Consider the following 144,179-nt stretch of genomic DNA (forward strand, 5'->3'; position numbering starts at 1 on the left):
ACGACGATTCTTCCGAGGGACAGCGGTCACCTTACTCGGCTTAGCCGTTCCAGCTGACGGCTTGGTTCGCCGCCGGGGCCCCACCATTGTGTAGCCGTCGTCCACAGCGTCCTTCTCACCCGCAGCTCTCGCACCCTTTGATGGACTTGATTCCAAGCCAGCCCCCCCCCCCCCCCCCCCCCCAGATTCGTCCCTGGAACTGCGTTGAGAAGCGAATCTGCAGCTCGAGGTCTCAACACTGACGTTGGTGCAGCAGGCGGCAGCGCTGCGACGGACGCGTACATGGTTGATGAAGAAGACGGAAGAGGCATTCGTTCATGGACACTTTTACGGAGATGACGCACTTCGGAGCGAAGGCTGTTGTTGTCCGCCCTAAGGCACTTGAGTTCTGCCGTAACGATGTCCAATTTGCTTGACAGGCTTTCGACGAGGCGTAGCAGAGCGGGCGGAACGGAGCCGTCATCGAGCGTCACATTCGATGGTTCGACGAACGCCACAGGAGCGGAAACCACACCTCCGATACCAGCAGCGGCGTCATTCCTCGGTGACGCACTACTCCTTCGGGTGCAGCCCGAGCACTTGAAATCGCTCGTGCCACTCTTCATGTAGAAATTGTACTCTTCATGGGTGACGTTCAAGCACTTACAATGAAAACGGCGATTGCAACCTGCCGAGCAGACAAGAAACTGCTGCTTCGCGTTGAAGCGAGCCTCGCACGAGCCACATACGTCTTTTTGCGGAGCGCAGGCGGACACGTCCTTCCCGTCCTGCGTCATTCCGCAGAAAACATAGAGAACATTTCAAAACAGTCCGCTGGCATTCTTATGGTGCGTGGTGCCTGCTAACGTTACACTCATCTCTCTCGCTCTATTTGTATAAAGGCGATTCAAAATATCTTAGAAACGAAACATTAACCGCAGCGTTGTTGCGCTTTTGATCAAAGCTTTATCACTGTTCTACACATTTTTTCAGAATTATTATATTTATTTCTTCCCCAAGATGAACGGCTACAACTCGCTTGAACAGTGTTCGGCTTGCATTTCGAATTTGAAATGTATATTTTAAAATAATTTAGGCCCATAAAAGAGACTACAGTGAAAAGAGAAATGATAGTGACCCTACTTTCAGGTACAGCGTGCAGATCAAGCTTAGAGAATGACAAGTTTGGGATTCTGCTGGGACTTAACATTGAAGACCTCGATAAGCCCTGAGAAATATGAAACGACTTGCTCAGTGAATCAGACAGAAATCGTATCGTGCTTAAACGTAGTTATTGCATCGTCATTTGTTGAGATTTTTTTTAAAAGAATGCATTAGTTTGTTATCTATAGTGCTCTGCGGGAGAATAGTTAAATTGGAATTTTCTTTTTTTTTCTGGTTGTGATACTGGCTTCCCTGAAAAGTGCTTCACGAGGCGAGTGAATCACTTCCGAATAAAGGAGCACCACAATATATATTTTTTATTCTGTTGCTTAAAGGCTGTGTGTCAGGTGGTGATATAGAATCCCAATATTAAAATGGAAACAGTGAATTGCACCCTAGCAAGAAGTGTTTTTTTTTATCTTATAAGTGAACTGATTGAGTTACATCGTGAAGAATGATGAAATATGCACATGCACATTGAGGTGTATTATATCCCTGAACTTTACGGAACCGAGCGTGTAAATTGGAGTTCCCGTGTGCATTGCCTAGACGCATTTCCCAGTGCGCAGACGTCAACAGGATCATTCTTCAACTGCGACTGGTATTATGCTAGAGATAAGATAAATAACATTAATACCCGCATATTCTTAGTGCCCAGATCGGTAAGAGCCAAACACTAAATATTATAAAGGAAGCAATGCACACCTGAGTTCAATTTATTACGTGTTATTTAAAGTCGTCTCTTTTTTTATTGGTGCATGCCAGGTTTGGTCCCTCCAAAAAATTATTCCCTCATAACTAAGTGTGAAACTCCTTTAAGCACGCTGTTCCTGATCACCTTTTTAGGGCCCCTTCCACACAGTGAGAACTAAAGTTATTCACTCACCAGCACAGGTTGCTGCCACTCCGGAATATTTGAATAAACTGCCTCAGTTAAGGCTTCTTCCAGTGCTATCTGTGGTCCATTTTTGTTTATCTCCGAAGAAAAAGGCTTTTCCACCTGTTTTCACTGACAGTCTGTAGAAGTCCTCAAATACGGAAGCAAAGGTGTGCAGGACGACAATTTTTTCTAGTATAGCCGGGACAATATTAGCAGTATTTTCGCTCTGATTTGATTTGGAGCCTAAAAATATGCACACTGAAGCACCATCGGGTGATTCACCTTGCGACATTAAGACCTGTTGATTAGGAAAACATTTATAAATAGGCTTAATCAAGAGTCTAGAACTTACCGTTAGGGATCTCTCCACTCCGCAAGCAACGCAGGCATCGCCACCCGGTCTAAGAGACCTGATAGCATTCGCAAATGTTTCCCGTGTCGAAGGGCCAATGACATCAAGGGGGTGTTCGATGTCACTGCCTTCGTTGAATGACAGAATGCTCAGACGATCTCCATCGGGAAATACACTTCGAATTATGTGGAGAGTCGAACGTTTCACCAGACTGAAAAATCTTGGCTCCTAAAATATTGAATCAGATGTTTTATTTAAGAAGGTCCATTTACGAAACACCGAAGGCAAACCTCAAAAACAAATGCTCATCCTGAAAATTCTTTCACAAATATATTCTACTGCTATAATCTATTTGGTAATGCCGCAAGTTCAAAATTCTGCGAGCATAAATCTAGAAATCAATCAATCTTTATATTGTCGACGCTAGCTCTTCAGAAGGCAAAATAATTTCCGAGAAATCCTGGAAGCACACCTAACAGTTTTGTGTCGGAAGAAAAAAACGTTTAAAAATACTGCAAAAAAACAACAACATAATTGGGATTTAATCACTCACGATCGAGCTCGACGTATCAAAAACAAGTACAGTTCGCCTTCCTCGCGCCTGGATGTGTTGAACCAAATGAAATACCACATCGGGTATGGTTTCAGGCGAAGGGCCTTGCAATCTGGATCAAACAAACGATGCGGTGTAATGAAATTGTTAATGAATAAAGCTCTTCATCCTAAGACGCGTGTCAATTAAACGAGGCTTACTCGTGATAGTCGTCGCTCTCTCTGATAACAGTCCAGGTTGGTTTAGATGAGCAAGTTTCGTAACGAGAATTTTTGGTCGGTGAAACCTTGTCATTCCCTTTCCCGTCGGAAAACCTGAACACCTGCAAAAAAGGAGACATAGCATTTTTTAAAGCGAAGCTGTTATGCGCTAGGATAAGGAAAAAAATACGTCCGCCGATGTTAACAAAAACTCCCCATTTGTCTTGGCAAGTACAAATAAATAGAAACAAAAAAGGGGGCAACTCGCGTGAGTCAGCCTTCCTTGGCATTATTGGATAGTGAGGTCCTGATCCCTTTTTATCATCTAGCTTCACCGACTGATCTCAGCTAGGAGTGCGCTGTGAAGAGGCTGAGGGCAGAACGCGCAGATCTAACCTTCCTTTCTTTCGCTTCCGCGATGCTGATAAACAGACTTGGACTCGATCGGAAACAAAGACAATTAAACCACAAAGTCTACTACGTGTCTTAATTGCAGTCATATGTAAAGCGCGTAGATGTTGTACGTAGTTGTAAAGTTGTCATCAAGATAGGAGCCTCGCTGGTCCTCCATCTTGACGGCAAGTGGATGCGCTCTACAATTTTTTTTCACCACGTAAAGCTCTAATAGAAACCACATAAGGTGTGCACAGCAGGTACAATCTCTAAGTTGCAGAAAAAATTAACCTCAATGCGGCGTATTATTTCACGTCATAAAAAAATGAAAAGCATAAGTTAGCCCCATTTTTTTTCTTATTTTTTTAGATTAGACCGTACAGGAATTAGAAATTCAACATTAGGCTTCGCCTAATGTCCAAATCGTCACGGCAAATTAAACAGATGTTATAAATTTTCTCGTCTGTAGCTCTTTTGCAAATTTAATGTAACGGTTGATACTATTGAACGAATGCTTGTAACAAAGCTTTCCTCCTCAAAAATTTATTTTTACTACTCCGCCGAAGAAACTGATTTGATATTTGAGGCTGTGAAGGTATCAGTGCATCTTTAGAAACATAACTGTGTCAAGTAAGAGGAACTTGGGTATGTGATTTGTATGTCAAGATTTGCTCATCAACGGGACATATTAAAAAGATATCACGTAAAAGTGAGCTAGCTCGGTGACTCCGAGGAGAGAGCGTTGGCCTCCAGATCCCCATGTGGCGGGTTCGAATCCTGGCCGAGGTGCCCGCAATCTGACGGAGGCTTATTGCGGAGGAGGCGCCGTGTAACCGAGCTTAATGGAGCTGTGCAACGATATTCAATTGGAATGTTTTTCTCTCTACACGAGCTTACTGGCACACCTGGGACTCAAGGATACTCACACGCAACGCCATTGGCCAAGAAACTCCTTTGTTGCGGTGTAATTTCAAGGACAAAACCGACCATTTTCATTCAATCTCTCCTTTGCAAACTTTGATGACGTAACTCGGGGATCGCAGTACACCCAAGTGACGGTATTTGAATGCGGTTCATAAATTGGACCCGAGCATTTCGTGGGCACTCGACTTGGGCTTGTGACAATTGCTAGCTCGAGAATCATTCGGGTTGTGACCCGTGTCCAATCGCTGCAACGACGACAACAGCCGAGCCATAACAATGTCTGGAACTCAGCGCGTGTCCTGCGCTTTGCCAACCCCAGCGCGTGGCTATGATCAACACTGGCGGCTCCAGATCACGTGGCCGCTTGTTCTGGCTGCAAGTTGAGGGGGTGAACGCTGCTCGTTTTTCTTAAATTTTTTTCGGGGACTTCTTTTGCGTGGGGTGAAAAACGAACGCGTGTCATAGGTCATTAACGTTAGGGGCCCGTTTTAAGCGGTATTTGTGCACAGTACAAAAATGGTTGCATCGCTCCTTTAAGATCCCCAGGTGGTCCAGTCCTCAGCCCTCCGCTGGGGCTTGCCGGATGCCCGTCGTTGGTTTGGCCCGTAAAACCCCAAATTTGAGCTGGGGCACACCAGCTCGGAGCAGATGGAGCGAAAGCTCGCGCCGCAGAAGCCAGGGATCCTGGGTTCAATCCTCGCCCCTGCCCGTTTCAATCTCGATGAGCGTCGTATCGCCTGCTGTCGTGTATCACTGCCGCTTTGTGCACTTCAAAAGCCTCAAGCTAGAGGTTGTAGTGAACTGACGAAACTGCTCTCGTGCAGCTGAGAGGCAAGACGCCGGTTGAGACAAACTAACTTCAGGATGTACAAACATTGCTCACAAAACTATAAAACAGATACAAAGAATAAAAAGGCAAAACTTAATTTTACCTGCGATCCTTCGGGGCAGAAAAGGTGGAAACCGTCGTGAAAGGGATGTCCGGAGTCCTCAAACACTCCATACCGAAAACGAACCCATTCATGAGTTAAAATAAACACTGAAAAATATAATGCAAGCATCATCACCCTTCGTTTTGTACACTACCTTTTATTTAGAAATAAATCGGAGCGTCCCTAGATGCATGAAACCGGCGCCGCGCATGCGCCATTGAGTGCAGGCCAGAAGCGCGCCGTCTTCCAACAACCAACCATTGGCGTGTCATGTCGGCGGTGGTATAAGTCCCCTGCACCTTTCCCCTTTATTATTGGCGATTCTACGTATTCATAGCAATATATGAGTATGTTAGTGGCCTCAGTGAACTTAACAAGATTTCTTGCTTCGCAAAACTTTGCGCAAATAATGCGAAGCGCGGCGATTTATTCCACGTGGACTCCACAGAACGAACGCTAAAGCTTGATTTACGTCATAAGCACAGAAGCACCAAGAACAAAGAAATGTGAAATACGTAGAGAGGACATGCGCTAAACTCACAACTCACGTTTAATGAAGAGCATATGAAAAAGAAAAAAAATGTTAAAAGGGAACTCCTCCGATTTTTTAGCTACTTAATGCAAAGGCATAATCTGAATGAGGATGACTTCCTGATTCTCAAATTCTATCTCGTTCCTCCAGAATTCTAGTTAATTAAAAAAGTGATATTTTGTTCGCTGCCAAAACCATACCTCGCCCTTCCCAGGCTTTCCCTAGTTTATCCCGTCATCCCAACGTGGCGTCACCGGCGGGCAGCGAGGCGCGCGGCCGGCAATCGGGTACGCTGGCACCCGCCTTTCTCGCGTCAAATAGCGAGAAAACAGGGGCATTCGTGCTGTGATTAGACAGTTTTAGTGGACCGTACGCTATAGCTTTGCGTACGCAAGGAAATTGCGGGTCGTTAGTGCGCATGCGCAGAACGCAATAAAAGGGCTAGCGTATTGCGTACGCACGCAACGCTGGGAATTTTGCGTTGCTGGCTAGCGGGTCTTGCGGGACGCTCTCGAGAGATCTCGGACCCAACGGGAGCGCCAGTTTCAAGATGGCGGTTGCCTCGACTGGCGCAGCAAGGGCGACGTGGTGTTTTCGAAGTTCTCTGTTACGTGAAATTGCGTGGTGTTCAGCTCAGCGATTCTTTCTGGGACCTACCGCGGTCGAATCAGATCGCCGTGCAGCTGAAGGAGTGTACTATCGGGGAAAAATGAAATGCGAACAGAGGAGCGCGTGGCTCGCGGTACAGGCTGCGCCGCCTGGAAGTGAGCCTAGGAGCGAGGGTGCGTGGCCTACTCCGACGTGTTCACGCCCCTCCCTCTGCGCTCCCCTAGCTTCAGCAGTGCGGCTCTTGGTGCTCTGAAAGCTATCACCGCTATCTTTGCTGGCTCAGCGCGTGCGGTGCAAAGAAGCTCGCCGCACTCGCCGAGCAGGCAAAGATAGCGGTGACAGCTTTCAGCGCACTGAGAGGAGCACTGCCGAAGCTGGGGGAGCGCCAATCGAGGGGCCTGAACACATCGAAGTAGGCCACGCACCCTCGCTCCTAGGTTCACTTCCAGGCGGCGCAGCCTGTACCGCGAGCCACGCGCTCCTCTGTTCGCATTTCATTTTTCCCCGATAGTACAGTGAAATGTTCGCCACTCGGAATGCGCGTCGACGCTGCGATCTGCTCAACGCTAAGCCCATTCCCACAGTTCATCGCCGACGGACGAACGACTCTAAAAGAAATCGTCGAATTTCTTGCTATGCACTAGACATCAGGGTCATGAATTTCATTCCGCGATAGCATTGATAAAAGGTGACATTTCCACGGGACGCGTGACGGAGGCTCCGTGATTGAATTTTTCTACGCACTTGTACTCGTAGCCTCTGTACCCCGCAGAAAAGCGCGCGTGACGAGGCAGCTGTGGCTTGGTTTAATTTGAAATAAAATGATTGGACACGTTTTCATTTTCAATATTTCTTTCCAGGAGCATGGTTGCGCTATAAGAACGCGGAATTCTACGGCTCTAGCAAATTTAACCAAGATCATGCGCGGTGTTACGCGCATGTTCTTGGTTAACGTAACGTTAACGTAACGCACAACTAAATTCTGTCCGAGCAGGTCATTTTTAGCGTACGCTATACTATTGCGTATTGCGCACGTAATATCCAGCTACGCTATACTAAAATTGTTTATTATCTCTACTTCAACAAAGCATGATCTTGGCCTACGCGCCAATATCTATGCTACGTGCTATGAGAAAATAAAACAACGGAAGCAATTGGAATCTTGAGACAACCGTTTTTTTCAACTCGGTGCGATCAAGCCATGGCTCGCTAGCTTCGTGAAATCGCTAGCCAATCCGTTATCCTTTTATCAGAAGCTGCAGTTGCGCTTGTGAAGAAAGGTCGAAGATTCACGCAATACATTCTTTGACAAATTACCCATGCGCCACGGAGTATGTTGGGAATGCGGGTAAAGATGCCCCCCACGCTGGCGTTACCTGAAGGAACGTGTCATTTGTTTTAGAAATTCTTTTAAAACTTACTGCTAGAGAGGGCTGCACGTGTAACTATTTTTGTAATATACATATGCTCTTTGGTGTTTAATTAATTTTGAAAAATACCTATAGGCCATTCCAGAAAAGCGCTTCTGGTCGGCGCCATTTCCATGGTTCGTGCGTGTGGCGCGTACTTTGCTTGCCTTCCAAAGTGGCGAAAATGCGCGTGCTGGGCTCCCATCTAACACGTCCATGCTGTGGTTCTCGTAAGCAATAAAATGTAGGGATTGGAATGAACCGTATCGAATGGCTGGTTATTGTACCATGAAGGTCGTGCTAAAATTAAAATAAAAATAACAACCACCGAGCTAAACATCAAGGTGCAATGAAAGGCGTGCAAGATATACGGGTACACTATCCATCCTCGAATAAAGATTATTTGCTCGAAGATATGAATGTGCGTAAAGTACAGAAATGCATCATCAAATTTTTAATTGAAAATAAGTTAACAAAAATTACTAAAAAATTGTACTAACATTTATTTTTTATGTTGTCCTTTTTTTTCTGCCGGAGTAGAATGCAACGTGCTCAAACAGTCATCCACGAGTCATCTGGCAAGGAGGTAAATATTATAAAACTTTGTAAAACTTAGCTTCTCTTTAGCGCAGTGTCTATCAGCTATAAATTCGCATGCCTCCCCTTACAGACATTAATCACTGCTAAGGTTTTAAAAAAAGCTTTTTAGCGGTATATCGCATTTCGCCGCAGTAGAATAAAATAAAGGTGTTTTCACCACCTTTTCTGTGAGAGAATATTGGACGCCAAGCACTTGACAAATCAGGCACCGAAAATTTTGTATGATTGTGGATCTAAACAGCTCTTCTATAAACCTCTGTAACACCATACACAAATAGCAATATGTAGAAAGTCTTACTTATTTTATTAATTTTTTTATTTATTCAAAATGACCTAGAGGGGGGGGGGTAAGCAAATATATAGTACACAGATAGCAAACAAACATTATGCAAAACAATATAAGAACAAGCAATAAAAACGAACTGAAGTATTAGTATACCTACGCACGAGCTCTTGAAAGTTAGACAAATCTAGTTCAGTTGCAATGTGAGCCGGTAGGTTGTTCCAGTCGATTATGGTTCGTGGTATGAATGATCATGCGTAACTAGATGAGTGGCATGTGATGCGCGCTATTTAAAATGAATGATCGCGACCTGGAAATATAACGGGTGGGTGTTTAAAAAAATCGTCATAAAGCCTTGCAATGTGATAGAGCTTGTAAAACAATGACCGACGGGCATGTTCACGGCGGTGTGATAGGTCATGCAAATCAGCTTGATTTTTTAATGCGGCGACACTGGAAAATGGAGAGTAGTCAAAGCAATTAAAACGCGCAGCAAGGTGTTGCAGAGACTCGATGTTACTTATCATGTAGGCGTGCTCACGATCCCGTATGGCGGAAGCATACTCAATTTTGAGACTGATTAGAGTGATATAAACAAGTTTACGCAAGTGAGCGTGTGCCTGTTTAAGATTGTGCTTTATGAATCCAAGGGAACGGTTAGCGGAAGCAAGTGTGATATCAGTCTCTAAACTCAGACTTGAATTTCGTTTAGACGTTTCACTTCTCGTCTATGACAGATCGGCCGCGTGAGCGGAACTCGGAGAGCAGCCCGAGCTAAATTCGATGTCCAATACGGATATAATGTCTACGAGAAAAAAAAAAAAACTAAAGCAATTGTGAACAACGAATATGACTGCACCAAGTGTTGACTATAGTACTAGAATGTGCACCATTTTCCTTCATATTATTAGCGCTCCTCTATGGACGAATGTCGTAGTGGTCACAACCGGCTTGAGTCTGCGCTTGCCGCTCTTGAAGCTTTTCCAGCTGCATAAAGATACTAAACTCGCTACACGTGTCCACAAAGTATTCCGAGCATAAGGGAGAATTTTTCACGTGACACTAGCTCTCTCGGCACACAACTCGCGCAAAAGTACCTTGACGTGGCCGTTCTCCACTGCTGCCAGGAAGCGCATTTTGTTGCTCCCACGAAAACAAGGCTAGAAAATAAGTTTTTCCCGGCACTGTTTATGCAATCTACCGCGGAGCACAGACTTCGAACCAATTAGAAATGAACTGTTAACCCTGAAGGGGCTGCGCAAAAATAATCTCGATCGCTGGCGCCGAGAAAGCCACTTCACGGCTGCGCGAATCGCTCGTCCGCCTGACCGCCAGTGACGTACGCGGGTAGGGAAAAATAGGAAGTTTCCATTGTTGCCAGTAAAGAGTCACCTTCCAAAGCCCTCACGGCCGGAGTAACTTAAAAGTTACATAACGTCCCGGGAAAATATTAGTGTTATAAAAGTAGGGTGTATACTTTCCGGTCTTTATTTATGAGCGAAATCTCGGGATGTTTGTCTGTGTTTATTTATTTCTAGAATATCGGCGCTTTTCGGTGAATTCACTCTTGCAGACGCTAAAACGGCGATTTCCGGTGAAAAAAGTTTGGAATGTAAACAATCACTGAAGACGAGAAACTTTTTAAATATTATTTACATATTTTAAACCATTTGACACTTCATTATCGTAGTATATGCATGCATACATCCCTAGGCTCGTGTCTAGGAAATTGCTCGTTGTCAGCAGGAAGGAGTGATTCCTTCGTATTCACCACCCACATTATTGCCACGCTCGTCGGCGAGCGACCGCGTGTGTGGCCGAGTGGTTATCGCGCTTGACTGTCGCGCGGAAAGTCTAGGTTCGATTCCAGTCTGTGGAATGCTCTATTATTTAATTTTCGAACACTTGGTTCTCGTGAGTTCGAGAACATCCTTGCCTGATCGGAGTTCCGAAAGTTCCAGTCGCCGAACATTCTAGGCCGATTGTTCCAGAAAAAAAATCACGTACATAAGGCGCTCCGCGTGGCGACCTGCAGTCAGTCTCGCCCCAGCGTTCGAGTCTGCTGTTACGCCGACTTCGACGCCCGCAACGCCATGTTGTTATCTTTTGTACCCTTTTATTTTTGCCACAAGTTCGCCACATCAAACGTTTATTTCTTCCTGTTTATTTATCGTTTTTTGGTCACCACCCGTGACAATATTGAGAAAGCCCGCTCAACATTTGAGCTGGACAGGGGAAGCCCAAAAACGTCCAAAGTAGCTTGGGACAGTACAGGCCAGCTGTGACTGTCCTATCGGGCCACTGATAGGGATCGTCAAAGTCGGTGGCTTAGGGGGACCGCTGACCCTGAAGAACAGTGGAACAAATCTACTGCCCTCGAAGGTCACAAAAGAAAACAGGCAAAGTGCATGCTTTTTGATAGTATAATGTGTTTGATGGAAGTTTGCAAAAAACGTTTTCAATAAAAAAAAATCGCTGGGGCAAAAATATCTAGAAAGTGTTTTTTTATGAGTTTTATTTCCGTCACCGGCGGATGTTTATTGGTGTTTTTCGGTTAAAACTGGAGAGTATGCAGCCTTATAACATATTTTGGCTCTCATTTGAAAACGAAAAGTTTTCGGTGCAGTCTGCCGATTTCCAGCCGAATCGAGGACTATAAAAAATCGGTAGCGTTCCCCTTTAAGGCCAATTTAAGCTTAGAATTAATTACTAAAATGTAGAAATAACAACAATATTTTTGAGCCTGTTGTTCAATAGTATAACTTACAACAAATGTTCTGTTATCATAAATTGGAGGCCACAATGAAAATTTACATATAAAATATGATAATGATAGTGATTTAAGGACGATATTTACTTGCAAAAGAAGGAAGATGGTCATCCCACCTAGAAATGACTAAGGTTCTATAAAAGTCCATAAATTTAACACCACACTTAAAATGCAGGGAGTACAGATGGTGATCACCATTCATGACTTAGCAACAAAAACTCTATAATCTTGAAGAGGAGAGAGTGTAGGAGAACGTGCATATGTGTTAATGAAAATGGTAGAAACTTCTGGGAGACAAAATATCCAACACTGCAGGTTATTTCAGGCAAAACAAATTAAATTTATTGTAACTGTAATAAAAGGGGGAAGTATTGTCGCTCGAGAGGATATATATACGGATAAAATAGGAGTGCTCCGATTGTAATAAAAAAACATTAACAAACTATGAAGGTAAAAATATAAGGTTGGGAAAACTAGGGCGCTTCAGGTGTGCTACAGGTGTGATCTAGCACAAAGAAGAAACATATATGAGCAGCTAATAGGGTCCAATTGAATGTCTCTTTTACCGTCAAGACACACAATGAAGATTTCAATGTCGTGTTGTTGTGAAGAAGAAAGGCTAGTGGCAATGAGTCATGTCAATGTATCGTTCATGACATCTGTGAACTCTACGATTGGGTGACCCATTCCTCGTCCCAAACTTAGAGTTGGTGTTAGGGTATCTGAAAACTATCTTTCAACCTTGTGGTGTGGCCTGTTTCTCGTTGTAGAAAGGTTATTTTACTCGATCCATCCCAAAGAATTATTTACTGCGTTTAGAGAACGTATTGAAAATGAAAGCGTCGTATTAAAACAACTGTGGTAATCCAGTGAATTCCTTCCTGAAACCTAATCATTTTAACTCCGCTTCACAGTGTTCAAGTGTAACGGCAGTTCATAATACAAAATAATGGTATAAGCATAACATCCTGCGGCTCTATTTGTGGATAATTTATACCTCTCTATATATAACAAAGACACTGCTGAATATATTACCACTGTTCAGGCCACAGGTATCTTCAAATATTTGGAGGATTTTCTTGTACTCTAATGCAAGACATGTAGGCGAATCACAACTGGTAAAACCCATTCAAGTTTTCTTCGTTGAACACGCTTAGCAACTCAACTACATACATGAATTAACAAAAAAAAAGTGACCCTGCAATTTCTTGATCTGAAAATAACACTGAACAACGAAAATTGTGCTGGATGTACTTCCCACGTCCGCAAAAAAGTCTACTTCAATACGAGTCAGCGCGCACTAGCGCCCACAGATGAAGCACTGAAACGTCTCGCGAACACTCAAAAGGAGAAAATTTCAACAACCAAGTGCAAAGACTTTCAGGTTTAGGATACCCAATACAAGTTATGTCCAACATCGTCCAGAACATCTTGGAGCCATATAAAAAAATGACACCAGACAAATATCCTATATTTGCAACAGCCTACGTTCCCTAAGTTTCCCACAACTTAATGCGAGTGGCCGCGAAATTTAAGCAGCAAGACTTTTATAACCAGTGTAGAGTCACAATGACGCGGAAGCTCGTTGAATTTAAAGCATCAAATACAAAATCCCGTTACCCTGTGAGAAAGTTTGTGGGTGATTTTAACTAAACTCAAACACAAATTTTGGGTCAAAATTTTAGGTTCTTGTCAAAAAATACATGTTCTCAGGCAATGACCATATAAAAGAAGACGCAAACGGCCAGTTCGTCGGATTTTTTGTTCTAAAGTTATGGACCGTTGAAGCAGCCAATTTTCCAGCTGATCGGGGGGGGGGGGGGGGGGGGGGGGGAAGGGGGGCATATTTCAGTCCATCCCGTTTTCCTACTTTTTATGCTACATCAATATAAAGTTGTGGGAAAACTTTCGAGATATGCTTTTTTCATGCCAATCAAGCGGCTAGGTTTTAAGATCCTTAATGTTTTTTTTTTTAATTGTCTAACCGCCTCTCTTCGACGATATTTGGCGAAGTTCAGCAAGCTGTGCTGTGTGACCTAATCAATATATTTTTTTATTTTTACATCACCATAAAGCCCAATTAAGCTCGTTGTTTTGAGTATAATGTCTATGTCTTGCGCTCAATATATAATGCTCAACATATGCCTAAAACACGAATATTTCGAAAAGCTGGCAAGTTTGGAGTCAATTTTCTAAACACAAACACCTTCCATTTTATTTATTTTTTTATTCACAGTTAGCTAATATAGTAGTCTATCACGAACTACCAACAGAAATTGTAATATTTTGTTTATATGGCCGCTATTAAGACTCGAATCTCGTGCTATGAGCGTTTTGAACCGAACTTAGCAGAGGCGCTTTGCTGAGCAGAAGTGTGGCCTATGTAATGTTTTCTATTTATCGTTATGAACCAACTCAATCTACAACCATAAACCTTAATGAAATTTGGAGTAGTGCACTTAAAATAAGTAACTTAGAAGTCCGTATCCACAAGTGCGGGCCACCCAGCGCTTACTTCCTCTCAATACGGGGGAATGCAGATCGTTAGAGAATTTCTCTGGTGCCTTTTGCTTTCGGCTTTGAGTTTGAAATACCTAACTTGATTTGTAATTGTCATAATTTCTTATGTCAAACAGATAGGCAGCGCATATAGATATGTACGATATAGTATCTGACGCTTAGAAAGTACAGTTTACTTTGAGCACATACGGACTCTTTCGTAAAATAAGGAGCATTTCGTAGCATGTAAGGCTTCAAATGCGTTAGTCAATGTGTTTAGGTTTGATTTCTATATTCAGTGATTCATGCCTTGTTACTCACACTTTTTCCTCTTGCCTTAAGTTTGTCCGGGAGTCTAGGTGTGACGTATATTCTCCGTCAATACATAGGGCAAAGCTCATACACCTTGCAAATCATGCCAGGTGTATGAGCTTTGCCATTTCCAATATGTTGTCCCATGACAACATATTGGAAATTCTGTTGGTAGTTCCTAAAAACAGTACTATATTACATAACTGTGAATAAAAAATGAAAGAAATAAAAGGTGTTGTTATTTTTAAATTTAATTCAAATTTGCAAGTTTTTATAAATATATGTTTTTCAGGCAAATGTGCCGCGTTATATGTTGAGCGCAAAAGATTAAAATTATACTAAAGAGAAAGAACTCTGTTGGAGCTTTACGGAGGTGTAAACATCATAAAGATATATTGATTAGGTCACACAGCGCAGCCTGCTGAACTTCGCCAAATATTGTTGCGGAGAGGCGTTTCGACAATTAAAAAAATAAAAAAAATATATTAAAGACAATATGACCTGCACGCTTTATTAGCATAATTCACCATTTGCATTTGCTTTTATTGAAAGAATTTATAGCTAGCTACTAACATTTTCAGAGGCGTGAATTATGAGTTAGTGTACATTTGTGAGTTGCTTGTATTACCGGGCGACAATTCAACATAAACCGAAATGTAAGCTTTCATAGCCACCAATCAAACAAAATATTACATTTTCTGTTTGTTTTACTTTATAAAGCACTGCCACAGGTAGTTAGAGAAAACCAATTTAAGAAATCGATCTCCAATTCGCGAAATTGTTTAAACAGACATAGCTTTACGAGAAAATACAGCCCTTTCTCCTTTACACAGGTCAAATTTGTTATCATTAGAAGGAGTATACTCTAAATTTTTTGAAAATACTAAATATTTTCAGACACCTCATATAGGTCACGCGGAAAAGCTGGTAAATTTTCTCAAATATAATTTATATAAACAATCGCGTTAAAATTATTTATCAATGAATACGCGTGTTCACAGGTATCTATTAAAAAAATAAGATGCGCCAATTTTGAATTACTCTATTTTTGCGAGTTGGTTGATTTACTGACAAAACAGTCAAACAAAATCAGATTTCAAGCTTTTATAGCTGCCCTACAAACATAATATTGCGTTTTCTTATTTATATTACCTTATAACGTACCGTAATATCTAGCTAGGAAAAAAAATCAACCAAATAAAAGGCGTTTTTTTTAGAACATCAGCCTTCAATTTGGAAAACATTCGAAATAGTCCTTGATTTACGAGAATACACTGCCCTGTCACTTTTACACACAACGTTAAATTCGTTATCAATAAAAAGAGTATACTCTTACTTTTCTAATAATACAAACTATGTTACGATATCTCAAATAGGTCACACGGAAGAAATGATCAAACTTTGACAAATATTGTCAAAGGGACACACTTTAACAATATTTAAAACAAAAGGGAAGATAAAATCATTGACCACAAATAACCTTTATTTTGAGAGTGGCCAAAAGAAAGGTTACATTGCACTACCAAAAGAGGCAAAACGTAGAAAGGAGTGAAACATGACACCTCCGACAGTCGAGAGAAAGTTCAGTATGCACCTGGGCTGCTTAAAATGTCCATAACTAGAGAACAAAACATCGCCTGAACTTGCTGTTTGCACTCCCTGTCACAAAAGGGTTTCCCCCAAAACATTCAATTTTTTCGTCAAAAATAAAAATTCGACCCAAAATCCGTGCCTGAGTTGAGATGGAACTACCCACCTGGAACAGTCCGGGGGGGGGGGGGGGGGGGGGGTATATAACCGTGAGACTCAGAGAGCATGCCATAGAGAGTTTTAAAATAGAGGGCCCCAATGTTTCGGTTCCCCCGAAAAATGGGGGACCCAAACGCGAGAGGGTTCTTGTCGATGGCTTATAGAATTGGGGTTTCGCAACGCAGTGCAGAGCGCGCTTACGTTTCCCGCTTGCTGCGCCAATGCGGCTAACGAGCATAATAGTAAAAAAATAAATTATCAAAAAATAAACGTTAAGGTAAATCCCAATCAATCTAAAATCAGTATAAACGTTGTTGGCTGGCTTCAGCCAAAACAATCCAATCCGTAGCGCGTTCTAATTTGGCGCTCGTTCTCAGATTTTTTGGGCGTTCATGAGCGCTCTGACCGTCTGTCGCTGAAGATTTTGGCCTTCAACTATGCCGAACCGGAGATGAACGCGAGCGAGCATTTTCTGCGAGCAGCTGCTCTATTTAGATATGAGCTGGAGCAAATTTGAAGCCTCGAAGTACTTGTTTTAAAGCACCAGGTATCGTGGCGCGAACGAAATTCACTCGGAGCCACGAAGTAGCAATATGTTGCCATGTCAGCTGTTACCGCATCTTTAAAATTTGGCGAGTCCGCCGCTCATTCTTTGTGACTTGAGCGAAATAAAGCAAAGCGAAAGCCGGTTGCACCATTCATTGGCAATGGAACTGGCTAATACTGCCGCGGCCATGACGATTTTGCTCCGAAGCGAACGGAAAGGGCGCCGCCATGTTTTCCAAAGCAGCCCGGCCCCAAGCAATTCGGGGGCCCCACGCTATTTCTCGAATTCTGCGTTGGAGGCGAGCGCGAACCCAAAACTCCAAACGGAGTTTGGGTTCTGCGCATGCGCAGTGGTGAGCCCCTATTTCTTCGGTGCCCCCACGCTTTGGGGCTCCCTATTCTTAAACTCTCTAATGTCCCTTAAAGCGATTGTCCGGTCAAATTTTGTATTCGTGAAAACAATTGAATATCATTGTTATTGACTCGAAACGGATTGTACGTGGAATACCTGAATTTTATATGCCCCTCTACGTAATTGAATTTATGCTGTTCCAATCGCATGCTAGCGTAAACCCTGCTTTCGTTGGCAACATTGAAGCCCTGACGTCACAAAACACAACGCGAGCATTTTTGTCTGTTTCAGCGTGCTTCGTTTTTGTTGTTGTGCTCGACTTGTTTCGTAGTTTGGTTAGACTTTTGTTGCGCGGTTGGGTTCCACGACCACCGGGCAGCACGTGCGGGCCGAGACAGGACGTTCCACTGTTTTCCGCGAGACGTGCCGTGTCGAGCGAAGTGGATCGTCGCCGTGAGTAGGGACTAAGTCCCCGTCAAGATCGCGATCCCGCTTATGCAGCCATCATCTGGCCAAAGAGAGGTACGAGCTGAGCTCTAAGCGGACGGAAGGCTAGTAAGCTGAGGTGTGATGCTGTGCCAACGATATTAAAATATGTCCATCCACTCCTCGCCCAAATCGGATCAATCAATTTGCTTATGCAGCGAAACCGAAACCAACCGCTAGGCCACCTGGAAACGATACCAGAAGTTGTATTTAGCACGCGTGCAGCCCGGTTCTGTTTGACCCGCGTGTGAAAACGGAGCGTGAATACGATTCACCAAGCTCGTCCAAGTCAAAAGACGACATACATTTGAACGGTTCGCCGTTTCTTTTCGACCCGCGGATATCGCCTCTGAGTTAAGACCCGCAGCCTCATCACCGATCCGGTGGATCCGCTGACATCTGTACCCAGATGCCGCTTCGTGTAATTAGGTGCCGCCGCGAAATCTGCATCCTTTGCTTTACAAGCGGCCCTAGTTCGATCGGTGGCCGTCGCAGTTGTGTTTGCTCGAAACGGCAGACGTTTGCTCGAAAGGTATGGCTGTCTACGAGTAATCTCCTGCTAAAAGGTGCGCATTTTTCCGCACATGCTTGCGAACTGCATTAAACTAACCGTATTTAAGTAGGGTACAGCCTAGGAGACCGTATAATTCGAAACAAAATACGAGACATCCATCGACCAACTCTTGCTATCCCAACCCTCCGAGAAACCATTTCGTTTTGTGACGTCACGCAGCACCTACGGATGTCAGCCATTGACGTTGGCAAAATTCGGGGTGCAGTTTCATACGTAGGCTCATGGAAGGTTTAATTATTAATGGGAAATCATATATAAAAATAAAAAATCACGTTTGTCTACACGAAGGCTCCCTCGACGTAACGAGCGCAAGAACTTAAGTACTTGCGGTTTCAACCAGACAATTCCTTTATATCGTCACCGTCGGGCCATTTAGCAATGGATCTGACGGACTGTAGTTGAGCACCAATATTGCTTGACATAAAAGCACTCAAGATTTAGTGACGAAACAACTAGAGAAGTGTATAAAGTGAAAGAGATAGCATCGAAGGTCAAGCTAGCATAGATTCGGCATCACTAGCATTGTCGGTGACACGGCTAAAGTTCTTTATTTGGTGTCTCTAAATTACCTTATTATTCACCCTTTCACATGTAAATATGGTCCTTGAATCCCCAACATTTTCATATTTTATATACACATTTTGAACGTAGCCTTTGATTTCTGTTAATCAGTATATTCGTGATATTATTCTTATTAATGGATAACAGGCTCAGAGAATAATATTGTAAATAAGACGACAATAAAAGTCTGTAACCTTTTTGAAAAGTAAATGCCCTTAACATATTTCTTTTCACTTTCATTTTATCAAACGTCAGTTAGGAGATTAGGGCTTGTTGTGTCTACGTATTTCACTTGTCCTTGCCTTTGGCGCTTCAGTGTTTATTATGTACAACCAGGAATGGGCAAAATACATGCAAATATGTATCAAAATACAAACACAAAATAGTTTGTCAAAAATATATTTAATTACAAATCTAATTACATTTCCGAAAAAGCATTTAAGCACAAGATACAAATACAACCAAATGTATATGGTCTCCTTCAAATACTTTTCCAAATACATTCCTCAATATTTCCGTCAGCGACTTCAGGGCACCTACAACCGCTTTCTGGGTATCTCATTTTAAGTTTGCATCGCCCTTTCGGGAGTTAGTGTGCGAGGCTCTAGTAACATAATAGAAATATAATCGCAAAAAAAAATGTGATCAGCTTGGACGTAATAGGTGAAAAAAGTACAAAACTTCATGCAGCTTTTTTTGTCGATTACAGTATGGTATAGACCAACAAAGAACCAAGACGAGCAAGATGCGCAGCATTAGCTAGAGATTTCTTACTGTCGCATTTTGCACCAGTTACGAAAATCGGGACAACCCGCGCATTTAGAATGTTCCAGGCAAAAATATGAATGGAAATCCGGCTGGAAAGCATCATAAGTTGCAATAGGCACTTAGTTAGCCAGTCTACCGGTGAACGTCGATTTCGTCACTATTCTTGCCCTGGACTATACTCTGTTTCACCTTGTGTTGTACCGCAGGAAAAGGCTACAAGAGCGAGCTCATTGCTCTAGGGCCCATCTCGGCGGCACAAGCTCTCGTGCACCAAGGGCAGCTGCCAACGCTATGAGCTCGCGCTTCTAGCCTTCGCAGCGGTCCAACATAAGGTGAACCGGAGTATAGCAACGTAATCACAAAGTCACTAAACCCTTGTGCTTGATTGAGTGACACTGCATTCGGTGCAGAACGTAGTTCTCTTCCTGCTCTGGACAGTGACAATAATTTTGAGATGTATTTTCACCCACAAAACTGTATTTAATTACAATTGTATTCGAAATACTCACGTTTTAGTATTTAAATAGACACGTCTAATACATTACCTAGTTAGTAATTAAATACAAATGAAAAATACACAAAGTATTTGAAATACGTATTTCAAATACTTGTATTTAAAATACTGTCCATCCCTGTGTATAACCAACTCCCAAAAACATAACTTTTCTCTGATTTACATGACGAGCTCCTCCTTGCTATTCTCAATCGGTACGTCGCTTGGGCTGCAAAAGAAGCTTGGACGGCAGCTCTGATGCTCCTCATCAATACTGGGAACATCAAGCAGAATCAGATCATGCTAGTCAGGCATTTAATGTCGGTGAGTGTCTGCTGCCCTCACAAAAGGTTTCAGGATTTCAATAAAAATTCTACCCACATTTCAACGACACTATCGCCTTCCTATCGAGTCCACTTCGTACAAAAAAAATTTAAAGCTTTTTATAAATTTTCATTTACCCAAAGTTTGTATAGTTCAGACGAGACAAAAGCTGGTGTTTCTTTCAACACGTGTCAATGGACTGACATCATGATTCTCTAGAATCTTTATACACTATACTTGATAAAATATTATGATACACCGCGAAGCGACATAACGTCCAGCTACCCGTTGAAGGGCCTCTCACGCGCAAAAAAAAATTCCAAGTGCCCGCCAGTGCCCTGTGACGTAACAATGTACCGCAAGGTGTTGGGGCGGTCAGAAGGGAGGCATCAACATACGTCAAAAAGTGGGTTCGCCGGAAGTCACTTGAGTTTCACTTCTCGTGCTCTCCACGGCCATGGCTAAGACTTTTTCTTTATTATTCTGTTTTTTTTTTGTTTTTTTTTTGTCAGGAGCGATTGCAGAACATGAAGTTCTAGTTCCACTAGCTTTCTATCACTGTACCGTTTGTTAGTTTGCGTGCTGTAAATGTTGAGCACGAAGAGTCAGTGGATCGACGTGATGGAGGTCAATGATCAAAGCATTGCGAGTACAAGCCAGTGTACGAGCGCATGCAATCAGTCTGATACTACAGAGCCATACTAAGCGCAAAATGAGCTATCGAGTTTTAAAAAAAAAATTAAAACGCTCGCAGAAATCAGGATTGCTAGCATACGACATGCCGGATCGCATTGCTGATGGTTCAGACACCGCGGTCGTCGAATCATCGGATACTGTCCAGGCTGAAGATGCCTGCTGTCTAAGAATACGAACTGGTGAGTGAACGAAGTACAAGTAAACGTCGAGCATAAAGTACGTATTTTGTCTAGTACTTAAGTAGAACTTGTTTACTAGGTTCACTGACTCCTCCTCTTCTACCTTTACAGCAACATTAGGCGATAAAAAGCAATTAAAAGAAACCTTGTCTGCTTGTATTGCTCGTAGAGGTGCGGAGAATGACAAAACTATTAAACATTATTACACGCAGTCGCGGTAATCACGAGGAGGGACAGAACTCACGTGACTTCCGGCTATGCCTCCCTTCTGACGGCCCTGACATCTTGTGGTACACCGTTATGTCACAGGGCACTGGCGGGCACTTTGAATTGGACTTCGTATTTCCATTTCTTATTAAAAAAAACTACGGTGCTCGAAAGTGAATAATATTTTGGGGTCAGATACCGGATGTTAGTAAACGTTTCCTAGGCAGCAGGCCAAAAGAACGCTTAACTTCGTCTGCGTTTGGCGATCCTAGTGTTTTAACTAAGGCATAATAAGCTTTTGAACGAATAGATTGATTATTAATAAGACTGATATCTGGGCTGATTGGTAATCACTGAACACACTGAGGCAACTTAGCACATACAAGATGATAGAATTATCCTTTTCTTTATGCCAACCATGCTTAAGGAACACAACTATCTTGAAAAAGCGCAAGAACAAACGGAGAGGGGAGGCGCTCGAAGCCTACTAGATCTTCATAAAAAAAAAACAAAAAAAAAAGAGAGCGTTACTGAAGCATGAGTGATGTAGTCGAACATAAACATTGTTATAATGAAGTTGACGGTGAGACTCTTGGACCTGCAAATATGATCAGCTATCAGGCGCAGAGTGGGGAATGCACGTGCGAAGGGAGTGTAATGCGGTGTTTTCTGCCTTCTGTCCTTTCTTCTGTACAGTAAAACCCCAAGTTACGAGTTACCACTTCGTGTTGTCCCCTTCTTCTTCCTCTGGATTTGCGCCATGTACTTATTGTTGGTTTTTCTTTCAATTTTTCTGCTTTGCCACGTACTGTAAGCGACTTTTTTTTCGCGGGTTCAATATTTTGCGATTTAGGTCAAAGCTGAAGTTTTAGTATAATTCACGGGTTCTAAATTTTGCGACGCGGTGGGATCTCAATACAGATTCCAATGTGTCTACATTTGACCGGACTTGTTCGCGGAAACTATTTTCCTCGAATTGTAGTCAATTCCCGAAATTCGAGAAAATTGTGTTTTTTCGAAAATTAAGTATTTTAGAGCAGTTGATAAAGCTCCAGACATGAGCCAAGTGCGCAACATATAAACAAAGAAATCAGCATTGAAGCCTACTTATGGAATTTTGTAGGTTTACTGAGGCCCAAAGAAGCCATGTGAAAACGAATAACCTATACGCATCTAGAATCTTAACCCGCGGTGTTACTTGAGTACCTTGGTATTCTGGATGATGAAATCATCGGGTGGTACAGAATTGTGAAGAGCAACAACGACGTTGTATCCGCCGTCCCTTCCATCAATGCTCGCTGGTGCAACTTCACGTAGCGAAGTGAGAATGAATACTACCGTAAAATACATTGCTTTATGACGACCTGGAACGAGAGCCCAAAAACGATTTATGTAAAAGGAGTCATCTTCCGAGTCTTTCTTTACTCTAAATGCAGCGTGCAGCTAAATAAAAAAAGAGCTAACATTAGAGGAACTCGTTGTGTTTACTACGAGCAACAAAATAAACAAAATAATCACTAATGAAGTGCGTTCATCATACTAATCGTGAAGGACTCTATTGTTAACATTAGAACGATAAAATGTGTGCATTTAACAGTGGTATCTCAACTAGTAGAATGGATACTAAATAAATGCGTACCTACATGCTTTGAGTTCACCAGTACGCTCCACACTCCAAGAAAAAGGATGGTCTCAAATGACGAAAGGGAGAATTTTGTCCAACATACTACTATTTTATCACCAAGGAGGCAATCTGGTTCGAGCGAGCCACCGTGCGCAAAAGCTGGGGATTTTCTTCACTTCCTTGGAACTAACCGAGAGGCATGCGCGAACAAGATCAGCTATTGGTCCTCCAGAAGCAGGGTGCACTGCGTGATTTAGTCCTCGAAGGCAAACGGAATGCTAACCTGAAGCACAGCTAACATTTCGCTTGTTTCGCATCTCGCTTTCGGCGACAAAAAGAATTGGCGGCTAGAAAATAATATTGATTTCTTACTTACTGGTTTCTCCAGTAAAGTACACCCTATAGATGCCTTCAAAATTATTTCCTCATTTGACAATATTGTGCTTAGGTAGATGTTGGCCAAAAAAAAAAAATGTTTCTTTCCTTTTAGTTTTTGACCCAGTTAACAGCACGTTCTCAAAACTCTCGCTTTCTCTGCCGACCGCTAGCTCCACAATTTTACGAGGTTTCAGCTCCCCCCGATGTGTGCTCCATTTACGCTGACCAAAAAACACGGTTCTATTTTACACGCTAGGTACTAGATGCCCCTGGATACCCAGCGCCGAGCTACAACTAAAACACAACTCTCCTGCGTTGAAAAAACAAATCGGTACGGAATAGCAAGGTTTGAAAATACAAAGTTAAATGAGTTCACCTCTGCCAATGGCACCAGCCAGAGAGATAATCGTGGAGGCTAATGCGTTCGAAATGAGAGCTTCCTCAAGACTAGGAGTTTTTTTTTTTAAATTATTTACTGTTTAATCATAGCTTCTCAGTGAAAGAAGAAGTGACATTTAACGTTGAAAATACCGCGTTTTAGTTGTATGGAAGTATACCGGAATTGTAAGTTTTAAGATACCGTTTGGTTAATATTAAATGTGCAGTGCGACAGCCAATTAAAAAAGTAGCGCGCCTCAACAAACGACCGAACGAAAAAACTTGATTGATTGTGTAGCTTTATTATTAGGATACGACGACCAACCAATCCCTAAATCAGGGGCCCAACGTTTTGAAACCGGTTCGCCTTCTTCTTCAGGGGCGACTAGGAGGAAAGGAGCCGCAATCTTCTTTCTTCTTTATGAAGGAGGCGAATGTGCACGACCCCATCTTCTTCCTCTTTGATCGTTTTCTGAAGACACATAGTGGAGCCCGTTCACATACACAAGTGACAGTGCGCCAAGAGACCTATTAATGTTTGTTGGTGTGGTCTGAATGTGCCAATATTCAAGGAAGAGCTTCCGGCGAGGATTAGTTTTGATGTCCAGGATGCGTGTGTTCAGAAAGTCAATGCGGTGGTCATTTTTTTCACAATGTTTAGCAACCGCGCTGCGCTCTTGATCGAAGTTTCGTACATCAGCCATGTGTTGACGAATCCGTTTATGATAGTTCTTTGTTTCCCCGATGTACGTGGACGGGCACTCTGCGCAGGGAATCTCGTACACCACACCTTGCGCTTTCTCTTTGGGGGGCCGATCTTTTGGTCGTGGCATAAAGCGTCCAAGGGTTGAAATCGGTATGTGGGCCATCTGAATGCCCTCCTTTGCTAGCATCCGTGCCAGTGCTTCACTTGTTCCCTTGATGTATGGGACGCTGACGCGCGTGGTTGGCCGACGTTTTGTATCAACCTGCAATTGGCGGTGTTGTCGGCTTCCGTTTTGACGACGGGCAATGCGGTGTATAAAGCTACCCGTATATCCATTCTTCTTTTTGTGTATAGCTTTGCAAGACACGCGCGTGAACCTCGATTAGAGCAGCTCACGCGCACTTCTTTCCACAAACATGCCAGAGTAATATGTCCAGGGGCAACGGCGTAATTGGGGTGACTCCTGCCCATTTCTCGCTTCCAAAAACAAGTTGCATATTTCCTAATTACCACAAATGTCAACGCCGGCTTAAACGCCAGCCTGACGCACCGATGCATCCAATCCACGGGCAATGAGATTACATACTGGGTATTCCGGTGAAATTACAACCCGGTTTGTCGAAATGCAAATAAGCTACACATCCTCGAACGCTCTTTGAGTCTTGACCACGGTGTGAGGTATATACAGGGTGTCACAAAAGAAAATTTACATGGTGCCTTTTACCGCAGAAAAAAATGAAAGCCGTTTACAACTCCCTCCTCCTCCTCAAGAGCGCAGCTCTTGAGGAGGAGGAGGGAAGGGTACTGGGGGTGGGTCAAGTGACCTCGGGGGGCGGGGGGTCACGTGACCTTGGGGGTCACGTGACCTTGTGGGTCACGTGACCTTGTGGGAGTCACGTGACCTTGGGGCGTCACGTGACGTCGGGAGGTCACGTGACCTGGGGCCACGTGACGATACCGATGACGTCATGAGTAGCGTCACTGATGACGCCATCAGTGATGATGATGACGATGCGGATGCCGGTGACGTCATCAGTGACGTCACTAATGACGTCATCAGTGATGATGACGATGACGATGCGGATGCCGGTGACGTCATCAGTGACGTCACTGACGACGTCATCAGTGCCTATGACGTCAACGGGGGGTCACGTGACCTCGGGGGGTATCCCCAGGTCACGTGACCCCAGGGGGGGTCACGACCTGGGTAACCATCGTGACCCTCGTGAGGGTAACCCTAGTAACCCTTGTGAGGGCAACTCTCGTGACCCTCGTGAGGGTAACTCTCGTGACCCTCGTAAGGGTAACTCTCATAACCCTCGTGACCCTCGTGAGGGTAACTAACCCTCGTAACCCTCGTGGGGGTTACGAGGGTGAGTAACCCTCGTGAGGGTAACTCTCATAACCCTCGTGACCCTCGTGAGGGTAACCCTCGTGAAGGTTACCCTCACGAGGGTTACTAACCCTCGTAACCCTCAAAAGGGTTACCCTCACGAGGGTTACTAACCCTCGTAACCCTCGTGAGGGTTACGAGGGTAAGTAACCCTCGTGGCCCTCGTGATCCTCGTGAGGGTAACCCTCATGAGATTAACCCTCGTAACCCTCGTAACCCTCACGAGGGTTACGAGGGTTGCGGTTACGCCGACGCCGACGCCGACGCCGACGGCGACGGCGACGCCGACGGCGACGCCGCTCAAGCCGGGAACGGGCCCCTAAGAGCTGCGCTCTAAAAATTAGGCATCGCCGAATGCTCATTCTCCGCCCAGAGGTAGAGCTAGAGGTCACAACCAAATGCCAAAGTTTAAGCCCGATCTGATAACTTAATAAAAAGTTATAAGTGATTTTCTGAAAATTTCAATGGGACTGGAGCCCATTTTTGTCCGTTTTCGGTTTCTGGGGCCATAGAGCCCCATGTGTTCGAAAACTCCGTCGGCCGCCATTTTCCCAATGAAAGTTTCAAAAAATCAGTTATAACTCGTGATTAAATTATCGGATGGACTGAAACTTTGGCATCTGGTTGTGACCTGTAGCTCTACCTTTGGGCGGAGAATGAGCGTTCGCCGATGCCTAGTTTATTTTGCGGTAAAAAAAGACCTTGTAAATTTTTTTTTCTGACACCCTGTACAATAGGTGGTGTCATGCGCGCGTCGCAGGCACTAGATAATGTACTCTCCTCGCTCGGTTGCAAGAAACCCCAGCAGATGAGCCTTTGATAAGCGGCTAGTGGAATACACTGTTGCAAGACTGGTTTCTCACGCTTCTCTCAGGGTGATACACGTCTTTTGAAGTCGTTATCCGGGTGTGCCGCGTCCTGTACAACTTGGCGCTCGCGCTACACGCGTTGCTTGTTGTGAATTCCGCTGGTTGATAGGAAGTTCTTTCCGAAATTCGCGAGGGAGGCGAAGATCCACTTTGTGGCACCCGCTGCAAAAGTCTTTCGTTCAAAATGGCCTCTGTACGAAATTGACAAGCCCATTAACGTTGAAGCCGACTCAGTTTTTTTACTACCAATCAGCACGGTAACTGCCCAGGTGCGGAAGCAGCACGCGTCACATGCCTGGCGCATTCAGTCACGTTCACAAACTTGCGTTCGAGTGCGACTGCAACCACTGGCGCCTCGTTAAGACTGCCTGCGTCGTGCTGTTGCTATTGTAAAACTTTCGGCGAGCCATCGGGGAGGCGCTGTGCTGCACGACACAAGGTAGCGCACCGCGGTCGCAGCAAATATGTGAACCAGCCTCTACCCGTACCACGGAGACCATGTAACAAACAGCGAAAAAGAAGTTCGCGTTGGTCACTGTCCTCAGCATCAACATCGGCGGGGCACGCTCAGCGATCGCTAGCGATGCAGCCGATTGCTGGTGAGACTAACAAACACAAAGAGCGAGCAAACCTCCCTTGCGTGGCCGTTGCCTAGTCTTGGATGAAGAGAGAATAAAACAATTAAAACAGGGACAACACAACCACATCTTTCAACTAGCAACAGACGAGTAAACTTTCAAAAGCGAGCAGCCGACTATACCCAGTAGGAGTATGGGAGAGACGAAGGAGAGAAGAAAGATAAGTCTGTTCTTGCTTCATCGCACAAAGGAAAGCCTGCAAGAGTTCAGTAGCGTAGCCATGGAAGATTTTTCCTCACGTGCATTCCGCAGGAAGTGTGTAAAAACAAGCGACGATTCAAAGCAAAATTACAATTGAAGGAAATATAGAGTGTGTTCAAGGCTCGCCAGCATTCCGGTGACGGTTATATATCGCTAATATGCCAGTCCTGTCACTGTATGAAAATACCCCGTCGTGCATGAGCGGATAAAAACATTCAAAACATAAACAATAAAAATACGTGGGCTATGAAATGTGTCTCTTCAATTGTTTCCTCTGGCGGGCAGCTTTTATTGATCACTTGTCTTTCGGTCACAGAGCCGAAAGAATAAAGCAGTACTTATTGAAAATCGGAATCTATTACATGGCTTTCAATTTATTTTGATCGTACATGCACGGGTAGTTACTGATCCAGTGTTACTGCATAGTTCTTGCCATCTCCCTTAATTTCCAAATGTCCCTCGCTCGTTTGGCGCATATATCCCTCATGCTGAAAAGCACTGACGTCGTGTTCGAGCTAACAGTGTCCGACAGTGCACGTAAATACAAGTACGAAGCCGTTTTAGCACCGTTTTTAATACGATGAATTTTAAAGAAAAACGCCGTAACTGACCAATCATTTCTTCGGCCTGACTGAGAAATCTTCAAAGCTACCTGGTATGTACAAATTATTCGGGACATTTGCTCTTATGATCGAGCGCAGTGAGAAAATTCACACACTTTCTCCCATAGAATTGCATTGCCGGAAGTCAGGTTTCGACTGGTTGCTGTCTGCTTCAATTTCCTTGAGTACACTAGCGTCACGTGGACCGCTAGCGTAGATTATAATAACTCGATGACAAATACTCTGTACTCTGTTTCATACTTCTAATAGTATACATCGCTGTCAAAGTTACTGGTGCGGGCATGGGCTTTGATCTCAGATAATAGAGAGTGTTAGAATAGGGTGCCACAATGAAATAGGTGCTCACCACTGCGCATGCGCAGAACCCAAACTCTTATTGGGGTTTTGGGTTGGCGCTCGCCCTCAACGCGGAATTCGAGAAATAGGGGGCGGGGGGGGCATTTGCTTGGAGCCGGGTTGCGTCGGCAAACATGGCGGCGCCCTTTTCGCCCGCTTCGGAGCAAATTCGTCATGGTCACTGCCGCATTAGCCAGCTTCATTGCTAACGAATGGTGCAACCGGCTTTCGGTTTGCTTTATTTCGCTCAAGTCACAAAAATGAGCGGTGGGCTCGCCCCCTTTTAAAGATTGTTCCTGATTTTGGCCATTCCTAGGCCTAAAGAGACGCAGTAACCGTTGACATGGCAACAGTTTGCTACTGCGCGGCTCCGACAGGATTTCGTTCGTGGCACGATACGTGCAGCTTGGAAGCAAGTATTTTAATGCTTCAAAGTAGCTCCAGCTCACATCTAAATAGAGCAGATCCACGCAGAGTATTCTCGGTTGCGTTCCTCTCAATTTCAGCATATTTGAAGGCCTAAATCTTCGCCAACAGACGGTCACAGCGCACATGGACGCCCAAAAAGTCTGAGAACGAGCACCAAATTAGATAACACGTCAACATGGAGGTTCGGGCGAGTTGGTTGCTCATGATGTAAAGGGGGAAAAGTGCACCAACAAAGCGTTCACTCAAGCCTACACACACAAAAGAATACCAGAGAGTTGTTAGTCATCGCTGCGTAAGTGTATCGTTCTTTTGTGTGTGTGGACTTGAGTGACAGTTTTGCGGGTGCGCTTCTCCCCATGTACGCCACATTAGAACACGCTACCGATTGGATTGTTTCAGCTGAATACAACCAACAACATTTTTACTTATTCTGGACTGTCTCTTGTTATAGCCGGCTTAACTGGGATTTACCTGAACTATTATTTGTAAACAAAAAGTACATCCCAAGCGAATATGTTGAACGTTTATTATATGTTTCTTTTTTTTATTATTACTCTCGTTAGCTGCATTGGCGCCGCTTTACACACGCGCCAAAGTACAGCCGCCATTGCTGACCTTCTCATGCCTTACCGAGATGCCGAGCAACTGAAACGGTAGTTGACGATCCTCTACAAAGGCCGATGTTTTAGAAACGGACACAGTTGAATCTAATATGGCAATAGCCTGGCCTGCTATGGTAATGATGAAGTGAAATAAACGGAATAACAGCAAACAAAAACTGAAGGTCACTTATGGCGGCGTCCATGCACAGCTGCTGCAAAGCGTCTATAACCCGTCGACTCCAATCTTGTTGCGTTTGGGTCGTTTGGAACCCCCAATTTTTTAAAGGAACCCAAACGCTGAGGCCCCCTACTCTAAAACTTTAATTTGCACGAGTTTTTTTGTGAATTAACCCATAAATATAGCCACGTACAAAAACAAAAAAGGAAGAAAATACTGACAGGCACGCGGAAGCTTCCATTTAGAACGCATTAGTGTTTCCACGATTATCTCCGTGACTGATACCCTTAGCAGAGGTGAGCTTGTTTAACTCTGGTTTTTCAAACCTCACATTTGCGCATCCGATTCGCTGTTCTGAAGCAGAAGCGTTGTGTCCTAGCGGTACCTCGGCGCTGGTACTCGGAAGCTTTCAGCACCGGGCGTGTTTAGAAAATGAACCGTGTTTTCTTGGCCCGCGTAAATGAACAACTTTTCGCAGGTAGCTGGAAATTCGTAAGATTCTTAAAGCTAGCGATCGGATTAGAACGCGAAAGTTTGAGCGTTGCAAGCGTCTTTGGGGAGTATTTTATGACCAAACATTTGTGCACGCCAGAGGACAATATTAATTTTCTTGCTGCCAAGTGTTTTTCTACTCATGAGTGATTTGATCTTAACTCAGGCACAGTTTAGGGTACATTTTTTTAGTTTGATAAAAATATATGTTTCGACAAAATTCTTAAAATGAAAGACAGTGTGAACGGCAAGCTTGTTGGATTTTTTTTTTCTCTCAAGTTATTTGTCATTGAAGCGGCCGAGGCGAAAACTGACGTTCCTTCAGCCTGTTGGAGACGGCCTTTTTACCACTCGCTATTTTGTCTCTTATCAAGCTATTGCACTAGGACTCTTTGGTGAGAATCTCAATATAGTTTTCATCGAGCCTATAGAAATTAAGATTTTTTTTATGCTCCCGAATGTTTGGAAAAATATTGTCGAACTGTTTCTTTTTATATTTGCTCACAAAGGGTGGACATTTTTTGCGTGTTACCTACAGAAGCTTATTTTAATTAGCTTTATATAATAATCATTTTTAGCTTAGTTATTTATATTTATTGTGAATTTATATTGTGAGCAAAAGAAAACATTTGCGACATTCATTACAGTTAACAAATGCCTTACGAATGTGGGATCGCATTAAAAAAAGTTTTATTTTCGTTTTTTTAGTAGTACTAATGTATGAAACTGACATATATAAAATATAGTCAGAGTGCAGGCGAGCTGGTGTAAGTTGAACATGATTATAAACCTGAGACTGGGGCATAGAAGAGAACACAGCGGAAGGTAGAAAAAGAGGAGGCAACGTCTCAAAGGTTGCCTCCTCTTTTTTTACCCTCTGTTGTGTTCTCTTCTATGCTCCAGTCTCAGGCTTATAATCATGTTCATAGTATACATGTACGTCGAAAGTGTAGAATATTTTTTTGCATGTCCGCAATAAATTATTAAATCTTGAAAAGGTGCGTTGTGTATTGCGCCTTCGCATGGGTGCTGTTATGACAAATATTTTGGCTTGTATATGATTGAAGACTGTAGGGTTCGTTGCTACTGCTCACCCGAAAGAAGGACCAACGAGGCAAAACTTAGAAAACACACCTTTACTGTCCGGTGGCAGCGACGCACTCCCAGGGGCCCTAAAGTCACTGGATTTTGGGAAAGTAGCGCCATTGCCTTCCCTACCTGCTAGCCGGACACAAACGGATACTAACAGACAGACGACGCAAACCTCGCAAGGCGATTGGCTAATCGGCCTACGTCGCCTTGGAATTCGCCATGTTGGTCCATTTAAATCCTCGAAGCTTCCAGGGGGTCGTTCTAAACCAGTCGCGCCAAGATCACAATGGAGCATCATCGTACTGGAAGCGCTCGTCTTCAATATAAGAGTCTTTGGCACTTCGTATGCAATCAACCTATTAGTCAGGCCCATCTCCATGGATCTCTTCCAATTATATTGTTCTTCTTGCGCATTTCAAGACAGTAAACTCTTTTTTCACTGCCTCCAAGCACCGACACAGCATCTGGTGGTGGTACGAACGTGTACGCCTGTTTTGCCGGTGCCTGGTTACCAAAATCTCGGTATACAAAAAACGACTCAATAAAGCTACCCGTCACCAGCGAATCTAGATAGGCTAACCAAGAACGGAGGGGTCAAGGAGAAATTGCTCATTTCATGGACCAAGATGGCGACCACACGCGGAGCTTGGCGTTACTTTTTAGGCGGCCCGAGCCTCGATCGTGGCTCGTGCGCACATTGCGCGCCGGACGTCGAGCGCGAATTTTCTTTTTTTTTTCTGTTCACGACGATGGGCCGCAAACAGTACAAACTTTCCCCCCTTGCCCCTCCCCCCCCCCCCCCCCCCCCCCGAGTTCGCTGGAGTTGTCGGGGTGGGGGTGGTTAGAAGGGATCGTCGTTGTCATCAATGGTGATGGCGATGTCGGCCGGCGAGGGGGGGTTGGAGGAGGGCGGGTCTGAGACGCCGGACGACCGCCAGGGCCCGCTGGAAGTTGTGCTCGTCGATGGCCGCGAGGCGCAAGAGACGGCGGCCCTGGCGGCGGTGGCCGACTCCCGGGCACGGTGGAGAGCGCCGGTTTGGTGGGTGTCCCTGTGTATCTCGGGCACCCCACAAATGGGGCACAGGATCCGGCGCTCCTCCTCATTGTACAGCTGCACCGGGTCGTTGGGATGGCGGTCGGTGATAGTGTATCCCCGAAACGGCTCCAGGACTTCGGCCGGGGGCTCCGTGGTCAGGAGCCGGGGCTGGACCTCCCAGGGCAGGTTTGATGTTTATGAGATGGGTAGGCCCTTGGGGCCCAGCACGGTCCAGGTTGCGGAGTTGCCAGGCGTCGGTAAAAGGGCCGGCGGCAATGTTGTCCCGGAGCCGGAGGGCGACGGTCTTGGTGTTCCCAGGGGGTGGGGGAGAAGGTGAGCGTCTCTGTCTGTAGTGCCGAGGTATCTTGGAGAGCAGAGAGAAGAAAAAAAAAGGTGCCATAAGTGGCCTTCTATTAAGGTTTCTTCAATGAGAAAGCGTTCATAACGTTGGACACGGCAATAGACAAGTTAAATTTACGAGCACACTATCCAGGTCCGTGAGTCCACCGCACAAAATCACGCGCAAATCCAGTGGGGAAAGTAGTAGTTCTCGCTCAAGCGTATTGCAACGCGCACCTTCTTAGAACTTCGTCTTCGTCACCGACATTAGGAAGGGTCCTCGCAGAATTAAGTATACCAGGATCGGCATCACTCTCCACCTGCGAGAGAAGTTCGTCATCCGATTCCTAATATTGTTTGAGGTTGGTGACATGAACAGGTCCGGCGAGTCGTCCAGACTCACAATGAACAAGCGTGTACGTAAGGCGTGAGGCCTTGTCTCGCACTCGATACGGACCATCCCGCCTGTTCACAAGGGCAGCTGTGAAACCTCTGGAGGCGTCACTAAGTGGGTGTGTCCGTCGGAGTACAAAGTCTCCGTCGGAGTACAAGGTCTCCAACTTCGAATTACACGTCCCGGTGGCCACGATTGCACTGCTCAGCCTGCTTAAGCCGTGCGGCGTCCAAGCTGTCCCGGGCATCACGAACGATGTCCCTGAGTCTGCGTCGTAGGCTTCCTGCAAACTGACCGTATGAGCGAGCAGCGTCAGGGTTGTGTGTCGTGCAAGTGTTTTCCAGTAAAAAAGTCAGCTCCTTTCCGAAATTAAGGCAAGCTGGCGTAAAACCAGTCGACCGGTTAACGGTTGTGCGCGTTAACAAAACGAGTTCTGGTAGCTTTGCGTCCCAGTCGTAGTGACGTTTGGTGTGGGCTATTAACATCGATTTTAAGTTCCGGTTCACCAGCTCTGTGATGTTAGTTTGGAGGATGATAAGGAGATGTCCCCCTGCGTTGAATTCCCAATGCGGCCCATGAGTCTCGGAACACTTTGCTGGCAAAATATGTAGCGTTGTCGCTAATCAATTTCGCCGGAAATCCGAAGCGTGTGAACGCCTCCATCCGAGAAGTCCAGATTTTCTTGGACGCCAGCGATCGCAATGCAAGTAGCTCAACCCACCTGCTAGAGTGATCCGTGACAACCAACAGGTACTGGTTGCCACGCGGACTGGGTGGGAAAGGGCCCATGACGTCGACAGCAACGCATTCCCATGGGGATCGACTCACGACTGGCTGCATGAGACCAGGGGGTTGACCACCACGTGGTTTGGCTTTCTGACAAACCAGGCATGAACGAGCGTACCTCAGCACGTCCTGACGAATTTCTGGCCAAGTTGCAGTACGGCTTAACTTTTCAAAGTCTTGCAGCCACTACTTGACCAGCCAAAGCACAGTCATGGTAGTATCTAATGAACGACGTGCGAAGTCGGCGAGGTATCACGGCTCCAAATGGAGTGTCTATGGAGCCACCTTCTGGTCGACGATCTGAGGTATGTACCGGAGGAACAGACCGTCTTCGGCCAGCAAGTACGAGTCAAGACCCATGTCAGTGTCTCTGTTGCTACGTCGGTCACGTGAATATGACCACTCAGAGACCCTGCGACAAAGTCCATCGTTCTGCTGTGCTGCACGAAGTTCTTTTCGGCTAATCAAAGTACCCCAGCGCAAGCCAGCATCTATCGCAGCCACAACATTGGCGTTCTCGTGCACTTGCTCTTCGCCGAGCGGAGCGCAGGACAAAGCGTCTGCGACTTTGTTTTGTGAACCCGGCTTGTTTACAATGGTGTAGTCATATTCTTGAAGCGTCAGTGCCCAGGGTGCTAATCGTCCTACCGGATTTTCCAGCCGCTGAAGCCAAGACAAGGTGGCATTATCCGACTGGATCACACAGCGCGCGCCATCAAGTTACATGTTGAATTTCTGCAGGGCGTATATGATGGCTAGGCACTCAAGCTTGCGAACGTTGTAATTTCGTTGGGCTGGTGTCATCGTATGGCTAGCAAACGCTACGGGTCGTAAGATACCATCGAAGTCGTGAAGCAGCCCAGCCCCTTAACCGTAGCCGCACGCATCGGTTTTCAGTACAAACGGACGGTTGAGGTCTGGGAGCTTCAAGGATGCTGTTTCAGCAATAGCTTTGGACAGTTGAAGTAATGCATTTCGCTGTGCCTCCGTCCAATGCCACTTGACGAATTTGCGCAGCAGTTCGTTCAGAGGCCGCGTTGTCTCTGCACAGAGGGAGATAAACTGGCGGTAAATTTCCACCACGCCAAGAAATCGCTGCAAACGTTTTGCATCATGTGGGGGAGAAAACTTTGTTATGGCTTTTAACTTGTTCTCGCTGGGTGAAGCGCTCCGCCGTCGATTGCGAAACCGAGCAGGTTAGTCTTAGATGTTGTCAGTTGCATTTTTTTCTGGGTGATCTGTCAAACCAGAATTCCGCATGAGCTCGAAGATAGTCCGAAGGTGTTCTCCAAACGTGCGTGAGAAGACCACTACGTCGTCCATATACACCATGGCGTAGTTCTGCCGTGCATCTCCGAGCACGATGTCCATAAGACGTTGGAATGTGGCAGGAGAGTTACTCAAGCCAAAAGGCATGCGCACAAACTCGTAGAATCCTATGTAGCATTTGAATGCTGTTTTCTGGATGTCAGCGGGTTCGGCCTCTATATGGAGGAAACCGCGACTGCAGTCAAGAGTCGTGAAAAAGCTCGCGTTTCCCAAGTTGTACATGATCGACTCAATCGAAGGGTACGGGTACGAGTCATGAACGGTTACCGCAGTCAAGCGTCGATAGTCGACGCAAAGCCGAGCCGTTCCATCCTTTTTGGGGGCAAGGATGATCGGGAAGGCCCAAGGGCTCTTTGACTTACGTACTGCACCCGTGTCGATCATCTCTTGGAGTGCCTTATCCAGCAGGGCTCCCTTGTGTACGCTGACTTGTCGAGGGCTGCAGCGTAGAGGCCGTGTATTCCCGGTGTTAATTGAATGCCTTAGGACGCCGGTTTTGCAGGGGTTCTCTGTTAACATCGGCGAAAATTCCTCCGGCAGTTTTTCGAGACGCCGCTTTTGCTGGTCCGTAGCAGGACACTTCTGCTTACCGCACATGACAGCCGAATTCATAAACGGGCCTCGACTCAAACTCGACTCGAAACTCCACTCGAGGCCGGTTTTGCGCTTCATAAACCGACCTCCACTCCAAACGCTCCTCGACTCGAGGAAATACTCGACTCTTTCCTCGAGAATCTCAAGGTAGGTCCGGCGCTTCCTCGAGCCGCTCCTCGACTTGAGTTTGGGGTGTCATGGCGGCCGGCGAGTCGTTCGCGGAGTTCGTGCACTTCGCTTTAAGCGCAGAAGAGATCCTCTACGACGACGCAGGCGGCAGCGAATCGAGACGTGTGACGAGACAAAGTTTCAGAGAACGCCTGAACCCGCCGAAACACTTCAGTGACCGCGGATTTCCTGTGCGGTGCCGCTTCACGAAGGCGACCGGCGAGCACTCTGCTGTCTCTGCCAGGAGCGCGAGTACTCAGGGCCTGCCGCCCTCAACGATGCTGCAGCTCCTCGTTGTTTTGAGCTTTTATGGTGCCAGGACGTTCCAAGTTGTTACGGGAACCATGTGAACATGCCGCAGCCGACTGTGTGCCGGATTGCGGAGCGAGTTTCGCGGCTCCTCGCACGGACCATTTTCACCCGCTCGGTGAAGCTCCCGCAGGGCGCAGCGAACTTTAATGCGTTCGTGCGGGGCTGCTGCGAAATGAAGTTTCCAGGGGCGACTGGGTGCATTGATAAGAGGACCCGGCGGTCCCGATGTGGAAGTGTTCTCGAAACAGAAATGGATACTTCTCCATCAACGTGCAGGTAAGTTCATCCCTGTTGTTTGCGTTAGGAGTGCCAAACTGAATTAATCAAACTACGCTGAGATGCGATGTCGTAGGTCTAAACTCTGACGTAACGATATCAATCAAAACTTTAAAACAAATATGTATCCGGCGACAGTTTGCACGACCGAGCGTGAACGTACTCCCGTTCTTATGAAGAAAAACAAATGCCATTAAATGGTTGCCGACTCTTGTGAGAGCACAGAAATACGTTAAAATAAAACGAACTCCCGATCGGGTTACCGAGCACAATGATAGAAGCGGCCCGAGCGCACCCTCCTTGCAAGAATGATCATGACCAAAGCACATTTCCTGTGAATGTGGGATGAGACGATGTGTGTTGCAGCACAGTCTCATCCCAGATGAACCTTTTTGATCGTCAGATTCTCAGATATGAAAACTTAAAATAAAATTAAATTAAAATTGAAAATGATGCGCGATGTTTACTTTCTACATACACATGAAAGCATTCATTTGGTGGCATTCTCTAAGTTGTCTGTGCAATTGTTAACTACAACAGTCCCATATGTAAACAGTTTTTGTGTCTGCATGTGCTTGTGTCGTGTAAACTAAACTGCACGGCGAACACCCACTGCTCAATAACATTTGTTGTTTATTGAGGTTGGTGTTTTGTTGGTTCTTGGCATTTGTTGCTTAAATGAGACCGCGGCTTAGGAGTCCACAGAAATATACAATAATGTAGGAAACATACGTTGATACCACACCATTCGCAGGTTGACATCCTTCGGCAAGCAGCCGAGTGTACTGAAAATACAACTAGTACCGAAGTCCATATCGTACAGCATACCACCCGAACCGGACTGATGCCTGCAGCCATCTAAACGAGACTTTCTGAAGCTTAAGATGTGCGCAAAAGGACATTATCCACTCACCACAAAAAGCTGTGTGTGTGCATCTGAAGAAGAGTGTTATCATACACAGCACTTTCTATCGAAAAAAGTAGTCTGAGCATTAATTGGACATACACTACTCCACAAACTAGTCCCACAGTTTCTATTCAAACAATAATTGTGCTGTATTGTTCTTCATTTTTGTCTTATGTAGGTACCAAAAGGCCCACTTCTGGACTAGGAACTCAGTGCAGCGGGCTTAGGCACTTTCCCTGCGTCGACATGTGCAAGCAGCACAAGCCTGAATGGTCAGCTGTGATGATCACTGGCGGACTTGCACTGCAAAACTTGGCCCACCTGCAGAACGAGCCACTTCCCACTCTACCAGTCCCACCCCCCACTGGCGATGCTGAAGGCAGTCTCATCTCCCATCGACTCCAGACCCCGTGGACACATTCAACGGGGCATGGGTGCGGGCTCAACTCGTTGTGTGGCGTTTCCAGTAGGAACTGAATGCAGAGCATGCCCTTTTTAGCTTAGGTCACCGAAGAATCAAGTCACTGGCCATGTTAAAGCTCAAAATGCAATGGGGCCTGAAACAAATCAACCTTATACTATGGCCACACACTTTCTAATTTGAACCGAAACAAATAGGCCGGTTTCTCAGCTAGTTGGTCACCACAGATTTTTGCAATGTCTTTGTTCTACTCAGGTTCCCGCTGGACGACAGTGTTTTAAACTATGCTGGTGGTTGCTGTTTTATCAATCTTCCAAAAGAAACAAGACCAACTTGCCCTCTTTGTTGTGGAAACATTTTGCTCGAGAACAATTCAATATTTGTCATCACACAAAGCAGGGGGGTAGCAGGATACAAAGAAAGTGAGAAGCTTCAGGTAATTACATTAAAATATCTCAAAATTTTGCCGTGTTCAGACTCGAGACTTTTCAGAGAGTTGTTCAGTGCACATTTGTTCGAAATAAACTTATACACGAGAATGTCTGAAATGATGTGTTGCAGCTGTGACCCCACATGAAGAGTTTTCGGTTAGAATAAATATTACAATAGCGCAGCGATTCCTTGTGAAGACACCTTCGGATGTTAGGCAGTCAAGGGTGTCCTACCTAACAGTTACTTACACAAGCACGCAGGGCCCATGCACTCAAACTGATGGCATCACACTACGTATTACTGAATGCGAGCATGAATGAGGTGAGCACCGTACCAGGGTTTAGCTGGAACCGCTGCTCAATTACTGTATCACTGTGTGGTCAGCTGCAAACTTGGGTCCGATTGCTACGTCGGCATTGTAGTAGTGTGCAGTGAAAAGGCAGTGAAGTCAAATTTGGGAGTTTTACGTGCCAAACCAACGACAGGCATCTGGCACGCCCTAGCAGAGAACCGAGGATTAATTTTGACCACCTGGGGATCTTTGGACAAGCAACCAAAAGCTCTGTGACACGGCGCCACCTCCACAATGAAAAGGCAGTGGGCAAGCCTCGTCAATGTGGTGTCGACTTTACTCTGGTAGGCGGTGCAAGTTCATAGAGGATTGCGAGGCACAAAATCCTGGACAGGAAATGAGACGTCTTAACTCAATGAAAACTATGGCAAAACTCTGTGACAACAGCATTTAATAAGCGAGGCTGCACATGGACTACACAATAATAAAAGAGACATTACATAAATAACAGTGGCAATGTTTAGGAAACATGTGGCTGCACATTCAAACAGATTCCTAATTTCCATCAAGGGGATTGGTGGTCGACTGCATAAACGGATCACAGCTTGGAGCACGTGGAGTGAAAGCTCGCACAGCTGAACATAGGAATCTTGAGTTCAATCTCTGCTTCTGCCCGTATCGATGTGGATGAACATTGCAACAGCATGCGGTTGTGTATCACTACTGTGATTTAACTTTAAGACCCCAGGATAGCTGTGGTACGACACTGGCTGAATATCTCGTCTACAGTGGAGATAAGTTGCTCACTGGGGCTGACTAACTTCCCGTTGTCTAAACATACAAACAATGTAATTATTTAGAAAAACAATACTCGGTTACTTTTTAAGTTTTAAAAGAATAGATTTAAAGCTGACGTAACTGCCTTTTTGCATAAAATGTTCACTACAAATAGCGAATCGAGAAACAAGTTAAAAAAATGCTAGGCTTTAACGAACGAGATACGGTCAATACTTGGAACAACTTCAGGTCAGGGATAAAATGAAGCAAGTTACATACTTTAATAAAGCATTCTTAAACACAAAAGGGAAAGGAAAACATTGTAATTACTAAAGAGTAAGATGAAACAAATCGAATAAATCAGCCTACTGATTGTGGCTGGGCCTAGGGTGCCTCAATGTCCTTCTGTTTAGGGTGATGCCACCCTTTGTAGTACCCGATGCCGACAGCACGCGCTCACGGGTACAATACAAAGAAATCGACGAAAACAAAATGTCGCCGGAGCACAGTCAGCGCCACGAGCGCGTGCAGGGACACGTTCTTTCACGCGCTTCTAAACAAAAAATATAAATAAAAGTGAGACAAAATGGCCAGATGTCTCCACCCTAAGCAAAGCGCACATGAAGGCACCCTAGCTGGGCCCCGAGAACAAGCAGTTGTTGCAGCGTGATTAGTTTGTTGAGCTGAAGCAGGTCAAGCTCGAACCAGCTTGTTACGCTGCTGCTGATGGAAAACCCGGGCCTGCGTCTGTTAATAGGCAACCTGACACTGACGTAGCTCCAGGTGCAGCAGGTGCAGCTCCTCCAGTTGTCTTCACTCGGACACCCACACGTGGCGGCTGAGGAGGTAGAGGAGGTGGGCGCTTGGTTGGTGGCGCAGCAACCGCAACCTCCATGATGCCACCCCAGTCCAGCAGCGGTGAGGCAGGTGAATCTAGGCAAGCACAACACATTGACACCGAGTGTTACAGGCACGGTGAAGACACCGGAGAACTGGTAGAAACTGTCACAACGACCTCATTGCAGAAATGTTAAATGCCAACTGTTGGTAAACATGAAAGATTTCCTTCCTTGTTCTGACCCTTTCCTTTCCGTGATACTGTCAGTAGCCGCAGGGCAGACTCCAAATGGTGATACCGTCACAAGAAACAGCGCTGTTATCTCGGACCTTGTTGGCCCTCGGGCACATGTGTGGTGTATTTGTCAATAAACATGTCATTATCCAGACCCAAGGAATTTACTGTGTTCCTACGTGGCACCCCTAACAAGTCGCATTCATGAAAATGTGGCTCATTGTCACAGTTTTTAGCGTTCCTACGAGACAGTATGCCAAAATCGAAATAATAAACGGAAGAGCATAGACAATTTTTTTTATAAATAAACATTGGAAGCTGTGTGATCAAGTAGTAACCAACCTTCAGGGGTACGTAGCAAATGCAATCGAAAACTTTTACCAGGCATCATGCCAGTCGTCATGCTCGTTCACTGTGGCTTTGGGAATGGCGGCTGGCAGCATTGAGAGCACCGGCCAACCAGCGCGGGTGCTGCCACTGTAGTACGGGCTTGGCAGCCGCATTGCCATGATGGACACCAGTGCCCCCACAAGATGGAGGGACGGGCTCATTGTTCAGCGGGTGCGACACCAGTGTCCCCTCCTGCAATCAAAGGCCAAAGAATATCCTGTGACAGCATCCATGAGTCCAGATGTACAGAGCACAACGCAGAAAGAAAAACAAATCATACTACAACTTATGCGGTACAATTTGTTGTTCGACACTTAACTGCAAGAAATAAATGCAAAACAAGTGATGTCATACCTGTGCTGTTTCTTGATATGCATGGAAAATACTGGAGTACCTTAATGTGATCATCGACAACAGTCATATTGTAGACACACAACTTTTCAAATCAATAATGTATACTTCTACCCATATTAAATTTGTGCCAGCTTAATCATGCCAGTACAATGCGCTGGTTAACCTCGCAAATAAATGACAATGGTTGCACACTAACATGGACATCTGAAAAAAGGCATCTGTCAACAACTGGACTCCAGGACGTCTCATGTTCACATAATGGCATTTCTTAGGAGGTTACAATTAAGAAATGAGAGCTGGTAGTCAATTAAACCTGCACAAGATTTTTTTTCTTCCAAAGATTAGCACACAAGGAGATGAGGTGCTAGGTCTAATTGACATAGTCGAAACTCCTACTTAGCGTAACTTCTACGTGCACTAGTGTCAGTTTCGTGCGTCGCGTTTTTCTTTATACGTCCAGGTTGCCTCTAGTTTCAAGAAAGTGGCCGGAGGCTAAGGTAGTGTGGTGCAACCAGAATGTTCGCAGCGTAATTTTCGCTTGGATATAGCACAACACGCAAAGTAAGTGTTCGGTGTCCGGCACAAGAATCACCAAAGATAGCGACAATTCACCGCACTGCCCACCTACGGCCTCGACACTAACGTGCTTGACTAGCTGCAGGTGGCCACAGCAAAGTCCCTTGCAGAGTTATTTAGTACACATGTCCTGTCATGTAATTTTGAAAACCCGTTGCGTTATTCTGCCCGAATATAGAAATTGCTTACACACCTGTTGCGTGAATGCCCCGATTCTTCTCGGAGTCTGTTTTCTTCCACTTGGGTTTACCGTTGTCCCAACACTCGTGGGCGGACTTGCGGCTGGCGCTTAAACTTGGTGCAGACTCTTCTACGCGTCAATTTTAGCTTCTTCCGGGGAGTTGTTAGTAGAACGACGAAGAAGCTCCCCTCCTTCGTGGAACCACTCGCCCCTTCTTGTCACCTTCGTTGAACGACATCGTTGTAGGGCAAGGCACTCTAGTAGGACTCTGAAGAAAGAGGAAGGGTGAAAACGCTCGTTCTAGGCGGTGACAGCGAAGCAGATAAGCGGTGAGACGAGGTGAGACGGCGAAGAACGGGCGAGACGCAGAGGCGAACGACGGTGGCGAGCTACAGCTGCCTCTACGACGCAAAAGCTGGAGAGCGGCCGCCACCGTTGCCAGACTGGAGAACGCTTGTGGCTGTTTGTCCGAAAACCGGCCGCAACGCATAAAACATGCGCGCTGCGAAGCAGAAATCTTGCAGACTCCCAATTTAATGGTAGTAAAATGTGTCCCTTCAAATAAAATGAACTAATATGTTCATAATTCACACCACAATATTGTTTTCAACTTCGTTTTTTACTACAACCTCGTAACCAGACGCCTTTCACGTCTCCTCGAGTTTCCTCGAGTGGAGGAAGTGTTCTCGAGGAGCTCCTCAGCCGAGGAAACACCGAGGCGCGTCTGTGAAGTCCGATGGCTCCTCGAGTGGAGGCGAGCTGCTTTCCTCCACTCCAGTGAGTCGAAGTGGAGTGTCGAGTCGAGGCCCGTTTAAGAATACGGCCGTGAGAGTCGCAAAGCAGGCGTTCTAAAGCCAACGTTATCGGCAGTGACGACGCAATCATCTCGTCTGGTGAAAGGGATCAGTCTCACGTCACTACCTAACCGGTAGCCTTTCTTCGGAAAGTCAAGAACCAGGTTCTCCCCGAAAATTAAATCTCGCCCTAAAATAATCGGTACAGTGAGACCAGGTAAGCAAACGAAACGCTGACGGCGTTTTTTCTCGTTGAACCCGATCTGTAACATCACGGCTTGACTGGCGAGCATTTCTGGTCCTGACGCTAGCTGTAAGCGCAGGTTAGTCTCGCGCAGGTTGGCTTTCTGCTCTTTGCAGCGTTCATTCAGGTAGTCCCCAATAAGCGACAGACTTGCACCGGTATATATCAGCGCTGCCACAGCTACTCCGAGCACTGCAACTCTCATACGAGGCCCAGTTAGCTCAAGGTCAGGCTGAATTCGACATACCGATGGAAGATTTGCGAGTCTTCCAACGTCACCACGGCCGGCAGGCGTTCAGGGGTCAACCCCACCGGCCGTACTCGTTTCCCGAGGCTGCAGGGCGCTTGCGCAGCAGGTCGGGGCAGTTACGCCGGAAGTGGCCATTGCGACTACAGTCGAAGCACCGCACCGAGTAACGCCGGTCAGAGCCGTGCGTCGGGCTTGCCTGCGCTTGTCGTTGCGGCCCTTCTTGGTGTCTCTCTTTGGACCAGCGATGGGCGGCTTGGTTGGCATTGCGGGGTAAGAACCTTAAACGGCTTTCACCCTGCCGTAGTCTCGATCCAGCCGGCCGGGCACGTAGGCGGGGGTCCGAACCATCGCGTGGTCTCCCGCGCTCCCATTTCCCGAAGGCGTAGGAGTCCAGCGCCCGGGGGGGACACACCGCGCCATCCAGAGTTTGGCGCTGAGTCGGTCTTCTTCTGGGCCCGGGAGCTCGCAGGCACAGGGCGGCTCGAGAGCTTCTTCAGGCGGTGGCGGGGGCCGATACTGCAGCTCGGCCAGGAGCGTCTCTAGTATGCAGGTGGTGGCGGGGTCGAGGTGCTCCAGGGTGGAGTACGTGCGGCCGTGCTTGTAGGGCCAGAATCTTTGGTGGCTTTGCTGCACCACCCGAGTAGCCCTGTCCGACTCCGACGTTGTTGGGCAGGCTCGGTCATAGAGTTGCTGCATCACCCGTAGATATTCGACGAGGGTCTCGTCCGGGTGCTGGGTCCGGCGCTCCAGTTCTCGCTGGACTCGAGACTGGTACTCAGGTGGAAGAAATTCATCTTGAAACTTCCGCCGAACGTCTTCCCAGGTGAGGAAGGGGGCCACGATGCGCCACCAACGCGCGGCGCTCGCCTGGAACGCCACGGGCAGAACCCGCGCAAGGACGTACTCGTCCGTGGCTCCCGTTGCGAGCTTATAGGCCGCCAGCTCGGCCAGGATGTCGGCCACGGACTTCCGGTCGTCGTAGCCCTTGTACAACGGGACTGGCACCTGGGGCCGTGGACCTTGCCCTTGGGGTGCGTGGTCAGCCAGGACTAGGCGATGCGCGACCGTGTCGCAGAGGTTGGCGACCCGAGCCATCAGGTCCAGGGACGTCGGGTTAGGCCCCTTTCAGGGTCTCTCCTTGGTCCGCGGCAGCTCTTTCGCGGGTCTGCCTCGCAGAAGCAACAGCAGAAAAACAGCCCAACACAAAAACAGAACAAAATACGAAAGAACAGAACAAGAACACGCAATATACTACAATATGCACACTATTCACAACGGCCAAGCCCCGATGGCAGAGATGGCGTCCGGTGGCCGAAGCCTCGTCGAATGACCGCGTAGGCCTATCGGGGATGGCAAAAGCGAGAAAAACCAGGCTAACACGCCTAAAACGGGCTAAAAGCCTGCAATCCAACCCGTGGGGGAGCAGTAGGCCCCACGTTGGGTGCAAATAATGTAAGGTTCGGTGCTATTGCTCACCCGAAAGAAGGACGAACGAGGCAAAACTCAGAAAACACACCTTTACTGTTCGGTGGCAGCGACGCACTCCCGGCGGCCCGAGCCTCAATCGTGGCTCGTGCGCACGTTGCGCGCCGAGTGCCGAGCGCGACATCTTTTTCTGTTCACGACGATGGGCCGCAAACACCACAAGAAATAATATTAATACTCGAATTAACATGTCGCGTAAAAATGGGGGGGATTGTGAATAATGCGGAGTAGAAAAGGCGGTATTTCTGAATGTGCTCGTGCGACAAATATTTTCCTTAATAATTTGTGTCACAATTCCTTCGAAGTAGACACTACTTCCCTTCAGTCTTATATTCCCTGCTTTGAGTTAGAACTGGCATAAATTAGACGGCCACCAAACCCGCACACATCTGCCGTCAGTGTATCCTACGGGCTTCAAAGGCTTCCTTTGGTAAACGGCAAACAAGGATTATTACAAAACCGGGCATCTGGGGGTCACCTTGACGATGTGCTCCTCCTTTCCCCTTCCTCCTTCTCTTATGCGCCCTATCTAACATGCTCTACATAAAAAAAAGACAGTAGAGATCCATTAGGTTCTTGTTTGGCTCAAGCAATCTCGAAGTGGTAGTTTTCCCTATGTCATCGTTCTAAGATTGATGTACTTGAGAAGTGCACTCTCGTTTCCGGAAAGCCAGGAGCGTTCGTTATTGGTATGACTTGCAAGTTCAGCACAGACCGGCAAGCGTGCGCTGTTTACCTAAGAAGGCACAAATCAATCGTTTATTACGGTCGCCATTTCCGTAAAGTAGCAGAGCACGACCTCAATAGTCTCAACCGAGTTCTACCGGCCTAGGACGCCGAGCACGTAAACCCCAGTGATGTCGTGTGCAAGAGCTGCTGCACAATGTTCTGCAGTTAGATCGAAGAACACCACCGTGGGCAGAAAGCATCGTGAACGAGCTCATCGTAACCATCCCGGGCTCCAGCGCATATCTCATTCGTTGACGAGGAAAACCTGGTTCAAGGGATGGCGGAAGCAGACGACGCTGTCGAAGAAAGTGCGACACCTCGAAAATTTCAGCCTAGCATAAGTTCGCGCAGTTGTTCCGGCTGTTTTAAACGGAAACGATCCGAAGTGACCATGGAGTTCCGGAAGAAAGTTGGTAGAAAAATGAGCCACGTGTAAGGAACACCTGTAGATCTGCACAATTAACAGCCACGTTCCTCATGCGCAGAGTGGCTCGGCAATTTGTGTGTACCCTAGCGCGTCGCAAATAAAACGCTACAGCCTGTTAACTTTTTTGCCCTCCGATCTTAAAAAAAAAAATATTTTGAAATCAATGCCTGAAGCCACAAACTACGCTGAATAGGTCCACGAAACTAAGACAACAAATGAAGATGCGATAAAAATTCAATTGACCAACATGATTCTACACTTCCTCTAGCCTATTACACGTCAGACGCTACGGACCGCTCAAAGCAAAGCTCGATTAAGAAAGATGACGTGCGGCTTTAGGTTGAGGGAATGGAAGTCTAAGTCACGAAGCGGTTCATAACAAGATAAGTTAGGAAAGCGCAGAAAAAATATAATGCGACCCATCCCGATTCAAAAATAGGCCTAGCGAAATGTACTCTCTTCGATCTGAGTGGGATAAGGAACGCCCACCTCGCGAAGAATGTGTCTGCGTGTAATGTGAAAACTTCTCACTTTTCCTCACATCTCTGAAAGGAGCCACTGGAAAGACCCCGACACTTGAAGATGTTCAGGATATTTAAAAAAAAACATTTGGGGGAACAGTTTTATTTACGAGTTTAAGCAGTAGACGACAAAATACATACCCCACTATTACATCAGACGCGCTCAACCAGGTGTCATATGCCTAGGGAAAGCGAATGTACAGCCACGTACCGTGGTCTTTGCTTCAACTTTGCCGAAAAGTGGAGTGTTTTTATCTAATGTGTTGTGCAGCTTTGAATGTGCATTGAAGAGCTAGACACGAGTAATTGATAACCTAATTGTAAACAAGAAGGAATGCACATGTCAATATTATATATAGAGAACCGAACTATGTGAGTGTGGTTTGATGCCGCGTCGTAGACGCAATCTTTTTTACACACGTCACTCTTCTATAGACATCTATACTCGCTTTCACCTCAAGAACCGTTAAAAAAAAAGTTCGGCTTTCTGAGGAGCTTTATTAATGTTCCCCTTTATGTGGAGAATTAAGATATATGTAGGTTTATTTGAGACTGGAAATCTGTTATTTTATCTAGAGAACACGTCTCAAACGCCAAAAGTATCAATTCTTCCTCCTACAACGAAATCTTGTTAGAACTACTTTGTGCGGTGTATCCACAATGCGAAAAACTTTCCTTTTTTATTGAGGTTAAAACGAGTAAAGTTATGTTTTAAAACTTCACACACAAATTTTTTTTTCAGGAATAACGAATAATTTAGAACTTAATTTTGTAATCACTTAATACATTTTTGTAGCCGACGGGGTTTACAAAACATTTCTCTCTTCGCAGACGCATAAACGTTTATTTTTGTCATTCATTTTGTTTGAACGTATCACTCTTCACAACTGCTTAGGTAGAGTTAAGTGAATGTTGTTTTGCTTGCTTTCCAGGTGACTTCATTCCAAAAGACGAGCGAAGCCTACGCTACAAGGACGGGCGATTTGCCTTTAAAAACACTTGCATTTAACGAGCGCACGTGCACAGTGGGTCTGATCAAACGTTGTGCTCGCTTTTGTAGCAGGCCCTTAGCTCGCATTGATGATAAAAGAACACAGTGGTATAGCGGAAACCCCTAGGTGCCCTTTTAAACAGTATATTGGTTTGACTACGATTGAAATATCACTGTCATCGGTACACATTTTATCGTGCCGATGTTAACAACCATGAGTGTGCTTCACTATGAGTATTATGAACGCACACTAACATATATTTTGTTTTTAGTACGTCGTCTGTATTCGGGACAATAAATTATCTTATGTTCTTCTTTGTAGGTCTACACTGCATTCGGATACTTGGAAGGCTCGGAAGATGACGTCGTAGCATGACTCTTTCTTTTGGGTCTCGTTCCAGGTCATCATAACCAAATGATTTTCATTGTTTTATTGATTTTCGCATGGCTTAATCTGGTTAGACCAGCAAGCATTGATGGAAGGGATGGCGGATACAGCGTCGTTGTTGCTCTTGACCATTCTCTACAACCCACTAATTTGATTATCGAGAATATCAAGGTAACCAATAGCGCAGTCCTTTGAACCAAAATTTGTTTTTTGTCTGGCAATGTAGAGAATTGAATGCCGCAAAGAAAAGCTAAGGTATGACCCATGTTGATATTTTCTGACCACAGTGTGAATAGTTTGGCCCTAAAGACCCAAAGAAGTGGAAGAGTGTGGCTTCCCTGCGTGTGTGTTTGGTTGTCAGGCGGCTCTTTAAGGGCTCAGTTACCTATAAAATGCCAGGGTTGGACTTGAGCGTTTATAGACCGGGTTTCAACTGGCATCTTCCCGCCTAAATTTCAAAAACACGGCCCAGAATTAGGTTTAATGCTAGTTTTTCGGTTGATACGTGGCATATTTCGCTCATCTCTGGTACTTCAGCAGTTACGTCGCAAACCGGAAAAAGGCCATAGAGAGGCTAACGATAAGTCCATTGCACTAACTAATTCTGAGAACAAATAGCGCGAACAGAAATATAGGAAGATATCTGGGACAAGAGGGGGCGCTAACTCGCTGCTAGAGATTTAACTATAAGGAAGAAATGAAAATAATATAAAAACACAACGATTACACACCATGGCACGTGCATACAACACCCATGCAATATTATAGTTAATCGCAATTGCACGCGCAAGAACTCCGCTGTCAAATTCAGGAAATCTATAGTTCCTTGCTCGACAACATCGCTGATGGTTCACTGGTGCAGTCTGTGTCCTTGATCTAGATTTAGTACACCTCGATTACCCCCTGTGTAGCTTTGTTATTGTGCCTACCCAAGATAGTACTTTCCACGAATCACGAATGGCACAAAGAAAAAAACGTTATTCTTCCTGCCTTGGTGTTTGCGCTTCTTTACCTCATTGGGTTCAGCGACTACCAATTAGCCCATCTATCACCCTTATGGCTATGTAATGCCTTGGCGCAAAACCATATTAGGCCCTAGTTAGACCCCTTGGACTTCCAAACATGGGCCACGTAAGGCGTTTTTCTGGCGTGCTGCCTGGGAAAAGCTTACAATCTTCCAGTATTTCACCCCTTCCGCAGTTTCAGTAGTTATGTAATTCACCTTAACGGTGTAATTGTAACAACGACTTATTGGAGAGTAAATAGTATTAAGGCTTTGCATAAGGGATTTGCATTGCCAATTTTATATTTTGATTTCGTGTTCGTAAATCTAACATCTGAAGTTTAAATTGCATTTAACTAAAAGTACGACATAGTATATTATGTAAAGTTTTCTTTAAGCCTAAACGTCTGTTGCTCCAACAGACGTTTAGGCTTAAAGGAAACTTTTTTCCAAATGGTTTATGACTCAAATGACTCGCAGTGTAGCTGCAACACCAAGACTTCATTACGCTTATTTAATATTGATACATTTTGAACCTTAACAGATTGTACACTAACGTACTGACGCCTGATAACATTCACTTATAACTGGGTATTCATTTTCGAAGTTGTAAGTTGCTTACCTGTACCTTTCAAGTTCGTTAACCTTTTTCGTAGTGTTTCTTGCTACACGCCGAATCGGTCAAACGAAAGAAATAGTGATCCTTTTTTTCTTCAGTATCCTTATGTTTATAAACTCTTTCTAAAGGTGCTGTTCAGGCAGGGCTCCCAACTACTGCACCAGGTGACCTACGGGAAGTTCTACTTCAAGCACGTGACCATTGTCCTTCCCTCCACCTGGCCCCAGACGAATGAGAGACAGGTGACAGGGGACAGCCTCTTCCCTAGAGCTGACATTCGCGTTGGCGACACCCCTAGCGGTGGGAGCGGGAGTCGCCCTTTCACCCGCCACCAGAGAGGATGTGGAGAGAGGGGAGAATACATCCAGGTGCCGACAGAATTTCTGGTCAGCATGAATCTATCTTCACTTGAAGAATGCGGGAGTCAAGGTAGGCATGGCATTCGTGATTATTTTAACACAATCATCGCTTGATTATTACAAGCACGGTGATTATATATTCTGTCGGAACGAAGAAACAAAGCTTCAATATTTAAGACATCAAGAACGCTGAATCAACGTGCTTGATGTTTCAATAAATTCAGGCTAGGAAAGAACCCTAAAGTTTTGCGTAGGGTTTTGACAAGCCCACATAAACTGCACTGCGCGTTTCCCTTCTTTTTCCAATTTCACACATTTTATTAATGTTAAGTTTCACAAGACGAGCCGCATACAACGTTTAAACGCCCGCGCACGCAGTCGCGTTTGAGCGCGTTTAACTGCGTTGTGACTAGTAATAGCCGCGAGTCACCTTGTCATCCATCATTCGCAAGAGGCGTTGCAAACAATTCAAGCAGTAGAAATCGGTGTGTGGCATACAAAGCACGGATGTCCTGGTTATTCGAAGTAGCGAGGCAGTCACGCCAATACCACGTAGGATACAAGGCGTGCGCGTTCCCCACTCAGACGTCATCGCTAGTGGCCCCACGCTGTGCCTCATGAATTACGTCAGCATCGCGGCTAGCGCATCATGCCGCGACTTACAACCAGGGCGACGCTAGCACGCGTCGACGCCAAGAAGGACGCACCTGCCGTCTTTGAGCCCTCTCTCTCGCCGTGCTTCAGCATGTCTGCTGCTTGGGCCTTTCGAGAATCCACCAACACGACGTCAAGCGCAGTCCTTGCCTTCTTGGTGGTGTTGGTCAGCCGCACTCAAAGGATTCCCAACGCAGCTGTGTGTATGGTTCATCCGGAACAACTCGAATCTCCTACGTCAAGCCGCGCTGGTGGCGGTTCGGGCGCAATTCCGGTCTGGGCTGACGGCGGAAGACGCCAAGTGGGCAGGGCTTTGCTTTGTTGTTTTGGAAGAAACCAGGCTAACACCTGCATTCACGGCAAAACGCCGCGACTGGGCTGCATTGAAAGAACCTGGAAGAAGGTCAAGTTCAGTTTTTACAGGTTTTCGGGCCTGCCCGGTAGTAAAAATGAGAGAACTATACGCCAATAGACTACGGTTCCTTGTGCGGGAATTACATACGCTTGAATTCACGCAGAAGTGTGATCGTCAGATTTATTTGTTTTTTCCCGATATAAACGCGGAATAACTTTGATAAATGGAAACTTGGGCGAGTTGGTTATTCACATCTTATAATCACAGCGCAAGGATCAATCGCACAAACCCACACAGAGTATAAACACGCGCAGTGCATGCGTTTGTCCTTCTATGTGTTGGTTTGCGTGATTGATCTTGCGCGGTTACCTTAAGGCAGCAGAACAGTCAGGTTCTGCTGGCAATTCGGACCAAGTTCACTGTGTCTTCATATTCTAACTGCCGCGAGATCTTTCAAGTGTTTGTCTTCTCGTTCGAATGAGAACGGCCCGAAACCATATTTTGAAATGATAATTGCTATTCGAAGTAAGTACCTGCCTCAAAATATTTTTAATATGAATACCTTTGGGTAAAAATGAACTCGGCTTAAACAGTACATAGAGGGGGACGTTCTTCATTGTAACATATTTGCAAATATTTATTCCCTTTTTTAGAAAAAATGTATACAGAATTATGTATAGAGGCTATAGGTACTCTAAATAAATATATTCACTTTTTTATTTATTGTCTCTAGGTTCTTGGACGCCTTGTTGCATCCGTTTTAGAGCAGTTAGTCTATAGAAAATGTTCAACAAATTGTGTACAAAACAAATCAAGATTCTAAGGGCGGTTCTATCTCTGTTCTATACACAATTGGGCAGTTTCTTGCGAAGGAACAGAAATAGATCCTCAACATTAATTTTTGTTTTGTCACAAAACCTTGGTAAAAATAATTCATTCACCCCTCTCGCATGTGCCTTGAGCACATGCGAAAACATCCCATTGCACACGCCACGGATAATTCAGGGCACCAGCAGTTCACTAGCGTTGACGGCTCCACGGCCTTATATACCTAAACTTGAAGGGCAATTATTTGGGCGAGGACTCTTACGGGCTGTCTTTTCTTGCCACTAATTCATACGCAATGTTATTTCTAATTGTTGAGGGAGTTTACCTTTAACTTTAATGCAGTGCAAGAAGCGACATTTATTTTACGGAGTAAAAAAATACATTTATGGAGGTTCCAAGTGTGTGAGATGTCGCTTCGCCGCACTGCGTCATATAAGTATTTTGTCCAATCTATTATATAAAGATTGTGTGACAATATAGTAACAAACACGTCTTTTGAGCCTTGGGGATAAAAATTTTATAGGATGCCTATCCTCTGAACTTTATAAATATTTGTTGACAGAAAGTCCATCGGAAACCGATTGAAAATCGTCTATACGGCATAACTGGATAAGAAATTGAATGGACCGTTCAAATGTGAAGGTTTGTTTATAGACGGCCTGAAACGCTTTTGTAAGAGCGGCGTACCTTCACCGACATGTAAGGGCTGATTGGCGTAGTCTGAGTTTGCATGCGAGGACCAGTATTGATATCGAGCATAGCAGCTACCGTCCACGCTTTTTTTTTTGCACCCCAAGCGACGTCGCGGCTGTAGATATCAAGCAGAATCTCGCCATATTAATCGGGACCAAAATCATATGTTTGCCTGGTTGGTAATATATAATAAATACTAAAGCGCCAAAGACAAGTGAAAATCGCAGACAGGACAAGCGCTTAACTCACAACTGACGTTTAATAAAATGGTTTCGGAAGACAAGAAGTATATTATTGGCAAAGAACATTTCATAGTAATTAGAAATCTAGAATTAACAACAATATTTTTTCCTGAACGTGTTGCTTATTAATAGGAATAATATCACGAATAGACTGACTAACATAAACAGGACCTTTTCAAAAGTTCATTGATCAACATTAGTGGTCAGCAATGCCTAAACACGAAGCACATGATTGGATCCGAACATCGCTGAACGTTGACTCAGCCCTCGTCTCTAGAAGATGCTTAAGGTGCCTGAGCAAGCAATGGCGGACAAGAGTTGACTGGGAGTTTTCAAAAGGATATATTACAGGCTACATGCAAAATTTACATATAAAATATGAAGATGAGGGCAATACAGGGACAATATTTACACGTAAAATGAGGAAGAAGGTAATTCAGGAAAACCAATTTAAAATGCCAGCTTTTTTGCCGAGAAGGCTATCGAAGGCGAACTTAAGCAAGCTTGCCTTTCGGTGCTATCACATTCGTCTCATAGGGTTCCTAAGATATTTTGTCACTAAAGTGCTTCAGTACTTTTGTGCCAAAAAACCTTCCGGTGACACCACAGTCTCCCACGTGCGCTGGTAGATAGCCCACCGGTGATGATTTAAGGGGCAGTGCATGATCCCTGCGTGATTCGCTAATAGGCATACTCCACAGTCCCAATTCACTTTCTCACATGATAACAGGATTGCGTATATGATGATTGTGCGGCAGTAAACGAACTTCCGTTCATGGATGGTCTTACCCTGGCCATGAGAGTCTTAATGCTTATTGATCTTTATACGCAGTCGCCTAAGTTTGACTGGTGCTGTAAGGAGGATAGGGACCTCAAATTCCACGGCTACTCGTTTTAAGTTTGGGACAAGCGGTGAACGTAAGGCATTGCAACAGGTCGGATAATTTTCTGCATTTTAGTTTTTTCTTTATTATTTCAACATGAGTTCGTCGATGTTGGTCATAACTAATATGGGATATCCTGAAGCTCTAATTCGTTTGCACTCGGTTTTTAAAACTCTCCCCTGCTGTGTGTTAGCATTACCTTTCAGTGCTGCACCCAAGGCACTGGCAATAATTCCTCCCTTTACGAGTTTGATGAGCGCTGAGTCATATCAAAGTAGGCTCTTTTTCTAACGTGCGGAATACATCTACTATTCAGGGCACAGTTTAGTTTTGGAGTGTTATTACCAGATCAAGAAATAGAAGGTCTGGTTGTCTGGTAATTCTTGCGTAGTTGAGTCCTCAGCCTGTACTATGAAGATAGTTTTTGGTGGTTTATATTACTTGTGATCCATGTGCTGGTCGAGCGTGAAGTAGTACAAGATAATCCTCAACATACGTGAAGATGCATTCAACTACTCAGCAAACACCATGACCTGGAGTTATGTAAATTTATGGAGTAGGCAGACAGATTAATAACAAAGCTGTACAGCACACCTACCGAAAAACGTCAGATTCTTCGTTTTGATAGTGACAGCCCCAAGACTAAAAAAAACATAAAAAACTATACAGTAAAGTCAATTTCTTCGCTTACGTAGGAGTCGGAAGACTCCAGCTTTAAGGAAGACGTAACACCGTTAAAAAACATTCTAGCCAAAACAAAATATCCCGCTTATATCCTCAATGACGATAGAAAGAAAGCTTTCGCCCCTGCCAATGATTACCTTAATCATTGGCAGGGGGTGCACACAAGTGGAAAGAGAGGTGCTGGAGGCGCATGCTATCGAAAAAGCTGGCGCGGGGCACTGCGTCAGCCAACCTTCTGTTTATCTTCACAAAAAAAGAGATAGATTTTATAGATGACTGGTGAGCGACACGCCATTGGTTGTTTTCGGCGGTGGATGGCTGTTTGGTGTTTTTCTTGTTTGAGCCGTTTTTAATCAAACTTAGTTGATAGTCAGCGCTTGTCCTGTGCTCTTCTCTCGTCGTCTTCGTCTTTTTGCGCGCTGTTTCCAATTTCCTAAGTCATGAACCAACTCGCTTGCATCGCCACCTTAATACCGTAAGCGTCGTAGTCGGGGAAAAATGCTGTGTCCTTCACATATAAAATAAACGTGAAAAGTCTGCGGGCTCTACTCTGTGCCCGGATACTAGATGGCTGCTCTGCTTTTAGAGCGCAGCTCTTAGGCGCCCGTTTCCGGCTTGAGCGGCGTCGCCGTCGACGTAGCCAAGGCCACTCCAAGGTCACGCGACCCCAAGGTCACCACAAGGTCACATGACCCCCAGGTCATGCGACCCCAAGGTCACGTGACCCCTCCCAATGTCACCCTAAGGTCACGGGACCCCGCCTAAAGTCACCCCAAGGTCACCTCAAGGTCACGTGACCCCCCAGGTGACCCCCCAAGGTCACGTGACCCCCAAGTCTCGTGGCCCCCCTCCCCGAGGTCACGTGACAGGTCACGTGACCCCCACCCCCTGAGGTCAGGTGACCCCCCGGAGCATATTAAAGAATGAGGGGAGGAGGAGGACAAGGGGTCTACCCTCCCCTCAGTACCCTTCCCTCCTCCCCCTCAAGAGCTGCGCTCCAATTCGGCGTTACAGGTAATTGTAAACGGCTTTCACTTTTTTGTCCTTACCGCTAGTAGAATCTACGCTTGAACTAAATATACGGGCTCGACTTAAATGGGGCGCAAAATATCGGCACCTGCACGTAGCATTCTAAACTTTTCGTCAAAGGTGCATTTAACAGGTAGGTTTTGTGTTTGTAAAATTACAAAGCATAGGTCCCCTTGTGTAAAAAATGGAAAAGAAACTTGTCAGTGTAAATGGCGGGCGGTGATGCCGACTACCAAGACGAGTGGCGGAGCGCTTGGCCCACGTGTTAATAGATGCGCTACCTCCATATCGGAACTGCACGGGACGACCATGGTCTACTGAAATGAACATAATATTTTTTGTAATTTAACTTTGGTTTACAATAAAAAAAAAAAAACGGAAAATAAAAGCGAAACTTAAGTAAAAGAAATAACGCGGTTGCATAAAGGCCAGACCACACTAGCGGCAACGGCACCGCAGTCCGGCGTCCCGACGCCAGAGGACATATTGACCATCGTTTACCGTGGCATACACACGCTACATAGGCCTCTGTATGCATCATGACGAGCCTTGACGTCCCTAGTAATTCAGAAAAGAATGTCCAGTTGAGTGGATAAATTTAGTGTCTCTATGACTGTACTTTTGCAACATCGGTGCCTACAATTCGCAATTTACAAGGAAAAACTAAAGATACCTTTTGAACTGCGACGTTAAGAAGTTTTATCATTTCAGACAACTCGCTGATATATTTGGTTAGGGTCTCGCAAGTAGTGGTACCAGAGCATTTTAACACGAAAATGAATACTTGGATATTTCTTCTGTATTACATTTTAATCACTCAGAATTGTTATAATCCGCTGCGCGTGACCATACACCCTCTTACGCGTTATTGAGCTCTCTTAGCGTGATTATGTTTCCTTTTATATTGCCGCGCGCGCAGCTGGCCAAGTAGGCAGCGCGCGCGTGGCCTAACGGTTATCGGGCTTGCCTCTCACGCAGAAGGTCAGGGTTTGATTCTTGGCCTTCTGCGTGGGAGCTAACTGCGGCGAAGTTGTCCTGGAAGGCAACCGTCAATTGCACCTGGGAAGAGGAATAGGCGTCGCAAGAGGAGCAGCTGAACTTCAGGATGGGCGGACTGTGGTCTTCGTGACGAAGTTCAAAATGAAACGCAACACCTCACAAAAGGTGCCGCTGTGGGCCACGTCGAGAAACTTCGGAACTCCGCCGAAATCGCCGCGATTGGTGAAGAATCATCACCACCTCAGCAAGGCAGTAAGTCGTCAGCGCAGCTTGACATTGACCCTAAGCTCCCGGGCCCAAAACGACGGCAAATGATTAACCTCCTCACCGAGTACTGCGACTGCTTTGCGACGTCGTCGAGGGTGCGCCAAACTGCCGTTGCGAAGCAACGAATCGTTACCGAGGACGACGCGCGCCCTGTGCATCGATCGCCGTACAGAGTCTCCGTCAAAGAAAGGGAGGTGATTCAGGAGCAAGTCCAAGAGATGCTGAACTACGACATAATCTAGCCATCAAGCAGTCCTTGGGCTTCACCAGTAGTACCGGTTAAGAAGGACGGAACGCTTAGGTTCTGCGTGGATTACCGGCAGCTGAACGCGGTAACGAAGAAAGACGTCTACCCACTTCCCCGCATCGACGACACGTTAGACCGGCTGCGCCACTCTCGATACTTCTCATCGATGGACCTGAAGAGCGGTACTGGCAGATCGTAGTCGACGAACGGGACCGAGAGAAGACAGCTTTCGTCAGGCCGGATGGGCTGTACGAGTTCAAGGTGATGCCCTTCGGATCATGCACGGCGCCAGCAACTTTCCAGCGTGTCATGGACACCGTACTGGCACGACTGAAGTGGCAGAGCTGCCTCGTCTACCACGATGACGTCGTAGTGTTTTCCAGCGACTTCGACGAGCACTTGCGACGACTCCGTGGTGTTCTTCAAGCCATATGGACCGCCGGACTCACCCTCAAGCCGTCAAAGTGCCGGTTCGCCTATGGTGAACTGAAGTTTCTAGGCCACGTGGTTAGTAACGAAGGCGTTCGCCCCGACCCAGAGAAGACTCGCGCCGTCGCATCATTTCCAGCGCCGACAGACAAGAAGGCCGTGCGAAGATTCCTTGGACTTTGTGCCTACTATCGTCGCTTTGTTCGGGATTTCGCAAGGATTTCCGCACCACTCACAAACCTCACGAAGGACGCCGAGAGGTTCGAATGGGCCCAGGAACAGCAGCAAGCATTCGACGAGCTGAAGCGACGACTCCAGACGCCTCCGGTTTTGGACATTTCGATCAGGATGCGGACACCGAGGTTCACACTGACGCAAGTAGCGCAGGACTTGGCGCGGTACTAGTTCAAGCACAAGAAGGCACCGAGCGAGTCATCGCCTACGCAAGTCGGACACTGTCCAAGGCAGAGAGAAATTACTCCACGACTGAGAAAGAATGCCTTGCGGACGTCTGGACAATTACGAAGTTTCGTCCGTACTTGTACGGAAGCCCGCTCCGCGTAGTCACGGACCACCACTCGGTCTGCTGGCTTGCAAACCTCAAGGACCCGTCAGGGCGCCTCGCTCAATGGAGCCTCCGGCTACAAGAGTTCAACACGACTGTGGTTTACAAGTCAGGACGCAAGCACAGCGACGCTGACTGCCTGTCCAGGGCCCCTGTCGAAACACCTCCCGGAAACAGCAACGACAATTGACGACGAGTGCTTCCTAGGGGCAGTGAACACCGATGACATGGCACGACGTTAACGAGGCGATCCGTAGCTGCGCGCCTTAATCGAGCACCTGGAAGGGCGCGTGAGTACCATGCCCCGTGTTTTCTCACAAGCCCTGCCAACCTTCGCCATTCCACAAGGTGTACTCTACAAAGAGAACTTCGGGGACAACAACTCGCCGTGGCTGCTGGTAATCCCGACCGACCTTCGAGAGGAGATCTATCAAGCATGTCACGACGACCCGACGTCCGGACACCTTGGATACAGCAGGACATTGGCCCGTATTCGTGAAACGTATTACTGGCCCAAGCTCCCCAAAACCGTCCACCTCTACACCCGATCCTGCCACGAGTGTCAGCGACGCAAGAAACCGCCGACGAAGCCGGCAGGTCTCCTGCAGCCAATTCCTCCGCCAACTGCACCGTTCCAGCAGATCGGAATGGATCTACTTGGTCCTTTTCCGCCGTTGACCCTGGGAATCCGTTGGATATTCGTCGCCACAGATTATCTCACGCGGTAGGCAGAAACGAAAGCCCTTCCTTCGGGGACTGCGGTTGAAGTCGCCAAGTTTTTCCTCGAGTTCATTGTCCTCCGGCACGGCGCTCCCGAAGTTCTGATTACAGATCGCGGATCATCATTCATGGCACAGCTGACCCAAGAAATTCTCCGGCTCAGTCACACCAGCCACCGTCGTACCACCGCATACCACCCGCAGACCAAAGGGTTGACGGAGCAACTCAACAAGACAATCGCCGATATAATCTCTATGTACGTCGACGTTGAGCACAAGACGTGGGACGAGTTGTTGCCCTAAGTCACGTTCGCCTGCAATACGGCGGTGCAAGAGACCACTGGTTTCACACCTTTCAAGCTGGTACATGGTCGGAAGGTAACGACCATGCTGGACGCAATGCTGCCCCATGAGCCATCTGACAATGCGAGCGACGACGCCCAGGCGGTTGCTCAACGCGCCGAAGAAGTCCGCCAGCTCGCCCGACTCATGATTCAAGACCAGCAACGCGTCGACGCGGGCCGCTACAACCTTCGTCGCAGGGACGTTCGCTTCCAGCCCGGAGACAGGGTGTGGGTGTGGACGCCCATCCGTCGCCGCGGCCTCAGTGAGAAACTGCTGTAACGGTACTTTGGACCAAACAAGGTACTTCGTCGCCTCGGCGAGCTGAACTACGAGGTGATGCCCGACGGAAGACGAACATCGTCACTCAGCCCACCACGACCTGAGGTCGTCCACGTCGTGCGACTGAAGCCGTACTACGCTCGATAGGACTGTGGACCTTATGTGTTCCAAATGACCCCTTATTTTACCGTTTTGTTTCATTTGCTTCGTTTTGTTTTTGGGTTGCATTCGGACGATGCACTTTTTAAAGGGGGGAGTAATGCCGCGCGCGCAGCTGGCCAAGTAAGCATCGCGCGCGTGGCCTAACGGTTATCGCGCTTGCCTCCCACGCAGAAGGTCAGGGTTCGATTCCTGGCCGCGGCTACGCATTTTTGTTGACAGTGTAATTTGATGTTCTAGTGAATTCGAGAACCGTCTTGGCTGATTCGAGGTTAGAATGTTCTGCAACCCGAACCTTCTACGCCGAACGATCCAGAAACCCACGAGGGTACAGGGATTCCGCGAAGCGAGCGGAGTCAGTTTCGCCCCAGTGTTCAACTCTGCTGTTACGCGGACTTCGACGCCCGCGACGCTCTGTTATTGTCGTTTGTACCATTTTATTTTTGGCACAAGTTCGCCACATTAAACGTTTATTTCTTTCTGTTTACTTATTGTTCTATTGGTCACCACCCGTGACAATATTTTCATACAATGACACCGTGTACGACTGTGATGATAATCTATGTACACCTCTATGTAATGTCTCTTTGGGCCTTTAAAAAAATTTAAGAAAAAAAAACTTTTAAATATGGTGACCACACCGCTGAACTGTAAGGAACAAATGCTGCTTTGTGGTTTTAATATTTCTGTGATGTATGTGTTGGTTATGAAGGCTGATATATTTAACTGGATTTTTGCTATACGTTTAAAGAAAACTTTGAATTCGAAAGGAATAATTTCATCTTTGTTCCATTTCACTCCATGCCTCGAATCTGCAATGATGTTTTATTCGTTCAATATAATAAAGAACGATCGCAGACATTTTTTTTGCAACATTCATTTGTGAGTTTTCCTCAACACTACAATGTGGGAACCTTTCATTTAAGCATTTCATATATGACATTATGCCCATCTTGTTTACTTTTGTTAAGTTTTCTATAACGCTCGCTTTTCCAGCGTTCACTGGAATTGAAATCTTGTCTTTTTTAATATCAAAATATTTGGCATGAGCAAATAGTAGCACTGGAAGAACTCTCACAACGACAAGACATTTCTGTGTCTATGAACAAAACACAAGACACAAGTAGACCAATAGCCAAGTAATTAAAAAAAAAACACAGGCTTGCAGAAACCTGACTGTATGAATTAGCACTTATTGCTAGTTTAAAAGTTAATACTAGAGTATCTTACCTCAGCCCGTGAAAAACCATTAGCTCAGATTTTGCAATTAACTTCTAGTCTTTGAATTATGTTTCCCGTGACTCATCACATTTATTCCACATGTTTTTGCGTCGCTGAAAAAATATTTCCAGTGTGATCTTAGCTGATGATTCAGAACCATTTCAGTGACAGAAGAGCATGTCGATCCTTAAAATTTTTATGTTTGTTAAAGAAATATTGTACTCCAGCATGTTACGTAAAACAATACAACCAAAGCTCTTTCTGCTCACTTGAAAGCAGCTTGACGCCGATTTTTTGAGCCACTCAGTGCATGCTGTCACAATTGTGTGTGTACCAAGATTTGTTTGCATGCCTGGAATGGGGGGACATATGTATTGAGTTTTTTTTTTCTGATCACCTGAAATTTTTTTTATTTTACTATGAATGCTTATTTACGTCTATACTTTTTGATTTTGCAAATATAAAACTTGAACACTGCGAGACACACTGGAAATTAGTAGATATGCTATGTGAGTTTTATCTTCTGGCTTCAAACCACAGTACGTAAAACAAGTTCTCTAACCAAGCCAACACGGGTCACTTAACTGCAGGACATCCTGGTTCACTTTTAACTTCCGGCTTTAAATCACAATGTACAAAAAAGCTCCCTACAAAGTAGCGAAAATCCACACAAACACGGCTCAAGCTCCTGGGCGATATAAAAATAAATCCCGTCAGAGTTCATGGCTGGTGTCGTTTCAGGCCGTAGTGCTCACTCCATCTCGACCGAAACGATCTCCCTTGGGATCCAGGAGTGAAATAAAACTTCTTAAGCTAAGCCTAGACAAATTGGGATCAACATAGTCTCCTGAAACTGCTTTCAGTGCAAATACTAAATTTACCTTTCGTATCGTCACCGACTATACACCAACTCATGTTTACAAACAAACCAAAGCGCGCGGAGCGCCCCTAGCGGACGCCACCGGCGCCGCGCATGCGCGATGGGGGTGTGGGCAAGAAGCTCGCCGTCGCCCATAAACAAACAATTGAAATGCGATATCGTCGGTGTCGGTGAGAGTCCCCGCACTCTTTTTTGCGTTGGAATTGTTGATTCTACGTCCTCCTTATGATGTCTGACTACTTGAGCGGCGTCCGCGAAATTAACGAGGCTCGTTACACCGCAAAACTTCGCGTGAATATTATTACATGCGTCGATTCATTCCGCGTGGACGCCGCAGAATGTACGCTAAAGCCTGATTCACATGGTGAGATTTCGCTCGCAATTTTCAGTAGGGACGTCGCTCGGACTGCAAAAGCGTGAACCGTAGCTGAGATGGTCGACGTCGATACTGCAAATCGCGAGCAAAATTTAACCAAGTGAATCAGGCATAAAAAGTCGGTGATGGCCACTCGTAACAAAGATGAACAACTTCTTGTATCTACTGCTTACGTCGAGCCTGCTTACCAACCTCCAAACTTTAGACTTTTGAGGCCTGCACTTACTTCTTACCTCAAGTACCGGGCGCACGTTTGGTCTACGGGCCGGCATCGTCTAAGAGAGCAGACGACAAGCAGAACATTTTGAAAGAGCAGACGACAGTTCGAACGATCAGGCGACCGTTTGAACTTGAAGACGCACTGAACGTAGTCCGCAGGTGGTCCGCACAACTTGACGGTTTTGTGGCGTTCATGTTGGAACAAAACAAATAAATCTGATGACCACAACTATTCGTGAATTCTACCCAAACTGCTTCCCGCCCAAGCAACCGTTGTCCGACGGCGTCTGCTTTTCCCTTTTCACGGCACATATCCTGATTCTCGGACGAACTGAGCAAAACATTTATCGACACTTTTGGTGCGGCCCCAGTCGCAGCATTTTGACAAGAACGCAGGGTTTGTCTGGTTCCTTTCAAAACAACGCAGGAATACATGTCTCACACGGGCACTTCCGCCCACAGCCCCCGACCGGAAGTGCGTCCGGCGCGCCACCACCGCGCCGTGATGTAACAGAGATGAGTTCGTGTATATACCACTGCAAGCCATGGAATTCCAGAACTTTCAGTAGTTCTGACACAGTTGTTCCTTAAGGCAGCTTTGCATGCTCATCAGTGCGGATCGCAGAGTCATGCTCTTGTTTATAGAGCTGAGTCCTACATTCCCGAACTTTTTAAGTAGAGGATGGGGAGGGGTATCTGATAGATGTGAAATATTTTCAATATCTGAATGGGCCGTTCCACAAAAATTTGTGCCCGGGAAAGCTTCGTAGAGAGGGCGACTTCTTCGCCTGACATTTGCTTCTTCCCCTTCGTGAATGATGACATTAGGACTGAGGCACCCTTGTTTACAAAGCGTTCTTAACACTTGACGCCTCTGTCAGTCATTATGATGTCATCCTCGTCAATCTTTTTTAGCTGTTTGCATTCCAAAGTGAGCTTTATGTCGGACAAACATCGAACCCGAGCCTTTAAAATAAATTTTATTGGACCTGCTGGATGCACGTCTTCTAAGGACGCAACCGTGGTATGGTGTCTATACTCGGACAGCGTTTGGCGCCTTGCATGCGAGAGCGATGGTTTGTGGATTAAGCTTTCTGTACACTCAACAGTGCATCGAACGTCCTTAAATATGGGGTCACTTAAGGCATCTAGGAGGTTGCAGCGGATAGCTCTTTCTGATGGCCAACTCAAGAGCACCCCCAGATTGCACGAGAGTATGTCCAACCAACTGTGAAAGATTAGACTCACACTAGATGATGGGATTTGGAAATGGCATGCCGGGTCCTCGGTCAGCAGCACAAGTCTCAATGTAATTAAAACCATCACGAGTTGTTCTTCTGGCTCAGGGAACGTGTGGGTGTCAGGTATACAAAACGACAAGATGAAGCTTAGGAGCGCATGGCTTCCTTTGAGGTTTTCATTGCATGTTTTGAAGCGCCTCAAAGCCTTTGACGTCTTTGAGAGCTCATTTTCTATGTCGCACACTTACTTCTTGAGACTCTCATGTTCTTGCAACACAGCTTCAACTTTGCTTGTTGTCATTTCGGTGCTGGTACCTGAATCAGCCATTGCTGCATCTTCGGTGCAGGAAAGCTGCTCACGGCTGCATTTCGATTCGTAAGCAGCGGTCGCTTCGTGTTTGCATTCGGCTTGGGCTGGTACCTTTGATCGTTTTAGTTGTTTCTAAACTCGACAGTGACGAAATAAATTGTTTGGCACGTCGTCTTGAGGCTTCAAAATCAAAAATCAAGTGCACATAGTCAGGATGTCTCAGGCCTTCGGACGAACAACTTGAAATAACAAAAACACTAGTTCACAGTTACGTATTATTTACTGGGTCTTAAGTAAACTTGCTTTAGGCGGATATATGTCTAGCAATGAGGGAGTTCAGTTTCTCAATTTCCTTACTACACTCTCTACAAAAATTGGAAAAAGGATATGAGATCGTAGAACACTTTGGTGTCCATTCTCCGGCGTCAACTTTGTATAAAACGCCGTTTCAACCCGGCTTCATCTCAGGAGTGTATCCGCCTAACCTGCAGATATTATCGAGAGAGCGTGTACACACAACCCTCAGAAGTTAGCGGGACATCATTCTTTTTTTTTTTTTAATCCTAATCGTAGACGCAACAAATTGGAGAGCCTCAATAAAATGTGTGGAACCTAGTATACTCTGTTCGGTCGGCAGCCACTTGTCCCGTCGAACTGCCTTTACCCAAGCTGTTCGTGACGGATATTTCGGAAACCGAAACGACCGAATTGCGGACAGCAAGATCGTGCCTGAACGTTTGATGCATCCAGGCACTGCACATCAGAGGCCTAGACGCGTTAGTTGCTCTGGTTCAACCATACATTCACTTAAACGAACACGATCGAATGTAAAATCCTGAGGACGAGATCGACAGGAACGCCAAAAAAGACTTCCAACGCATACGCTTCGCCTGCAATGGAAACCGAAAGGGCGCTTTTCGGTTGCCGGAGCAGGTGGTGCAGCTGCGTCTCAGCTCACGCGCGATACAGCGAAGAAATCAGGCTTTGGTGTCCGGTCTGCGAAGTCCACGTGGAGTAGATCACTGCGCCATACCTTATTCACACTAAGTTTTGCGGTGTAACGAGCCTCGTTAATTTCGCCTGGGGCGGCTAACCTAGATCGAACATTGCTCGAAAGACGTAGGATCACCAATTTCAATTCGAAAGCGAACACACCAACACCGACAACTTCGCATACCAATGGTTTGTTGATGGGAGAGGGCGCTTCTTGCCCATACCGCATGGCGCATGCGCAGTGCCGGTGGCGTGACGCTATGGGTTTTCAGATTATTTTGTAAACAAGCGGTACTGTATAGAACGACGTGTGGTGATACGACGATTGCATTTTTCAGTGTTTATTTTAATCCACGAGTGGGCTCGTTTTCGATATGGTGTGTTTGACGATTCCGGACATCCCTCTGACAACAGTTGCCTCCCCTTCTGCACCGAAGGCTTGCAGGTAAAATTAATTCTTTGCTTTTCTTTTTAATATTGTACGCTTACGTAATATCTCGTTACAATGTCCAGTTTTAGAGACAGTCCCGATAAAGAAATAAAAGAACCAGTGGCTCCCCCGGGACAGAGCCATCTATCTTGAATTACTGTTATTCCTTTGCATCATCAAAGTTAAAGTAAAGTTTTTCTGGCGTAGTATCAGAAATAAATTGTATAAAAAAAGAACTTTGGTTCGAGAATTCGTCCAATAGTATTCGCAACTCCAGCGCCATATCGATGGCGGGGTAGCTCCAACATGGCGGAAAAGACAATAGATTTTTTATTCACCTGCTCGCCGATGCTGGTCAGTGTGCTTAAATTAATCATTTCGGCTACATGCTCAAAATGGGTAGGGTAGGAGCGTAGCACTGGTGATGTAGATTTCTATGTGCGTTAGGAAAGCGAGCATGGTTTTTAGAGGTTGCGGAAACATCACATAAGTTGTGAGGCTTCGCGGAGGGCAAACGCGATTTGAGCGGCTGCCAAATCATTGTGTGCGCTAAAATATGTCTGTGGGTGGCGAAATTATTGCGGTGTTTGCGTTACCCTTGGCAACCAGTGCACTAAAAACTTGGAGGGCGCTTAAACATCGCCCTTAAGAGTGGAACGCGAGAGCGTTATCGTGCTCCTTTCGAAAAACCTTCGGATGTAAAGCCGCGCGCGTTTTTAAGGCGTGCAAGCGTGTATGCGTAGCCAAGTTGCTAGCGTGACGTGTGACGTCACGCACGAGGTCGCACGTGACATCACGCGTGTGACGTCGCATGATGTCATGTGTAACGTCGCGTGCTGTCACGTGACGTTCACTGACGTCACGTGTCACTTGTGACGTCACGTGTCACGTGTGACGTCACGTGTCACGTGGGATGTCACGTGTCATGTGTGACATCATGTTTCGGGTACGTTACATCATACTTGATTGTTGTGGGTTTGAAATTCCCGCTCGAGGTCATGGCGCATGGCATCAGACATGGCTGTAACGTTTTGACCCATCGACCCCCTAAATTTGGCAAGAAATTTTCCGTTAACTTAGCGGAACAAACTGCTGGCGCTAGAGAGAACTTCACCGGCACACCGGGCGTCCGTCTTTCATGTCACATCGCGAATGGCTCGAAAGATGCTTATCGTGGTCGAGACAAGATTGATTGAACTGCGTAGGATTATTCTAGCATAGCAATGCAGGCGTGAGTCGTGCCGTGTATGCTCGCGACCTGTTTGGGAGAGGGTCCATGTGGCAGTGGTAGGATGATGATGATGATCTCCCGACAATGGTGAAGGAGCTGAGAGCCGCCGAAACCCTCAATCTCTGTCATCTTTTTTTTTAAAATAAAACTAGGGCATGCAGGCAAAAACGGGTTTATGTTCTTTACTTCGGAAGGGCCGAAACACCAACTCCCCGGGTTATTTAAACAAAGCACTAAAGCACTGAAGTTGTTGCGCTACTTTTTAAACGGTCCGTGCGACATTATTTGGACTTCGGGCAAATAATTGTTGTAGTTTCTCCCTATCACGTCTGGATTAAGGCAATGGAAACAAATTGCCTACGCGCGTTACTTCTTTAGAAGAAGGAAAATAGGGAGCCATTTAACTCTGTGAAGGCGGATGAGCAGCGAAGCTGTTTAGCACACGGCACAGACGTGCCAGAGGCTTTTGAACAAAGGTACAAACAAATTTATTACCTTGATTGGTAGTGATCGTGACGAAAGGTCCGCACACACTCCTGCCACCCGCCGCCGCCGCTGACATTCTCGTTGCCGTTCCCTCCGTTACTCTTCTTAGGCACGTTGCTCTTCGGGTAAAATAGTTTGTTGTTGGGCGAGTTGGTGAACTTTTGGATTCATGGTTTTTCGCAAAAAGATGGACACAAGAGAGGGAAACAAACACACGCCCGGACTATACGCGGCCTTCGCAGAACGACGAGAGAGAAGTGAAATTGAAAATAGGGAACGGCAGCTTGTCTTCCATTGTTTACATATATACATTCGCCTGGACGACTGTCACCGCTCCGAAGAACCGGAGGAAACTAGACACGCTCAACGGAACCGCCGCCCGGCGGAAATTAGACACGCGCGACGTGACCGCCACCCCGGGAGAGCGGAAGGAAAGGAAGGTAGGAACGGCAAGCGCTTTGAACGACGACTAAGATATGGCGGTGAGGGCGTAGAGTTTTTGGTCACGCACAGGAAAATAGCTGAATCACCCAAGCTTCAAAGAGAATGCAGGAAATGATGTTCCACGCGCCGCACGCGCACGCCTCCCGCGTATAAAATATTCTAAGTAACCAAAATGAAATGTTGTCGAACGCGCGTCGAGGATGCCATTTCTTTTAGTCTGTTGCTCCCGAACAGTTACTGCTGCAGACGCCGGCACGTACGGCGCGTGGGTGTGGTGCGGTCGTAGATGTTTTGGTTATGCACACGAAGAATCCACGGAACCCTCGCCATTAATAGCTTGGCTGGAAAGCAGGTCAAAGTCAGGTTAAAGGCCGACGTAACACCTTGGTTTTCTGCAGCGAAGATAATCCTCTTAGCACTGCCCTCTCCTCAGCTGCGGGTGGAGTCAGGTTGGGTCCGATTCAAAAGTTGAATGAACATAGGAAAGGAGGAGGCGGGAAAAAGTGGAAAGTGAGGAGTGTACGTCGGCCTTTAAGCCCGTTTACGTGTAGGAATGCGAAACCATTCCTACACGCAGCGCATTCCTTCAAGCAGCGCGCTAGGTCTTCATTTTTCACAGGGAGCTCCGGGGTGACATCACGCTCCACCAGTGCGCAGGAGCGGCGACCCCGCCGGCTCCGCGGCTTCCCTGACAATGCATCCGCGTTGGTGTGATTTTCTTCGTGTTTTATTTCTTAGGCGCGTCCTTGATGAAGCAGTTTTATGACCATATTTTGGGCACAACACCACCGTTTTGGGCACAACACCACCACCGGACAAGTAAGGCTTTCGACTTAAAAGCCAAACAAGCGACATTTTGGGCGCCTCTAAACCACCCTCTACTCGTACACCGCCTTCCGAGTCATGTGCGGAGTGACGCGCAAGGGCAAAAGGCAGTGTCCAGTTAGGTTCTCTTTCATAACCTCCAGCGCGCGCGGTTACACAGAGTACTCGAAGCTTAGCTTGAGCGATGTGAAGAGAAGGAGATGAGGGAAAGAGAGAGCAGGGAGCTTGCCTTTCCTCAGGGAAGTTCGACGCACGTAGTGGCACAACGGGGTGAGGCTCAAGGGAGGTATACCCTTTTTCATTTCGGGCAGATGGTTCCACTAAAAGTGAATAGAGTTTAACTTTGTCGATGATATGAGATGTTGGACGAATTCGCTCATGTTGAAACGGCAATATTTATAAAATATAGCATTAAATTGAGCACGTAATTGCACATGCTCCAACTTATTACGTTATGTCTCTTGTGCGTCACGCCTTAGTTCCCATTGCGGCTACCCCGCACCTGCAAATCTCAAAATACTTCCGTTCTTTCCCTTACTTTTACGGAACAGAATCGCAATATTTCAAAATAAGGCGGTTTCTCCACTCCTTTCGGCAAGATAAACAATGTAACCGTTCAAAAACTGCAAAATCTTCTGAAGTTATAATGTTTGCTTCGCTCCTTTAAGGCTATAGCGTTAAAACCTGAGCCACGCAGGGTGACCGTCAAGCTCTTGTTGATCAGCGCTCGTAGTATCTCTATGTCAAAGGCTCACAACTCATTACACACCGCCATGGTTTTAGTGCACTTCAACAAGTAATCATACTGCGCCATGGTTACTAAAAGGCAGTTTTAGCATAGCGTAACCGCAGGCTTCCGTAAGGTGAGGCACTGCGATCAGCAGGTCGCGCAGCACATTTGAAGCATAAGTTTCAGCGCGCGCCAGTGTGAAGTGACTAATGTAGCCTGCGGTACCGTGACTACTGTAGCCTGCGGTAACGCTGCGCGAGAACTGCTTAATAAAGTCATTGGCGTGTTAGAGATTTTATTTATTACTCTGCCAAAATAAATATTCAGCCCGCACAGTATTATACACCCGTGTACCGTTATTCGCATCGACGTGACCCGCCTCGCCAAAACTGCCCCTTCTAAACGCACCTCACGATCGCCCCCAAAACGCGCTAGAAAAACAGGTACGCGTAGGTTATCTTCTATAAGTGCTTACAGCGAACAGTCGTGATCTTTGTCACGGCCTTTCAGCGAATGACGCGCGAACCGATTCCAGGGCCCGTTTGCTCGAAGCCGGTTAGCTCTAATCACGGTTAAAAGTTAACCGCGTTTCCCTACAAGGGGGTATTTTAGGTCACGTGGCCTGCAAAGCAGGGACGGCGAGGAAATATGGCGGTGCCCCGGTAAGTGAGCGCCGCTCGCTTTGGAACTAATATGCCGCTGTAGCTGCAATATCGGGCGCGTTAGTCACCAATGAATGGTGCAGAAGGCTTTCGTTTTGCTTATCTCACTTAAATCGCAAAACATCAGCAATGACCTCGCCCCATTTTTTAGATAGTTTTTCGATTCTGGCCATTCCTAAGCCTAAATGAGCGCGATAATTGCCGGCATGGCAACGTCTTTGGAACGTGGATTGCCTTGACTCATTTGGCCGGGTGTTGACTGCACGCAAAAACATACAGCGTTCCAATCGATCTTTTGCTGAATTTCTCAAGTACCGAGGTGCACGCTACGAGTGTAGTTACACGCACTGCTCGTGCTGGCGTCTGCAGTAGTAACCGTTCTAAAGCAAATAGCCTAAAACAAATTGTGCCTTGCACGCGCGGTCGTCAAAGCCTTATTATGATTAGTTACTTCGAATCGTTTATACGGGAAGGCTAGAGCGCGCTGCCCGTAGAATTACACTTCAAGCGTTCTACTTGATGCTTGGGTAATTTACTAATAGGTCTATTTTCACTGTATTCGAATTACAGGTTTTTCAATTTATGATGGTGTTATATACAGTTGTTACATGCTGACCAAACATGCTGCCGGTGTACCGCCTACCTTTCACTGCTCACGCCTTCCTTATCGTTTCTAGCACTCAACTTCGTCGTCCTCTTTCGAACTTGGAAGGAAATTTCAACGAGGTTTGTCTTTGAATTCCCACAGGGAAGCATTTAGAAATTTTCCATACACTGGTGAATTTAGTTTTGAAGGTGAACATTTCGACAGACCTCTGCCTTGTTGGGTTAAATGCTATAAATAAATAAAGGCAAATGCCAACCAATCTCTAAAATATCGTAGGGTCCCAACGTTTCGGTGCCGGCTTGGCACCTTCTTCAGGGGGGCTATTTAAAAGAGAAGCAGCTTCTTTCTTTTCTTCTGCGGTGAACGTAGGGCAGTATCTTCGTTTTTTACGGTGGTTAGTTGTCAAACCAAGTGCGGTACTTTCGTTTTCTTCAAAGTTGGTTATTTACAAACGAGGATCAGCATCTTCGTTTTCCTCTGTGGTAGGGGGCCTCTTTCTTTGGTGTCTCCTCTAAGTGTCGTAGTCCACTGACGTATGCTGAGGGCAAGGTGCCGGAGGATCGATTAATATTTCCTGGTGTGGTCTGTATGCGCCATGACTCAATAAAGAGCCGTTGCCGCCAGTTGGTTTCTACATGCAGGATTTGGGTACTTCCAAAGTCGATGCGGTGGTCATTGTCCTCACAGTGTTCCGCAACAGCGCTACGCTCTCGATCACCTAAAAAAGAATGGCTACACCAACAGCTTCATCAGCCGTGTCGCAGTCTTGAACACCCACAGAATAGTACGCAGTCCCGCCCTGACATCCGCGTCTGTGTACCTTATATAAAGACAACTAGCGAAACTCCGGCCCGTACGCTGGCCAAAGAAGGTATTCAGGTGGCTCACAAACCTGTTTCGACACTTGGGCCCCTAATGCCTCGTCCGAAAGACCGTCCAGCGAGAGAAAAAGCACAAGGCGTTGTGTACCAAATTCCATGTGCTGAGTGTTCCGCTTCATACATCGGCGAAACAAAAATCCTCAAGGAAAGAGTCCGCCAACATAAGAACGACGTATGCAAATTCGATCGCGAGCGTAGCGCTGTTGCGGAACACTGCGAAGGCAGTGACCACCGCATCGACTTTGAAGATACCCGAATCCTGGATGTAGAAACCAACTGGCGGCAACGGCTCTTTATTGAGTCATGGCGCTTACAGACCACGCCAGGAAATATTAATCGATCCTCCGGCACCTTGCCCTCAGCATACGTCAGTGGACTACGAGACTTACAGGAGACACCAAAGAAACATGCACCTACCATAGAGGAAAACGAAGATGCTCATCCTCGTTTGTAAATAACCAACTTTGAAGAAAACGAAGGTACTGCACTTCGTTTGACAACTAACCACCGTAAAAAAACGAAGATACTGCCCTCCGTTCACCGCAGAAGAAAAGAAAGAAGCTGCTTCTCTTTTAAATAGCCACCTGAAGAAGGTGCCGAGCCGGCACCGAAACGTTGGTACCCTACGGTATTTTTTGTGAATTTAGTTTTACCTTACCTAATATCTGCACCACGAGCAACAACAAATTTCTGCTGAAATGTATGCCGACGTGCGTCGCGAAAAGCCGAGAGCGTGCGTTCTTGGGTCTCCCCTTTCCGAAAAATTTTTCCACGCGAGCCACTTATCTTGGCTACAACCCGTAGGTGACACCAGCTACCACCCCATAATAAAACAGAGCTATCGCTCATCCAGCCCTCGTAAAACTTGTCTAGGTACTTGTAGGTACCTAGTAGGGAAGGGCGGTTAGCATTTAACCGCGGTTAGAGTTAACCGCGGTTAGAGTTAACCGGCTTCGGGCAAACGGGCCCTGATGTGTATCGCTTGATAGACCGTTGCGCAAGCAGTTCTTTCCTACTTCCTCAGAAGATTATACTTTGCTTAAATCGTGCGCAAAAGTATCGTACTACTTACGGGAGCCTTTGCAAATACGTTGAGCAAAGATTGTGCTGTCGACCACAGGACCCGAAAGCCGCGCGTACGCGATCTACGAAAAGTGTCATGAAATGAGACATATCCCTGTCTTTACTGCAACGCTTTTGCGAAGCGAAACACGACTTCTGTTTGAACGCTCTCGTTTTTTTCGGGTACGCTTGTCAAGAAACCAACCCCTTTAACAGCCATAAGCCAAAAGTTTCAATAAATAAATAAATAAAAAATACAGGAAACACCTAAGCACTTCTTATGAATTGTGAATGCTGAAGCATGAATGTCGTTGTTCCGCTCCCTCAGTTCGTCTACGACGTACTGGCTTGGTTGGCCACGTTTCGCTACTGCCGAGGTAGTCGCCGACGTCCCAGCGCGCACTCTCGTGAAGTGTCCGCGCCGCGCAGAGTTCGGCCGTGTAACCTCTCCGGAGATTGCCCGTGCGGCCGCTGTGTGCGCTGCGCCGCCATGAAGAAGGCTTCTCTGGTGGCGTTTTTTGCAACTATGCCGCGCGAGAGCCAATGGGAACCTCGTTCCTTGAAACTATGACGCCCCAGTCAATGGGAGCCTATCCATCATATTTCTGCTACAGACGACAGGCTTCGCTCCATCGGAACAGGGGAGGGTGCCGTTTGGCGCGGCTTCAAATGCCGATGACGTCAGTCCGCTTCATTGGAGAGTTACAGATTTCGCATAAAAACTGAATGATACAAGAACACGCCGAACAGAACAACAGCACCAAGGCTGACGCTCCCTGCGACCGTCAACTCCGTCGTCCCCGCTCGTCCTGTTGTTCGATCGTGCGCGAAAGGGTGAACGGCGGGCTGGGGTTTTGAATAATCTGTTACGTGAAATTGACAGAAGAGTTACAGACGAGACAAATTATGGCATCTGTCAAATTTACCATGATAAATGCGACATTAGGCGAAGCGCGTTTTCTGTAAGTTTTAATTAAAAAATACCGGTGCGAACTATTTCTTGTCATTCTTTATGACGGAAAATGCAAGTCACAGTCAGGTTAATTTTTTTAGTAACTTTCAGATGGTACCTGTCTTGCAAATCCCATGTGGTTTTTCTTAGTGTTTCATATGATAAAACATTTTGGTACGCCTCAATTTTTTACAGGTGTTCAGGTTTTGCAAAGACGATGGGGATGATGACGTGGCATTGACAAGGAATTCTCATAACGGAACTTGCCCATTCAAACCAGCATGGGCTGTTATAGAGCAGAGCGATGACTTTCATGAGTAAGCCTCGTTTAGTCTGATTTGACGCATGTGTTCTAATATAAGTGTTCTCAGGACTAACGATTTAATAACATCGCATCCTTTTTTTAAACAAGGTTGCAAGGCCCTGCACTTGAGGCCGAACCCGGTGTGATCTTTCATGAGATCCAACACATTGAGGGGCGTGGAAGGCGATATGTATTTGTGTTTGATACTTCAAGCAAAATGGTAAGTTTTTTTAATCTCAATTATGGTTTTTACAGTAATATTCGAAGTTTTAGTTACGGCACCTAAAATTAGGCATGCTTTTGAGAATTATTCGATACTATATTGTTTTCTAAACAGCGAGCGTCGATAATACTAGGGCTCATTAATTTATAAATGTGTTCATCGCAAAACTTTGAAGTTGTGGCAATATTAAGTACAATATAATAGTAAAATGACAGCCGACTTCACAAACCTCACTCTAATTGCGGCGCCCCTCCACTGCCTCAAGCAAGCCGTGAGGGCCGGTACTGGCCGATTGGGACGAAGATAAGAAGCTTAGGCCGCCTATCTGTCGTTGCGATTCGCCAGCGCCGGCCCTCGCGCCTTCCTAAAGGAAGTGGAGAGGTGCCTCAATTGTAGTGAGGTTTGTGAATTCGGCGATAAGTTAGAAGATGTGCAATTGTTTAAAGGTTAGTGTCTCGGATGTAGTAAATACTCCTCATTATTACTAATATCTGCTTTAATATTTTAGAAGCCAAGCCTCTTGAGTCTGGTAAAACGGTCGGCTATTTACATAATCCGAAAGGTATTTATGGATGGGGATCGACTAAGTATTGCATCGCTCAAAGAAGGCAGTCACATCGAGAACCCCCTTGCTGTCATTGGCCCATCGACCCGAGAAAACTTTGTGAATGTCATTCGGTCTCTTACACCAGCTGGCGACACTTGTCTCGCCTGCGGAGTTGACAGATTCATGAGGGTAAGTTTTAAACTTTTTATTTAACTGATTTAATAAATGTGGTCCTAATCAACAGGTTATATTGTCACAAGGTGAATCAACCGACGGTGCGTCAGTGTGTATTTTTTTGGGCTCCAAGCTAAATCACAGCGAGGACATTGCTAATATTTTTCCGATCTTACTGGAAAAGAATGTCTTTCTGCACACTTTCTATTTTGAATTTGAAGACTTGTACAGACTCGCATTAAAAACTGGTGGCCAAACCTATTTTTTCGGAGGTGTCGAAAATGCATCCCAGATGGCGCTTGAAACAGCTTTAATGAAGGTTGTGTACTCAAAACTTCCGGAGTGGCAGCAACCTGTGCTGGTGAGTGAAAAACTTTATGTCACTGTCTGGAAGGGGTCCACAACAGGAGATGTCAAATAGTGTACTTAAAGGTACCATGAAATGACTTTTTTACTTTTTCCACATAACTTTTACAATAAACCGTCAATGTTCACTGAATGCCGAACAGGCATCCGTTTTCGTCTCGGTTTATTAACTTCTACACAAAAAATTAATGAAATATCGACTTTTTCTTGACCGCAAAACAAGCCGTGACGTACGATGTTTCCGGAACCGGAAGTTCTCTCTGCAGTAGGAGATGGGAGCGTTAGCGAGTTGGGGTGCGCCGGTGGGTTTTACTGCGCTGATGTCACCGACGTATTTTCTGAATCGGCGCCTCTCATCGCCGCATCGCAGCTGAACGAAATTCAATGAGATACGTTGCGCTACAGCGACAGCATGGGACTAGTCCCATACGCCGGTATGCCTGTTGGGAAGTGCAGATGGGAACAATTTGCCGCGGCTTTTTTCGCGGTCTCGGAGATGCAAGAGCGAGCCGACGTTAAAAAATATACGTTTGAACTGTCAGCAAGAGCCACGTAAATACCTGTTCACACTCGGAGCGGACGCGCGCGTTTGATGAAGTGCTGTATTCGCGCTGTTGGTAAGCGCTTCGGGACCGATCTTTTACAATTGCTACTCGATACTGACGCGACAATCGGCAAAGAAAGGTTGGACCGGTATTGCACGTATACCTCCCACGAACTGTTACAGCTCGACAGTGACGTGCAGTCTGTCAGAATAAAAATGGCATACCAATAACAAAGTGTACATACCGTGCTACGAAGGTAATCCATACAGCGTTTATTTCAGCTCTATATCACACAAAACAAGGAGAGGATCGACGAGGGTCCCTTTTCGACGAGTGTTCGTCAACACTGCCTCGGAAAACAAGGGGAAGTGATTGACCTCACCTCTTAACCTAAAATTGAGGTCAGCGATCAAACTATAATACGCAAGGGTCCACAAGGGTAGCGCGGGAATATTCCATTCAGTACGCCAGCCGGTCGTAGGCAGACGGTCTTGCGACGAAGCAACGCTGCGCCGAGTCGGAGTGCCTGCTAGGCCTATATTCTGAGCTTCGTCGGAGCGGGATTCGCGGCTGTTGTCGCTCTTCTCGGGTGTTTGTGGATCCAGCGTTCTTGTTCGTCGTGGTTTGTTTTAAGTACATTTCTTTCTTGCTGCTTGAAGTCGGCACGCGCGAGATGAACACGTAGAAAAATAAATGTTCAGTCAGTCAGAGTTTTGAGAGGAAGGAAACCAAAGGAAATAACCGTTCTGAACTTGGCCCTGCCCTACTGCGCACGCGCAGTAGTTGCTTCGTTTACCACACGATAGATGGCGCTTGGTTCTCAGCATTATCAAATTTGGCAATTTTCGCCACACATCTCTAATTATGCTACAAAATGTGGATCTGAATATTATTTAACAAAACCTTTAGGAAACATTCGCCGGCTATTTATTGTTTACGATCGCGGTGCTGGTGAGGTAGGCTCTTACCCAATAGGGGATGTGGATTTGGCTGACGTGCACCGATTCTGCGTATGCATCGTAGTGAAAAGGCAGAGCTTTCGAAGGAAAGAAGTCGCAAAAGAGTCCAGTTTTCTTTTAAAAGTTCTATAGCAAATAATTTTTTTTGGCTCCCTAGTCTTGTGTTTTTGTGTTCCTTTTCACACCTTTTACGACGTGCGGTGGATGAAATTCGATTTTAAAATCATTCATGGTCCCTTTAAAGAGGTTTGACCACAAAGCTCTCCCAGCCTAGATTCGTGGAGACGCCCAACCAGCAAGCACTCATCAAAAAAAGAAGCTACTTGAGAAAACGCGTAATGACTTAATTGTATTGTGTGCTTACCTTCATTTATTTTATTTGGGTCTGTTTTATCAAAGTGTGTACTAAAACGTGCAGTTATATCCGTACTTTAATTAACCCAAAGCTTCACCCTAATGGCACCTGAGGAATCATCCTATGGAGGTCTGCGCACTGGAAAATGCTTGTACGGGCGTAAACGGGAACTCCAATTTATGTGCATGGTCTCGTAATGTTATATGATAAAATACATCTTCATGTGCATGTTTATGTTTCACTATTCGTCACGATGTAAGTCAATTTGCATCCTAAAGGCCATGAACCACTCGTTACCTAAGTGCGTATGAAAATTGCGATTTATACGTACGACCATTCCACACAAGTTTTATATCAAGCAATTCACAAAAGCAAAACCATTAAGGTTAACGCCAGTCCTTTATATTGCTTGTCTTGTGAAGCAGTTCTAATGGCGCCAATGCCGCAATCTAAAAAATGTCCGTTTTACAACCATTTCGCGGAACACCAGGATAACAATAACCCGTATTCTTAAAAAAAATAATGAGGAACTAGAAATTTAATATATGTCAACGTAAAACTAAACTGGGAAACTGGTTTGTTAGCTTTATGTTGCCCAGGGTTCATAGCGGTCTTCAATACTATGTCTAAACATAATTTCAACTTCATTATTGGCCAAGCTTAATATGTGGCCCAAAGTAGTCACGATAATTATTCTTTGCACCTTGGTCTTTATGAAAGGCTGAACTTGTTTCAAGTATTATACTCGAAATTGCCGAATGGCAGCCAAGCGCTCTTCAAGCGGCTTTTTGCTCCCCATCCTGCTACAAAAATAACCGTACAAGAAAGCTGAAAATAAAACAGAGGCGAACCTTTCATCCCAAATTGTACGCAAGAACAAACCACCAAAGCAGATATTTTTGTGTGTTCGAAAGACATTTTGAATCGCCTGTATACTAGTAGAGAGAGTGATTAAGGTGATTATGTCTAGGTACCTCTAACTACAAGAATGTCAGGAGAATGTTGCAAAGTGTCCTCCACTTTGCATATTGTTCTCACTGTAGATAAGGATGGTCTCGTTTCTTTGGAACCTTATATATCGTTGTACTACGAACAACGTTCTGTTTTATTGCGTGAGAACTCTAAATATTAGAAGAAGTGATGTTTTCTTTTTGGTTGTCTCTCGACGCAGCTCCTGAAAACATCACAAACTATTATGAACACGTTGACACGGTCATTTATTGTTCCTTTTGAACTGGGGAACAAAACGTCCATCCGCATTGTAGGCAGAGCAAGAAAAGATTTAGATGCTCATCTTACTTCTGAGAGTGGAAAGAAGTGCACGGACTGTACGCTGATCAAGGATGATGTCACGAGTTCTTCTTTTGCCGTCACTATACCTTCACCTGCCCAGGTTTGGTTTATATTATTACTTATATATTATTGCTTACTGAAGCATCGCAGTTAGTGTCATTGAGCGCTCGTTGTTTCATTACATTGGTGAAACTGGTCAGTGGTGTCGCTCTGAACTTATTTCGAAAGTGTGTGTGTGTGCTGGGGGGGGGGGGGGTGAAAAGGCTGAGGGGGCTGAGGGGGCTGGAATGGTCATTATTTAGCGTCCATAAGGAAGGAGGGCATAAACACGCATGTGTATACGGGGGCGGGGTAAAGGGGAGAGGCGGCTGAAGCCCCATAAGCCCCCCCCCCCTCCCTGGCTAAGCCACTGAAATTAGAATATGCGCCGACCATGAACCAGGTCCATGGCATCTTTTCCTAGGAAACACCATCCTGCAAAAAAAATCAAATATATGCATATTTATAAGGTTTAAACAACTAAAAAAAAAACAAATATTGACATTATAAGTAGTGGTCGTGAAATACTACCACTAATCGTATTACGTCACGTGGTGTAGTCATAGTCAATATAAAAAAAAAATTACGCCCTCCTAGGTCACTCTGAAAATACTACAAAGTGTTGTAGGCAGAAGACTCTCAAAATTGGCAAGTATCAGTTGTATACAAGCTATTCAAAGTGACTATTATATTCACATAAATGAGAGGCGGAGAAACGGCTAATGCCGTTAAAACTAAGCGGGTATTGGGGCGAATTTGTGCCCAGAAACAAGAACAAAAGTACAGGCGCTGGGGGCGTCAAATGCGGCGAGACAGCTGAATCGCCGCCTTCCAGCTTCCACGTGCAATCCTGGCACGCTAGCTACTGCGCCACTTTAGCCTTTTTTATTACCTTAATGTCAATAGTACAAGGCCTTTACGCACGCAAGTAAAACGCCAAAAGACATCAACCTATTTTACTGACATTGAACAAATTGGATATATGTGAGGGTTGTGAGCCCCTCAAACATTGGCAACCACTCGGGTGAAGGCCCTGGACATTTCTCTAAAATAGCAAGCATGTTCGACAAAAATACTTTGGGGAAGCCTAAGCTTCGCCTTAAGAGTGTAACACGATAGCGTTATCCGGGTCCCGTCCGCAAAGCCTTCTGATATAAACCTGCGCTCATTGCCAAGCCGTCCGAGAGTGTGTTTGGTCTAGTCGGTAGCGTAATGTGTCGCGTGACGTCACACGTGGCTGTGACCTCATGACCTTATTGACCCGCTAAACTTGCCGGGAAAATGTTCCCATCAAATTTAGTGGGTGAATCCCATAATGCATCGCGCCCAGCCACGTATGACACAGGGGGCTGCGCGCGTTGCATTATGAAATTTGTTTGCCCCACCGGCTCCGGCGCTGGCGGCGATGCCCACGCCGACACCGGATTTTCTGCAACACCAGCTCCTATACGTTTTCGGATTAAAACTTTTGTACAGAACACACATCGATATCCGCATGGCCTACGGCCATACAGCACCGCCATAAAATGTGCAGGCCATGAGCATTCTTGTATCATAGGGAGTATTGTCCTCACAATCTATGGAAAGAAAACGATTTCCATGTGCCGCTAAGGGGAGGCTCATCTTGAGGGACCTATGAAGGACGTCCCAAAAAAGACAATGTCCAAACAATCCTGGCACACGTGTTTTCAATTTCTTTTTTTGCTTTTTTCACGAGATTTCGTTATTTGTACTCGCGATTAGCGAGCACCTTTAAACTAGCCACGCTTTGACGGGCAGCGCAGCATTTGGCCGTGCACTTTAAATCCAAACGTCTTCATGTGTATCGGCCGCATCATTCTTTTGACCTACTTCAGCGCATCCTGTCCTGGGCACCCGTGCGAAAATGTCACATATGGCCCTGATATATTTTATATAAGGCCACATTGTCACGAACGGCGAGTGATGAGGCAATAATAACTGAAGAAACTAAACGTTTAATGGGGCGAACTTGTGCCTAAAATAAAAAGGAAACAGAAGATAACAAAGCTTCGCAGGCGTCCAGGTCGGCGTGACAGCAGGGTCGAACGCTGAGGCGAAACTGGCTCTGGCTCGCTATGCGAAGTCTCTTATGTACACAAGTGAGCTTCTGGAATAGTCATGTTAGAATGTTCGACGCGTAGAAAATACGGACCTCGAACAAGCCCCCAACAGGGTTCTCGAATTTACCAGAAAAATAAATTGCAGGAATAACAAAAGAGGCGTCGCTCCCAGGAATCAAACCCTGGCTTTTCGCGTGGGAGCCAGGCGCGATAACCGTTAGGCCACGCGCGCGCTGCCTACTTGGCCAGCTGAGCGCGAGGCAATATATGATAATATAAGCAGTCAAATATGGCCATATTCCGCCATAGATGGGAGCAAATACGGCCATATTTCGCCATATAAGTGGGCAAATACAGCCAAATGTTGAAGTATAAGTGCGTAAATACTGCCATATATCGCCATATTCGCGTGTAAATATAGCTCCTGATAATGATATATGGGCCCGTTTCGGTCGTGCAAGCAACAAGTAATATGTACTCGCTGAGATACTAGTTGATTGATCTATATTGCATGAGTCTCATGTAATTGGTTAACTACTGTTAACATCCTTAAAGTGAAGTTATTCCAGGTATTTGGATCAATTAATCAACTCCGCATTTAAAAAGATTAAAAGACAAATTAAATATGGTTGTCTGTTTGATGTGTGACAATATTACGATGTGCGATCGGAAAGCGAGTTAAACAAACAATGGATTTTAGTCGCAGCTCTTAGGCACCCGTTTCCGGGTTAAGCGGTGTCGGCGTCGCCATCGGTGTAACCGCCCCGCTAAATTAGCGAGAAATTGAATTGGTACGTATGTCACGTGATATCAATTTTTCCGCTAAATCTGGCATTGAAACTAATTTTGTTAATGTTTCCCCGCTAAATTGAGCGGGTAAACACGAACTGTTAGCTTACCGAAGATGCAAAACGCGCTACTTCGTCGTCCCGAATCGTTTTCCTTTCGAAGGGCTGCGAAGCCGTTGCTCCCGGAGTACTATACGCAGCTCTTTCAAAAACCATTCGCGCAGCATCGCATTCGTTTGTTTGCGAGCGTCGGCGATTCATCGTGTGTCGAAAGTTGGAAGATGTGCTGTACGTGGTGTCTTTTATGTGTAGTTCTTTCGCAAAAAAATTTTGAAATTTAAAAACGCGAACCAAGCAGTGTACACATAAATCTAAATTTATTTTTAAATAATATATATACATATTTATTTATCTTTTTATTTGTGGACATCATGCTCCAAAAATACTCATGTTTATTATTTTCATTTAACGTTCTAATGTGGGTTGTACAGCGTAAAACATAGTATCTTCAAACTCGCATCGTTTTGGGTCACTTTCGAGCTGGACAGCTTCTGTTTGAAGTTCAAAAGCTGGACTTCATAGAGATGTATGCTCACTCGGTAGCGACAGCAGGGTAGACGCTACGCGTGTTTTAGGCCAATCGTGTCTCCAGTTAGAGTTACGTGGCTACAGTCTAGAAGCTAGTGATAAAGCAGGACATGACACACGCCTGGAGTCCAAGGCCACACAGCATTCACTGCACTGTCAACCGTCGTTACAAAAGAACAACTCCGCTCGTTGTGGCCCCATAAGATAAGCCTTTTGTTCGCATGCTCCCGTTTTGGCCTCTCCTTCTCTCCTTTTCTCTCTCTCCCTAAGTTGAAAGCGTGTTAGAAGGTACGTCGTCGCGTACGGTTTCACGGATGACGCATTCGCCGTTGGCTATCTCGGAATGCGTTTAGTCGGACGTAGTTTGGCGTGTGAATTCGCCCTGCGTGGCTGCTACGGATGTCTGCTTCTTCTTCAAAGCTTCTTCAAAGAAGCCCAAGAATTTTTGTGATGCGTTAAGTGTTCGATTCTACAAATGACAGCTTGTGCTACATCGTGTTAAATATTCCTTATCGTATTTGTGTTTGAGTGGTGGTTTTGCGTTAAACGTGTCGACATCTCTCTCGGATTACACCATTCAAGTCCCGTCTCGTCAACGTAGGTGCGCTGCAACCTACTTCGCGACAATTGATCGTTTTCCTAAAGGTATCCTTCCAGATTACCTCTAGAATTAGGCCGTGTCTATCTCCTGGCGGCCGGGAGAATAAATGTGCAGAATGTTTCGGCATTGGTGCGATTGCGCTACAAGCAGACAGTTTCGATATGCCGCCGACAGCTTTGACGTGTCCCCAAAAAACAACAACAACAAAGACTCTTAGTTACGCGTTCTAAAATTTGACGAGCGGCTTTACGAGTTCCTTTACGAGTATGGATTGGTAGCGCAGGAAGGTCACTACCTCGATTTTTAGTTCGTGCAGCCACCGCCTGGTGCCGTCGGTATTTGGAAAAGGTCCATTGCCCGTACTAAGCCGGGAGCCCCGAAGGTGCACTCGAAGCGGGGAACCGCCGTTATGTAACAATAGGCACAGGGCATCTACTCCACGAATGGGCAAAAGCCGATGCAAAAGCGTGCGCGAACGTAAACAACGGTAGGAAAGTGCAGTTGCTCGCCACTATCAGATGCGTGCCGCAAACTCAGTCATCCGCGGACGTCTCGCTCGTAATTTCTCTAACTTGACGGACACTGTGTCACTCTGTCTCGCGGTTAATGCCGACGAAACAATCGTCGGGATACCGGGTAGTTGCTACAGCCGAGCGCGGCACAGTTTACCATTGCTCTCGCAGTGGAGGGTCGAACAGTCAATCGCGAGCATGATCGATACCGTTTTTTTTATTCTTGCAGATTTGTTTTAAAAGAAGCCGTGAAAGAAAAATATTGCCGGCGCCTTACAGAAACCGCTAGCCTTGTACCTGCTCCACGAATGGTAACTTTACTGCTCTTCTCACGCGCTGAAAAACTTTCTGAAAATGACTGATTTAGGAATTTCGGGCGACGCCCATTAAGCTTTTTATTGGAACCGTACGTCTATTTTCACTAATTGAAAAGTTAATTAGTGAATTATCATTAATTAACCGAATAATCGCAAAGATTAGCCCCCACGTAATGTGCCCCGAGGCGTATAACTCAGTCGCAGAAACCGCATAAGTGTAACTTTCATGACTTTTTTTAAAAACGAATCTGCAAAAGAAAAAAAAACCACCCTGATAAGGGAGGCAAATATGCCCCTATTTGGCACACCCCGATATGGATATATAAAAAATTGCCCTGATCTGCCTAGATAAGGCTTATATAAACTGATGTGCTTGATATGGCCAGATCTGCCCAATTTTTTTATATAACCATATTTTTTATATAAGTTTCGATCTGTCATTTTCGTTAGGGCATGCCCTAAGCAACGAACGATAAAATGGGGTAGAAAAAAAGCGCATCAATAAACCCTCGTAAACTGTTTACGTGACACTCAAATGAAGTAGTCCTGGGAGAAACGTGCGCTTAGGAACCGATACCCACACATCACTTCTTATAAAAGACCACCTCACTCGTTCATGCATTAAACTCCGGCAACGCGCTGCGCAGCCTCATTTTGCCTAACAGTAAAAAAAAAAAAACGATCTCCCTGATTTCGCAGGATAGTAAATCTATTCATCAGTCGCTTCACGAGCAATTTAGAAAGGCCAAGTCCACCGGCTCTTATTCAAAGAAAAAGATTCGTTCCATTTGTATGACACAGGTGACAGGCTCCGGAATACCAAACCGATCTTCAAACAAAAAGGCAAAAACAATGCATACGGTGTGTGTGTGAATGTGTGAAAGCTGGGTAACACCTGCAACGCAAATTTCATTTTTGCGCCAAGTAAATCTCGTTACAGAAAGGCGTGTGCAATCGTAGATAAACCATTACCTCCCCACTCGTTTGCTTTTGCCCACAAAGACTGTGTTTCCTCGCGCATATACTCATTGTTGTCGCGTTAATGTACTGAAGGATATTAGAGATATCGGAAGCGCGAGTCCATCCACATAGCCCGTTTAAACGGAGTCAGCATGGAAGCTCTATTCACAACATTTTGGTTAGCTTTACGGCTTTCTTAACACTTTCTTGGTCAACGCAAAAAATTGCCACGTCATTAGCCTTGGATAAGAGATGCACTTCACTAGTTTGTAACTTGATCCCTCGAATAAAATTGCTCGGAATAATGCTCAAACAACAGGCAACCTGCAATGCTGTTTGGTTTGGCGCCATCTAGCGACTGAAGCAAGAAATATTGGGCAACCCTGGGAGCGGCGGCTGCATTGTTCAAACGTGAGCTTTTTACTCTGGTGGCGCCGCTTAGCCTAGTGTCTGAAGCAAGAAATACTGGGTATCCCAGGAAGCCGTGATCGTGTAACGTGCCAGTAGAGCGGAAGCTACGGCCCTGGCGGGCCAAACGGAACGTGACTGCGTATCACCGGAGCGCGCCTCAACTCCGAAGAAGTATCAGGCTTTTCGCTGCGTCATGCTCCAATATGCGTGCGTTGCGCTAGTATACGCCGCGCATTTTGAAGCCTTCGGCACGCAATGTGGGGCTTATTGTTCACCCTTTGCCAAGTAACAGCGAGACAGGGTATAACCGTGCGCTCTCACCCTGCTGGCGCCGCCTGGCCGTTGCCGGCTGGCTATAAGGCTGACAAAAATACAGCAATGTAAAAGAGAGAGCGAGCAGCCTTGTCGCACGAAGGAAAAAGGTCGAATGCGCTCGCTCACGTATTTGTTTACAGTAAGATTAATAACGCAATGTTTCACGCCACGCGTAAAACATCGCACAATATCGACCCCACATTCAGATATTCCAAAGTTTCAAAAAGGGTTTTGTTCGACACTCGATCAAATGCTTTTTCTATCTTTTTTTCTTTAGTTTGCTTGCAGCATTGCTGCTCTCCCCTCCATACCATTATAACATTCCAGAGTACTCCGCGCTACACGCTCGTGCTTGATAATAATTCTTACTTTTATTGGCAACCTGCATTGCTCTTTGGTTTGGCGCCATCTAGCGATTGAAGCAAGAAATAATAGATAAGCCTGAGAGTCGCGGCTGCTTTGTTCAAACGTGAAATATTACCCTGCTGGATAGCTATGATCGACATTTGAGAAAAGGTACATGAAAGTGACGTAATGGAAAGAAGGAACGTGTCCTAGCAACACTCACGTGGCACCTCTGCCCACTTTGACGCCGCTACGTCATCGCAAACTTGACACCTGTCACCCGTTTGAGCGACGTCCGGAGCCAGCCCCCGGCGAGCGGAGGGAGCTACGCATTCCCCGAGTCGTCCCTAGGCGCGGGATACGGGGTAGGATTTACTACGACGCGGGGAGCAGTTCCTGCGTTTAGCGATGGAACGGCAACCAATCCTGTGCGTCGCTGTTGGGCGTGGTTAAAACAAACCACTTTTTTGTGTCATTTTGCAATATATTTAAGAGTTAATTGGAGAGAAAGTTGTTTCAATTTACAAGGGATGCGAGATGCGCACTTCGCGCCTTCTTTAAAGCAACAACTCGAAGCAAGCCAGGATTGCGGCGCTGATGGCTGCACATATCGAGGGGCTTTACACATAAAAAACTCCCGTTTCCAGCGTTTCGCGGTCCCGGCGCTTTATGAAGGCGCGGAAGCAAGCAGACGACCTGGACAAAGACGCCTGCTTGCTTCGTTGAACCCAAGAAACATTCGGTTGATATGACGTACCCTGAGACAGGGAATAAACAAGATTCGTAAGAGGAAGGGTCAACAAACAGCGTCTCCAAAAACAGCTGGGTGTTCGGAGACGCGCCTTTTTTTTTCCTTCTCTGTCTCAGGTCAAGGTATGTCCACTTTTCTCGAGCTCACCTGCGCGCTCACCTTTTTTGAGACCTACAGTGTAGTCATAACTCGCAACAGCAACTACTTTCATCTTGCCTGAAATACCTCAGTAGCAAACTTCGCCACGTCTTTTTTGTATATACTCTAAACGGCTTAATTTTTGCGAATCGCCTACCATTCGCAAATCACGAATTGCCTACAATTCCGGTAAAATTTCAACACATTGGTATCTATATTGAGATCCCACCACGGCGCGAATATTAGAACCCGCGAATTATTCCAAAACTTAAGCTTTAACCTAAATCCCGAAAATAGGTCACTTAAAATATATTATTGTCTAGACGCATTTAATCTTGTCCTCAATATCGCATGCCTTAATATGTAACGAAATACAACCTAAATGTAGTGTGCTCAAAACGTTTTCAAATAAAGAATCAATGTTTGACATAACACGTGATTTAAGAATCTCTAAGTGTTTACGTTGTGCTATGCTAGTGTGTTCATTTTTACTTTCGAGAATGAAATATTGCAAAACTTGTTTTCATATTATTTTACGTTTTCAAGTTACGGTTTTGCATTAAAAAAATAAAGCCCTTTGAAAAAATAAACTAGCTGTGCCACATAACATAAACCCTGATACTCTACGTAAAAAAGGACACATACACCGAAAGGTCTGAAACAGCTGAAATTTTTATTTTCCAAAAAGTGCTTAAATAGGCACCATGACAAAAAGTAAGGGGGAGGGAGAAACCTGGAATGAGTTGAGATATCTTAACTAACAGAAATTTCAACACTAACATCAAGAAACCCACCTTACTGATGTTGCCATAATACAGAAGGTAATAACGGGATGTTTAAAACCACAGGGGATATGAAACACTACCCAAAATGGCAATATTCCTGGTTTAATCAACACTAAGAAACAGGTCTTGACAGGTCTACAAATGGTCTAGAGTATATCTCGGCTCTTCGCAGGAGAAAGACAGGTGACCTTTGTCGGTTTGGCAACCAGCAAGCTTTCTCTGTCATTATCCCACGCATTTCATGCCGTCTTCTCATAAAATGGAAAGGCTATCGATATCCCGCCATTCACTTAAAACATATCTGGGGGCAGTACCGTCCTTCTCTGAACACACCACATGAAATACCTATGAACAAATCCATCACGTTCCTCGACCTCACACTGGAATTTAAAGATATAAACTAATGATAAAATTAATCCCTGGAGAAGGGGAACAAAAAAATATAAACTAATGATGGAAGTATGAACCAAGGTTGTGCGAAGGATTTCTTTTGTTTCCTTCTGGACATTCTAGAACTATAAAACGCAGTGTTTCCTACATTGGCTGTTGTATCGGTATTAAAGAAATATTGTCACCAGAATAACGGGAAAAGTTTTGAAAAGCAATTTTCCTGCCTACGTGATTCTGAGTATCCGATTGGTTTCCTGGGAAGCGCATCTGAAAACATCTGCACCAAACTGTAACACAAATCAGCTGACACAGATGTGGAAGAGAGAAGACAAGAACTAAGCGAAAAATTGTAGTACCCTACATTTATAGCATAACCCATAGATTAAAAGGAAGTAGCTGCGAGGCAGGGCAATAAGGTCATGCGCTCTGCTCCAAACAAGGCGTATTGTATGAAGAAAGGTACAAAACGCAGGCGAGCTGGTGAGCGACATCCATAGTAACCCCGAGATGTAGGGACAACAAAGAAACGGACAGAAGAATGAAGTCTCTAACACAGCTTGAAATATATTGAACAACCATCGCCTTGTATACATGTCCCAGACCTCTTTCATAATTCAAATGACCTCCTCGATCATTACACAGTGTGCCCTAACAAGACAAGACAAAGTAAATTGCAACGTCAACTAGAAGAAAATGTGCACCATTTCTCACAAGACACAATATGTCCCGTGTGACACAGTGGTTGTTTATCACATTCCCCTATCACGCAGCATATGTCACATCGGTGAAACTGGCAGGTGCGTAAATGATAGGACAAGAAACCATGCAGCACCTGCCAAGGGAACAACAGCAGGTCATTGCCGCACCTGTAAATGCAGTGTTGTGTTCAGCAGCATCACCATTCTTGCAAGAAACAAAAGCCTGTATGCACGAGAAATGCGAAAACGTTTAAAACAATGGCAATCGAAGGAAACAAAGCAGCATGCGTCAGAGTGTCTTCCATCAAACTCGACAAGAAAAGCAATAGTGTTTGGAATGTTTAACGTTTTGCTGAAACGTGGGTCGTTTCACACTAAATTGTATCTACAGCAGTCAGAAAAAAGAACAAAAAGAAGCGGATAGCTGAGGCACATAAAGAGGAAAAAGTGTTAAACAATAATTGGTTATCCAGCAATATGTTTTTTTCTCAAGTTCAAGCTGGCTCTAGCCATGGTGGCTGTGTGATGAACTGTGCAAGGTGTTAGAGCTGAAGACACTGCATAGCTTATGGACGGCCATGACTGCGGAGCAGGGAGTGAAGTGTGCACTCGACGGCTTTCACGGGGACGGCTTCACTGACGGCAAGGAAGGGAACAGAGGGGTCCTTGGTGGTCGAGGCCGCAATCGTGGTGGTGAGCGGATCCCCGTCGCCGGTGGCGTCCGTGCTGGGCATCACCGTGGCGAGGGCGGTAGGGGCTCCCCGACGGCGTCGTTTGGGGCGAGACCACCGTCGTGGTGACAAACTCCTTGATGACGGCGGCGTCCCTCATGGGTGGGACTGCAACCCTGGCGTGTGTGGCGCTGCGCAGGGGCACGGCTGCACCAGGTCTCGAACCGGGTGACAAGCGTTGCCCCAGAGCTTAGCTGGGCTCAGACTCCAACTCTCGCTTTTCAGGGTCGGAACCTGACTCCGGTTTCGGCTAACTCAATACAAGGCAGGCGTTGGCCAGCACTGCACGTGCCGTTATAATGGTTGTGGTGGCTATTGAAGAGATGGTAAGGCAGAGTCCGGTGCCTTTGCAAACACGAGAATCTGTCTTTCAACAGCTCACTGCAGCACTCCACAACGGGCATCACCGAGGAATGTGCCTTACTAGACCGGCAGCGCGCAAGCAACGGAGGTCACGTGGATCCCAGGGACAGGGGTGAATAACCAAGACTCCAAGCCTTAGCCGTTGTCGCCTGCATGTTCAGAGGACGGAATCTATTATAATCTGTTGTTAAAATTGACGGCAAGAAAGCAGTGAAAAGAGTCGATTGCAACTTTGCGTTTTCCTGGTACTACGCTCCTTCGGATAGTATTTACAAAGACGTGCCAGAGGTATAGACACAGGGCCTGCGCAGTTGTTATTGTTTGGTACAGCACATTTTCTGTGGTGCAGTGGTTTTCAAGCGGTACACAGCCATCATATGCAAGAGGAATGAATCGAGCATGCTCAACGAGGAGGAGCCTGTCATCGTCTACCAGCTGCCCTTGCTTGATGTTGCCGCAAAGCCAAGATAAGCATTACACAAAGAAATCGTGCACCGACCCAGGACACCGTGGCTCCATGCATCTTACCCAGCATTCGGCGTCACGCATCTGGAAATATGAGAGAGATACCGACATGAATTTACCTGAATGTTCCACCCACTGTGCACAAAGCAGTCTCAATTCCAGAACCTTTCCAGTTCTTTTGATAATATTAACATGATTGCAACACACCTTCATGGACGCAAGATATGATGACAAGAAACCAGTTCTTTCAAACAAACATAATGTGACGTGCGGAAGGACGCACGTTTTAAATGTCACGACATACGACCAAGAGCACACGCTCGTGCAGTTGGAGCACAGGAGCGGTTTCAGAGGGGGTAGTCTGGATGACCTGACCCCCCACTTGAATACTTCATTTGTCAATATTTATGGCATAGAAAAGGGGGGAGGGATTAAACGTGATACGCTAAAAGAAACCTGACCCCCCTCTCCCCCCCCCCCCCCCCCCCCCCCCGCTTTAGAAATACTTGCGTCCGCCCCTGGTGGAGCACACAAACCCGCACCTCTCATTTATAAAATGGCATATCGACACCGTACCGGCGTTACGCTGTATTCGTTTTGACACACATGGAACTGATCTTAAGTACGTAATACGAGCGTACTTGCCACCATCCCGTCGAGGGCGTAGAAATGCTTGCGGAACAGTGCACCACCTTCGTGGCGGTGGGATAGTTCTTGGACGGGCCGACGATGGCGATCATCGTTTCGTTCGCGCAACCGATGACGCCGAATTTCTTACTGAGCGGCCTGAGGCCCGTCTCCACGTCGTACCTTTCGCTCGGCGCCTCCGGGAAGCGGAGCCAGCCGCGCCGGACCCCGACACGACGCACGATAGCGACGGACGCGACACGGACAGAGACGCCGACTGTCTTCCGTCCCGCACTACGTGGTCGTCGCTCGCCTACAAACTTTGGAAGCACTCCGTGTCGCAGAAACTAAGTGTACAACACTTGAAGCTCCACAGTCGTGAACGTCCACGAGCTGCGTTTCGCAGTCTCTTCATCTCCGGCTCCTCGCGCCAACGTTGTCTCGCGCTGCCGGCGCTGCGTCGCACGCTTGCAGTCCTCCGGGAGCTCGAATGCTGCGCGGTGCTTCCGGTAAGTTTTCCCGGTGAAAACAATAACTAAATTACTCGAAAAGTGCCATAATCGCCCGATGACGACGCGGTTTGGAAAATAAGACCAACGAAAGACACCTACTCAGGAGCAAGCACCTTTTGAAACGTACTCAGTACAAAACGAAAAATCAATATGTTGTCACGTCCGGTAGCCGACTCCGCCCAGTTTTGCCGACTCCGCCCCCCCCTTTTTTAGGAAAATTGCGTCACTCTTGCTTCCAACCAATCAGACGTGAAGACGTCACTTCCGTGTACTTTTAAAAGGAGCATGTACAATGTCGAACCTAGCTATTCTTGCGCCGCTTAGTCTAATGTATAAAGCAAGAAGTACTGGGTGGGCCAGGAAGACGTAATCACGTAACATGCCAGTACGACGGAGGCTACGGCCCTGGTGGGCCAATCGGAGCGTGACTTCGTATCACCGAAGTGCGCTTTTACTGCGAATAAGTATAAAGGTTCTCGCTGCGTCACGTTCCAATATGTGCGTATTGCGCTCGTACAGGCCTTTCCAAAAATCGTCTTTTGTGCGCTGCCATTTTTGTTTGCTGGGCTGTTGAACGCCTTCTGTGCATGCGCAGTCTCTCTGTTCTGCGGTATATCGGACGCTAAGCACGCTTCCACTGGCTATGAATCGGCATTTTTCGCCCGGGTGGTAAGCGATGCAAAGTAGTTGTGTATTGAGTGGTGGCACCATCTGGGGAACAGATCGCAAACCTAGAAGGCCACGCCACACCGCGGGAACTACGCGAAATACGCAGTCAGCGACCAACACCAGCCAGCGAACCTGTCATATTGTTACAAATGACAAGGTGGAAAAAATAATAACTGCAGAAACTGAAATGTTTAATGGGCGAACTTGTGCCCAAAAATAAAAGGGGAAGAGAAAAAAGCAGAGCGTCGCGGGCGTTGAAGTCGGCGTGACAGCAGAGTCGAGCGCTGAGGCGAAACTGACTCCGCTCGCCTTGCGGAATCCCTTATGTACCCTCGTGGGTTTTTGGGTCGTTCGGCGTAGAACTTTCGGTACGTAGCACACTCGGAACTCGACCAGACGAGAATGTACTCCAACTTACTACAAGGCCAAGTTAAAAGAATAAATAAAAGGAGAGTCCGCTAACTGGAATCGAACTTACACCTTCCGCGCGACAGTCAAGCGCGGTAATTACTCGGCCACGCACGCGATTGCTTGCCAACGCGCGTGGCAATATCGTTGTTACACAGCCTTTGTATCCTGGGTCAATAAATAGTGGTATTAACCTGTCGTCATCCACCGGCCAGGATCTAACTCCAGGCGACCAGATGGGTTGCGAGGAGACTGCCGCAGCCTATACGGCCTCTCATCGGAACATACAGGTGTGGCGAAAGGTTTGTGAACATTGTTCTTTGTTCTGGTACCCTCATTGTACTCCCAACAAGAAATGACGACAGTGAGACATGTAAAAGAAATCGACCCGGAGTTTTCGGAAAAGTGGGACGCCTACGGGGCAAGATTGAACTTTGATCGATGCAAACGATATTACCAAACCAACTGGAGAACGTGCAGTCTTTTTCAGCGTTTGCGGAGCTGTCACATTCGACTTCCAACAGTCACTACTATTACCAGCAACCACTGGAACGAAGGCCTTTAGCTATATATTTGCCCCTTTGAAGAAAAAAACATTTAGCCCTACAACTGTCGGAAGTCGTATGCCGGAACGCCTTCTACCGTCGTAGTTAGCGTACCGAGGATACAGTGGACTAGAGGGTTCTAGTGGCGCGAGGGGACGCCTGGGGGAGGCCCTTCAAGTGTAGAAAACCTGCGGCGGCGCTGTAGTCGACCGCTCTTGAAACTTGAAAGCGTCTCTTCGCATCGTAGCCGTCGTAGCCCTGCTGGCTCTGCGTCCGTTCTCTCTTCGACTGGTGCTCATGTGCGCGGAATGTTTAATCACTGGTCCGTTGCTTTTACACTTCGTCTCAATTGAACATGGAGTAACTGGAAAGACTACAAAAACGAGCGCTTAGCTTTGGAAGGTACTCGCCGGTTTAGAGTTTCGGCTTGAGCTGCGCACGAGCGCGGGATGAGCCGGTCGGGGTCGAAGTGTTGAGGGATTAAGGAATGACGATACCACCAGCTTCTAGGTTTGCAATAACGGCTCTAAATTTATTTTCGCGTAAGGCGGGCCTGGTTCGCCGTTGCGCTGGCCTTTGCCGCCACTACCAAATGCTCCAAAACTGTGATTTTGGAAAATTGTGGATCGAGTGATACTACTAAAAAATAAGCAGTGTGCCGCTGTTTTTCTCCCATTTAGTTCGTAAAATCCTCCTCAAAATGTGTGCCAAACAGGTCGTGAAACTGTCAGAGGAGTCAGCGAGAGCGATTGCGTTCATTGCGATTATAGATGTGGGAAAATACGTCATTACATTAACATATGTTGCTGCAACCAGAAATTATCACGAGGCATTGTTTGCACAAACCAGTAACATATTGGCTGGCACAGGTACTAACAAGTAATTGACAACTAGATATGTAAACATCGATTTCTTTTGAAATAACAATGTGATATGCAAAGCAGTTTAGATCAATCCAAATTTATAATTTAGTAGGTGCCCTTCCTTCAAATTTTAGCAGGCGTTGTTGTCATGAAACGTGTGTGAAGAAAGGCGCATTTTATTCAAACAAATCGAATCACGGTCATTTGATACAACTTGTGAACTCTCACACACGACTCTGTTTTAAATGCTGTTTTGCCTTTCTTCGCGTGAAGTCGCGAGACCTGTTCAGTCCCTTGACATAAAAGTGCATCCTTGTCACAAGATAAAACCCAACCAAATTTGCAGTTAGGACCTTGCAGTGTTCGTCACAACCAATGCCACTCATGTCTTTCCTGTTAACAACAGCCAACACATCCATGATGCTGTCGTGATGAAGCTTTGTGGTGCTGAAACAGCCCGTAAAGATATCTTCAATATCACTAACAAACTTAAACTGTCTCACTGAAGGGTAAAGGAGGCCACCGAAATCACAAGATTTGGTGAACACTGCGGCATTCAAGTTCTTTCCTTCTGAAGCAGGGAGGAGGAGCTGGTCCATACAGATGCGGCACTTCGTTTTCAAGATGCACTTTCTTGCCGCATAGCCAGCCACATAGTAGGTTAGTCTTGCATCACTCCTTTGCATGTTGTAGGGATGCCCTGGAGTGGACGTACTGTCGCTGTCAAGAGCAGCTTGCGCTTCTCCGAAATCTCCCTTGTTGATAAGTTTGTCAACCAAGTGCTGCTGCTTGTAAGATCCTGCCGCCTGGTCCTTGACACTCAGCACTGAACTGATCACATCCTCGTGGACATTTGACCCAGTGACACTCTTCGCGAGATTGTAGTAACTAAGGCAGTTAACTGTGGTAAGGAACTGCTGCGGGGTGGGATGCGCATTGCAGCCTGACGATTGTCTTACAATGCCAAAGAGATTCTCTATCTTGTCTTGGCTCAAGCGAGATGTCATTATATATGAATATCCCAACTCCGAATGAACGTAACTGAGGAGATCCAAAGTACTTGCAATCGTGACTCTCAACCCTTCTGCTGTTGAATCGCTCAAAAAGTGCTTCTTCTCTGCCTGGTTCTCCCATTTCGTCAAAAAGTCCAGGAAGTCCGCAAGCTCTTGCACTTGAGATGAGTCAGCCCTTAAAGCTTCAGCTGGGAAGCGTGACGTCATGAGAGTGATGAGGGAGTTCATCATCCTGCAGAGCAACAAGTGTGAACACTTTATCAATTGATAGAGCCGGCACGAATAGCAGAGCAACAGTTTTTAAGAGAAGCATCTTCATCGGAACAAAACCTTCTATGTCCATAAACTGAAAGAGGGCACCTCACAACATGCATATTTTTTAATAGAAGCTTTAAGACAATATATAATGTCTCTGACTGAGAGGACTACAAAACTAACTGTGAGTTGCTGAATCCCTTTTGCCATTCCAGTGAGTGGAATACTTGTTATATATCATAAATACAAACCTAAAGAACTTCAGTGTTGCGTCGATGCTTCCGCAGCATCGTTCAAGCTGTGGTTTATAGAAGTGAAGACCCCTCAAGGCCTCCGTGCCAAATAACTGGAAGGCGTAGGTGACTCGCATCTTTTCGAAGTTGTTCGGCTGAAGATGTGTGTTGGTCAGTCGGGGCATTGCCTTCATTGTGATGTTGTTCGCATCAAGCTTGAGAGCCTCTCGGAGGGGCTGCAGGGAAACCTGAAATGACGGTAAAAAATTGAAAGGCGATGAATCTAACCAATGCAGAGAAAATGCGTTAGAATTACGCAGATCAAGGTTAGGTGACCATTAAAAGAGCACTATTTCCAGTGTGGTCGTATCCTCCTCTGAAACCATGATCACATAACCCGATCTCACTATAATCATGTGACCTTCGCAAAGGTGACTCCCGCATTGTGGTCACATGAGCAAACTGGAGGTTCTAATGCTAACGTAAGAAATCATGGCAAAGATTGTGATTAAAGAGATATATTTCCTGTCTTCATATGAGCCATGCATTATAAAACTATATCGATAAAACACTATTTATCACAAGGCTGTGATGCATGTTATGGACACCTGGTTAGCAGCCAACTAGTTAACATACCACAACAGATATAACAAAAAGGTAACATTAAAATATATGAAATGTGCTCCAGGCTGTTACGCAACAACTGATTTACCTTTCCGTCTGGTGTGTCGAAGCTTGTTTGTAGGAGCCTGTTGCGAAGGTTTTTGACTAGATGAGGGAAGTCCGACAAGAAGTAGAGGAACCGCTTGCTGTCTGATGGGTGCAGCCTTTTTCCAACTACCTCTTTCGAAGTCGCCTTCACACCCATTATTCGCCACATTTTTCGGTTCCATGATGCCGCATCACACGTGATATAGTCAACAAACAGTCCAGCTTTCTCAGCTAAGACTGTAGCCTCAAGGACTATCTTCGCAAGGAGCTCTCCTTTGACGTTCGTGCTGGTGGCAAACGTGCCTAAGACTTGAGTCCAGCTCCCCACTAGAGGTACGAACATGACTACAAGGCCGTGGTCAGACAGCAGGCGCTCCTCTTCTTGTGGTGTGTAAGGGCCCAAGTCTACAAAGCCGGCAACTTTTCCAGCTGTGTCGACGGAGAGGTACTCGGAAAGTTTCATTTCGTCAATCACCAATCCCCCATGGCACTTGAACGGCTTCATCGCGGAAGTTTTCTTCTTCAAGGTTCGCAGCATTTGGTCATTAAATCCAAAACTTCCCTTGTAGTTCGACATGTACTTTCGAATCGTTCTTCTTCCTGGAAGTACTAGGATGCTCTGCCTTCGGATGTAGTCGTAAAGCTTGGGACTTCGCATTTTTAGTAGTATGCACTCAAGCATCCACTCTTTGTCGTAAGCCATACCCCGTGTGCTTTTTCTTTTTGCAGCTTCAAAACACTGCTTCACAGCCAGTTGCTGTTTTAAGGGCAGACATTGCAACTTCTCCTGTAGAATTTTATCTGCAGTGACTGCTGTCGCCCTCTTCATGTTGGCGATAGTGTTACTCAACGCTTTCACCTTAGATACTAGTCTTCTAGCCTTTCGGTTTGAAGCACGGAGTCTACGGGCTGTGTTGCGGGTTGTCTTGGCAGGTCTTCTTTTGAGCCGGCACTTCCTTGTCTGCAGGGCCTTGCGGAGGTACTTGCAATTTACGCATGGGAGTCCTGCAAAAGAGAAAATATTCAACCGTTAAAATGCAAACAGAGGCACAACAAAGTGTTCTAAGCTTTGTATTCCAGAATATGATATATAGAGAAAACAACATATTGGAACCTACACTTTTTTTGCGTTATACCGAAACTATGTCTCAGAATCAAACCAATTGACTTTGAAGTGTGGCACTTTGTACTCTCTGCTTACTTGGAAAGTCAAATAAATTTCGTATGAAATCTTGATATATGCTGTGATTTTAGTTCTAAATATCTACTTCAAGACGTCAGCTTTGTTAATATGATTGATGCATAATCTGTTCTCAATGGAAAAAGTGTGAATCTTCATTTCAGTCTCACCTTCTCTTTGTGACTTCCCCATGCAGTGGACGTTGAAGAAGACTCCTCTTTTTAATTGCATCTGTGTCTTCAGTCCTTCGGTAAGCTCAGATGACGACACTGACGATGGCTCCGCCACTCCACAGCAAAGTGGAATTCTTGCAGCTCGTTTTAATAGGTCTGTCGCCTCTTGCACGGTCACCAAACGAGATGCTTCGACCAGCTTGTTCAGGAGAAACACTTTATACTCCACACCGTCTTCATTGGAGAGGTGAAAGAACACTGCTCTTCCAATTGCAAGTTCGCTTGTGCGAGAGTTCAGATCGCAGGCTACGTACGAAACACCGACGAAGTCCGGGAATTCATGCAGTGCCCAGGATTTTGAAGGAAGCGCGAGCTTACGAAGCTCTTCGAGCCCGGGGACTACGTCACTTGCTTCATCGACTCTCACCGCGGCACTTGTGGAAGGACTCTCCGGTGGAGATGGCGATCTTTGATCTGTTCTACGGCATTTTCTGTCGCTTTCTGCAGGAGTCACTGGCCGTCGCTTCCTTTGTGGCCTAGGGGCTGGAGTTCTCTTGCTCAGATGTGCAGGTAGATTCGGCAAGATCGTCGGCACCGCGTCAGCCGCAAGCGTCGGAGTTCCTCTTGGCGTCCGAACTTCGGTTCCATTAATTACATGCACATAATCCCTTAAAATAAAGTGTGGTTCGAAATGCAGCTCGCACACGGCACAGTCAGCGTCCAGTGGTTTGTCGAGCCTATGAAGATTCCTTTGCCAAGCCAGGCGTCGTTCTTCGTCGGCTGGGGCCTTAAACAAAGAAATCCTACGGTCCTGGTGAGTTCGGGCGTATCCTGTTTTGCACCCAGGAGCATAGCAGTGATTTAAACGCCGCTATTTAGCCATCGGGCGCCAGCAAAAAGTTCAGCAACAAACGACCGCCGACTGCAGTACTGCAGGAAGGAGTGGGAAGAAGCGAGCGCGCTTCAAGAGCGGGCGCCGCCAGCGCCGCCGCTGCTTTCTACGCGAGCGGGTACCGGCGTATGCAATAGGAGCGGCCTTCGCTCGCGCCACTAGAAACTTCTAGCCCACTGTACCGAGGAGTAAGTGATCGTGTTCGCCGCGGAACTACGCGGCAATTACTGTCACAAAACTGCCACTATCCAAATCTCAAAAATATGGTACGAGGACTCGTGTGTGACCTGAGAGAGGAAAATCTTCGAAATCAACTCTTCGCGAACAAAGATCAGACGTTCAAGATTTCTCAGGAAGAAGCACTGGCAGCTAAAGCGGCGGCTCGAAGCACCGGTAGCGGAACGATTCTGTGATACCCGACGTGAACGCCGTATCTCGGCACACAGAAGGCGAAAACACGGCCAAACAACCGAGAAGGAAACCGTACTACGGGAAAACCAAGTCTTGCAACTTGTGCGAAAGAGCTCAGAATGACCTTCAATCTCCACTGAACGCCGAACAGGCTTCCGTTTTCGTTTTGGTTGAATAACCTCTACACGAAAAATTATTGAAATAGTTTACACCGCAAAACAAGCCGCGACATAATTTTGACAGTCATGACGCGCTCTGTCACATGAACCAGAAGTTCTCTCCGCAGCGTTAGCGGCGAGCTGGCAGTGTGCCGGTAGGCTTTACCACAGGTTTTCACTGCGCCGATGGCGCCGATGCCTCCGAAATATTTTTTTGAATCGGCGCCCTACATCAGTGCGATAACCACGGACACATCGCACCTGAGCGAAATTCAATTATATATGTTGCGCCACAGCGACAGCATGGTACTGGTCCCATACGCCGGTACGCCTGTTGGAAAGTGCGGCGACTTTTCCGACAAAGACTCCCGTTCTTCGTCGGAATCGAAGAGCAACGATTGGCGACTCCAACGTACGGGATGTTCAAAGCATTCAGTGATGACCTTAGACATGGGGTCCCTTAAACCGATGAGCCTGCACCACGTGCTTCAACGTGGTTCCTCGACTAGCTAGCGGTGAAACTGCAGCCGTTTTGTTTTCAACTCCGGACTGTACAAACTGTAATTTGGGCACTTGTGATGGGCGCAATAGCTACGACTTTGCCCGTTGTGACCGGAGCGACCGGAACAACCGCTCTGCGCCGCGCCTACACACTTCTGCAACCACGGCAAGAAGCGCAGCAGGTCGTCAGCACGACAACCGCTTCTCCGCCACCGCCAGCCGTTTCCGCGGTATCGCTAAAAAGAAGGGGACGCGCTGTCACTCCCTAGCGTAGTAGAAGATGCACAAAGTTGTTAATTGGCTCAAGCTTTATTAACGTTTGTTTCGTCAGCTTAGGCACGCGGGGCAGAGTGGATGAAAAAAGAAAGGAAAAAGATGCGGTACGCCATCTTGGACGATCACGACTTTACCAATAGTACAAATCACGCCACACGCCTTTTCTACGATCGCAAAAGACATTATAACCTAAGCACAGATATAGAAATGCAGAAATATGACTTCATAATCACAGACGTTGCTATCGTTCAAGGAATGCTAAAACTAATCACTTTTTTCGGGTAATGAAAACTCAATAAAATTCGCATCCTTCATACACGCTTTTAAATACACTACGCACCAGTAATATATTGAACTTGAGCACACATATATAATTTTAAGGCCAAGAAATCTGGGTGATGTTCGAGGAGACAAATGCAAAGAAAGCACCACTGTGGCCGAAGTGAACAAAGACGACGGCACGAGCGTTTATGCTGTTGTTACATTTCCGGGCAACCCACCAAGACGGAGACTGAAATTGGTCTGACTGCGTTTATTTTTCCTCCGCAGCAAGACGAAAAAGAGCTTGAGCTGCTAAGCTAGCCTCTTTCATCACTGCAGTCATCGCAGTACACGCCCAGTGTCGCAGCAAGTTGACGGCGACACCCTCGCTAGCGTCGATAAACAAGACCAACAAAACATAACTCTTTCCTCTTAGGGTACGATTGAAAACAAAAAAAGTAGTCCCCATCCATGCATCGGCACTTCATCAAAACGAAGACAATACCGAACGGACCGGTCTTGGTACATTCACCAACGTTCGGATCCGTACAACACGCTTGTGTAATGAAGACAGTCCGGATTGATCCTTACTTTCGCTTGAACAAGTTCGGCGACTACAATTCGGGCACGACGTCTTTGTAACTGGCGTCAAAACAACATTCTTGACGATGCTTAGTTTGTACAGCACAGTCTCAAATCGAAGGCGGCGCTTGGGGTCGTCCGTCAGTCACCGGTAGACGAGGCTGGGCAGCGGCACTTGTTCGACCGGCCGTCGGGGAAATCAATCAGGTGCACAGGCGAGTCGAGGGTCACTGGAACATTTGTCAGACAGGCCGTCAGGCAGGTGCGTCAACAGTACAGAGAAGCCCAAGGTGTCTGGTACAGAGAGAGGCCGACTACAACCAGAGGACCACAAAACGGCAGCGGTGCTCGAAACAATATCCGCATTCTCCGAGTGCACTCTTTATTATTAAATTGCTTAGTTTGACCCTTACGCAACCACACCTTTTTTAGGGAATATTAGAATAAGCGAATAAAACTATGTACAAGTCGTTGAAAATGACACTATCTACAACTGTGCTGACAAGAAAAATAAAAATCTATCTGGGTACTTGGGAATGCGCTCTACTCGAGGAATCCGCGTTTGCGTGCAATTTTGCATTTTTTGTGCCTGAACAAAAAAAAAATATTGCGGGAGCAATTCCATCGCAACAAGCGACCGTTTTTCTGGGACAGCTGTTGCGATCATGTCAGCGGTCGGTGATCATTTTTCAATATGAATTTGCAACCAAACAGTAAACAGCGAAGCTTCTCTAACGCCCACATAAGGCAAGCAAATTCCTTTTAAATAGCAGTGTGCGTTTGTTCCCTTGAAGTCAGCTTGCTGCTGACAAACACAACTCAATGCTCTTCCACTTGGTCATTTTCTTGGCTAAGTGCAACCCCAAGCACTTCACGGCTTGTGTCACATTGAACCAATACGTGCTCTGTGTAATCTATGTTTCGCTCGCGCAGGTCGAGTTACAAACGCATATTTTAGAGCCTGGAACGCCTTTCGCGTTCGCTCATACCATTTGCTTGTGTTCAGCTTTGCTTTCTTAAGGGCGACCGTCAGTGGGCTCGTCTTTTCGGACTTCTGTGGAATGTACTGGTGCTAATAATTCACTAACCCGAGGAAGACCATGAACTCCTTTTTCGTTTGCGGCAAACGGAACTCCTCAGCAGGCAGCACTTTAAGTTCCTGAGGCCGCCTTTGTCCCTTGCCAACTACATGCTCCAAGTACAACACTTGGGTTCGCCCGAACTTGTATTTCTTAACTTTGACAGTTAGGCCCACGTCGCGCAGGCAAGAAAAAACCTGCTGCAAATGCTAAAAGTAATCCTCCCACGTATAAAAAAAAAGAAATGCTTTGTCGTCGAGGCACGGCGGAGCGAATGGCTTTGTTCCCGTCAGAACCAGGTTCATCAACCTCGAAAATGCATAGGAAGCATTTTTCTACCCGAAGCTCAAAACGAGCAGCATGAAATTAGCGAATAGTGCCAGGAACGCTGCAAGGTTGTTGGAACGTTCGGTAAGTTGAACTTGCCAGTAACTTCTCACAAGGTCATTGGTTGAAACTAACTTTGCCTTGCTCACTTCTTTGATGCACGTTTCAATGTTGGAAATCGGGTAAACCTTTGTTACGGTAAATGCATTTAGCTTCCTGTAGTCCACGCAAGGCCGAAGATCTTTGCCGGAGCTCTCGACCGAAATCACAGAAGAAAACAAATCGCTCTCGCACCGCTCTATCAACTGCAACTCCAGTATTTTGTCCACCGATTTCTTTAACAACTTTTCCTGACATTGGAAAAAAGTGATAGGCCTTGCAGTGAATCATAGCCTGACTTGAGAGCTCGATGGCATGCCAGGTTCGCCCTCTCAAAGACTGTCGAAAACCGGTGTTGGTACTTCTAAAGTAAGGCAGTAAGTTCTGAAAGCTGACCTTTACTCATCTGTTTCTTATCGATTTTAGCCTCTACAATCTCAGAGACAGTGATGCTCCCGTGATATTTTCTCAGCTCAGGAATATGAGGTTGCACTTTTACCGGCTGGTTCAGCACGGTGCTCAAAAGCTGCACTCTTTCTTCAGGTTACAGTGAAATATGCGAACCTCTTTTCTACGACCTGGTAGTTTAACGGCATAGTTTGTCTCGGAACGTTTCTACTCGACTTTCGCTGGCCCCTCCCAATGGACTTGTAGCTTATTTGCTATGGCCGACCGCAAAATCAGCATCTGCTCACATTCCTTGAAGGCGCGAAGACGGCTGTTCATGTCATAATACATTTTACCACGTTTTTTTACCATGTTAACCTCAACCGGCTCTCGCGTCCTCTGTATGCGACTCAGCAATGAAAGCACGTAATCCACCACCTTTGGGTTCTCGGCTTCGCCCTCCCTGCCTTCTCGCATCAATCGCAACGGCGAACGCACAATTCATCTATTGACTAACTCAGCTGACGTGAAACCAGTCGACCCATGAGAGACGGTTCGCAGCGCAAAAAGCATTGCAGGCAAAGCCAAGCCCCAGTAATTTCTCCTCTCGGGGCAGTGCACAGGGTTCTGAGAGTACATTTCATTCTCGAGTGTGCTCTCTCCACGCTGTTACTTTGAAGGTGGCTCACTCAGCTCTGGACAAGGCTTATGCCACATCTCTAAAAAAAATTGTCGTGAAAGCGCTTCTGAAACCGCTACCGAGATCACACTGGATCTCACTACGGAACCTGATTTGGGAAAAAACAGCCAGAAAATTTTCCATCACCTCTATCGACGTCTGCTCGTTCAAGGAAACGGCTTGTGGAAACTTGCTAGCTGGGCATAGCATAGTCAAAATGAACTTAAAGTTTGTCTTTGTTGCAAGCAGTGGACCTACGACATTTATCACAAGCCTCTTAAATGGCTCCAAGATCATCGGCACTAGGTTGAGGGCGCCTTCGTTCGCTCGTTTGGCCTTCCCGTCCTTTGGCAGGTGTCACACGAGCGAACGAACTCTTCGACGTCCCTAAAGCACACCGGCCATTAAACATCGGCTAAAAGCCTACACCTTGTATTTGGGATGCGTAGGTGCCCAGACCACTCTTTCTTATGTGTAAGCTCAGGAAGGTCCCCCCAATACCTACAAGGCACCACGAGTTGTTCTTTGCCCAATTTCTCCTTGAAGTTACGGTACAAAATACTTCTGCGCTCGTCGAAAGATACGTTCGGTGAGAGTTCTCATGCTATATCGGCGCTTAGCTAGCGACGCATCTGCTTTCTGTGCTGCAATAAGAGTCATGTTATCGACACTCCTTAGGGCTCAAAACATTTGGCTGTCTGGCGAAACCAGCATAGTCATTCCCGATCCACCAATTGCTTTCTCATGCAATGCCTCGGTGTCTGGCGAAACTAGCGAAGTCATCTTCGATCCACCTGTCGCTTCCTCGTGAGGTGCGTCGGTGTTCGCACTAACTGCCGCATCCAATACCGTTTCCTATCCGCGTGCTTCATTTTAATTGAGCGAGTTACTACTAGGGCAGGGTTCATGTCGAGCAAGACACCAGACTCGCTGAACTGCTTTTTTGCAGTCCGGTTAGTTAGAATGTACGGACAGCTGGGTAACACGACATTGGAGGCCACTGTATATGTTTGCACGACATAAGAGTGCACGCTTATTTTTACTTTAGCTACGGGCAAGCTATAAGACCGATCTTACAGAGCACGGTGAATCCACACGCAGTCATCAGTGAGCTCCGATTGCTTTACTAGCGAAAATCTACCAATTCCTGCGTGGCTCCAGTGTCTCGCAGACCTTTGCAGAGTGTACTGTTTACCTGTATAGCACATAAGTAAGGCTCAAGTAGGTTCTCAGGATTACGCAGACTCAAGTTAACCGGAAACACTTTAGGCACACGACAACCCGCAGCCACATGACCAGTTTGGTGACATTTATAGCATCGCATTGATTTTCTTTCCTTGAACAGCTTCCCTTTGCCTTTTTTAGTATCCGAAGCCACTTTTACTTTTTCTGGTGTCGGCCTGACCGGAATCGGCTCGTACTTTCTTGAACTTGAGTGGTTCGACTTCCGCGACTAATTTCTGGAAAATGCAGGCATATCGTCTATTACCTCTCTGCGCCTGAGCGAAACTAATGAGCGTAATCAGCTGCCTTCTAGGTAGTCTGGACCTCGGGTCAGTGTTGGATCCCTTCCTTCAAAGTTGAAGAAATATTGCAAGAAACCTGCTCTAGAGCTAATTGCTCCAGTATTTTTCGCGGTCTACAAATGCCTTTGCCCCACGAAGCCAGCTTTTTATGAGCTTTTAAGCCTGTAGGCGAACTCTGAGTAGATTTACTTACAGTCTTTTTTTGTTTGTCAGAGCGTTATCCTGAAGGCTCCAGGGGACAATTTGAACTTTCTATGCAGGCTCAATTTCACGACAGAGCAGTCTCTGCTTCTTCGGGGTCAAACCTAGCCATAAGTTTGGCTACTTCTGCTGGCAGTAGACTTAAAAGCCATTGTGGTCAGCTCGACCTCCCAACACACATCTTGGTGCATGTGTGTTCGAAGTTGATCACGTAGAGACCCAAGATCCCTCAGACACAAAAAGGCTGTAGCGAGCTTCGCATATCTAATTTTTAAGAACTGTCATTGACCGTATTAACCTCATTATAGACCTTTATTTTTTGTTGAAGCATTTATAACTCGAGACCCTCTTTCTTTCGTCTCCTTTCCACCTCGCTTCAACGTTCGGAAATTTCGCCGACAACCGTACCAGAAGTTTCAATGGTCTTGATAATCTCGGGCTCTCTCAAGACCTTTCTGACGTTTAAGCCCAACTCTTCCGCCAAAACATCACTTCAGGCTTCACTATGGCCGGGAGATTCATCGTGCCGCTAGATTTAGCGGGGACATTTTTCCGCTACATTTTGCTGGGAAAGTTTTCCGCTAGATTTAGCGGGGAAATTTACCCATCATGAACCGCGCGGTTACGCCGACGGCGACGGCGACGCCGCTCAAGCCGGAAACGGGCGCCTAAGAGCTGCGCTGTAAAACGTACTGTAAATGCGTGTATGGCCGGAGGTTCGAGATAACAACAGACCCCTAAAAACTTTTGGGACTGTTCGCACCTTAAAAGCGAACGCCGCATACCTTGTCTCGACGGATGGTGCGTTGGACAATCCTATTGAATGCATATAACCACGGTTTGGTTTATCGACCTGGGAAGGACATTCAACACACCGATGCAATAAGTCGCCTCCCACTTTCCATTCCAGAGTTTGTGTTGCCACCTTCTCTAGAGGTTTCTTTTCTGCGTGATACACCCACTCCACCACACCACGCTAAGGGCATCGCACAAATGACAGCAAATGACCTCATTTTGTCAAGGGTTCTCAACTGGGCCCTGAAAGGTTGTCCGCCGGGAGGCCTTCGGGAAGATCGCCAGTCAACAGGCAACAGGCAACAGGCTCGTAATTTCCCCGGAAGGCAGGAACGTGGTGCTAGAGGCCCTCCACGTCGGACATCCGGGCATCGTCCGAATAGAGGCTCTTCCTCGCAGCTATGTGTGGTGGCCTAAGATGAACGACAATATCGAAGACTATGTGACCAAATGCATGGTATGCCAAGAATCGCGACCTGTACCTCCTCACGCCCCAGTACACACGGGGAAGGCAACCCGAGCACCATGGTCGAAGTTGCATATAGATTTGCCGAAGCGTTTGAGGGACATACGTTCCTCATCGATGTGGATTCGTTCTCCAATTGACTGGAGGTTGCCCTTGTATCCAGCATGACAACATGTTTTTTCGTAAACATTTCGCGTCAGCTCTTTGCAACCTATGAAATACTGGACACGATATTTTCGGAAAAGGGGATCAGTTCCCCTACTAAGAATTACGGACATTCTCGAAAACCGTCGACTAACGGACTTCCACCCGTCGACTTACGGACAAGCAGAGCGCATGGTGCGCACACCGAAATATTTGCTACGGCGTATTGGAATGGGATACTGGGGGCGGAGTCTGGCCAGATTTCTGCTACAGGAGCATGTTACACCACGCACGACGACAGGCAGGAGCCCGACGGATATGCTGATGAACAGGAGGTTGAGGACGATTCTTGACCTGTTGCACCCGGACCTGACTGGGAGCACGAGGAAGAAAGCCAATTAAACTTCCAGGGACATAGCCCGACCGAAGTTACGGGTGTTTCGACCGGAAGACCCAGCATTCATACGCAAGTACACTGTTATCAAGTCACTGTATTTGGTGAATATTTGAGATAAAAAACACGCTATTTACATAAATTAGCATACATTTACAAGTGAGTAATGCGAAAATCAAGTAAAAAATCATGCGAGGTTGTAAAAAACGTGTTTTGGTTCGGTCATACACGCATAATCGTGTAGCCTACCTCTAACACACGCCTCACCCCCGACGAGGACCGCAGCATTGCCAGCTCTCGAAGCACCATAATACTTGAAGCACACCTGGAAAGGACTGTGGAGACAAATTCCGCGGAAAGAAACAAGTCTCGGACAAAGATCTGCACCAAAGCAATTACGCCATGTCATAGGACGGGGCAAAGCCCGCGCTTTTAGCGATCCGCCATGGTCTGCTATTGATTCTGGTCGATGGAAATGCGGCTTCCCTCATATCTCCGATGTTTGTCTTTATTTTAGGGGTCTTGATAATAGTTTCTTACGCACCACAAATAAAATTATGGGTCTAATTACTCGTTCCAAACAGTGAAACATGTACTCGATTTGAACACGTGACATTGTAGTCGGATTCGTTTTGGCTCCAACCCTTCAGGTGCAAGCGAACGGCCGTGTAATACCGGAGGGCGGGGGGGGGGGGGGGGGGGGGGAGGGGAGGAGAGGGGCGGAGGGAAGGTGCCACCAATTTTCATGCACCCTTCTCAAAATTTACGGAGCACCGTGGTGGCCGCCATATTAACACTCTATACCAGTGTTGCTGCATCTATAGGTCATCTTTAAGTTACAGCTGCCACAAAAAATCTGGCCATGGCGCAACACCGATGTACTCTGGAAGCCAGAGCCGGTTTGCTTTCGTTGTTTTTGTTTGGTCGGAGCAAATCTGGCAACAGTGCAACAACGCCGGCAGTGTTTTGGTTTGACGGTTACCAGAACTCGGCGGTTTGCGATCACATGTATTGAAAACGTCACCGGAGAAGTGCCCTGTGATGTTCCCGGAAGAGGGGAAGTATCATTCGTAATCATCTTGTGTGCTTTGAAAGCGAAGGGAGTCACAGGGCGCACGAGTGCGCAACCACAAGCGAAGGTTCACGACAGCGCTGCATTGACTTCGGCGATCTCGTTCGGTTTGGTGCAACACGGTAACGCGACAAAGAGCTGAACCGTTCGTGGTGAGTGGTGCGGTGCTTGGAGATAGAAACCCACACTAACACGAAGCGCAGATTCGTTGTTGTGGGGTTGAGGTTCCACGGGTTTAGTCCCGTCGTCGTCAGCTGATCCGGTCCAGCTGGTCAGGGAAAAGGCAGCGCGCGTTTTTAAAAGTATATCTTCTTTCGTTCAGTTTCAAAATGTGGAAGATTCCCGACGCATACAGTGAGTAAAAAGCTGCGGGCGTTTTCAACAAAATTGCGTCGTTTTGATTGAACAATGAACACCCGATTGCTGTCCAAAATCTGCCGCTTTTATGCTTCCTCTTTAACTGCGTTTGCACAGCGAGCTGTTTGCACAGCGACGCACACCGCTCGAGTAGATGATTCGGTCCTGCAAACGACCGGTTATACAGAATTTGAGGGAAACTTAAGTCACCACCGATATTTTCCTGTAGATCTCATGTGAGTTTGTTGCGCTCATCATGCGGTGTGAATAAATTAGGCCAAGATTTTCTACCTGCCCACAGATGCATGAACTGAGACCATTTTTAGAAAGTGAACATAGTGCTTTTTTTGTTTGAGAAGAGGCGTTGGTGCATTTATTATGGTACAGTCACTTCAGAGTTGAGAAATTGGGGAGAGCGAGCAAGCTTTCCCAACTTTGTCTCTTTCTCTCTGGCACTGCCTCTATTTTCAAGTTTCAGTTTCAGTAGGCACAGCTACTAGCAGGTACAAACTGCTCTAAAACAGGTAAAAACTTGGAAGTCAGGACGGTGTGGTCTCCGTGTTTCGCACTTTTCGCTAGGTTACTCGGTAAGTGCTTTTGCGAGGTACGCGGAATATGCAAATGATTTTGTTATGCCCGTCGTGTGCGTCTCTCGAGCAAAACGAATAAGATAATCTGCAAAGGCGCAATTACAAGCCAAGATTTTATGATAACCGTGATCTTGCTTCAATGGTCATTGTAGTTGTATTGTACCCAGCTCTTGCAACCCCGTTTCATGACGAAGAGCTGGAACGGTCACGGTTTGGGCTGGCCTACCGGTTGACTGAAACCCGCATCGCCCGCATCGGCACCGAGTGCGCTCGGGCTTTTGATGCCCAAGCCTTTCATCCGCGGCTTGTCGCCAGCTGATCCTGCAGCTCGACGGTGAGGAAGCGGAGAGAGTGATCTCTGAATTAAACGTAAATCCTCGTTCATCCAGTTATTCGGTGTCAAAGTGTGAAAGATGTCCAACGTGTACTGAGGGTGGGAACTATGAGCTTTTTGCCTTGCTTTTGTAACCGAAACCAGAGCAGCAAGATAACTGCCTTGCGTACTTCAAAATGACGGAAGCAGAAAGTTTCAACAGGTCGAGTACGTCACCGGGGGTGTAGGCTAGACGGTTCACACTGTTTAAACGCGTGCAGTATCCACGAGTGGTACCAGGAAAGCGACGTCAACAGAGAAGGAGCTCGCGATTCAGCATAATGCACTGCCACGGGGCCCGAGAACCTTCAAAGTTCGGGGTGGGGGGTGGCGGCGGTACAAGAAAAACCGTATCAGCACCACACGAGTGATCGCGAATAACACCGGTAACAAACTCCCAAGCACCACCGCTCCACTCGACACCGACACGACATACGACAACAAACTGCATGAAAACGCCCCAAAAGTGAAGGCGCCTGATCCCGTACGCGTACTGCAACTGGCGGAAGTGAAGTGTTGGGCGGATATCCTTCACAAGAATATATAGAAAATGCTTTGCGCAAGGATCATTTCTAGTTATTATTGAACACAAAATGACAAAATCCCAATAATATTTTTTTCTGTCTGATTCAAGCTAGAAGGACTGCTCATAACACTGGTCAACCAAGATAATAACAAAAATTTGAACTTTTTCATGGCCTGTCTAAGATTTATTGTTAATAGATCGTTATTTGTCGCAACGGTCTAACATTATAGATTTTGCCTCCACACTTTTTAAATGCAAACAGGTCTTACACACGGCTGTCTATCGCATCGTGTTTTGTATCTTCTATAAATCGGTAACGGTCAGCGACCAAAGAGCTCACCCGCACATGTCAAGCTTATATAAGTCGCGGCGAGAAATGGATGACGAGTAGGAAGTGTCGGGCACAGTGTCGGTTGTAGTTTTTGCGTATATGTTGGTGCTGTGTAATATGTGGTGCTTGTTTTGTCTGCAATGTATGGTTGCCGTCTACTCGTGATCTTTCGTAGAGTATGAACACACCAGTTTTGTTATATAAACGGCTAAAAATTTCCCTAGAAGGCGCAAGTTACCGCCCGGTTCCAAATATTTTGCTCGAGTTTTTTATCCATGTCAGCTCGGTATTTGTTTGTCTGTCTAGTAGTTGCGTTGTAGCTGTCCAACGTCGCTACAACTAGTTGGCGCGAGTCGTTGCCCGATTCTAATATTTCGCTTCCTCGAGTCATTTATCCATTCAAAAAAGTTCGTCATTTGTTAATCTGTCCAGCAGTCCCGTCATAGCTACCGACGCCGCCGACGCACGTACGTACGTACCTTTGCACGTAGCTACGTCCGCCACTTGGAGACTGTTTACTGTGTATAAAAGACATCGAACAAGAACTATCGCGTCTTGTGTGCTCTCACTTCGGCAAGAAAGGCGCGCGGCTCGCTGGGCTCGTCTCTCGCTAGTTCTCGGCTGCTGGCCGCCATGTTTTATGCTCAGCATGTACAGCCGTGTTTCGCGGAAGGCAAACACGGTGTATCGTGTTAAGTTTGCACGTTACCTGATGTGTAGACGAATAACACACATGGCTGCGTGTAAAACGAACACGTTTTGACGTGTCCGCGATAAGGCAACGGTTTATACGTCTAGGCGTGTTATTTTTGCTAACAGTTTGCATCAGTGGCCATGCACGAGAAACGACGACAGTGGTTGAAGTGACGGGTCCTGTTTCCTACAAACCCCGCACCAAGGAGGGCACTTTATCCGAAGTCATGTTGACCAAGTGCGCAGGAGCGGTGTTCCGAGAGTTGCAACAGACGGCACCAGCCACGGAGAGCGGCAAGCTGCTTGTCTGGCACCACTCGGGAATCCGAATGCAAGCCATGCATTGCAAACGCCGGTCATGATTTCAGTGCAATATGTGTATATGGCCAGGATGAAGAGACCAGACAGGGCTCGGAGCTCCCCCAAAACGGTGAAAGGACTTGACTTTCGGGGAAAGAGTGTTGCGTATTCACTGGTGGCACCATCTGGGGGACAGATCGCAAACCTAGTCGACAACGCCACACCGCGGGAACAACGCGAGGTGCGCAGCCAACGGCCAACACAAGCCAGCGAACCTGTCATGCCGTTGTTATGTTGCCTTTGTATCTTGGGTCAATAACTTGTTGACGTTATCTTGTCGTCATCTAACGGCGAGGATCTAAGAAGAGTTTGATACATAGCGCATATCGAAGCCATCAACACGCAATGTGGGCTTCATCGTTCACCTTTCGCCACGTTATAACGAGACAGGGTGTAACCGTCAGCTCTCACTCTGCTCGCGCCGCCTGGCTGTTGCCGGCTGGCTATACCGCACGTTTCGTCCGGGCCGACGATAATGTGCAAATGTTCCGCCAGTACTTTTATCAAAATTCTGTAGTCTACATTAGTTAACGTGATCGGGCAATACGATCCAACAAAATAAAAGAATTTCAAGGGAACAATTGTCCTAAGTTCAAAAACTGCGCCTGAATAAAACGACTTAGGCAATAGATTAGGCGTATACACTTCATTTAACACGCAGTGCAAGACCGGGGAAAGCTGGCCTTAAAAGCCGTATACAATTTTGCACCCAAACCACCATGACGGGAGGATTTTCCTAAAGGCAAATTGTTTATCGCCTTTTCCACATCGCACAACTGTATAGGATCTTCTAACTCTTCCTTAAAAGTTCTGTTCCAGTCACGGCATTAAAGGTAAATAAAAGAGCAAAACCATTCTTCTCTAAGCGCGCCATTGCTGATAAACATTTGTTTTTGTAATAGTCTACGACAGCGCGTTTGATGATATCTCTATCGCATGACAGTTCCCCGTGGTATGAAATCTCCCTTTTTGCATTTTTACTTTCGTGTTTGCCTTCCACGCCTTTGTCCCTTTTGTAGGCACTCCAACGAGCGACAACCGCTTTCATCGCGCTCGCACCATGGCCTCATTATCTTGTTTGGTATAAAAAAATGCAGGTCGCTTTTTAATACTGATAATTTTGCCCGAGTATGTGCCAGGCGAACGACATTCTTCCTGTACCAGCCTCTGAAGTAAGCCGTAGAACTTCCGCGTTTCTTTTTAATGCAAAAGCATTAACTGTCCCATGGAACGAGCCGACGTCGTGAGCTTCGAAGTCGCGCAAAACGGCACCCTTTCTTTGAGTGAAGCCGGCTCCCACTTTTGAAACCACGCAAAAAGCATGGCAAACGGCATCTAGTTCCCTCGACGCCGAAGGAGGTGAGTGAAGCTGATGGATTTCTGCATCGGTCCCATCGGTTGGCGTTTGTCATAGTTTCAAGGAACGAGGCTCCGATTGGCCGCTGTGCGTCAGTTTGACGACCTTCGCTCACCCCATAGCGCTGCGTGTCCGTGACGTAGGCGCACCGGTAACAAAAAGCGTCCAAGGTCAGAGCGCCGAGGAGAGCGCGCGCTCTGCCGTCGACGCAAAGACGCCGCAGACAACATAAGGTAGCGGAAGAATGGCATGCATGTTTTCGCAATCCCAGCTCATAAGAATTGCTTACGCGTACATCAAGGTTTATCTTTTTCTTGTTTTATTTATTTTTGTTTTTTGCTTAAAAAGCTGGAACGTTCATTGGCGGACATTTTTTCTGCTTAGAAAATTCCCAATTAATGCCGGACTCTTCTCTTTCAGCGCTTGCCTCATCTCTGAGGTTTTGGTGAATCGCGTTAAGAAAAACAATCTTCCTTTAGAAGCTTTGCATTAACCTTCCATTGATTCCATACGAGCGGCTTCGGCGATTTTTTAAAGGATCAAAGCATAAAATAAAATAAAACATTGATCACTTAAAGGCACGTTATCAACTTCATTTTGTTTGCATGTTCTGACGTCGGGAGATATGAAAGCCTCCTCCAAGCGCGCGTGGCTTGCGCCTTGAAAATGCCCGCAATGTACGCTCTGCCGACTTGGCCCACAAAGTGCAATATCCTCAAATTCACATTGTTCGAACATATCTTTCGATAACTCGCTGCTCTCGTCAATATATTGAGCGTCGCTTGATCTATCCTGCCTAAACAAACGCAGCTAGAATCCCCTAGACAAATAACGAGGAAATGAGTTTGCACATACTGTTAAAGATGCTTGAAAGAAAAAAAAATAGTCGCTCGTTCACCTTCGTACGGACGTAACTGCGATGTACTCAAAAACAAATATTTTAAATGAACAAAGTTGCGCAGCACCAATCGACCCGCATCACAGCTAACAACTTGTTCTACAGCTATAAACTCCCTTAAAAATAAGACATCCCCGACGTCCCCTTAGGGTGGCTGATTCACGCGTCATTCTGCGCTTCAAAACAGCTTCACCGTTTTCTCCGTCTAAACCAGGGTGTAAGACACACAAGTAGGGAAACGAGAGCCAAATGAGCGACCGGATTGTGTCCCCCTCGGCTTTCTCTTTTTCTGTGGCGCCATCTATGTGGAGCACCGCGAACTCACACTCCGGGTGGGCGACCGGTGACGACCGGCTAAACTGAAGGAGATGATTTCTCTTGGATTTTCAACGGAGGACTGTCGTGCTCTCGGTTTATTTCGCGCACTCTCTCATAGAGTTCTACGCAAATCTGATTCCGACTTTTTTTTTTCTCGCCGCAGCGCCATCTGTCCCAAATCGGGGGTACGCGCAAGCAGACGAGTACACAATCCGGTCACGGCGCTGCGGTAGGCTTCTCTGTGCCGTTTTCCCACCTCTCTATCTTACACCCTTTTCTGGACCTCGCTTTACATCATTGTCTCTTGAACTGCTACCATGTGTACGTCCTTCTCAATAAAGAGCCGGTTCACCTAGTGCTGGCAACGCCTGGAACGTAACCCGCGCACGTTTAACGTGCCCACATGCAGCAATCGTTCAATATTGATGAACGGTTCAAATTAGGTGAGGTGCTCTATGGCGTCGTCATGGGCAGGCGCCCCATGGCATTGTCATCAGAAATGAATTACACTTGCGTCGTTGCCTCGGAGTCGCGCGTCTCGGGCGCAGCTTTAGGGTTGCCGCCGTCCTTAGGTGTGGGCGACGCTCTTGGTTTCGTCGGTGAGAGGGCGGTGACTGCTGGCTCTCCTACGGCTTCCCTCGCTTCAACGTGGTTTACGGAGTAGTCGCAGTCATTCTACAACTTGCGGTCACGGGCCATCGACACGTACGTCTTTACGCTGTCATCTGTTTTGTGAACGTATCGATGGCAGTTGGAGCATCGGACATGCGGCAGTCCCGGCGAATGGTGCCCGTTCACGACGGCATTGAAGGCAGAGCGGTGCACGTCCGGGCGGCACGACAAGCACCATGCATCCTTCCAGGCAAAGTACGTGGGGGAGGCTGTCTACTGTGTAACCTTCTTGAGAGTCAGGTGCACATTTTGGGTGTCAGACTAGACAGCCTCGAACACCTTCTCCCGGTAGAGTTCCCTGGTGGCCTCGCGAATTTTGCCGTAGCGCTCCAGCTTTTTCTTCACCTGGCCGTGGGAAACGGCGTAGCGAAACTGCAACGAAGATTGAGCCTCAGCGCCTATGTCACCGCCGTGTTCGCCTGGTCGATGGCAAGGCAGCGTCCCCCCTTGATGGTCTGCTGCCTCTCTTCCACTAACTTCCGATTGGCTGCTGGCGACCTGCATCCGGAACATACAAACGTACATTGTTCATTTGAAGAGGACCGGCGGATGCCAGAATTTTCATCACCTCCAACCGTTGCAGTTCCTGGCGGAATTCATGGATCCGGTACGGACACCTTTGTACGTCGCAATAAAGAATCAGCGTTGGTCACAACTAAACCAGTAGGCAGCGAAGAAAGAATAATCTTGTAATCTTCAGGGACAGAAAAAAAAAAAACAAGCACCACTGTCTGACATGCTGATTTTACCGCTCCGACGGAGCACATGAGGAGGGCGTTCGTTCGCCTCGGCGGCCAGAATGGGCATAGCTGCGCTACTCTCGCCGCTTGTATCCGAGAATGCGGAATAATCAGTTTTAGACTTGTCAGCTTGGTTCTTTTTGTGCATGGCGCTTTGCAATATTTTCAGATCGACTTTAAGAGGGTGTAATCTTTTCGAGGTGCCTATAGGCTATAGGGGTTTGCAAGTACGGTATCTGAGCGCCTCCATCTTGCTTCTGGTGTAGGTAGATCGTCTGATAGTCAACAATTAATTAGTGATAATCACGGTTTCTAGACTGGCGCGCAAACAAAGCGTTTATCATCCGCGGTTGCCAGACTAGTTTTCAAAGCGCGGCTGATTGCAAACGTCTTTAGAGTAACTGTTAGTCGTGGCGATCTGAGAAAAAAAAACAATACATTAAGGCATATGTCCGGATTGTGCGATTCTCAATCTACTTTACTGATTATGTTGCGATTTCAATCTTTATTTCTTTGTCTAGAACTTATGTTGTTGTGGAGCCAGATTACTTCTTGATGCTAAACATCATGATGATTTCACCTTGTATTGGTGGGGGTTGTAGTAGAAATAGTAAGGCAACGGCGTGTTCAATAATTGTTTTGATATATGAGTTCGATCGAATACGCCTCTTTCGTTTTTGCAATGTTTGCTACCATTTACTGTTGAATACCTAATATTATTTGTACGTGGGTTGAAGTGCTATTCGCAAAAGTAAATGTATATTTTAAGAATCCATGTATCCAAAGTGTAATCACCGGTGCCTTGTTTTCCTTCTGCGTCTTGCTTTGATATCAACTAATCACTGAAGTCAGGGAAGTGGCAGCTGACCTTGACAGCACGCCATCGAGAGCCAGCCGACGTCGACATTCTCGTACAATCTTTTCAAAAAGACGTGAATATTGCCGCAACAAGAGCCACCATCTACTTTGGAAGAAGGGTTGTGACTGCTGGCAACATTCCCGTAATCTACGTAAAGGTTACGAAAGGAAACGACGTGGTACGACACGCTGACGTGGTTGTGTCGGTTACACCACCCGATGCTTCATCCCGAACCCGCATCACACTTCACGACGACGGTCTAGGTGAGAAAGCCAATTTTCAGAATGGTCACCCCGGATATCACCGGGGAACAGCAGCATAAATAGTTATTTTCTTTATTTCTCATTCATGCTTTCGAAGAATCGCGCACAACACGAAAGGTGCTTAAACTTGTCGTATTATAAACAAACTTCGCTATAGAGAGGACTCTATCTCACTCCAAAGAAAGAAGTAACAGTAAACTTAAACTTGCGCAGTCAATGACAGCTTAACAGATGTAGGGTGTGGCGAATCTTTCGCATTTGATAATCACGCCGCAGCCAATGAGACGGGGCATTAGACAAAAAGAACGCCGAAGGACCAAGCCGCCAGCAAGAAGCTCTGAGAAAACAGGCCACGCTCTGTCTTGTTTAAGCTCTCGGTGGCTTTACTCCGTTCCTCAATAACTTGGTTAATTGTGAAAGGAGTTGCCCCCATGACCCAATAAAAGCGTCGAAGCAAGGCACGTGACATGACGTCACGGGAGCATGTGTCTCGCAGCACCAAATGGGAGACCCGGAGAATCCGGCTGTCGTCTCCTGGCCAAGAGTCGTCTGCTGCGAAACCAGCCAAGTTCGCATGAGCGCCCAGCGCCGCAAAATTGCCTTCCGCTAAGAGGGTACCTTGGACACACTTTGAAACTCCTAGATTCGTAAAGATTTGTTTTCTGTTTTTTATATATTATCGATAGAACTGGAATAGCATGAGTTCAATTGCCGTTAAAAGAAGAAGTCCAGAACTAGTTTTTGTTCCGGGCACCGCGGTTGCTGTATAGGTAACGATGCCTCCGTGGCCTCGACCATAGAGAGTTTTCCCGTGCCTTGCTCCCACGCTCTCATAGGGTCGTGGCGGCAGCAGCCGCCACAGAAACGGCTGCCGCGAGCTCTCCTCGTTGTTGGGTTGGGGTGGAGACACTAGATTCTGAGAAATAGCGCGAAGCTTCCCGTATGATCCCATTTTGGTCCACATAATTAGCGGTGTCTCTGGACTTCTACACTTTTAGCAATCCAATCCGAATTCCGGTGACAGGTTGCTTTATGAAGATTTTTTTTTTTGTATTCTAAGATTTTGTTATCCACACAAAGGCTGACATACAAGCGGACATCTTTGCACCGCCACCGCATACGGCTTCGGGGCTTGGTTGCACTGAAAACTAATTTCCCTTTCTTGAAACGAGCAGATAGAACAAGTTCATTGTAAGAGACCCATGAAGATAACCATGATTGGCAAGTGGATTGGATTGCAACTCCAAAGACGGATACGTTGGCGATAAACGCGTTGAATGTATTAACGCTTCATTGCGATCTTGGTGCGACTGGTTTGAAACGTCCCTTTTCAAGTTTTGAATGAACCGAAGTGGTGATTTCCATGGCAACGGAGACTGATATCCGAATCGCCTTGCGACGTTTTGGTATTACATGTTAGCCACTGTTTGTGTCCGCCTAGCGAGAAGAAAAGGCAATTTGCGCTACTTTCCCCAGACCTCTCGAGTGACACTACATTGGGGCAAGGGAGAATGACCCAGATTATGGTCATGAAGCTGTATTTCAACAGACACTTTGAATTTTGCACGTAAATCGCGGATAAAAAAATTGGCTTCCGCCCACCCCAGCGGGGCCAGATATCATGACATGATTTAGGAGGCCTTGCAATACTCCGAGTGGCCTTTCCCCACAATAAAACAAACAAAAAAAACTGTCTAAAGCACAAGACATACAGGCGGGTTGGTTGAACAACATAAAATATTCTACGATAGGTTAAAGACGCGAGTTGCCAATTGCAGATTGGTGTATATATATATCATAATATTAAAGTGTTGTAGACTGTGCGTACAAGTTTCATCGTATCTTGAAAAAATATTACGCTACTTCTGTCCCTTACAAATAGCATGAGAAGAATAAGCATTTGGAATTGTTTTACTTTGGTTTTTTATCAAACATTTCTCATGAGAGCCACGCCATTGCTCACTTGATCTGCACGGGGGACATATGTATTTTGTATATGATTATTTCCTTTCCTGCTGCCAATCAACATACTTATTTTTGGTAGTACGTTTGGTTAGGCTTAAAGAAGGATAATCTTAGTTTAAACGAACAATTTTGCAGAAATGCGCGTAACGGCGTGATCGAACATATGTTTGTTTTGCAGGGTACGATTTTCAAAGGGGCGACGGAGTTTACACAACCTCATTCTTGGGTAACCGGACACGAGGGTTGTATGAAGTTCATGCTGATGTGACGGTTGTTGATGAAGTGGCCCCTGAGATGAGCCCTCGAAGAAGAAATCCCACCTTGGGGTTCGTACAACGTAAGTTCGAGCTTCCGTTTCATCCCAGTAAAGATGAGAAACAATTGTTACCAATGAGTGTCCGAGATTTGTATATTGAAGTATCGGCTGAACATATGCCTAATTTAGCTTAAACAGACCATAGAAACTGTGTCACATGTGCTCTTTGCTTTGTGCATCTGAATAAGCTGAAGGGGCGATGGAAGCTACTTGCTTGTTTAGCCAGTCAACCAACGGTACCGCAAAATCATGATTACATTGTCTGACCACAATCGCCCCCAGACCGCAGCGTCAGGCAGAAGGGCGGGGTTCGCCTGAAAAGCTCATATCTTCAACCATGTTATCAGCGGAAAACTAAAGTGCAATTTGGGATATACGGTAGTGAACTGCAATATTAAGGAGCTCGCAGCTTCTGCTGTTGCTCATTATGCGGGTGTGCTGGAGCAGTCGAGGTACAGGCGGGACGATATAAAAAGGGTGATTTTCTAGATCACAATGTGCGAAGAACTACAAGCGATGGCTGTAGCTCCTTTGCGCAATACGGGCAAAATCGTGTAATGTACCTGAGCTACCTAAGGACGGTACCTGATGACACGATTTTTTTCTTTTTCGTATTGCGTCAAGGTGCTCCAGCTGTCGCTTTTACTTTTCTCACGTTGAGCGGAAAGCATGCGTCGACGCAAGTGAGTTATACAAAATCACAGTTCGGAGGTTTCCTGCTGCCAGACGTTATGTATGAGGATTTTAGAATGTTCCACATCGTTCGGTATTAGCCTAAGGTCACACTTTTTGAACCAACTCGAAACGTAAATAATGTTCTGCCAGACTTCGATCCCGGCAACCCTCTTCCCCGCAGAGCTTTGCCTTTTATGTCTGCATGCGTTCCTTCTCCGCTCATCGCTGCACGTCAACCACACCTTCACCGCAGAAGAACACCGAAAAAACATGCATTTTTTGTCGAGGCTGCGCTTCCTTTCCTATTCGCACGGGATAGCCAATGGAACACACGACTCGTCTCTTTTCGTGCCGTGAGGAGAGATAGTTTTTCTTTTTTTTTTCATCTCCGCTTTGGCAACAGAAAACAAACATCGAGACCAAAATCCCTGCAAAGTTTCAATGCATCAATGAGGTCCGGGCGGCTCAATAGCTTGGCTTTCTAAATTGTTTCGTCAATTACACGTGGTGGAAAACTTTGTTTATCTAACACGGTTAACAGTATGAATACTAGCATTAAAGTCCTCCGCGTTTGAACAAATGCGCCTTAAAAACACTGAACCTAGGATAAATAGTTTTTTTCTAACTCATTAAGACAAGATTCAAAATACATGTTCGCAAAAAAAAATATTTCTTTTTGCCATCCGTTTTGCTACAATTCGCTTTTTTTTCGATGTGCGGGCAAAACTGAAACTGTGCCCCTGCCGGAAAAATATGGTAGCGTTTTTAACCAAATAATTTGGGCTCTGAGGCAACATTGAGGTCCAGTGAGCTTAGAGCCCACACTAGGAGGGTACAAACTACTGATCTTTGTTATAGGGCGCTGGGTGGCCGCATTCAGCTAACAGGTATGAAGCCACCGGAAGTAAGCGGCTTGTCCCGGAAGTTCGCGCATGGCAGGCTTTGTGACCCTTCCGAATGCTGGTTCGAAAAGCCTCGTGGGCGCTGGAGTTTCGCTTGTCACCTCAACGGGGCCTGCTTGCTGAGCAGTAAGAGCGCAGGCAGACCCGACAAGTATCATGGGAAGCTATTTATTGTAAACATTTGGAGATTCTAGTTCATGAAGAGTGCACATGTCCCAGGTTCAAATGCCTCAATTTTGTGATTTATTCGAAGCATGATTATTAATATTAGGAGTAGAACCAGCTGAACAATGAAGGTAGAATCAGCTGGTTCCACTCGTAATGTACAATAACCAACTAGCCCAACTCATCCACGCAGTATGAATGTTAAAACCCACTCAAAGACACCGAAAAGTACGGACCAAACCATCGAGTGAATGCGCTAGGAAGCCCAGCAGTGTGCCGACCTCCGGGACATGCGTCACACTTCCGATAGCTTCACTCGCACCCTGCTCGGAGTGCGGCTATGCGCTATACAGCCCCGTTTAGTAAAGATCAGTGGTACAAGCGCTATCATCTTCCCACAGGAATACAATCTAGGTTTCTCCCGCAATTTAAAGAATTCGTATTGAAGCATAAATATTGAGTAACATTTTTTTTTTTTTTTTTGCCGAACATTAATTTTGAGATAGGTCTGCCCTAACCATGTTGGAGATATTTTTTCCCTAGGTTGAGTGTCTCTTTAAGACGATAGGCGTGGCAATAAGGGATGTTGTATTTACAATGACGTTGGTGGTCACTTATATCACACCCTCTGTATTTTAACTACTTCGATGCCATTGGCCCAGACACTGCTGTTCGGCCTATAGGCGAAGCATCTTTAAGACTTTTCTCCGCTATATGTATATATATATATATATATATATGGGTGGTTTCATCTCAAATCGTGCAGGCAAAAAGGGTCGAATTTTTAATTTCGATGAAAAAAATATATGTCATGGCGCCGTTTCTAAAACCGCAGTCGACACAAACCGCAAGTTCGTCGGATTTTTTCTTGTCGACTTATGAATTTTTAAAGAGGCCGCGGCGAAAAGCAGTGTTTTTCACACCCGTCGTGGGTCGGATGTTTCGCTTGATCTCCCGCCATGGATTTTCAGTCCACATTATATTATCTTTTTTGAAGCACTCTGTGGGCACATTTAAAAGGCTCCAATACCATGAAATAATTTCAGGCCTTTTTCTTTTTTTCTGTAAAAATGTCAAAAACGCCTCCTCGGTCAATTGTTGACGAACTTTGACAATTAATTACTGGCGATCTACTTGGGTTACACCAATATTTTTTTATGTCCACGGAGAGCCCAAAACACGCTCTTTATATTTATTATAAAATGCCTTGGCTGTATAAAATATCCTTTGCGGTACGTTTACGTTAATATTATGCAAAAACCAAAAAGAACCATTTTTGAAATTGATTTTCTCAAAAAACCCATTTTTTATTTTTTTTATTTTTTGTTCAAATGTAGATATGATAGTTGTCTACACGAAAATCAAGCCTAGAAAGTGTATATTTTGTTTGCATGTTTTATATTTAGGCCTCAATATCAGAAAAAGACGTCTTTGTTTTGCAAGACCTAAGTCAGACATAGCGACCCATGCGTTTCTATGAATTGTGAAAAAGTTTTCTTGAATTTTCTTCTGCATTTTGTAATCAATTATAAACGGATTTTGTGATATTGAATATTTATGTATGTTTTGATAAGAGCGGGAACCATGAGATACATATCTAACCAAATCAGCAGGCCTAGTAGACTTTCAATAACCAAAAGGCACAGACGTTGTATTGTTTCGATTTATAAACCTTTCAAAGTAAACTAGCACGACTAGCTATTAGCTGTCATATTACTAAAACAAAGAAAGTCACCACAACGTCGATATATTATATACAATTCTTTACGAAACCAAACACTGGGGCTTGTTCACCGCACATCACACAGGTCACCAGGGAATGTCCTTTCACTTCCGTAATACACAAAAGTGGTGACAGAGAAACGGTCCGAAACACACAGAGAGTGTGTCATGGAGAGGGGTAGGAAATAAAAATAAATAAATAGGAATTAAATTGCCCAATTCCGATCTTAACGAAAATTGCGTTAAAAAAAAAAAATAAAGTATCTAGGTTCGAGCGGTGGCAAGGCGATAGGTCCACGCCTGGTGGAGAGTCAGACAAAGAAGTCGACGGCACGTAAAGGTAAAACAAAACAAAAAATCAATAATTTAATAAAGACGGGAAAACTCAGCCGCACATAGCAAGAACAAAAACCAACTCCCCCGGGCATTCCCTAAACGGGACGCAACCAAATGCGTGCGAACAGGCTCTCTACATCACCGCCAGGCCGCTCCGCCATGATGAAATAAACCCAACAACTGAACAGTGCTAACAAACAGTTAGTAAGAAAACATTGAAAAAAAAAAAAAAAAACGTTCAGAAAAAACCGCACCCGAGAAACAAAGTTCAGCGGGGCGAAGAAACACACACGAGTCGGTCCCACGACATTGAAGTCTGGCAGGATGACGGCGTCCACATGATGCTCGAATCTGTTCCTCCCTTTATTACGCACATCCACGACGGCTGTGCGGAACAGTGGCTGTACGAAAGAAAGTGAAGAATAGATAGATTCCAGCAGGCGACGCGCGAGAAGGTAACCGAGACTATGCTTCAAGCTTCACATCGGGAGAGGAGCTTTCGAGGTAGTTTCTGCAGTTACTCAAACTTTCTCTTTCCCCTTCCCTTTTTCAATAGAACACGTCAGCCGGCGCTAACATTTCATCTCGGGAGAAGCCCACTCTTTACAAACGGTTATAGTTGACAAGGAGGCTGACTTCGACCCAACTAGTCTCCGGGCAGACTACAAACACAAGCATATTTACCAACACGCTCGTTTTAATGTCAGTCTCCGGGCTTTGCTGTTTCCAAAAGAGATAACCCTTGATAAGGACAGAACGAGCGGGTTGGTGGGGATAATTAAACTTAAACACTCCCTTCTCGTTTTCTTCCTCAAGTTTAATAGATAACCCTTCGGTGCTATCGGATCTCCCCGGAGAGAGAGAGAGAGCACGGCCGTTTCAAGGTAAGGATAGGGCGCTCGAAGCTAGGGCAAACAGGCGGTATCGTTTCACGCATGCACGGATGGCTGGTTTCAAATTTCCCCACATCCCTAAAGAAACCGGCCCATCTTCGTGTGTGCGTCTGCGGGATTTCTGTCCCGCGCCGCCGGTTTTAGCGCGCACGCGGCGTTGTTTTGGCTGGCACAACAGTTGTTGACCGTCGACATTGTAAGGCCGTGGTGTCCTCATCCTTTCAGGCAACGATTCCTTTGCTTTCCCTTGTGCAATACTCTGACAGACTCCTCCTGGGTGGCTGTCACTGTTCGCCGCGTCAACGAAACAATCGTACCATTTCACTCCTCGTGACACAGGGTGCGCTGCTCGCTTTACTGTCACGGGCCGTCCCATCTAACACAACGAGAGCGAAAGGTCCTGGTCATCTGCTGGCTCCGAAAGGGCGGGACGTTCATGCAGGCCAATGAGGGCCCCGAATCAATAAGACGTCTGCCGACTCCTACACGTTAAACATTTACGACACCTGCTGGTCTGTTAAGAAGTGTTGCTTTCTCTTTTTGGAACTCCTCCGATGTAGCTTGCCGCCTATAATAAAATTTAAATAATCAATAAATATATCAGGGTGGAAATACTGTATTTCAGTTTTATGTGGGAACGTTGAAAAAAAGAAAAAACTATTTCCAAGCTTGTGAAGACGCGCAATTCGCAAGTCCATTTCGAGCCGTAAAAACACGTTTTTATACAATATTGATGCTTAAATGTAGAACATACAAACAAAATATACACTTTCTAGGCTTAATTTTCGTGTAGAGAACTATCATATCTACATTTGAACAAAAAATAAAAAAAATAAAAAATGGGTTTTTTGAGAAAATCAATTTCAAATATGGTACTTTTTGGTTTTTGCATAATATTAACGTAAACGTACCGCAAAGAATATTTTATACAGCCAAGGCATTTTATAATAAATAGAAAGAGCGTGTTTTGGGCTCTCCGTGGACATAAAAAATATTGGTGTAACCCAAGTAGATCGCCAGTAATTAATTGTCAAAGTTCGTGAACAATTGACCGAGGAGGCGTTTTTGACATTTTTACAGAAAAAAAGCAAAAGGCCTAAAATCATTTCATGGTATTGGAGCCTTTTAAATGTGTCCACAGAGTGCTTCAAAAAAGATAATATAATGTGGACTGAAAATCCATGGCGGGAGATCAAGCGAAACATCCGACCCACGACGGGTGTGAAAAACACTGCTTTTTGCCGCGGCCTCTTTAAAAATTCATAAGTCGAGAAGAAAAAATCCGACGAACTTGCGGTTTGTGTCGACTGCGGTTTTAGAAACGGCGGCATAACATATAATTTTTTCATCGAAATTAAAAATTCGACCCTTTTTGCCTGCACGATTTGAGATGAAACCACCCATATATATATATATATATATATATATATGCATGCATGTACACTATAAACGGCATGAAAACGTACTTGAGACGGTTATTTGGATTTTGATAATATAGTACTCGTAAAGTTCGTCGACGTTTCGGACTGGGAAAGACCTCAGACCGAAACGTCGACGAACTTTACGAATATTATACTATTAAACTTTAAACAACCGTCTCAGGTATGTTTCCCTGGCGTATATACTTTTTCAGACTCCTGCGCTACGTTTTCTCTCTATTTCTATATATATATATATATATATATATATATATATATATATATATCTCACTGAGAAGGAAACCCTTGGTGAACCCTACTGAAAAAAACCATTTGAAATTCAAACGGGTGGCAAACTGGTGAATCAAATGGGTGCAAACTTGTCGACCCGTCTGGATCAAACGTGAATATGGGATACGGGTAGCCGTTTGAAACGGTGCCCGCTCGAAACGGTACCCATTTGATACAGGTGCCCGTTTGATACGGGTGCCCGTTTGATACAGGTGCCCGTTCGACCTTGCACGTGACCACACGTTTGAACGTGCCATTCGAATCGGGAAATTATGCGCTAGCCCTAAACAGGGATCGTCTGGTAGGTTGGTTATCTTAAATTTATTTAAGACGTTCCGAAACTCATCAACCTATTTATAACATGGAGGAAACACGTAGAACAAATGTGCTCACGTAGGTGCTTGCAAATGGACAGGAAAACAGACACAAAAGATTGTTTTCAATTCTCCTCAAAGTTTATTACGTCTTCTGTAGACAAGTACAAACGTGCAAGCGATCTGTGAAATGTGAGAGGCACTCTAAGCTTTTATACAACTGAGAAGATAGCAAACCAAGCAAGAACCGAGGTAATTCTAGACTATGAAGGTAGACTTTCGGGAAATTATTCGCCCGGCTGCCGCGAGAATAGTGGCTGCATAATTATATAAATAATCTGGAAGAGTACGAGTAGAAGAACGGTCCATCGTTGCCAAGAAGTAGGTTGCAGTGCACTTACCATAAAAATAGCGGACTTGAAAGATGTAATCCGTGATAGTTGTCGACACGGTCAAAGCAGGACAACCACACAAACACAAATGAGAGGGAATGGCTTCTTGGAAGTTTCAACACGATGTGGCGCACAAGTGTCAGTTGCCGAACCCAACCAAACCGCAAGAATTCCTAACTTCTTCGAGGAATCGCTTGTTGCCGATATAGACGTAGGACTTTTCGAACACTGATAGCTTTGGTGCACATCCAATATGTTGTCGAGAGACATCCTAATAAGACCGCAGGTCCGCAGGGCTAGGCGACAGATTGAGGCAGGTGGACGCGCTAAGTTTGAGCTGGAACTGACAACAAGCAGACAAAGAAAAAAGCGGCTGCTAGGCGCACCCTTCCGGATCTCGATGCTTATCAGCGTGTAGCTCGCGCGCGGGTGCGGGTCACGTGACGGGTGACAAGAGAGGAGGGAGGGGGCGAGGACCACAAGGACAGCCCCTCTCCCCAGGCATTCCATAAAAATGTGTTTTTGTAACCTCGAAAAAAAAAAAAAAACACGCACGCGCGCGCGCGCGCATTTTAGCACGCTCGAATTTTGGAAATGGCGGCGGGGCGGCCAGAAGCTCGGCTTGCGCCCGAGCGAAGAAAGTACCCAGCGCGAGCTCGTAGTTCGACTGCTGCAACGGCGGGCGTGCTCTCGCAATACTCGATGTTCTTGCATCCGTGTGTACGCGTGCTACCTCCGCTGCGTCTTGAATTAAAGTGAAACGTAGTCTAGACGTACATTCTTTCACGCGGTCGCGTCGTCTGCGAGAGAGATTCGAGCTGAATAAGTAAATTGAGGCAGCAAAGATGGACAAAGTTTTGAAGTTCTGTCAAAAATATCAACTTACCAACGTCGCGCGTCTACGGAAAACAAAAACAACAAAAAGAAATGTTAGTTTTAGTTGCAGTATAAGCGAACATCAGCTCAATTGAAATATAAATATAATTATTTGCATTATGCGGACGATCTGAAATCGATGAACCGCCGCTCCCAGCCTTCCGGAAACATTGGCTAGGCGTGCCCACGCCGCCGATCTGTACGTTCAGTATCAAACGGGCTCCGGAGAGCCGTTTGATTAAACCGGTGCAGTTTGCAACATGGTCACCGGTTTGAGCAAACGTGCGACAACTTTGCCCAAACGAGTCACCCATTTGCCCAAATGAGCGACCCATCTGCCCAGACGAGCGACCCGTTTGCCAAAGGAGTGGCCTGTTTGTCCAAATAGGTGACCGTTATAGCTCATACGGGTGACCCCCTTGAGCCATACGGGAGACCCCTTTGACAAACTGGTGACCGGTATGATTTAACTGTTACCGGTATGAACCCATTTATTTTCATATAGGCGCCTAATGGTTTTTTTCAGTAGGGAAAACTCGTGACGAAGGCCGGACTCCGGCCGAACCGTCGAAGAATAAACCGTCCGTTGTTGCTGTTTTCACCAAAGGTTTTCTTCTCAGTTATAAACTCTCGCCACCCATGCCCGTTGTATGTATAAGTATAAGGAGAGGGGGCACATATATGGGCGCAACTCTGCCAGCTACACTCTAAGTAAAAAGGTAGCCATACCTTTGGGGTGGTAAAGGGTTGTCCCTAATATAACAACCCCTAGGGTAAAAAAGCAGGCAGTCAAATTTAACTGCCCTTGAAGCAACGTGGCGGCCGGTTAGCGAGGCTCGAATTCCCCGGTTAGGCCTAGCGAAGAGCACGGCTTTTCAGTCGAGTGAGAGAATCAGTCTTGGGTAAGTTACTTTTAAAAAGTAATTCGTTACAGTTACAGTTACTTTCAGAAAAAAGTAGCGAAGTTACCGCTACAGTTACCAAAACAAAAATGTAACTCGTTACAGTTACAGTTACTTCTAAAAAGTAACGACGTTACATTTCAGTTACTTTTCGATGACAGAAAAATTAGGAAAAACTAGAAAATGATTTTCACCAAGTTTCTTTGCATAAAAAGAAGTGTGCTTTTTACTTCATATTGTAATTTAGCAGCAGTTGCTTCTCGAAATTAGTGTCTGAAAGTTTCTCTCGTTTGATAATGAACACATCCCTGCCCTTGCTGAACAGGCGCTCGTCTGACACGGTGGATAGGATTGCAGTGTTGTTTCGCCGAAACAGGTTTTTGATTGTCGGGTAGGCGTTGAGGCAACAGAGTGCCGTTTTCTGCGGTCAAGTTGTTAGAAACCACCTCCACCACAGCAAAATGCACTCAGTACGGCGGCCATGGTAGTTCTTCTTTGTTCTTAACAACATTCATACCCTTGGTAGTACTAGCATATTGCTGGCTCGTTTACAATTGCGCTGGGTTTATAGAGTCCCTGGGCATATTTCAGTTCGTACCCGGCAAGCTTGAAACAACCCCCGCGCAAAGAGCAGTAAATTTTGTCTCGACCGCTGACACTACACCGGAGTAGTGGCGCAAATCAGAATACGAAACATGCGCAGTGCGGAGTGGTGGCGCTAATCAAGATACGAAACATTCGCAGTGCCCTCCGCGTGTATTGTTGTTTTACTCTTGATTCGCAAGATTAAAAGGCGTTTTTGCAAAAAAAAAGAAAAACCGCAAAAAGATAGTTCTTCAAGATACTAAGATGCAAATGTTTAGTCACGAAGTACAGGCGCGTGCGAAAGATAACTACTCATTTCTTTAACCAAATCTACCCGTGGCTATATTCAGGTAGTGAATGCCGACAAAGAACGTATTCACAAGTTTGTGCAAACAATAAAGTGACACTCGAAATGTCGGAACAGACAATTTGGGAAGCGCAAAGAATGGGTGAATCGTTCTCATTCAGTGATATATTATTCATAAAAAAACTGGAAAGTAACGACGAAAGTAACGTCGTTACTTTCATCGTTACCTCAGAAAAAGTATTACAACTACCGTTACAAGTTACATTTTTAAAAACTAGCTCTTTACAGGTACAAGTTACCAAAAAAGTAACGAAGTTACAGTAACGCGTTACTAGCAACGCGTTACTACCCAAGACTGGAGAGAATAGCACGCATACGCCTCTTCAATGTCTTTCAAGCGCCATCAGACACTCTAAACATTCGTCCCCAGACACCGGTACCGTACCCATTACCCGGAAGGACGGCAGTGTCTGTGTCAGAATCGCCGCGATTGCCCCCGTCGGCATCTGGCTGGAATGACTGTGTTTATAGCGCCGGCGGACAACGCTGAAAGAAGAAATTGATACGTGAGGAATGGGCATGCTGACTTTATTGAATACAACGTATGCTTGTCGTATGCGGCGATGAATCACTGGGCACTTTCGTCGACACCGACGAGCCGTTTAACTCATTATTTTTTCTATCTCCTTGTTTTTGCCTACCTCAAACGACGTGGTTATTCATTGCTGCCTGCAGTTCGCAGCTCTTCGACACAAAACGAGCATTTTGGTGGCTGAGTGGCACAATTATTACGATTGTTCTCGAAGTGAGAGGCAGGCAGCCCAGCGGAACGCAGGGCAGCCGTCTGTAATCAATAGATAAATACTGCTCAACATTTTTTTTATTTATTTATTTATTAACAATACCCTCAAGGCCGTGAGGTGTTAGAGAGGAAAGTGGGTATTACAATATCGCTTGATCACTTCGCGAAACACGGCGGAGTCCTCGATGTCTGCGATGTCACCGGGAAGGCCATTCCAGTCCACAATGGCGTCGGGGAGAAGGGCGCCTTGATGTGCTGTGGAAGAACATCGCGGCCGGGCTATTTTTTTTAGGATGATCTAGTCTAGAAGACGAATAGGTTGGCGGATTGAGAAGAGTCTCATGTAGTAGGGGGAATAATAGGCTTCATGCAATAGGCACATACGAAACATTTTTCGTAAGGGAAATGTAAGGGAAGAGAAAGGTCAGATTTCATTCGGGTAACACTAGAAAAACGTGAGTAGTCAGATGCAATGAACCGGGCAGCATGGTTTTGGACAGCCTCAATACTGTCTGCTAGTGAAGAAAGGTAAAAGTGCCAAATGGAGGATGCATACTCTAATTTCGATCGTACTAAGGAAATGTAAAGGAGTCGCTTTAGGTTACTTGGGACAGATCTGAAGTTGCGACAGAGGTAACCTAGGCTTCGGTTAGCAGCAGACAACACTGAATTAATATGGCTGTCCCAAGAGAGGTTTTTAGTTAGAAGAACACCAAAGTACTTGTATGCGTCAGTTTGTTGTAGAGGAAAATCATTAAGAGTGAGAGGAGAGGAAGTTTGGAAGGTGGAACGAGAGAAGCGCATGTGTTTAAATTTGTTAACGTTGAGGGACGTTTGCGAATTACTAGACCGTTTATTAATAATGTCAAGGTCATCTTGTAGCGCTGCAGAATTAGAGGGAGGTGCTATTTTGCGATAAACGACACCGTCATCTGCAAACAAACACATAGATGAAGACGCCTGAACTGGAAGGTCGTTGATGTAAATAAGAAAGAGCAGGGAAACGAGGACTGTTCCTTGGGGCACATCGAATGTTACAGGGGCCAAGGCAGATGAAGAGTCGTTAGCGTAAACAAACTGGTTTCGTTGCGAGAGGAAAGATTTAATCCATGATAGTACGTTGGTGTCAAGGTTTAACGATGAAAGTTTTAGTAGCAGCTGGTTATGCGGTACTTTGTCAAAAGCTTTAGCAAAGTAAAGAAATACAGCATCGGTTGGTAAACCAGAGTCGAGGTTTGAAAAAGTTCATGGGTTAAGCAAAGAAGCTGTGTTTCACAAGAGAAGTTTCTACGGAAGCCGTGCTGTGCCTTGTTAAAAAAGGAAATGAAATCGAGGTGAATGCGTAGATCATTTTGATTATGTGCTCCAGTATTTTTGATGGTACAGAAGTAACAGAGATAGGCCTATAGTTTAAGGAAGATGATTTATTGCCGCTCTTGTGGACCGGAATGACCTTTCCGATCCTCCAATCGTCAAAAACTGCCGCTGTATTTAAGGACTGCTGGAAAATTTAGGTTGAAAAACGACTCGACAAACACACTGTGCCCTGCAGTATTTTAGAGTTAATGTTGTCGACGCCACAGGATGAAGACACTTTCATAGATTTAATAATTTTTACAATACCGTCAAAATCAACATATATTGGATCCATATAAGGGAGGTTGTTAGCAATGGTTGGTAACAATGCTAAAGGACTTGGGATGGTGAACTGAGCAGAGAACATGTTATTTAAAACTGAGGCACATTGACTCACCTCTATTATGTTTTTAAATTCATCTTCCAGGCTAAGTGGCGAGCGTGGAGTATGGTTAACAACTTGCCAGAATTGGCGAGGGTTATTGAGGAGCAGGGATGGAAGGCTTTCCTGGTCGAAAATACGTTTCTGTTCCGCAAGCATGCGCTTGTACTCGTTTGCGCATTCATTATACCTGTCCCAAGATTCAGTGGAGTTATTATTCCTTCTCTCACCTTATTGAATCGAGTTGCAGCTTGCGCCACCTAGGAAGTGCTTCTTCTTTCACCTTATTGAATAGAGTGGCAGCTTGCGCCACCTAGGAAGTGTACTAGTAACCGCTTTATGGCGCTAAAAGAGAATAATGACATTTCTTTTTACATAGATTTCACGAGACGACTGCTCGTACACCGCCACAGACATACCAGAAACATCAACATAGATGCCAAACACGGTTGAGAAGTGCGCATACCGCGTCATATCAGGAGTACAATAAGGCACAAACAACTCCCAACACAACACCTCCGAACATTCTACTCAAACCTCGCAACTGGCCCGATTCGTATATATGCCCTATTATACTCTGACAGGAATAAGGCAAGTGAGGGCCACTGTTTACTAGATGAATACAAAGAGTATTTGCAAGATGTATAGGTATACGAGTGCTTTGTATATTTCAATTGGCAGGTTAGACACCTCCCTTAATCTAACGTTCCGAAGTGCAAACGTGATATGAAAGTAACCGGGTCAACGCTATTGAAAAAGGCCAATATGAACTCGGCTTATTGGAAATATTGTATTCCAATGAAGTTGATGGAAACCAATAAAAACTTATTGTTATCCGATTAACCCAATACGCACGATGGGAATTCATATCGGAGCACAATATCCCGATATAGTATGCGGTTATTGGTATACAACAGGATATTGGACCGCAATATCCCAATATAACTTGCGGTTATTGGTATACAACACGATATCGAAGCACAATATCCCGACTGAACTTACGGTTATTGGAATAGAATACGACACCGCGTGCATATTGGTGACCGAAATGGACATACTGTGCGGCCACACGATATATAAATATCGGTCGTCGATCACGGGCCCAAAGGAGAATACAATATCGCGTGGATAAATCTCAGAACGAATTCCAAGTTACCAACATGAATTACGTCGACATATACCGCGGACTAAGAGGATACGTAACACAGTGTTGATCGCCCGTGAAGCAACATGTGGATATCGGTACGCCCACATATACGACATCGCGTGAATGATATCGTAGAACAGCAGGAGTTACCATACGGCAATACGAGAGAGAACGATATTGGATGTGGATACACACAGAACACAAACGTTCCGCGTTGCAAACACATTCACATTGATCGAAAGCGCTAGTGTACGTACGGCACACAGTACACACAGCCTCGAGCGCTTGAAATGTCTAGACAAACACCAAACCATTCAGAATAACTAGCTGGGACACCCGCGACCTACCTTCCAATTGATGAGAAAGCCCAATAACGACGTGCTCATTGGAGTGATCGTTTTCAAACAAATGTTTATTGCAGTTTTTATGCAACAAAAGTTAGGTTCCCTACTGAAAAAAACATTTGAAATTCAAACGGGTGGCAAACTGGTCGCCCGTTTGAATCAAACTTGTCGATCCGTTTGGATCGAACGTGATTATGGGATACGGGTACACGTTTGGAAACGGTACCCGTTCGAAACGGTACCCGTTTGATACAGGTGCCCGTTTGATACGGGTGCCGTATGGTACGAGTACCCGTTCGACATGGCACGTGACCACACGTTTGAACGTGCAGTTCGAATTGGCAAATTATGCGCTAGCCCTAAATGTGTATCGTCTGGGAGGTTGGTTATCTTGAAGTTATTTGAGACGTTCCGAAACTCATAAACCTATTTATAACATGGAGGAAACACGTAGAACAAATGTGCTCACGTAGGTGCTTGCAAATGGACAGGAAAACCGACACAAAAGATTGTTTTCAATTCTCCTCGAAGTTTATAACCTCTTCTGTAGACAAGTACAAACGTGCAAGCGATCTGTGAACACTATACAGGTAGACTTTCCGGGAAATTATTCTCCTGGCTGCCGCGCGAATAGGCGCTGCATAATTCTTTAGATAATCTAGAAGAGTACGCGTAGAAGAACGGTCAATCGTTGCCAACACGTAGGTTGCAGTGCACTTACCATAACAATAGCGGACTTGAAAGATGTAATCCGTGATATTTGTCGACACGGTCAAAGCAGGACAACCACACAAACACAAACGAGAGGGAACGGCTCCTTGGAAGTTTCAACACGATGCGGCGCACAAGCTGTCATTTGCCGAACCCAACCAAACCGCGAGAATTTGCGACTTCTTTGAAGAATCGCTCGTTGCCGACATACACGTGGGTCTTTTCGAACACTGATAGCTTTGGGACACATCCAATACGTTGTCGAGAGACATCCCAATAAGACCGCATGGTTAGGCGACAGATTGAAGCAGGTAGGACGAGCGAACTTCGAGCAGCAACTGACAACAAGCAGACAAAGAAAAAAGCGGCTGCAAGGCGCGCCCTTCCGGATCTCGATGCTTATCAGCGTGTAGCTCGCGCGCTGCTGTGGGTCACGTGACAGGGGTGACAAGAGAGGAGCGAGGGGGCGAGGTCAAGGCGCTGGGACCACCGGGACAACCCCTCTCCCTCTCCCCAGGCATTCCAGGGAGATGCGTTTTTGTAGTCCCGAAGAACAAACGCGCGCGCGCGCGCGCGCTCGGACTTTGGAAATGGCGGCGGGGCGGCCAGAAGCTCGGCTTGCGCCCGAGCGAAGACAGTACTCAGCGCAAGTTTGTAGTTTGAGTGCTGCAACGGCGGGCGTGCTCTCGCAATGCTCGATGTTCTTGCAGCCGCGTGTACGCGTGCTACCTTCGCTGCGTCTTGAATTAAAGTGAAACGGAGTCTCATTCTTTCACGGGGTCGCGTCAGCTGCGAGAGAGATTCGAGCTGAATAAGTAAATTGAGGCAACAAAGATGGACAAAGTATTAAAGGTCTGTCAAAAATATCGGCTCACCAACGTCGTGCGTTTACGTAAAACGAAAAAAAGGTGTTAGTTTTAGTTGCAGTATAATCGAAAATCAGCGCAATTGAAATATAAATAGAATTACTTGCATTACGCGGACGATCTGAACTCGATGAACCGGCGCTCCCAGCCTTCCGGAAAACATTGGCTGCCACGACTGAAACACTAGGCGTGCCCACGCCGCCGATCTGTACGTTCAATATCAAACGGGCTCCGGAGAGCCGTTTGATTAAACCGGTGCAGTTTGCAACATGGTCGCCGGTTTGAGCAAACGTGCGACAACTTTGCCCAAACGAGTCGCCCATTTTCCCAGACGAGCGACCCGTTTGCCAAATAGGTGACCGTTATGGCTCATACGGGGGACCCCTTTGAGCCATACGGGCGACCCCTTTGACAAACTGGTGACCGGTATGGTTAAACGGTTACCGGTATGGACCCGTTTATTTTCATATGGGCGCCAAATGTTTTTTTTTTAGTAGGGGTTACCGATTTTGGAACCCAAATCGAACGCGATACGTGACAATGTCAGTTCGCACGATAAAATAATGAGGATTAATGGGCTTGACAGGTCACGTGCTTCTTACCCGCACACTTATCGATATTGACCCACATTTCTGGGTAATCCTACGTCGTACACAAAATCCACAACCACACACGAGCACATTTCTCCCACCACTCTTCGTCGCCTGTTTCGCAAGATTCACACACTGTAAAAAAACGACGGGAAAAATACGTGCATTTGCGCCATCAAACGATACGTTACAGACTCGTTTTATTTGAAAAGTTTCCAATGTCAACCCGCGCGCGCGAAAGCTCGAGCGCTCGAGCTTCGGAGGCAGTTCGAACTCCGAAGGGAGGCGAGCCCAGCGAGCCGGCGCGCTAGCGCGCATGCGCTGCCAGACGAGCGTCTCAGCGAGCCGCCGAGTGGCCGAGCCCGCCGGCCCAGCCAAGCCTAGCCAAGCCGCCGAGATTGCGCCATTGCGCAGCGACCGCGACCGCGCGACCGCGCCAACCCGGCGAGACGGCGGCGACCGCGGGACCGACGGATGACAGCTCGTCAAGTTCGTCGCGCACTTTGCTTGTGGGCTCCAAGCGAAAGCAACGCACTTTCAATCGCTTCGAACGGTGCGTATTGACGACTTTAGTACTCGCAGCAATTGAGTGCTTTGGTATACACAGATCAAAGTGAACACTGAAGGACAGAAAGGAGACATGATGTTTTGAAATCGCAGCTTATTTGAACGCATGCGTCCCCTGCTGAAAGCGTCTGGCTGTGCTCTGTTGCAGACGTCATTTCGACTGCGTGTACTCTGATGTAACGTCAGTCAGTGTTTACACTCGGCTAGCTTCGCTATCTTGTTATCTCATGTGCGAAATAGACGTAGAAACCAGCGCCTCGTCTCTTTCGGATATTGAACCTCCAGCCCCCCGGCTCCCAGCGTGCTTACCGGCGCAAACCGTTCGACGTGTTGGATTCGTGGGCTCGTTCGAAGAGGCGTTGTTTAACGCTCACGAGTCGCCGAAGTGTTACCGGAGCTTCTCTTTACGAAAGTCGCGATCGACGCTGGGCTCTGAGCTCGTACTTTTTTCTTCCCTGGTAGACTAAGAGTGCCGACCATTCATCTGTGGTGCCGACTGGCGCTGTACGAAGTTGAGAAAAGCTAGCGAGTCTGTCAGATTTTCGTGACGCCGCCCAACTGCTCTGCGCTCAACGAATAATGTAAAAAAAAAACAAAAAAAAAACGCGTTTTCTAAATTAAAATTTTTTTTGCCATGTTTTATTTTAATCAACGCAAAGTAAATCGCGGCCGTACGTCGGATGACTCCCGATTACTGTCTCTACATCGTAGATTGTCTCACCACAATGGTGCCTCTTTGGTGTGACCTTATTGTGATATCATTACATCTTGCCTTTTCATCTTGGCATACTTCTAGACGACCTTCTACACGTTGTTCTCCTTGTCGACATTTCGCTGGTGTTAGAGACAAATCTGAAGTCGCTGTTTGCTCACTCCTTGGTGCACATATTTCATGTTCAACATCAGGTATCTGAAGGAGGCGCCATGATACCCAGGAGTTTGTTTAGAGGTACCTCAACATACTGTACTCAAGTGTCGTTTTGTGTGTTAGTTTCCTACAAAACCAAATTGCACTTTGTTCGTAATATACCCTATAACTGTTCACTACAATTAAAGCTGCTATGAAACATTGGCCACAAGAGGTGACTCGGCCAACGCAGCCTGAAAATTCCTCGCATATTTTTCTTCATGGGTCATTTTGGACATTGACAAATTTTCTTGTGAATGATGAGTGTTATGCACATGTGTTCTACTTTTCGTACAGGTACTTCAGTTAGATAAACCCCTGCAAAGGCAGCAAGACAGTCTCATGGGGTCACACCAAGGATAACTGCATTCCTGCTCGAGTCCCGAGTCTTGTCACCAAACTTCACTGAACATAATGGTACATTCCTTTTCCTTCACTTTTTCTTCTGAAATGTGTTTTTTATCATTGTTGTTGTTGCTTTTTTCTATTGAAAAAAGGGTAGTACAATGTTTAAACACCCAATGTTTTTTTTTTCTTTTTGTAAAATGTGTAGTACATCGTTTAAACACCCAAGCGTTCATAAATGGTCTTTGTACCAGACAATAGGGTGTCTTATACTCTGTTTCACACTTAGCGTGCAACGCTGTCAAAAGTACTAAAGTGGTGCGCATGAAAAAATAGAAAAAGTGTTACTCCGCGCGTTTCGTGGACGAGTGGTAGAAGGCGCTGCTCTGGCGATACTGACGTCTCGGTGGCCGTGGTTCGAAAGTTTTTTTCTTTTTTTTTTTCTGTTTTAGACATACTTTTTGTGCAAGATTGTGCGCATTGACGAAGTGCATATTTCAGTTGCTCCTTCTTGATTTTTATTTATAAGTCGCCGAGAGGCCAGATTTCTACCATCTGGTCTGCCGCTTTGCAAGTGTTATTTGCCTCCAGCACCGGTCCGAGTTATATTTTTCTTTCGTGCAGCGTGGAATGAGGGATCGCCCTGATAGCGGCCTTGTCCCAAAATTTATAATAAGACGTTAATCGACAATAGTTGTGGCCTGTTCAGTTTATTTTGAAATAGCTGTCAAGGGTAGGAATCTCCCTCTCGGAGCACTTGCGATGCACCTTTAGGAGTATGGCGTTCTGTGTGAACTCGTCATGCTTGACGGTCCCCGTGCTCGAAACTTTCACGTTGCGAGGTCTTTGCTTCGGGGACGCCACCTTGTCAGATAGGCACTGCGCCTTGCACTTAGCGACAGTACAGGGCACACTCCAGTGTCGTTACTGGCCGTCTCCAGGACTTCACGACCGAATTCTCCGGGGAATGTGTTCTTATACTCCCGTACACATTGTCGATCATCTGCTTGCACTCTTTCAAGATTTTCGCACAACGAATCTTCAAAAACATCCGAGCAGGAGAGGTACTTGAGCTTGCTGCGTAAGACGCCATCTTCTCAAAACCAGCCAATGCCGCACAACCCGAAAACCCACAGCGGCTGCCACACGAACGAACACGAAAACAATTTAAGGTGGTTTACATTATCTTTTCCTTTGTTTTAAAAAACATGTGTGCTCCGTTGAAATCATAACGCCACTATCAGTTACTAGCCCCGAGGAAGCACAATTTGCGACTTTTTAAAATTTTTTTGCAGGGGACGCACTATCTTATGGGGCGAACGTAGGCACGGTCAGCAATGCAAGCCGGTGCGCTAGCTTTGACTGCGTTGCACTCTATGTATGAAACAGAGTATAGGATCGCTTCAGACGGGGCAACCTTTCCAGCAATTTTGGGGCTGCTGGCGGGTTGTTCTCTAGCTTTCCCTAGATCTACACAAATTGCTGAGATCGGGTCCGGCTCAAAGTGCACGAGCAACTCTGACTAATCGGAGATGTTTGAAGCGGCAGCAGCCACTCAGGAATGCAATATTTTCACGTGACACCCCTGTGGTCGTGATGATGAGAACTCAGGACTTAGTTCTGGTTTGAAATGGATCATTTTTGAAAATAAACTGTTTCAAAATGATGAGTTAGTATTCTCAGCGCAATTTAAAGATATAAACATGTTTTTAGGATATAACTGTGCGTCTAAATACTGTAAGAAAAATAAAATTTTATGAGGATGATGGCAAGTTGTAGTAATTCGGTTGCCGCATGTGAACGCGGGCGGCCCGTGTTGCTGGTGTTGCGACATGAAGTTGCTGGGCGAAATTGTTCCGTCTGAAGCGGGCTTTAGGGAACTGAATTCAAGGGCCGTGGAGCTCTGGGTGCAAGCCCACCTGGAAACATTTTTTTTTCTTTTTTGCCTTTTTTAGTATTTAAATATATATATATATATATATACATATATACTTTTTTTTAAGTTTTAACATATAGATGAATAATTTACACACTAATTCATTTTCAGAAGTGCTTTTATTCACACTCTGTGGCTTTCTAGTGCTTGCAATAGCTTTCCGGTGAGCTAATACCAGCTCTGCAAAGGGAGAGGGATCTTCCCACGGTGTGCAGGCTGTAAAGCTGTGGCTTACACAACTCTAGTGTGTCACACCTCGCTCACTGGCTCCATCGCGAAGCATAGGAGCTGCATGAGTCGCGCCACACTGTACGCCCATATACGGTCGGGTGACAAACCTGGGACCATTTGTCACTGCACTCAGCTATGGTATGGTGGCATAGTCGGGGCATGAAGCAGGAGTACAGCTTGGAAATGCTGATCTTCATGACATTTTAAACACATTTTTCATTACTTTTGTGTCGAGTTGTCAGCATTCTAAAGGCGAGAAAACGAGCAGCAGCGACAGCAAGAAAAGAAAAATTTAAGACCGCTTTCACCAAGAATCAATTACGAGCACTAGAAAGGCATGGAGTGCAATTAAAATGCTTCTAAAGGTGAATTAGCGTATAAATTAAGTACTAGTGCCTAAAAAATACAAAAAATGTAAGTATAGTGACAAGGAAAAAAATATACACCATGAGGACTTAAACCTAAACTACAGTCTGTAAGTTTGAAATTCGACACCTTAAATCACTTGGCCACCACCCAATTTTATTTCCAGGTCGTTCATCGAAGTATATGAATTTTGTTTGCAGCTGTCGGCTGCAAGAGAGACTGCCTTATTTTCATTTACTTTACTATTCCCACCAAATATGACAAGTGATAAAGAATAGAACCTCATTTGGTTGGCCGAGGCACTGTGCTTGCATCAAGGCAAACTAGCCTGTCTTGCTGGATTCATATTTTGTTTCATCACCTGTTTAGGATTCTGTTGTCGCTCATCAAAAGGAGAAAAAAGCTGACTAATTCTGACTTATTCTGGTGTGCAGGAACCCTTGGCAGTAAACTCTGCTAAATGGGGCAAAATATAGATACTTTTTTTTAGCAAATATGCATCGTTTTAGCAAAATGAGCTACACTATTTGACTAACGTGAAACAGAACGAGCCTCTCCACTTGGGTCTTTTTTCATCTCTCGCAGACACTATTTCCTGCTTTTTGTGGCTTGTATCAGACTTTTGTATTCTGTCTGGCCAATGCATCTGTGTTACACTAAGACTGAGTTCTTTAGGATATCTACAGGTATTCTTCGCAGCAAATGGCTTCTAATCAGGAACACGAGTTTGTTCTCGGCCACCGAGAGCAAATATTGTCAAGGTGAGCTATTGCCCGCATATATGAGTTTTGTATTTCATTCCTCTTGAATGCCATAACCTATGTGTAGTGGTCTTGCATTAGTATTTTGTTGTCTCTCTTCTGCAAAAACACCCAAGTTTGACTAAGACCGGGTTCTTTCTTATACATGCAGGTCTTGCTGGCAAGCACCAGCCAATCAAGGCCAGAAGTTTGCTCTTTGCCGCGCATGGCAAGTGTTTTCAAGGTGAGTGATTGACGCCTATCTGAGTTGTGCGTTTCATTCCTCACAGACATTCTATGTCCTGTCTTTATAGTGGTCTTGTGTCAGGCTTTTGTGTCTCTGTCCGGCCAAAGCATCTCTGTTAGACTAAGATTCGGTTCTTTAGGATATGTGCAGGTATTTTTCGCAGCAAATGGCTGCCAGTCAGGAACTCGTGTTTGCTCTCGGCCACCAAGAGCAAGTATTTTCAAGGTGAGCTATTGCCCGCCTATATGAGTTTTGTGTTTCATTCTTTTTGGATGCCATTTCCTCTGTGTAGTGGTCTTGCATTAGTAATTTGTTGTCTCTCTTCTGCAAAAGCACCAAAGTTTAATTTAAGACCGGGTTCTTTCTTATACATGCAGGTCTTGGTGGCAAGAACCAGCCAATCAAGGCCAGAAGTTTGTTTTTTGCCGCGCATGGCAAGTGTTTTCAAGGTAAGTGATTGATGCCTATCTGAGTTTTTTGTTTCATTCCTCACAGACACTCTATTTCCTGTCTGTATAGTGGCCTTGTTTCAGGCTTTTGTGTCTCTGTCCGGCCAAAGCATCTGTGTTAGACTATTCTTTAGGATATGTGCAGCAATTCTTAGCAGCAAGTGGCTGCCAATCAGGAACACGAGTTTGTTCTCGGCCACCAAAAGCAAGAATTTTCAAGGTGAGCTATTGCCCGCCTATATGAGTTTCAGCATTCATCAAGGAGCGCAAAATCAAAGCCCGGGGGTTGGCCATTGCAAAAATGTTGACTCGGAAGCGCATAGGGAGGAAGCTTTATAAGAGTATCCACCTCCTTCTACAAGACAAACCAAAACTAAGAAAGTGGGTTCCATTTGAAAAAAAAACAAAACAACATTGTCAGCCCGAATTAACTCGGGGGCGGCACTGAGCAAACAAGCCACGGTACGAGTATGCTTGGTTCAGGCGTTTTTAGGGGTGGTAGATGACTCGGTGTTTTCCAAAAAAAAATATTTTTTTTCTAAAAGTGTGGTGGTTGAATATTCAGAGATGGGCATTGAGTCGGGATGTTAAGGTAAAAATTTCATCTTCATGCCGGGATTTATGTGCCTTGTCTCTCTAGCGAGGGGGAGAAGGCCTTCAAAATTTTGGGTTCGCAAAAGGGGTGAATCTGTATTGACGTCTCATTTTACATCATGCGTCTCAATTTAAAACACACTATAAATGACATGCCTGAGATTCGTTTGGGTGTACTTCCTCTCAGCAAGTATATGGTTCTGTCTCATAAAGGTCTAATCTGATGTTGACCGCTCCTCAGCTCTCCACCGACGATTCATCAGGACGAGACCCAACCGGACACTAGGGAGGAACAGCTTAAGCAAGGGAGGCTGCATATACGACAGCTTCTTGCGGACAAGAAACGAAAATAGATAGATGGTGGGTGTTTCATTTGCTATGCCTTTTGGCGTGCACATTATGTTTGTTATGTTTCAAGATTCCTGCAGAGTTCGGTTTCAACTATTGTAAAATACCGAGCATGCGCCCAGGTCGCAGAAGCGCCTACCGTCTGATTTGGAACGATCCGCAAATAAGCAAAGGGCATAACAGACACCCATCAACCTCTTTTGAGCCATGCTCAAAATATTGAAAGTGCACATCAAGTGCAGGTGCTGTGGCGTCTTTGGCACAACAGCGCCAGTCGCAGAGCTGACAGATCCGTGACTGGCGCAAGCCATGGCATGGCCTTTGGGAACCAGGGAATCGAGATTAAAGATGTAGCGCAGAAATTGGAGGCGAGCGGTGAAGGTGAGCAGAGTTAACAGAAAACAAGGACGAAGGGAGTTTCGTCGCATGAGGCATCTGTGTCCCATGCATGTAATTTTGAGTGTGCTGTAGGTGGCTACCCCAAAAAATTGTTACTTGCACGTAACTAATCGCAAATCTCTCTTGCAGTTTCCACGGCCCACAAGCCAGCCGGCGCCAGTTCGTTCTCGTTCAAAGGTGAGGATTCTAGATTTTCTAGATTGCTCTGAATCATCAATACTGAAGCCAGACAAGCGGTCGGGCATATTTAATTGACAGGAGGACTGGGAACACTTTCACTGAAGCTTGTTTTGCTGCAATACCCGTGTGTATCGCAGCAAAACAAGCTTCAGTGAAAGCGTCCCTACTCGTTCTGAGCTCCGTCAATTGAAGGTGCCGTACCGCTTGTCTTTCTGGCTTCAGTGTTGCTGTAGGCGACAAAACGTGTGCCCAGTTTTGTCACAAGAGGCATATTATGTCACGCACATGTAATTTTGAATTTATCCTGCTTAGTGTGCTGTAGGTGGCTGGTCGAAGAAATTGATACTTGGACGCAGCTAATCGCAAATCTTTCTGGCAGTTTCCACGGCCTAAGAGCCAGCAGGTCATAGTTTGCTTTTCTTCAAAGGTGAGAATTCCAGATCCCCGAAGCAGGAATACTGAAGCCATACGACCGGTACAGCATTTTTAATTAACGGAGCTCAGAACGACTGGGAGTTCCTGCATTGAAGCTTATTTTTCTGTAATACAAGCGGGCGACATTGACACGTGCCCAGTTACGTCGCAAGAGGATATCTATGTCCCGCGCATGTAATATTGAATCTTTCAGACTTGGTGTACTTTAAGTGGCTACTCAAAGTAACTGCTATTTGGACGCAACTAACCGCAAATCTCTCTTCCAGTTTCCACGGCCTACAAGCAAGCAAGCACCAGTTCGTTTTTCTTCAAAGGTGAGCATTCCAGATCCTCTAGTTAGGTGCGAAGCAGGAATAGTGAAGCCAGACGAGCGGATGCATATATTTAATTGACCGAGCTCAGAATGACCTGTGGCAGTGGCATTGAAGCTTATTTCTCCGCAATCAAACGCAGACATAATTTTGAATCTATCCGGCTTGGTGAAGGATTGCTACTTGTCGCAAACTAATCACAAATATTTATTTTGCAGTTTCTATATGGCTACAGCTTGCAGGTGCTGTTTTCAGTAAGGTGAGGATTTCACATTCTGTTTTCAAACATCAAGTTTTTGAATGAGAGTCCTAAACAATTAACTTTCTTTTGCAGTAAATGCCAGATCCTCCAGTTCAGGAATATGTTAAATATATTTGGTATGGATAAGTCCAGTGTTTTGCTTCTTTATTCACAATTTGACAACAACAACATTTTTTTTAAATTTATCACTCAGAAATACACACAAGAGACTGCGTTGCAGAGAAATGTTGCGCTGAACGTGATATTCGAACTCGTATATAGTTTTATTGGTAGCCGATATAACATATTGAATTCCAATATCCATAATACGCTGAGTATATTGGAATCGTAAACACTTATTGGATTCCCATACGACACATGGGAATCTAATAAGGGTTTATATGGTATTGGATTCCAATATTTTCAGCGTATTATATATATTGGAATCCCATAACAAACCCTTATTGTAATACAATACAATAAATGTAATGTTTTCCAGCACACTGTCCTTATTGTATTGTAATACAAAAAAGGATATTGTTTACCAATATCCATAATACGCTGTTCATATTGGGGTTTTCCAATAGGGAAGTAACGCCGCACGGCATGCGCCCGATGAGTTTCCGTTTCAGATGCACGCAGTGATAAGCTTACAAGCCATGTTGCTCCATGCTCGTTCCGCGCGTGTAATAGTAGCAAAGGTTACAAGAATATCTGCATTCCTAGTCAGTAATCGGCTAAAGGTAACATAATCCTAAGTTGTGTTGTTCAATTCGTTCGTTTTTCCCTTCAATTCAGTGCTTGAGAGTAGGCGACTTATTTGTAGCGGGCAAACGCTGGCGGCACGCGTTCCCGTGTTGGTCGAACAACCGATGGGTCGCTCTACTCGCTCCACTTTTAAAGCCCCTATATTAAACTTATGTTAAAAAAGTACTTTGAAACAATTATACACACACACATATATATATATATATATATATATATATATATTGTGAGGGAGACAGACGCTTGGCGACCGGTTTCAATTATGTCTATATTCGAACTGACCCGCGCTGCCCCGAGCGGGCAGCGCGAGCTATCAGCGATGGTGGTGATGATGACGATAATGAGGGTGATGGCTGCACGGGACGCTGGATAGGTCACATTACCCCCCCCCCCCCCCCCCCCTGGGGGGTTGGGGTGGTTAAAGGGAGGCGGTGGGTAGCGGTGGGTGGTAGGGTTTCAAGCGGTTCACATGTAGAACCTCTGAAGTGCGGCGGCGGCCATCGCAGGAGGAGGACACGGGTTCGGCGAGGTACGACACGGGGGATGTTTGCGCGATGACTCGGTAGGGGCCGATGTACTTGTGACGAAACTTGTCAATTCGGGCGGGTTGTCGGGCGGGGGTCCAGACCCACACAAGGGCACCGGGAGCGTAGGAGGTATGGGTATGATGCTTGTCGTAGCGATCCTTGGCTATATGTTGTTGTCGCGATGTACGTAGCTGTGCGAGCTGGCGGCACTCTTCGGCACGGGAGATGAAATTGGTGAGGAGGTCATTTTGGTCGGTTGACGGAGCAACAGGAAAGATGGTGTCTATAGTGCATGAAGCTTCGCGACCGTACACTAAATGGAAAGGGGAGTAGCCTGTAGTAGACTGAAGGGCAGTGTTGTACGCGAAAGTTACAAAGGGGAGTATTGTGTCCCAGTTTGAATGATCACTTGAGATATACATAGATATCATGTCAGCGAGAGTCTTATGAAAACGTTCGGTGACCCCATTTGTCTGCGGATGATATGATGATGTTGTCTTGTGAACTACCCGACAGGCTTTCAAAATGGCTGCAAGTGTGCTCGAAAGAAACTGCCGTCCGCGGTCGCTTAAGAGAACTTGTGGCGCGCCGTGAGGTAGGAGTATATTATGTACAAAGAAGTGAGCTATTTCTTCAGATGTCGCAGAGGTCAGCGCGGCGGTCTCAGCGTATCTAGTCAAGTGGTCAACGGCTGTGACAATCCAACGATGACCGTGCGAGGAAACTGAGAATGGGCCAAACAAATCGATCCCCACTCTTTCGAAGGGCGTACTGGGGCAAACTAAAGGTTGGAGTAGGCCAGCAGGTGCCGTGGTTGGACGTTTTCTACGCTGGCATTTCAAGCAAGACTGAACGTATTTAAAAACGGACGTCTGAAGGTGGGGCCAGAAGTAGCGTCGCCTAATTCGAGCATATGTTTTTTGGAATCCCATGTGTCCTGAGGTGGGATCATCATGGAACGATTGAAGAATATCCTTGCGCATTTGGCGAGGAACGACAACTAGCCATCTGTTGCCTTCAGGGGAAAAGTTATGCCGATAGAGTACACCATCTTGAATGGAAAAGTGCTGTAACTGTTTGCGCAACTTTTTATTAAGGAAGTGAGTTGGTTTATTGAGATGCTCGATTATTTCTTTGATCCATGGATCCTTGGATTGCTCTAAAGTAATATGTTCGCAGTTGACAGCGGAAACATCGAATACATCGTCCATGTTTTCGAGACGTTCATCAGGTTCGTCTACGGGGCATCGAGATAGGCCGTCAGCGTCTGTATGTTTGCGACCAGATTTGTATACGACTGTATAATTGTACTCCTGGAGTGCAAGAGTCCATCGACCAAGTCTTCCAGTGAGGTCTTTTAGGGAAGAGAGCCAACATAAGGCGTGGTGGTCGGTAACGATAGTGAAATGCCTACCATAAAGGTATGGCCGGAACTTGTTGACGGCCCAAACGACAGCCAGACATTCTTTTTCTGTTATGGTGTAATTTTGTTCAGCGGTAGAGAGCATTCGACTTGCATAAGCTATGACGTATTCTTTTGTTGTGTTGTGGTCACGCTGCAATAGGACGACACCAAGGCCATAACCACTGGCATCGGTATGCAACTCCGTATGCGCAAGGTCATTAAAGTGCCCCAGGATGGGATCGGACTGGAGAGTGGTTTTAAGAACATGAAATGAGTCACGACATTCAGGGGACCAGATAAATGCTGTATTAGCTCGTAACAAACGAGTGAGTGGAGCAGCCAACTGTGCGAACTGTGGGACAAAACGACGAAAATAAGAACAAAGTCCTAGAAAACTGCGAAGTTGTTTTATGTTAAGGGGAACAGGAAATTCGCGTACTGCCTTGATCTTGTCTGGGTCGGGTCGGATG

The sequence above is a fragment of the Ixodes scapularis genome, unplaced genomic scaffold (assembly GCF_016920785.2).
Source record: "Ixodes scapularis isolate PalLabHiFi unplaced genomic scaffold, ASM1692078v2 PGA_scaffold6__148_contigs__length_123643588, whole genome shotgun sequence".
NCBI lineage: Eukaryota > Metazoa > Arthropoda > Arachnida > Ixodida > Ixodidae > Ixodes > Ixodes scapularis.